General features: G+C 43.2%; 5 protein-coding genes across 9 annotated transcripts; 2 read left to right on the top strand and 3 right to left on the bottom strand.

Moving 5' to 3' along the window:
• Positions 1-2,411: 2,411 nt before the first annotated feature.
• Positions 2,412-23,717, bottom strand: LOC120029205 (inositol-trisphosphate 3-kinase A-like). The gene is made up of 8 exons (XM_038974498.1): positions 23,586-23,717; positions 14,683-16,054; positions 6,505-6,601; positions 6,123-6,336; positions 5,653-5,857; positions 5,350-5,451; positions 5,151-5,222; positions 2,412-4,494 (listed from the first exon to the last, which is right to left on the bottom strand). Exons 2-8 carry the CDS (start codon positions 15,880-15,882, stop codon positions 4,285-4,287), a joined length of 2,100 nt encoding a protein of 699 aa, XP_038830426.1. The 5' UTR covers positions 15,883-16,054; positions 23,586-23,717; the 3' UTR covers positions 2,412-4,284.
• Positions 21,972-38,787, top strand: LOC120029204 (elongation factor G, mitochondrial). Of its 2 annotated transcripts, none has more exons than XM_038974497.1 (18): positions 21,972-23,031; positions 27,470-27,622; positions 27,802-27,934; positions 28,121-28,325; positions 28,420-28,536; positions 28,689-28,839; positions 28,984-29,138; positions 29,339-29,423; positions 29,570-29,707; positions 29,963-30,064; positions 30,212-30,268; positions 30,407-30,544; positions 30,734-30,816; positions 36,633-36,795; positions 37,190-37,334; positions 37,440-37,600; positions 37,724-37,777; positions 37,985-38,787. In XM_038974497.1, the coding sequence occupies exons 1-18, from the start codon at positions 22,990-22,992 to the stop codon at positions 38,120-38,122; spliced, it is 2,220 nt and encodes a 739-aa protein (XP_038830425.1). In that variant the 5' UTR covers positions 21,972-22,989; the 3' UTR covers positions 38,123-38,787. The 2 variants fall into 2 exon arrangements, with proteins under 2 accessions (XP_038830425.1, XP_038830424.1); XM_038974496.1 differs by lacking the exon at positions 21,972-23,031 and adding an exon at positions 26,936-27,304 and having other exon boundaries at positions 37,985-38,786.
• On the bottom strand, positions 33,511-41,590 carry LOC120029206 (latexin-like). Of its 2 annotated transcripts, none has more exons than XM_038974499.1 (7): positions 41,325-41,590; positions 35,901-36,065; positions 35,568-35,627; positions 35,153-35,327; positions 34,868-35,004; positions 34,496-34,558; positions 33,511-34,409 (listed from the first exon to the last, which is right to left on the bottom strand). In XM_038974499.1, the coding sequence occupies exons 1-7, from the start codon at positions 41,475-41,477 to the stop codon at positions 34,290-34,292; spliced, it is 873 nt and encodes a 290-aa protein (XP_038830427.1). In that variant the 5' UTR covers positions 41,478-41,590; the 3' UTR covers positions 33,511-34,289. The 2 variants fall into 2 exon arrangements, with proteins under 2 accessions (XP_038830427.1, XP_038830428.1); XM_038974500.1 differs by lacking the exon at positions 41,325-41,590 and adding an exon at positions 36,301-36,416.
• Positions 41,591-58,063: 16,473 nt separating this feature from the next.
• Positions 58,064-65,314, bottom strand: LOC120028570 (coatomer subunit delta-like). The gene is made up of 10 exons (XM_038973765.1): positions 65,125-65,314; positions 63,702-63,965; positions 63,250-63,429; positions 62,933-63,138; positions 61,722-61,883; positions 61,385-61,550; positions 60,976-61,123; positions 60,741-60,849; positions 59,911-60,115; positions 58,064-59,770 (listed from the first exon to the last, which is right to left on the bottom strand). The coding sequence occupies exons 1-10, from the start codon at positions 65,125-65,127 to the stop codon at positions 59,681-59,683; spliced, it is 1,533 nt and encodes a 510-aa protein (XP_038829693.1). The 5' UTR covers positions 65,128-65,314; the 3' UTR covers positions 58,064-59,680.
• Positions 65,315-73,143: 7,829 nt separating this feature from the next.
• Positions 73,144-91,716, top strand: LOC120028752 (porphobilinogen deaminase-like). 3 transcript variants are annotated; one of them, XM_038973985.1, is made up of 14 exons: positions 73,144-73,319; positions 81,817-81,870; positions 82,339-82,411; positions 83,362-83,411; positions 83,570-83,625; positions 84,236-84,313; positions 84,715-84,792; positions 84,895-84,970; positions 85,131-85,244; positions 87,032-87,070; positions 87,282-87,401; positions 89,233-89,286; positions 89,392-89,478; positions 89,603-91,716. In XM_038973985.1, the coding sequence occupies exons 1-14, from the start codon at positions 73,296-73,298 to the stop codon at positions 89,774-89,776; spliced, it is 1,077 nt and encodes a 358-aa protein (XP_038829913.1). In that variant the 5' UTR covers positions 73,144-73,295; the 3' UTR covers positions 89,777-91,716. The 3 variants fall into 3 exon arrangements, with proteins under 3 accessions (XP_038829913.1, XP_038829912.1, XP_038829914.1); XM_038973984.1 differs by lacking the exon at positions 73,144-73,319 and adding an exon at positions 81,496-81,625; XM_038973986.1 differs by lacking the exon at positions 73,144-73,319 and adding an exon at positions 81,533-81,615.
• Positions 91,717-123,312: the final 31,596 nt, after the last annotated feature.

Raw genomic sequence — 123,312 nt, 5'->3', positions numbered from 1 at the left:
GGGCGTTCAGTTAAGAACAGTTTCTGTCCATGAAAGCAGCACTGTGGTGATCATGTGGGAGTTGCCACTACAAATAGAACACACATGCAAGAAAAGAGATGACGCTGAGCTATCCCATCAAGACCAAGCTACAGACTACTGTGATATATCCATTGTTCAATAACTCATTTGTCACCAGGTGGCAGTAAGAAAGTCTGTTTTGTGGTGTGGCTGACTGTTTACTGGTTGACGTAGTTTCAGGAAAGACCTGCAGTGGATGCTGTTCAACAACTATGTGCCTTCCCTCATCCAAGGCGGCCCACATTAAGTCACGTAAAGCTTTTGAAAATGGAGCCTTCCTCCATTGAAGTAATCACTGATCTAATACGTGTGAATTCATATTTCTTCCCTAAGCTGATGTCTTTTGTTGGTAGTTTTGTCATTAAATGTGATGTTATACTTCCTGAGGTACATACCCCTGTCTGAGGTGTGTGTGTTTTTACGTGTAGATGGGGTCTGGTGGATCTATGGATGGCAGATCACCTGCCACAGCCCCCTCAGTGTTTCCATAGAGACCATAGTCCAGACAGTGATGGACAGGGGCTACACAGTACAAGGGGAGATGTTCTCAGGTAATGCTTTAGCCATCTATGCTGCATACACTGAACAACAGCAGAGCTGTACTGTATTAGTGAGACTAGTGTGTGTGCTTTATCCGGGGTTACAGCACCCTGGCTTCCCCCGTCTGCACTCACCTCTCCCAAGGTTCTGTTCACATGGTCCCCAGCTGCTGACTCGGCATTCTGGGACCTCAAGCACCGCTTCACCACTGCTCCCATATTAGTTAATCCTGACCTGTCTCGTCAGTTTGTGGTGGAGGCCGATGCTTCGGATGTCGGAGTGGGGGCTGTCCTGTCCCAGGATTTTGCCCTGGACCTCAAGTTACATCCCTGTGGCTTCTCCCGTCGCCTAAATGCCAGGAGAGGAACTACGGTGTGGGGAATTGTGAGCTTCTCGCGGTGAAGATGGTGTTAGAGGAGTGGAGACACTGGTTGGAGGGGGCGGAACATCCGTTCATTGTGTGGACGGACCACAAGAACATGCTGAGCGCTTGTTGGCTGCTTTTCCTTCACTCTGTGGTCCAACTCATCCCAAACCATCTCAATTAGGTTGAGGTTGGGTGATTGTGGAGGCCAGGTCATCTGATGCAGCACTCCATCACTCTGCTTCTTGGACAAATAGCCCTTACACAGGCTGGAGTTGTGTTTTGGGTCATTGTCCTGTTGAAAAATGAATGATCGTCCCACTAAGCGCAAACCAGATGGGATGGTGTATTGCTGCAGAATGCTGTGGTAGCCAGTCTGGTTAAGTGTGCCTTGAATTCTAAATAAATCACTTACAGTGTCATCAACAAAGCACCATCACACCTCCTCCTCCATGCTTCATGGTGGGAACCACACAGGCAGAGATCATCCGTTCACCTACTCTGCGTCTCACAAAGACACGGCGGTTGGAACCAAAAATCTCAAATTTGGACTCATCAGACCAAAGGGCAGATTTCCACCGGTCCAATGTCCATTGCTCGTGTTTCTTGGCCCAACAAGTTTCTTCTTCTTAGTGTTCTTTAGTAGTGGTTTCTTGACCATGAAGGCCTGATTCACGCAGTCTCCTCTGAACAGTTGATGTTGAGATGTCTGTTACTTGAACTCTGTGAAGCATTTATTTGGGCTGCAATTTGAGATGCAGTTAACTCTAATGAACTTATCCTCTGCAGCAGAGGTAACTCTGGGTCTACCTTTCCTGTGGCGTCCTCATGAGAGCCAGTTTCAACATAGTGCTTGATGGTTTTTGCGACTGCACTTGAAGAAATTTTCTGGATTGACTGAGCTTTGTCTTAAAGTAATGGACTGTTGTTTCTCTTTGCTTATTTGAGCTTATTTGCCATAATATGGACTTGGTCTTTTACCAAATAGGGCTATCTTCAGTATACCACCCCTACCTTGTCACAACACTGACAAGTGTTGACAAGGTTGATTGGCGCTGATTGGCTCAGCGCATTAAGTTAAGAAATTCCACAAATTAACTTTTAACAAGGCACACCTGTTAATTGAAATGCATTCCAGGTGACTACCTCATGAAGCTGGTTGAGAGAATGCCAAGTGTGCAAAGCTGTCAAGGCAAAGGGTGGCTATTTGAAGAATCGCAAATATAAAATATATTTTCATTTGTTTAACACTTTTTTGGTTACTACATGAATCCATGTGTTATTTCATAGTTTTGATGTCTTCACTATTAGTCTACAATGTAAATATAAACACTTGAATGAGTAGATGTGTCCAAACTTGACTGGTACTGTTGTAGGGCAGTGTAAAAACATTTATCAATATGATTCATACTTCTGATGTTTGGTGTTGAATGAGACGACACAGGGCTTCAGATTAGAAAGGACTTGAGCTCTTAGTTCCAGTTTATTGCAATCAATGGTATTCTAGAAAAAGAGAGCAGGGACCCGTCTCAATCCTTTGAACATTTGTATTTGCGTCCCCCAGCAACCGTACAGCACAGAGGAAAGGCTTATCCAAACTATATAAAATCTTAGGCTTTCCCAACCTTACAGTCCAGCTCACAGCCACACACAAACAGTCTGAAAGCCAGTAACTGTCCGGTTAAGAAGAGGATACATGGTACGTAAGATATAATACTTTGTAAACAATACATTATTCCAGAATGTGTTTTTATGGTGTGGAATATTTGAGATGTCAACAGTAGAAACATAATTCCAGTTCCATGATGTCAATGCTGACAGTCACACACAGAGCTCCTCCATTTTCTAGACGTAGAAATCTGCACACACACCATAAATACACAAACAGTATCTTAACTGTTTAAGGATATGTAGGAAGACTTGGATGGGAATATTGGCTGACAGATCTACAAATCCAGTGACACAAGTCTGACTTGTGGATGAACGTGTCATAACATACAGTAGCTCATTCATTCCAGTTTCAGGTGACTTGTTCAAATAGTCATTTCAGTTGTCAGGCCAATCGTTACCCAGTCCAGAAAAATGTATGAACCGAACTGAAGGAATAAATGGTCACAACTATGCAGATTGATCAACTTCCATTCACCAGAAAATGGTTTGCTTATAAAAACCTGGGACACCAGAGTGAATCCATATTCAGAGACAGAGGCAGGGCTAGCTTTGTTCAATGGCTTTTGGGAGGAACCCATTTGTGCAATACAGTCTAGTTCGCCATCACCACCAAGTCATGTGCCCCACTAGGAGAGAAAATAAAGAAAAAAAACATTAAAGATCCATTAGTCCAGTGGTTCCCAACCATTTGTGGTTACTTTAGCACCAGCTGAATTTTGCTCTCCAGAGTACCCCTGAAGTACCCCCTCATGTACTTTTTACCAGTAAGCCTATGGTCTCATTAAATATTCTCAAGTACCGCCCTGTGGATCGACCAAGTACCCCCAGAGGTCCTAGTAACCCTGGTTGGGAACCACTGTTAGTTTATCTGCTGGGTCAACTCTGCCAATCAACAGCCTCCAGTTTTCACCATCCTACTTACAAAAAAAATACAAAAGTTACAGACTTTGGGTCAACTCTCCAGCAAACTTTGGAATGATATATATAAAAAAAATAATCTGCCTCCAATCCCAAAATCTAGGCACAGAAAAAGTACAAAGTGTAAAGAGGCTACTCGTGAAGGCAAACAGATGAAATAAAACTGTATTTACATTAAAAGGCTAAGTACCAGATAAAGGTTACATATACCGTTTTTTCCCCCAGTGTTTCTAGTGTTGACAAATATATAAAATAGTTTAAAAAGCATAAAGTCAAGTGGTCCATAATGAAAATAAAATGTTCTCCATTGGCCACTTGAGGATATATCCCATTGGAAAAGTACAGTACATTATCATCATACTTGTGATCATATGAAGGAAGAGTAGTGTGTCTGTGTGTACGTGCTGCAGTGATAGTTGACGTCATAGCTCTTATAATGAGAGAAGTTGATGAGGGATGACACACCGCTAGTCGTGTGGACAGGTTTCCTCACTCTGACTAAAGAGTGTCCACCATGTTCTGTGTGCTCCTCCGTTTGCCTCTCTTTCACTGTCATCCTTCTTTCCTTTCCCCTCCATCTCACCAGTCTCACATTCTAGTTTGGGTAATGACCAGTTCCATTTGTTCTTCCCCACTTTCATTCTCCATCTGAGAGTGAGAGTGTTCTCTCCATCCTCCTCCTCTCTCTTCCAGGCCATCCCTTTGTACTCTCTCACACGGCCCGCTCTTTCTCAGTGGCTGGGGGGGAGCATGGTACTGAGAATGTCTATGAGGTTGTCCAGACCCCACAGGTAGCCATCCTCGCAGTTGCCCTCGATCCAGGGGGTCCGGTGGTCCAAGGTGAGGGGGGCAGGCAGGGGCACCGTTTTCCCAAAGTCTATCATCCACACACGGGCCTGGCCTGACGCATCGTGCACAAACAGCAGGGAGCTGCCCACCACCTGGGAGAAAACCGGACATTTGAGTTCAGTCTGTCAGTGAGAGTGTTTGTTTGTGATTTAAAGCTGCACTATGCAGAAATCGCTCCGCCATGTCCTGGTTACTAAAATTCTAATAGTTCGCCTAATTTGGAAGACATTTCAGTTGAATGAGTTCAGTTGTACAACTAACTAGGTATCCGCCTTTCCCTTAATTTCAGTTTGTGAGACAAAACAAGCATGTATAGTGTAGAGAATCATTGTAGCATCTAAACCACTGAAATATATTGTCTATAACCAAAAATATTGTATTTTAAGCTGGTGTACAAAACTGAAAGTAAAAACGAAATTTAAGAATGGGACGCATCGAAAGAGTGCACATAGAACAGATCTACCGCTTCTTAGACTTGCTTTCAATGAGGATGACAGATCTATAACTATTTCAATTTGGTCAGGCAGCCCAAAAAGTAACATATTGCAGGTTTAATAAGAAATTTGAATCATGTTCATATCAATCACATTTGATCATAATCCAGCAAACAGGTTTGTTGAGGGAAAGTACTCATGCCAAACTTTACTATAAATATTGTCTTAATTTACCACTAGTAAGTAAAGCAGACTACTATGGGTACAGAGAAGTGGGATGTAGTATAGGGTGTGAGTGAGTTTGTGTGGGTTACCTCATGTGTTCTGAAGAACTGTGACTTCTCCAGCACAGATCGCAGCTCCTCCAGACGCTGCAGGTAGACTTTCTACCAGAGAGAGAACGGGAGACAAACAGTCAAACAGACAGTCAATCTGAAGGGACTGAGTAGGTCCCCCTAGAACTCAAGTTCTCTTATGTGCCACCCGACTAAATGTCCCTCTAGAAACACGTACCAGGATCTGAATGTTCCCATCAACAAAGTCTCCCAGAGCCTGCATGACCTGCTCCCGGTGTTTGGTCTTCTTAAAGTTGGTGTTGCACGTCCCATCCGCTCTCTGCACATCACAAATAACACAAGAGTAATTGATGCAGTGAAATTATTATTTGTTTTTTAATGAAGTAAGCTTTATGTGACATTTGAGTGCTGACCCATCACACCCATTTCCTTGTCTCATTATTGTTAAGTTATTTTGCCCATAAATTTGAAACACTAAAAATAATTTAGACCCCGTGTTGAACCCAGTGTGCCCCCTGACCTTGATGCCCTCGATGCGGAAGCCCAGGGTGGCAGTGGAGCTGAGGGTCTCTCTCCACTGCATGTATCTGGGCTTCAGGATGCCTTGTTGGGCCCTCTCCTGATCCGTAGGGGCCCCAGGGTCCACGGCCACCATCTTCTCATACATGTCCCTGCGGAGCCGTGGACGCTCCCTGGCCTTCAGTAGCTCCTCCTCCAGGTAAGTCCTGATAGGACAGGGAAGACCGGGTTAGTGAGCCAGTTCATCATCTAACAGCTGAGTTATCTAACAATAGTAATCTCCTCTCCAGCATTGGTCCTGGAGAGCCTCAGGGCATGCAGGATTTAGTTTTGCTCTGATGAAGGTCGACTGAAAGGTGGCTCAGCTCAATTTTGCATCCAGCACCTTCACTAAAATCGGTTTTGGGTGTGTGGTAGATTTTGCCTATTATTTTCCAGCTCAGTACACCTATCTCTTCCCCGGTCTCTCACCTGCTGCCCATCTTGCAATCCATGATGGAGGGAGAGTCAAAGTCAGCCAGGAGGTCGTCCATTAGGTTGTAGTCCTGTTCGTCCCTCTGCACCACGCCGTAGTAGCCAGGGACATAGGGCCGCAGAATGTCCCCCATCAGCTTCAACAGGCACAGCTGCTCACACTCACAGTAGCGCTTCAACAAACGCCCATACTCCCCCGCCTGGAAGTTACCTACGAGACAGAGGGAGGGGACAAGTGAGTGACAGAGGAGAAGAAAGTGAGAAATACTGAGAGAGAGAACAAGTACAGAGAGAGAGAGAGAGAGAAACAGAGAAAGAGAGAGAAGGAGAGAGAGAGAGGGAGCTAGTGAGACAGAGTGTGAAAGGGAGTGGTGTATACCTGCGTGCCCGGCGAGCTGCACCCAGGGATAGCGCTTGTTAAAGGACACGAAGGGAGACCAGTGCACCATAGTTTTCAGCTTCTGCCATTGCTTGGTCTGGAAGGAGAGAAGCAACAAATGGGTTACACACCACCAGTCAGCTAAACTAGTGTTTACATATGGTCATCCCGACTCATTCTTACTTGGCCACAGCAGAAAACTGGATAGAAATGTTGTTTCGCTTATCAGTGGGTCATAAGACCATTTGAGGTTGATGAAAATAGTTTGAAAACCAATGATCTAAAAGACACACACACACGACGGGAGGCACAGAGTGAGAGTGAGGTCCCAGCTCGCTTGAGCCAAGGCCAGGTACACAACATTTCTCACAGCCCCCATTCACCAAACATTGACCAGAAACGTCACACTGGTTCCACAATAACAAAAATATAACATTCCTGGCCTACACAGGAACACCATGTGCGAGTTTGATTGAGTAAGTGTGTGAGTCTGCGGACATGTGTGTAGTTAGTTTATCTTTATTGGGAAAAACACAGCAAGGTCACTATGCAAGAGAGTTTGACGCAAGCAAGCAGAGAGGAGAACACACAGCAAGGTCACTATGCAAGAGAGTTTGACGCAAGCAAGCAGAGAGGAGAACACACAGCATCGATTGCACACACACCACTGATTAGGAAATGATACTGTATGTGTGTGGGAAGTCACAGGAAGGAGACCGAGAGAGAAAGGGACAGAGAGACAAGGAGAGTGCAAAGGTAGGGCAAAGACAAAACATTTGAGAAAAAGAGACAAGAGAAGAGGAAGGCAGAGGTCATCATAGAGGTAATTGAGTGGAAGGACAAGGTGCCATAAACCCATATTTTATGATCATTTACAACCCTCAGACTGCTAAAGAATGCATGCCCCACTACACTACAGACCAGTACAACCAACCAACCCCAGCCAATGTTTGTCTGTCTGCCTCCTCCGCACCCACACATTCTTTACACTGGACTGCTGAAATGTTGTGCTGAATACAGAGCGAGAAAAGAGTAGAAAAACAGGCCAGAGGCCGTATTCATTAAATATCTGAGTAGCAGTGCTGATCTAGGATCTGTCCATATAATCTTATTCATTATTATCGGAGACGCTTTGTGGATACGGCCCCTGAAGTTGTACTGAATACATGGTAAAGAACAGAGACAGCACAGGCTAGTAGTCTGAGTCCCGGGGCTGGTCAATGCCAACAGAGACTTCCGAGCTCTAAAGCTCTTTACCAGCTTAACCCAAACATAAGCCAAACATTACCTCAGAGCAGATGACACATTCACACTCACAAGAGCGGGATTCAAACACACAAAAGTGTACAGTCACCCACACACACACACCTGCCAGATTGAAAACATTGAAAATAAAGACAAAGCCCAGAAGGAAAAGTGCAAAGAGGCAGAGGTCAATGTGACAGGTGAACGATGAGCTAGCTCCAAGGTGGCACAACACTAATCTGCAGGGGGAATTCAGCTAAGTCAATCACTATCATTCTCTCTCTCTGTCCCTCTCGGAGCTGAGCATTGGGTGCTGGGTGTCACTACAGGGGGTCCGGAGAGGAACGGGTAATCAAAGCAGAGCTATACCCCTCCTAAATGGCTCTTTTCTCCTCTTTCACTCCTCTCTCATCCACTCGTTTATCTCCCACTCGCTCTCTCTCCAGCAGCTCAGGCCAGACAGCTTAATGAATGGCCCAGGGGGGTCAGATGTAACTCAGTCCCCTCTATTCGATTTCACCGCCTCCTCCCATCTCCATTATTACCTGACCTGAATGACCCTGGAGAGGAGAATCTGCTCTTCTCTCTTTACTTCTCCTTTTCCCTTCCTAAACGTATTACTCCCTCTCTCCTGCCTTCATTCACTGCTTCCCGCTGTTGTTGTTATCCTAATCCCGCTCCATTTCTCCCGCTCCTCCACTATAAAACAGCAGGGCTCTGTCCCTCTGCCCCCTCCCTCCAGCCTTACCCCTCTCTTTTCTTCCCTTCATCCTACACTACATTCTTGGAATGCGTCTTGACTCCTGTCATAATGACAGCAGCCATAAAACACACACATCAGTAGTGACATTCAGGACGTCAGTGTTGTCCGCAAGAGGAACACGAAAACCTCTGTTCTGACCACGAGGTCAAAAACTAAAAGGTCGTGAAGCTGTGACCCTACTGACCTACAGCCCTAGTGTCTATTCTGACAACAGCCGTCATCATAAATCTCCCTGGCTTACCACCGCCTTAGGCCAGATAGAGACAATGCAAACGTCAACTCGGAGAACCTTATTAAAACACCCACGACATAACAGCTTTTCATAATAAAGACAGATCCTAGGTGTTAAACCTGGTCAAATAAAGATACAATCAAATCTTGTTGGACTTTAATGGACCCAATACACACCTGACCCAGCCTACAGACACACAAAGACAACTCTCCTTCTACCTGTCCATACTAGCTAATGCCAAAGCAGATAGATAATCCTTCTACAGACGGACAGAATCCAACACCTGTCCAGACCTGCCTCAACTAGAGAGGACAGGGTTTGTAACAGCACTTCCACACATACCTGTGTGGATCAGCACAGAGAGAGGAGATACTGTGTACCTGCCCACCTCATACCTAATCCTAGAGAGAAACACGGCCTTACATACTGGATGTACACCAGGGGAGCATTCAGCAGGACGCAACGTTTTGGAACGTTCAGTTAGCAATGCGCTATGTAGAACAAACATGCCTCTCTGACAAGTAGAATAAGGAATCACGTTGGCTCTATTTGTGGCATTTCTATCTGCAACGTTACGTTCAATGTGGCCCTACATCTCAGCCCACAAGGACAGGGACAGTCTTCACCTGTCCACACCTAAGGTTATTATATCTATGACTATAGAAGACTATTGTTATCTGACTTCAACTCCTCGCTATACTAAAGCAATAAGGCCTGAGGGGGTGTGGTATACGGCCAATACGCATAACGTAAAGCAGATGGCATATACCACAAACCCCCGAGGTGCCTTATTGCTATTATAGACTGGTTACCAATGTAATTAGAAGAGTAAAAATAAAATGTTTTGTCATACCCGAGGTATACGAGCTGATATACCACGGCTTTCAGCCAATCATCATTCAGGGCTCGAACCACACAGTTTATATTGTATTGTATGCAAGCCTGTCCTCACCTGTTGACATCCGTCTCCAATCTCAGCTCTTCCCAACAGTATATCTAATCTAGTATGTCTAATCTGTTTGTCTCATCTCTTACCTGGCAGACCGGCACTGACACAGGCACACACAGACACAGAGGGGAGGTGAGAGTGTAGCCAGTCCCACACACTCCGCACCGTCAGTACAGGTTCTCCAAACGAGACCTCCACGAGCATCCGGCACTCCATCGGACTGTCCCTCAGTTAGCCTAGAGGGGTTAGCATTTAGCCTTGCCCCTCTCTGTATATCCCTGTTAGCCTAGCATGAGCATTTGGCCCTACATATGACTGTTAGAAGGGCTGTGGCTAAATGCTACAGAGGCTATCTGTCCCTCAGTTAGCCCTGCAGCATTAGCAGTCAGTCAATGCAATTGCCTGGCTTTGTTAACTTGTGTTTTCTGGTAAACATCCCCTCTCGTATAAGGTTACATTATAATCCCTCTCTGCCTTCTCTTTAACGCCAACTGATCTCTGTCCTCTCTGCAGCATTTTGTCCCTCCTCTCTTACAGTATCACTGTCTCCCTACCTGGTGTTACTTCTCCCTCCCAGGTCTCGTGCTCGCTCGTTAACTCGTCACTCTCCCTCACACTAGTCTGTCACTTAGCGCTACATTTTCCCTCTCCAAGTTTGATGACCTCTGCCTCCCTTTCATCAATTTTCCCTCTCCATGTTTCTTTCCCCACCACACCAACTGTCTTTCTGATATCAGGGTCTCTCTCTAATCCCCCCCTCCCCATCAGCCTGTCCTGAGCCGGTGTCCTCAGGAAGACAGAGTCACCAGTGACAGACTCGTCTGTAATACCCAGAGAGAAAGGGCCTCTTTACTCTGCACTACTTTGATGACACATACTAGTCCCAGGAAATCTACTACTGTAGTGTAAACAGACAGATCGATTCAAAATCTCTCTATGAGAGATGTCTCCCACACTAGCTCCGGAGGAAGTGTGGGAGACATCTACCCCACATACCCCCCTGAGTAGTATAGTGTAAAGACAATGGCTCTCCCACACCACATGTCCCTAAATTAAATACCTTAATACCAGCAGACAGCATTTTGTTCCCCTTCTGTTAACTAAACTGAAAATTGTGGGGCAAAGACAACTTTCAAGTGTGTGAGTATGATGCAAAAGACATCGACCTAATGTAGCCAATTCTGTTTTGTGGGAGTCATCATGCTGGAGTCAAAGTGAATTACTAGATTGGATATTCAGAGGAAAACATTTCTAAATACCCCTAAGCACTAACCCCACTTTTGCTCGCTTTCTTTAAAAAAAAATTGATTCTATGGAACCCAGGACTCAGTGGCATTTGTTAGAGTGGGCTATCCTGACTAAATAAAGAACATTTAAATCCACTAGAGTACTCCCCTATAGCTCCCTCTATACCCTTCCCCCGCTGGCCTGTTTCTCTTTGTCCCTCAGAGGAACTCCTCAGACATATGTAAGCCCAGAGAGAAAAACACAGGCATGTGGCTGTTGTAAATCGCTTTTGATTTATAAAGGGGGTGCGCCCCGTTTTCCTGCTCACAACACCAGCTGTAGTCTTTAAAAGACATCCTCCAGCGACTTTTTTAAAAAGATTTTACTTTAACTGTTAAAGCAATATCCCAAGTATAAATACAGTAAAGTACACACACTAAAGCGTCAAATAAAATATCTTGAGCAAAATAGTGTTTTGTAGACCGCTGCAAACTTCAAGGAGTTGGTCTGATGGGAATCTGTGATAGTCACGGCCTTCCCCCTTGCTTGAGGAACAACAGAGAAGCATTAGAGAACAAGAGGAAAGGCTCTCTCTCCATTTGTGGCCATGTCATGACTTACTTGGACCACCTATTGAGATGTGCCTTTTGTTAAGTAAATCTTGGGATATCGCGTATCAACAGTAAAAGTTGAGTAAAAGGACATCTTACTCTTAGGTGTGATGCTGCTCTTTTTCCAGGCCTTGTTTACATGTAAACCACATCCCCTCTGCTCTCGGTGGCATGCGCAGCACAGCTCAACCACAGCCCAGTTAACACACAAAAAGTGTCTGACACGAATGTGTTTTTTTTATTGCTGTTGTGGACACTTACAAATATGAGTCTTTGTGTGCGTACGCATGTTCGAGTGTGGCAACTTTGCCATCGCGAGTTGCATAATGCGAGTTTATCGACGAGTTGTTCTTGTGTATGTGGAGTATGTGCTGTACACGGGCGTGTGTTGTGGGATATATTGTAGAGTGTGTGTAGGGAGGGTACTTTATCACTCCTCCATTTATCTATATTTTCCTCTGCCTTCTGTTCCACTGCCTGTGTATCAGGGGAAAACCTTGTGCTGTGCTGCAAGGCTAAACATAGGGGGGGGGGGGGGAAGATATTGTCAGAGAAATGAAGGGATGATGCAGGCAGAAAGAGACTTTATGAAAATATGTCAAAAGTAATGTGTAATATATAAGACGTTACATTCAAAATACAGACCAGAGAGAGAGAGAGAGAGAGAGAGAGAGAGAGAGAGAGAGAGAGAGAGAGAGAGAGAGAGAGAGAGAGAGAGAGAGAGAGAGAGAGAGAGAGAGAGAGAGAGAGAGAGAGAGAGAGAGAGAGAGAGAGAGAGAGAGAGAGAGAGAGAGAGAGAGAGAGAGAGAGAGAGAGAGAGAGAGAGAGAGAGAGAGAGAGAGAGAGAGAGAGAGAGAGAGAGAGAGAGAGAGAGAGAGAGAGAGAGAGAGAGAGAGAGAGAGAGAGAGAGAGATGGCAATGATGTCGCCTAGCAACGCAACTGCCTGCAGCCCAATTTTCCATGACACTCTGAGATGGCATCTGAGTGTGTAGTGTCTGAGTGTGTGCCTTCAACTCTAGAATATGCAGTGTGAGCAGGCAAGTATCTACGATGTACGTCACTGAGCACATAGTGTAGCAACTGGTTTGGCCACACTTTGAAAGCGTACAGTTAGCCAATAACAACCAAGGCCCTAATACTATCACAACCAACACTCGCCCCAGTGCTGCCGTATCACACCAGCTAGATCCAAAATGGACATCCTGTACACTCACTATGTTCCAGATATTCAATCATAACAGTAGTGTGGGTGGGATCTATAACATGGGAACTGCTGACATACCCTCTCATCCAGACTAAATTCATACATTAACAAGGATGACACACGCGTGCAGATATGGAAATTTCTGGACTCGCAGAAGATAAAGCAAATTAGAGAAAGCAAATGAGGGAGGAAAAGAGAGCGACAAAGTAGGTAGAAAGAGAGCTGTGGCTAAGTATCGGAATTGAGTTACATTATTTTTAAGGCTCACTCTCTCCACACATTGACTCACACACACATCATAGAAACCCACTGGAGCACACACACAATGTGAGAGTGAGTCACTCACACCAATGTCATCTAAATAGGTCAGCCATTATGTGTTATTTGGAAGACCATCTCCCTTTCAGAGACATGAAGAAATTAGTTCTGAACATATGTTCTCCTGAAGTAGTTTCTCTCATAAGCACATTGATTACAACGACTACACACTCAGAGAGAGCAAGTATGTGCGTGTTGGTGATATGTAACATGTACACATTCCAGTATTTCCACACAGTGGTGACTTCCAGGATTCACACCATTCCTGTTCAGGAAGAGAGCTTTGCCTGCGTTTCAATTGGTCAATTTCTAGGAAAGACATCCTGTTTTTGAGCTCATGTCATTCCAAGCATTTCTTGGTCAGGGCGCATTCAAAGGCCTCTGACTGGGGAGGGAAACATGAATGTGCCACTGTACAAGGTTAGAGCTGGAACACGCACGGGTCAAAAAAAGAACGTCTTGGGGTTGAGCAAATGACGCCGTGTTTATCAAGACGAGCTCATTAGTGACAATCTCGGCTAAGGGTCATAGTGGTTGGAGTCATGGGTAAAGAGTCACTTAGGAGTGAAAGGGCCTTCATTGGTGAACCTATTTATTGGCTTTGGTGTAGTATGTAAGCGACGCCACAGGTTCACCTAGCTCAGCTGATTTCCACCATGTTGTTTACACCCAACTGATCCTTTCTGATCTATGTGTAAATACAATTGCGCTCCAAACTCCTTCAGGCTAAATATTCACCACACACCCTGTGGTAGGAGCACAGGGGATTGGTGTGTGTGTGTGTGTGTGTGTGTGTGTGTGTGTGTGTGTGAGAGAGAGACGTGTGAGATTCAGATATGTTATCTAGGAGTAGATCTAACACACACTGACAGAGAATTGTGAATTCCTCCGTCTCCAGCGTGTGTGTGTGTGTGTGTGTGTGTGTGTGTGTGTGTGTGTGTGTGTGTGTGTGTGTGTGTGTGTGTGTGTGTGTTTGACATGCAGTCTGTAAGTCAACAATGGAGTTGTGGTACTGGAACATGCATTATCAGTGAATGCCTGCTCTGCGCATTAGGGCATCATTTCAAATCATAGTGCATCTCTTCTGCATAAATGAAAAAAGACTATGCCTTATATCAATAGCATGGGCGCATACAGTAGGCTACAAATGTACCATGGAAGTGTGTGTGTAGAGAAAGTAGTCTAACATAAAGCATGAGCTGGTGTAGACCCAGAGAAATTATTTTGTTTAGAGGTGCTGACTAACACCATATAAAACTGCAAGCTATAAAAATAGAGTTTATATATATATACTCCCAGTAATTGATTGGGTAAACCAACAACATTTTACCCTGAAGGAGGAACAGTGATGCTGAAATGTTGGTGGTTTACCCAATCAATTACTGGGAGTTTATATATAGGTGCTATGCTCTTTATTTATTAGTGTGCAGAAAGTAAACAATAAGGCTGTGTGTTTAAGTATGTGCCCATCCATGACACTTCTAGCCAACATTTAGCACCGATTATAGCCAAAGAGTTTAACATAATACTAATGGGTGTTTTTGTATGCAACCTCATACAGAAGATAAACCTCTAGTCAGCAGACCACCAGATTTTATGCACAAACAAATTAAGGATGGCACACTCACCCCCATTCCTTCGTCTGGACTGCCCAGCATGTTGCAAATGACTGGGGACAGGCTGGACTCGATGTCGCTGCCGGTGAAGTCATCCTCGGACTCCTCAAACGACGAGGCGGAGGATACGCAGCCGGCGGAGGACGAGTTGGAGAGCTTTCGGTGAAAGCGCATTAGCGCCGGGGAGCCTCCCCAGCCACTGTCCGAGCAGGGGGACTCATCATCGGCGTTTGGATCCAGGGATGATCCACCGACTCCGAGTTCCATGGTCCTTGGGTCTAGTGTTTCCTGAGTCCGACTGGGGCTTGGATCTCTGGTTATAATAAGCTTTGGGATAGTACCAGGGAAACGTTGGCTACCTAGTGGACTTTGGACCTGTCCGTGTGGCTGTTTTGGAGAGTTAGTCGAGGGGTCCTCCTGGTTCCCCGACTCAACGGAACAACCGCATTGTTCATTTTTCCTGACAGCTTCGGGCTCACAAGAAGCAGTGAGAAAGTTAGATTTAGGAATTTCTAACTCTGTGTGTGGTATCTCATACCTTATCGGTTCTGACACGCCACTTGTCAGAGGCTCGTCCAAACGCAAGCTCAGTGATGCCAGGGTCAGTTTTAAATTCTCCTCTCCAGATATGCGCCAATGGACTGAACCATCCGGTGGTACAGCCCCCGGTATCGCCCTGACCTCGGAGGCAACCCCACCCTGTTTATCAAATCCGAATGGCTTGTTTTCCATGGCCCAAGCCGGGGCATTCCAGACATGATCCTCCCCAGTTGTTTCTGGGCTGCTGCGCTGCGTAACCACGCAGCGGGTTCTTTCGAATCCTCTGGCCAGCGTATCCAAGCCTGTCGCATCGAAGGAAGAGTCGGCCGCTCCCTTGCTCACAGCGTCACTGTCGAGAGCCTGAATCTTTTCATAATGAATTCGAGATGGGTATTCGGCGACCGGGGTGGTGTAGTCCACTACCGCCGACTCGGTCTGGCCTCTCAACAACTTTCCTCGCCCGTGACCACGAAGGGTTTCCGAATCTCCAGATCCGATTACAAGCCCCACCTCCGGTTGACCTGTCCCTGGCGAAGGCAACTGCTTCGTTTTCATCAGATTCCTGTAAAACCAGTCACCCCTTCGCTCCTCACGGGTAAATCTGCGGATAGGGAGCCGTTTGGCTGTCTCAGTTGGTTTCCAGTACGAGAGACCAGAACGCGTTTGACCCATTCTATACACGGTAGTAGCAGCGCACAAGTCGCACCTTCCGAGATGTTTCCAATTTGAAACAATTCTCACTGTGCTACAAAGTAACACATGAGTCACGTGCTCCACTCATTGTTGCCAATGATAAATGACAATTATAGGAAAATGTTGATCAAAATGTTTGAATATTCCATATCTGCAAGAAAAAACAAAACAGTTTTAGAATATTTTGCCAAAACACTTCACGTAAGTTACTGTACTGCTTTCCATTTGGTCTTATCTACGTCATATTGCAATAAACAACTTCAAACAATCTCATAAAAAAGGTACAAGGTACACACTTTTGCTTTCGTTAAAAGAGATGAGTGAAATTGATGTTCGGTGTGAAGGGTGAACACATCAATATGGTACGAAAACAGGAAAAATGTAGTTTTTTTGAGGCCAATGACTTGAGCTATATTGCTTTGCTCATGTTTTTGCATTTAGTATGGATGTGGCGGCAGGTAGCCTAGTGGTCAGAGCGGCGGGCCAGTAACCGTTAAGGTTGCTGGATCAAATCCCTGAGATGACATGGTAAAGAGAATCTGTCGTTCTGCTCCTGAACAAGGCAGTTAACTGTTCCCCGGTAGGCCCTCATTGTAAATAAGAATTTGTTCTTAACTGACTTGCCCCATTAGCTGCTGCTAAGGCAGTAGCTACTCTTCCTGGGGTCCAGCAAAATTAAGGCAGTTACACAATTTACAGTACATTCACAACACATTGTGTGTGCCCTCAGGTCCCTACTCTACAACCACATAACACAAAATATGTGTGTATAGTGCACATGTTATTGTGTGTTAGTATTTTTATTTTATTTAACTAGGCAAGTCAGTTAAGAACAAGTTTTTATTTACAATGACCCGGGCCAAACCCGGACGACACTGGGCCAATTGTGCGCCGCCCTATGGGACTCCCAATCACAGCCGGATGTGATACAGCCTGGAACCAGGGACTGTAGTGACGCCTCTTGCACTGAGATGCAGTGCCTTAGGCACAGAGTGGTGCAGCGGTCTATGTTTGTGTTGCTTCACAGTACCCGCTGTTCCATATGGTGTATTTGTATCTGTTTTTTAAAATATCATTTTACTGCTTGCATGAGTTACTTGATGTGGAATAGAGTTCCATGTAGTCATGGCTCTATGTAGTACTGTGCGCCTCCCATAGTCTGTTCTGGACTTGGGGACTGTGAGGAGACCTCTGGTGGCATGTCTTGTGGGGTATGCATGGCTGTCTGAGCTGTGTGCCAGTAGTTCAAACAGACAGCTCGGTGTTTTAAACATGTCAATACCTCTCACAAATACAAGTAGTGATGAAGTAAATCTCTCCTCCTCTTTGAGGCAGGAGATTTACATGCATATTATTAATGTTAGCTCTGTTTACATCTAAGGGCCAGCCGTGCTGTCCTGTTCTGAGCCAATTGCAATTTTCCCAAGTCCCTCTTTGTGGCACCTGACCACACGACTGAACAGTAGTCCAGGTGCGACAACTAGGGCCTGTAGGATCTGTCTTGTTGATAGTGCTGTTAAGAAGGCAGAACTGCACTTTATTATGGACAGACTTCTCCCCATCTTAGCTACTGTTGTATCAATGTGTTTTGACCATGACAGTTTACAACCGAGGGTTACTCCAAGCAGTTAAGTCACCTCAACCTGCTCAATTTCCACATTATTCATTACAAGATTTAGTTGAGGTTTAGTGAATGATTTGTCTAAAATACAATGCAGAGTTTTTGAAATGTTTAGGACTAACTTATTCCTTGCCACCCATTCTGAAACTAACTGCAGCTCTTTGTTAAGTGCTGCAGTAATCTTAGTCGCTGTAGTAGCTGACGTGTATAGTGTTGAGTTATCCACATACAGTCTTGGGGGGACTTTGCAATTAATTGCAATTCATCTGATCACTCTTCATAACATTCTGGAGTATATGCAAATTGCCATCATACAAACTGAGGCAGCAGACTTTGTGAAAATGAATATTTGTGTCTGTACATAGACACACTGGCTTTACTCAGTCAGTAGCATGTCATTAGTAAAGTTTGAAAAAACTAAGGGCCTAGACAGCTGCCCTGGAGAATTTCTGATTCTAACTGGATTATGTTGGATAGGCTTCCATTAAAGAACACCCTCTGTGTTCTGTTAGACAGGTCTGCCAGATAAAACTCAGGAGGGACGACCAGGGATGTTCTCTTGATAAGTGCGTGAACTGGACCATTTTCCTGTCATGCTAGCCATTCAAAATGTATCGAGTACTTTTGAGTTTCAGGGAAAATGTATTGAGTAAAAAGTACATTATTTTCTTTAGGAATGTAGTGAAGTAAAAGTTGACTTAAGTAATACTTTGTAAAGTACTTAAGTAAAAATACTTTTCACCACTGCCTATAAGCATGCTGAAAGTCTGTTGTCAATTTGTTTACTGTAAAATAGCATTGTATCTGGTCAAACTATTTTTTCCAAAGGTTTGCTAAGAGCTGGCAGCAAGCTTTTAGGTCTGCCGTACTAAGGGTTGGTAACAGGCTGATTGGTCGGCTATTTGAGCCAGTAAAGGGTGGCTTTATTATTTATAGGTAGGGGAATGAATGCTTGATCTGAAAATGTGGTCGGAGGATTCATATGGAGGGTGTGACACAATTGCGTAGCCTTCGGAGGCATGCAGAGGCCAACTCAAGCTCCGTACCGCATCGCCATGTGCCTCAAATTTTGTAACAATGTGGAGGGCTTTGTAAAGCTCCACATTGACATAATTGGTTGATGGTAGGTGGAGGTGTGAGGTCCTGTATAAACAAACTCACTTCCTTAACTATTTGAGCTGCTCTGCGAAGTGCTAAAAGTACGTTTGCTCTGATTTCTGCGGAGGCCGCATCGCAGTAAATGCTGTACTGCCAATGCAGGCATCGGATTAACCATGCCAAGCCTTTTATCGAGGTAACTTTGGTCAACTCGAGTTCAACTCAGGATAACCAGTACCGCAAAAGTGGGGCATGAGAGTGTCGAATTGTCGAAGACATCAAAACTATGAAATAACACATGGATTCATGTAGTAACCAAAAGTGTTAAACAAATCAAAATATATTTCAGATTCTTTAAAGTAGCCACTCTTTGCCTTGATGACACCTTTGCACACTCTTGGCATTCTCTCAACCAGCTTCACGCCGAATGCTTTTCCAACAGTCTTGAAGGAGCTCCCACATATGCTGAGCACTTGTTGGCTGCTTTTCCTTCACTCTGCAGTCCAACTCATCCCAAACTATCTCAATTGGGTTGAGGTCAGGTGATTGTGGAGACCAGGTCATCTGATGCAGCACTCTATCACTCTCCTTGGTCAAATAGCCCTTACACAGCTTGGAGGTGTGTTTTGGGTCATCGTTCTGTTGGGGAAAAAATTATATCCCATCTAGTTTACGCTTAGTGGAACTGGCATATCGCTGTAGAATGCTGTGGTAGCCATGCTGGTCAAGTGTGCCTTGAATTATAAAGAAATGACACTGACCGTGTCACCAACAAAGCACCACCACACCTCCTCCTCCATGCTTCACGGTGGGAACCACACATGCAGAGATCATCCTTTCACCTACTCTGCGTCTCACAAAGACACAACGGTTGGAATCAAAAATCTCAAATTTGAACTCATCAGACCAAAGGACAGATTTCCACCGGTCTAAGGTCCATTGTTTGTGTTTCTTGGCCCAAGCAAGTCCCTCCTTATTGGTGTCCTTTAGTAGTGGGTTCTTTGCAGTAATTCGACCATGAAGGCCTGATTCACGCAGTCTCCTCTGAACAGTTGACGTTGAGATGTCTGTTACTTGAATTCCATGAAGCATTTATTTGGGCTGCAATCTGAGGCTGGTAACTCCTTTGCAGCAGAGGTAACTCTGGGTCTTCCTTTCCTGTGGCGGTCCTCATGAGAGCCAGTTTCATCATAGTGCTTGATGGTTTTTGCGACTTCACTTGAAGAAACGTTAAAAGTTCTTGAAATTTTCTGGATTGATTGAGCTTCAGAGTGTTATTTTATTGTCCCCAGCACAAGGTGTACCTGTGTAATGATCATGCTGTTTAATCACCTTCTTGATATGCCACGCCTGTCAGGTGTAGGATGTAAACACATTTGTGCACAACATTGAGAAATAAGCTTTTTGTGAATATAGAACATTTGTGGGATCTTTTATTTCAGCTCATGAACCCAACACTTTGCATGTTGTGTTCAGTATAGTATCTCTGCCTAGAGGATCTCCTGGAATACAAGCTAAATTGGCTTTAGCAAAGCCACAGGAGCCAGGCCCAAGTTGATGTGACTTCACTTCATCTAGATTGATCTATCTAACGACTTTCGTAAGCAGCATCAGGAACCTAATTAGGCAACAACTGTAGCTAATATCACCTTCTACCAAAGATGGAAAAGGAAGCGAGACATCCCACTGTTTCAAATGGTAGTCAATGAACTAAGCCGAACTATCGCATTCGTTTTTAATGGGAGAGCCACCCTGTTAAGTAGACCAGAACTTACCATTTTTTACAATTGTAAACGGCCTGAGTGAACTATCTTAAGTTATCCACCATCTTTGCTTCTACAATGCTGCCCACATTTCTGCTGCCCTCCAGTAGCCTAATGTAGGAAGCGTAAAATAACGTAGTGTCTCTCTATCTGGTCCTGACTTGAACATTTTAGGCAGGTTCTCTTCTGCACTGTTCAACCAATCCAGTAAATTTGGAGCAGGAGTTAAGTTGGATTGTTGCCTTGTTGATGTCCAAAAGTGGAAGTCACATCACAGGCTCTCTTTCGATTTCACATGAAAACCGGATGCATCCGGTTTTGTGGCCCTTCAGTGTTGCAATGTTACAATACATAGCATAATAAAGCTGGAAACCATTAGTCTGTTAAGGAGGATCTGAGGGGGTTTCATGTATTTTCTTTAACATGAAAAGCTTCTAAGTGGAAGTTAATAAGATGAAACAGCGATGCTGACAGGCAAAGAAGACATGTCAATTTCCCCTAGCATCAACTCAGCAGAGAGAGTGAAGTAGTTGTGTTACAATTACTTGACCTAAGTTTGCTTCACACCGAATCCCCTACAGTAGGGATGGATAATTTTGATGAACTCATCCGTTGCCCATCCCTACAGAATAGAGAGAATCTAGGACACTGGAAGGAGGTCCGTTTCTAGTTTGTGATTCTGAATTTGACGTTGCAACACCGATGTGTCTTTTACCACACATTGCAATGGGGAAATGTTATATGACTAAAGCTCATATTTAGTGTGTAGTGATCAACACAATGTTCAGCATATTTAGAGTTTCTGTAAAACACCATTTCCAGTGTTCCGTTTGTGACACTCAAGATGCGGATTGATGGCCACTAGACTTGATGCTAAAGTTATGGATTATACTCATATCTGTTGATAGCGATAGACGCCAGACTGGAGGTTCAAGGACACACTGATTATTCACTGTTGTATTGATAACATTTTGTGAACATTGATTCTGTAAGCAGTTGACAAAGTCACTGCCTTTTTGTTGACTTCCCACAAGCCTCTCGGGCTGGTGTATGATTAATGGATCGACTGTGTGTTGCAATGTGACCTGCTGACCCAGGTTCCACAATAGAAAAGGGACCTGCGTTTTTCCACATGTAGATTTGAATAGTCCTATGCATCATGCCAATACTGTACACTGACTCATAATCATGCGGTCTGACTATATTGTCCAGACAGAATGAGAGCAGCATGACAGAAACCCTGTCAAGTCAGAAAGGAGTGCTTAGGCACAGGAAATGAGATGGGAAGGGAAATAATGGAAAGATTTGCTCATGCAACCTCCACACACACACACACTCACAAACCACACACACACACACACACACTGATCTGGGCATAATGAATAAGTGGCAGTGAATCACACAAGGATGACAACAACACTGTGCTGCGTTGACACACCCCTCACAGATAGGGATGTTGCAATGTCCTTTTAGGGAAACTGGTCATTCCATATTGCTGCGTGTGGAGAACACTCCAGAGATTAACACACATCACTGATGGTGAGATAAATTTAGCAACCAAACAGCCACCACAAAATAACCCAGTATGGTCATAAAGATGAATGATAAACACAACCAGTTAGCCTAATGTAACAGGTTGAAGGTTGTAGCCACTACGCCACCTTGTTTAACAAGGTGAGGTCCTCGGATAAATACATATACTACTAAACATTTACCAAACACAGGTTCTGCACACATCAGGGGTGGAGCATGGAAATGATAAGACATATTGCACATATCAAACATGATCTTCAGCGCTATCGCTCAAAACAACAATAGTTAGATTCTATAAAAATGTGAAAATTGCATAGTTGAGGAAGGAATGCTCAGGAAGACCGAGAGAGGATCTGGAGGGAGATGGGCACTACTACTCTCTTCACTGCCTCAGCATATGACACCTTCTGTACTACTCTGATCTTGGCAACCTCAACCTGCCTTTCTCTCACCGGACATTTCTGATGTCCACTACCATGGGTTAAAACACACTTATTCGATCGATACTACACCTTCCTTTGTCTCATGCCCTCTTACACACTTCTCACATCTAGAAATATCCCTCTTACACACTGCTGCAACATGACACCTAAAACACCGTAATGGGTTTGGGACCAAAGCTCTATATGGGATAACTGACACATCCTAACTTGACCTTGTCAGGTTGATTCTGCATCAAAACTCAGGACAGACAGTGTCTTCTCTGTTTTACCACGCTCTCCACCGGGTCTGCGTCACACCAAAAGGCGGGTGTCAGACACCGGGAATCTTCCATTTCAGTTGATCCTCCTTAACACCACCCCAGTTATCACTCCTTTCAACTGGGTCCTGCTCCGGAGAGCAAAGCAAGTCCGTTTTTTTGGCACGTGATGCTGAGCACCCGCTCCCTCTGGAGGGAAGAAACAAAGAATCATCACGAGTCCACTTCGAGTTACTTTCACCGAGTCAACAGTCCCCAACCTCTCCATCACCCAACCTGACACCACATATGGATCAGCCAGATGGAAAGGATCCATTCTCTCCAAAAATCTCCCTCCCACTGGGCCAAAAAGCATCTTTATCATCATCGGGATGAGGCTCGAACTCCGGTCTTCACCTCACCTGCCACCGCAGGTAATTCATCCCCACTCTCGTCAGGTTAAACTTCTGAGCTACCGAGTACATCATTTTTTGGGGGTACTTAATCCTCCACACCACACCGCTTCCCTCTACTCCTTTTCCTTCTTCCTCTCTTTCCAAAAATGTCCACATCTCCACGCTCTTTCTGCTCCTTCAGCCACTGTTGTAGCAAACTGTTCAAATAGTTATTGCGGCCATGTCGCGTCAACACAAAAAGCTCTATCACCGGGCATTTATACTCAAAACCCCACCCCACACTCACAGGCAGCACCTGGAACTAATTACAATTAAGTGACGCATGTCACTCTAAGATATACACACTATGATGATCACAGTAAATGTTCTAAGATACATATAGGTTACAGTAATTGAAACACATGAAATCCATGGTCAACTGGTATACTGATGAGCAGAGAGCCAAAGTTTAGAGCTGATGTTATCACCCCAGAGATCAATAGGGGATAGAATAGGCTACAAAGCACCATGAAAAAACAACTACTTCTCCAAAGAGTGTCAGACCTTCTCCATAAACTGAAACGAAAACTTACCATCAGTCAAGTGTTTGCCAATAACCTGTTTGTTGTATAAAAGTGTATAGCCTGGTTGTGTGATGCCAAACCAATGATGCTTCTCCTTGCTTGTTAGGCTGGGAACAAGAGTCTCAGTGTGATATCTACTGTATTTGTATCTGGGTGTGGAATGGATGTCAATGTGGCTTATCTGTTTGCTTTGTGTGTGCAATATGGTGAGGTAAGAGCATGTGGTTAAAGTGATAGAGGAAGCACATGTCAAAATACTTGTTCACTGAACATGGAGTGCTTAAGTTGCTCTTCTTCTATGGTATTATGGCGGTCCGCAAACATATGTTAGAGGTGCATGCTGTCACCCACTGTACAGGGTAGTATACGAGATTTAGAAAAATGTATACTAATATTGTTCTCAAATAATTAACAAAAGACAAAGAAACAAAAGCCAAAATCAATATACTTCTTCAGTCAAATTCAAACGTCAACTCCGAGCCCTATAGGCTCTGGGGCCTGAAAAGGAAGAGCGTCTTCGGACAGTATTCCTTGCAATGTTTCGGCTGTGAAGTCCTGGAGACCCAATAACTTTTCAGCCGTAAATACAATTATGGACAGTTTCGTGGACTTCTTGTTGGTTTAGGCAGTACAATTAATCACGTGTAATAAATGTCACAAAATCCATCTTCACGATCAGCATATCAGTTTACCTCAACTGTCAAACGACACTGAATCTCCACAGGCTGCGGGGCATCCACTGCCATATCTTCAGTTTCACTAGCTCCTATTTTGCGTACCTCCCTTTAGGAGACCTGCTGTACAGCCCTGACCCTTGCCAGTTCAAACTTCTTTACCCTAACCGGGCACTCCGGGGAATTGGGAATCCTCCGATTCTTCATTCCTTCGACACACACTTGATATGCGGCCATACCTTTTGCAATTCCGGCAAAACACGGCTTGGACATGAAAGCGCTCACGTCATTTCTCACAAATCCCAGCTTCACATGTGAAGGGAGATACTCTTCCTCAAACATCAATAATACCAACAGGCTTCCCCATCTTTTTCCATCCACTGCACGGTTCAGACAGCGTGCTCCAACTACTCCTGATATGTTCCTTCGTAAACCACAAGGCCTCAAAATCCAATGCGACATGAGAGATTACACCTTTTTAACGGTGCTCTGCTCCAAAAATCGAAACTCTCCACTTCATGTGACGATAGTTTGTAGAGCCTTAATGCCCTTTCCTTCTGCTCTTTTGGCACACAAGAAATTAAAACAAAACCACTTCCGGTCTCTCTGACCAACTCCAACTTTCCTAATGCATCCTTTACCATCCTTGCTACTTCAAAATGGATCTCCCAAAAAAAGCACGATTGTTAGTGAATCGTACTCCAACCAAAAACCTATGCTCATTTACAACTTTAGCCCCTCCTTGTTCCATTTTCCTTTATCACAGTCGTCCATCAGATTCAATATTCCTCCCCTCCAGAAACTGTCATCCTTCTCGTCCTCTAGTTGTATCTAGCTAGCATCTCCATTCTGTCTGGCCATGCTGGATCCATCTTCCTTCCGGTCCCCAAGGCTCGAGTCCTTCCGTTTAAGTTGCTCACTTCACGCCACACATTTTATGACATGGAAAGAAAAGACACACCCTCAACAGATAAAGCCAAGGCCACTCTCATAATAAACTTTTATAGACAAATAATAGCCAACGATAGGCCCTGTGTGTGATTCAGTTCAAGCAAATACATATTATAGTGAGTAATATTCATGTTATAAACTGAACACTGCAACAACTCACTGAATAAGCTTCTAAAAGCAGAGGCATTCATGTTTTCCTGTGTAGGCTAGAGTACTGTATTTCATTCAGGGCTCGAAAGAAACTTTTTAAATTGGTAGCACTGGTGCTCTCCACTTTAAAAAGTTCGGAGCACATAACATGATTTATACTGAACAAAAATATAAATGCAACATTCAACAATTTCAAAGATTTTACTGAGTTACAGTTCATATAAGGAATTTAGTCAATATAAATCAATTAATTAGGCCCAAATCTATGTATTTCACATGACTGGGCAGAGGTGCAGCCATGGGTGGGCCTGGGAGGGCATAGGCCCACCCAATTGGAATCTATGCCCACCCACTGGGGTACCAGGGCCCAGCTAATCAGAATTCGTTTTTCCCCACAAAAGGGCTTTATTACAGACAGAAATACTCCTCAGTACGCCCTCAGACGATGCCGCAGGAGAAGAAGCCGGATGTGGAGGTCCTGGGCTGGTTACACATGGCGGTTTTAAGGCCGGTTAGACGTACTGTCAAATTCTCTAAAATGATGTTGGAGGTGACTAATGGTAGAGAAATGAACATTAAATTATCTGGCAACAGCTCTGGTGGACATTCCTGGAGTCAGCATGCCAATTGCACGTTCTCTTGAGACATCTGTGGCATTGTGTTATGTGACAAAACTGTACATTTTAAAGTGGCATTTTATTATCCCCATTACAATGTACACCTGTGTAGTGAGCTCCAGGTCATCTACAAGACCCTGCTAGGTAAAGTCCCCCCTTATCTCAGCTCGCTGGTCACCATAGCAGCACCCACCTGTAGCACGCGCTCCAGCAGGTATATCTCTCTGGTCACCCCCAAAACCAATTCTTCCTTTGGCTGCCTCTCCTTCCAGTTCGCTGCTGCCAATGACTGGAACGAACTACAAAAATCTCTGAAACTGGAAACACTTATCTCCCTCACTAGCTTTAAGCACCAGCTGTCAGAGAAGCTCACAGATTACTGCACCTGTACATAGCCCATCTATAATTTAGCCCAAACAACTATCTCTCCCCCTACTGTATTTATTTATTTATTTTGCTCCTTTGCACCCCATTATTTATATTTCTACTTTGCACATTCTTCTACTGCAAATCTACCATTCCAGTGTTTTACTTGCTATATTGTATTTACTTCGCCACCATGGCCTTTTTTTTTTGCCTTTACCTCCCTTATCTCACCTCATTTGCTCACATTGTATATAGACTTATTTTTATTTTTCTACTGTATTATTGACTGTATGTTTGTTTTACTCCATGTGTAACTCTGTGTTGTTGTATGTGTCGAACAGCTTTGCTTTATCTTGGCCAGGTCGCAATTGTAAATGAGAACTTGTTCCCAACTTGCCTACCTGGTTAAATAAAGGCGAAAAAAAATTGGCTTCTTGACATGCCACACCTGTCAGGTGGACAGATTATCTTGGCAAAGGAGAAATGCTAACTGACAGGGATGTAAACAAATTTGTGCACAGAATTTGAGAGACATACGCTTTTTGTGTGTATGGAAAATGTCTGAGATCTTTTATTTCAGATTATGAAACATGGGACCAACACTTTACATGTTGCGTTTATATTTTTGTTCAGTGTAGATGGCTTTGTCTGGTGCTACATTTGGATTTTTGTGGATGAACTAGCACACGTTTGTCCGCCTTGCCAATGTGAGTCACTGTTAAATTTGGCAAAGTGGATTTGTCGATCCCCCAAAGTTTGACTCCTCAGACATGCCGTAGTCCAGGAAGTAATGTTTCACAACGAACCGGCGTGCCGTACGGTGACTTTCACGGGTTGACTGACATCCAGTGGGGGTTGTGTAAACGGAGCTAAACCCGTCCTGTCTACCACCAAAATGCGACTTCTAAAAGCAGGACTAACCTTAGGTCAGACACATTTAAGGAAACCAGGAACACTAACATTAAAAAAGGTAAGAAAATACCCCAAGATGTTGAGAATAGGACAGGTGAGAAGGGATGGAAATGGACACGCTAGGTTAGCTATCTAACCACTGGCTGTCCTGTCTTGCGTTGTATAACGTTAGCTAATAATATAGAAACGTATCTGAAAGATGTCTCTTTTTTTCCTTTTATAGGTGTTGATGAACAGTTGTCGGTCATGCTCCTCTGGTATCGTCCCCAATGAAAGAATCCGCAACATCGGAATCTCGGCGCACATCGACTCGGGGAAGACCACACTCACGGAGCGGGTCCTCTTCTACACAGGCAGGATAGCAGAGATCCATGAGGTGAGTTATTCACGATCATAATCTGGCTCTGATTTATTGCAGTAGCTAGTTGAAGTGTGTGTGTGTTTGCGCCTGCCTGCCTGCGTGTTTTAGAGAGAGACACAGGCAGACTAAAACAATTATGTGTTTTTATTTTTTTACATACTGTATACACACTGTGGTTCCCTCTAACTCTATAGGTAAAGGGAAAGGATGGTGTCGGGGCCACCATGGACTCGATGGAGCTGGAGAGGCAGAGAGGCATCACCATCCAGTCAGCTGCCACATACACCATCTATAAGGATTACAACATCAACATCATCGACACCCCAGGTATGGCGGTACCTGGCAGAAAGATTTGCGTTAGTGGCAACACAGATCTTATGACCAGGTTCTTTCTTTTTTGACGGATATACCATAGGTCACAGATCGATGCTAGTGTAGCCAACAGCTGTTAAATTTAGGATGTATTTGTGCTTTTAACTTTAACCCCAGTTTCCTCCTCTCTGTCCTGTCTAGGCCATGTGGACTTCACCATCGAGGTGGAGCGAGCCCTGCGTGTTTTGGACGGGGCGATCCTGGTCCTATGTGCAGTTGGAGGGGTCCAGTGCCAGACCCTGACCGTGAACAGACAGATGAAACGCTACAACGTTCCCTTCCTCACCTTCATCAACAAGCTGGACCGCATGGGAGCCAACCCCAACCGCGCCCTGCAGGCCATGAGGTCAGCAGATATACAGATACTGTGGAGTAGACGGATAGACTCATCTGGTTTTCCATGAGCTCTGTTCTGAGTCCGACGGTGTTCCCTCTTTCAGGACCAAGCTGAACCACAACGCAGCCTTTGTGAACATCCCCATCGGTCTGGAGGGGAACATGAAGGGCATCATAGATCTCGTAGAGGAGCGCAGCATGTACTTCGAGGGCCCATTCGGGTAAGAGAACGGAGAATGTGTGATAATGGCAGGCATTTAGAGATGACTTACATCTCAGACCTGAAACATTTCCATAGCTGGAAACCCTCTAACTGGAAGAAAAAAAAATATGAAAAAAAGACTAATCCTCCTGTCCTCTGTGGTTCCTGCAGACAGAATATTCGGTTAGATGAGATCCCGGCGGAGTTCCGTGTGGAGGCTGCAGACAGGAGACAGGAGCTGGTGGAGTGTGTGGCTAACGCTGACGAGACCCTGGGAGAGATGTTCCTGGAGGAGAGGATCCCCACCGTGCCAGAACTAAAGGTTTGTGTGTGTGTGTCTGTTCATTATGTCTTGGGACATTGCAACAAATGATGTAATTTGATCTTCCGCATCAGTCATATTTTCTGCTATGACCTGTGAACTCTGCCCCCTGGGCCCTGACCTCTCCCGTCTCTCCTACCACAGACAGCCATACGCAGGGCCACAGTGCAGCGGCTCTTCAGCCCGGTGCTGGTGGGAACTGCACTGAAGAACAAGGGGGTCCAGCCTCTATTGAACGCAGTGCTGGATTATCTGCCCAACCCCACAGAGATCAACAACTACGCCCTCTTCAACGATGAGTGAGTGTGACCTGGGTGCCTAGACAGTGACTCCATTCAATATGACACAGCCGTCTTTGAATGAATTGATATGCCAAAATCAGGTCAGAGCTCGGGGACAAACTTGAACAATGCATGCGTAGCTTGACGTTTTGTGCCATTGATCTATTGATGTCAATGGAAGATCTCACATTGTCCTTGTGTTGTTTCCTCTGTGTCAGGGAGTCCAGTGACAGTACTAAGATCCTGATGGATCCCACCAGAGATGCCTCGCAGCCGTTCGTTGGCCTGGCCTTCAAACTGGAGGTGAACACATCACAGCGCACAAACACTGTGTGGCAAACCATGTTCAACAAGTAATCTGGCACATTTACTGTATACACTTTATCTGTATGATAAACCATATAGGGATTGTGGACTTTCTCTCCTTTCTTCCCCTTACTCTGTTCTAGGCGGGTCGGTTTGGTCAGCTGACGTACGTGCGTGTGTACCAGGGCTGTCTGAAGAAGACCGAGTACATCATCAATACACGCACTGGCAAGAAGGTCCGTGTGCAGAGGCTAGTGCGTCTCCATGCCGACCAGATGGAGGTGAGACCCAGGAAGTGAATGTAAATCGAATAGACCAACGGTTTCAGTGCTGTGAAAAGCACAGCACTGTGATTGCTTAGAACGGTAATGTTCCGTATTTGTTTTTCCGTTTGTTTCTACCACACAGAACCTATGACCCAGATTCCCCTACCTGACTTATCCTAGTGATAACATCTCATGATTACAAACAACTTTATCTGTACATTTTTATAACCGAAACAATCTTAATTTGGTGTCGTCAAACTGTTTGGTCAGGATGTGGAGGAGGTGTATGCAGGGGACATCTGTGCCCTTTTTGGGATCGATTGTGCCAGCGGAGACACCTTCACCTCCCGGACCAGCGCCAACCTCTCCATGGTACATCCCTATGGCCATTCTCCAGACTAGATAAGCAACCATTCAGCACTCACTAATGTGTATTTAAAGATGCGATCTGTTGTGCACTGCATGTGTGTGCATAATGTTATGACCTTGGGCATCATTCAACATGTGTTTCCCCCACAGGAGTCCATCCACATTCCAGAGGCTGTCATCTCCATGTCTATGAAGCCGTCCAACAAGGTGGGCCCTCTCATATTCTATGTAGTATGAGGAGTCTAAATGACCATATAAGGCTTGATACTATTTCAGTAGAGTATATGAGCATGTATTATCAGTAATTAGCGTCGCTCTATAATAAACTCTCTTCCTGTGGATCAGAATGACATGGATAAGTTCTCTAAAGGCATCAACCGCTTCACCCGAGAAGACCCCACGTTCAGGGTCCACTTTGACACAGAAAGCAAGGAGACTATCATCTCTGGTATGGGAGAGCTGCACCTGGAGATCTACTCACAGGTACAAGTCTAGTGCTCGGGCTCTCCGGAGATCTGAAGATCCTTCTGTCCGCAGTGTTTTTGTTTCGTCCTGTTTTTACAGTGGCTTAAGTTGTCTTGGATGTATTAGACTTCCAAACATCTAGAATCTTTAATGGCATTTCAGTGCAGTAAATCAAGCTGACCTTACTTTCTCGCTGTCTTTCTGTAGAGGATGGAGAGGGAGTATAACTGCCCCTGTGCGATGGGAAAACCAAAGGTAGCCTTCAGGGAGAGCGTGACCAGTGCGGTACCGTAAGTACCACTCCTAACAGACACACAAGCGCCAACGATGTCCAAACGATCCACTCTCAGAAGCATTCAATTGTTTACAGTGATGGCTTTATTCAAGGCCGGTCCAGGACGTTCTGCTGCCAAGACAAAAATCTGCCCCACCCCCAATATGTTTGGTATTGGGTCAATTCTTTTCTCAGCTAAAAGTCGGAGGAACAGAACATAATAGCAGCCCAATTAATAGGCCTATGCTACAAATTAAACAATTTAACACATCTGGTTAGTAGGCGATATAATCAGTTCAATGTCAATAACATAGCCTAATATTTTCAATCTGATTACATTGACAAAATCGCCAATGCCCTGCACGTTCTGCCGCCCTAGGTGAGACACAAATAATTACATCTTAGACATCCTTATGAATCTAAGCATGGCACTTTCAAAGGTTACCCAGACAGAGGCTCTGCTGATGCAGAAAACTGTAAGCTTCAACTGCTTGCTACTCGTCCGTTGTATAACCCAACAATAGAAGTGCTTCCCTAAAAGCTGCCTGGGTTTAAACAAACATCTTCTCTTTTCAGAAAGAGACAGGCTCAATTAGTAGGGACAGAATAGCTAAGTCAATTCTTTTTTTATCTCCTCGACTATTATAGCCTGCAGTTTAGCTTCAGATTGTCATAGAGAAGAATCAATATATCCCCATAGGTAGCCTAGTGGTTAGAGCGTTGGGCCAGTAACTGAAAGGTTGCTGGATCGAATCCCCGAGCTGACAAGGTAAGAAAATCTGTCGTTCTGCCCCTGAACAAGGCAGTTAACTGTTCCCCGGTAGGCCGTCATTGTAAATAAGATTTTGTTATTAACTGACTTACCTAGTGAAATACAGGTTACATTTTTTTAAATTAAGTTAAATAAATATGCATCTTTCGCAGGCATTTTAAAGCTTGTTTGTAACAAAATGCATCACCGAGTTAAGCATTTTTATAGAACGCTTGATATAATCTGGATACGTTTTTTGTATTTATTTCAAAATATAAAGCAAACAATAGAGATCCTTTATGCCCTTTTCTTTAACAAAGGGTATGTGATAACCCCAGTCAATTGGAGCCTTGGTTTTAGTCAAACACACCAAGCCCTTCCCAGACACGGAGGTATTTAATCAGTGCATGCGACAGTATTGGAGTATTTGACCAACATCTATGGATAGGATAATTGTGTCTGTCAAACAGTTAGGCTTACCACTTATTTTTTGGAAGATGAAGAAATAAGCTCAAATTATCTCTGTAATTCTATGTTTATGCACATAAACATTTTTGGTGGCCGCAAATATAGGAGGTTCCTTACCAGGCAGAAGGGAATTTTACTTTAACCCCTGCATCAGAGAGTTACGTTGTCGCTATCACTATGCAACCTACTACCTATAGTAGGAAAACAAGTTTCTTATTAATAATATTCCACCTGTTATCACACATGGCATGACCCCATAATTGTTACAATTACAATTAAAATGACACTTATGAACCATATATTTTAATATTCCTGTAGAACTGTAAAACAGAGTAAGATCATTTGAGCTTTGGAAACAAGTGCTTTCATAAATGCATGGCAGGCCTCGTTTCGCTGGAGCAGTGTCAAATAAGCTTTATGTCAATGACCCAGCCTTCACGAATGTAGTTTATTTACATATCGAATTTGATTGTCCAACTTCAGCTTTTATTTATTTCGTCTCCACCTAGAGTGGCCTCTTTCCTTTGCTGTGGTGCTGCATTGCAGTCAGCGATGTGCTCTCTCGGTAGCTGTCCATGGTCCTGAAATCAAAGCATCTGAGTTTGCTTGAACACCAGCCTGATCTCCAGCTCCTTCCACCTCTGGACTGTCTAGGGGACTTCTCATGCGAGCTGAGGAGGTGGCACTGATTTTTCCAGTCCCCAGTTCCTTCCCTGACTAGAGCAGATTTGCACTCGTGTAAAAAAAAGTTGGCATCAAAAACAGAAGGCTGCATCGTTTTGCTTAGAATAGACAAGCCTTGGTCTCTCCCCGTTCGCCATCCTCCTATTGTAGTGGGCCACCGATACCTTTCGTTGCCCCTCATCTCTTGGGAAATTCCCCTCCTTATCCTGATGTGGCCCAGCCTGCACTAACATATCCCGTAAAGATCCATTCATATATTTTGGCCTCTCACCGGGATCTTTTATGTTTTTTGCCTAGGAGTCGGATTTAGCAGCAGCACCACCACTGTCGTCAGGGACAGGGAGCGACGAATCTGGGTCCAAGATAGTAGGGTCTTCGCCGGCATTGTTTGAAGGTGTGACCACCTGTTCTTGTCCAGCCAGAGAGCTGTCATCATCGGGGGAAGTGCATGGCTCGGACTCCTCCGGTTTGCCCTCTTCGCTGCTAGAATCAGCGAACGGGGGCTCATCGTTCTCGGCGAATGAATGGATTGTCCTCGTAGGCTTGTCATTCTCCACACTGATAAATTTCACCAGCGAATTTCTTTGGTTTAGAGTGCCACTTTTCTCATTTTTTTTTTCTTTATATTTGCTTCCTGATAGTTTGTCTCTTAGACATGGTAGCAAATTGTTTCAAATCTCTATAGATTACTTTTGGCTAAAATTATATCCACTAGTAGTAGCTAGCTAACATTAACAGGCTAGTTTAGGCTACTGCCTTAATCACTAATCGTCTTCGTCACACACAAACGTAAAAAAAATACAATCATTTATTTGGTAGATTAATTTTTATTAATGTTTCACAATTGGATAATCCCATATAAAACACACACATCACCATAGCTACGAAGGATAGTGGGAGTGAACTTCGGGAGAAGCGGGAATGGGGTAAGGGCGGGAACTGCAGCAATGCTATGAGCTGATGGCCGGGGTGCCGCGGGTGGTGAAGTAGCCAATCGGGTGCCGCGGGCGGTGTAGTAGCCAATCAGAGGCGACGGAGGGCGGGAACTGCAGCAACGCTATGAACTGATGGCTAGGGTGCCGCGGGCGGTGTAGTAGCCAATCAGAGGCGCCGGAGGGCGGGAACTGCAGCTACGTTATGAACTGATGGCCGGGGTGCCGCGGGCGGTGTAGTAGCCAATCAATTGTCAAAATGTCGCCTCAAATTCAAGTGCCGCCATAGGAGGCGGCCTAATCTTTCCTAATGGAAGGGCCGGCCCTGGCTTTATTGGACCCCTTCACTTCATCAATAGAGTATATTAACAGAAAAAGCTTATAACATGTTTGTAAATCTTACCAAGAGTCTTACAAGCTTACACCGTAAAAGCAGTGCATTCGCACTGTGCACGTGTGCCCTATCCTCTCCTCTGAAGCAGTAGTGGTGAAGGTAAACATTACTAAAGCTAAGACAAGTATGATGTGTAAAACAGCTTTTCAAAGCAGGTAGAAAGTGGCTTTTACCCTTCATTCAAGTCCTAAGAAAGATGTGCTATACTTTTCTTTGCAGCACTTGAATAAGGCTGAGGAGTATTTTGCCGTGTGTGTATCTCAGTTGGTGGTGTTTGGAGGAGCCTCACAGTCGTGGCACTTTGGCTGCAGCTCACTCTGCAGGACTTTAACACCCTGTTCTGGGGACCAGGTGACTAGCAGCTTCCAGTGGATGATCTCCTGCACACACGCAAGAATGTTCCTATATAATAATAAGCATGACGTCCGAGTTATGTTAAGACAGGTGGCAGAATGTTTTTAGTTACCTGGGAAATCATTTCATGCAGCAGGACATGGTAGTTGAACCTCAGCTGGTCCTTCTCAGTCTCCTGTTAAGGGACAAACAGAACCAGGAACCAAGTGTGAGAAGGATGGACAGAAAGGGTGGGGAGTTAGGGGTCAATTTGGAATTGGGCAGATGTCTCCATGGTTACACTGAGTTACTGTCCGACTACATTGCAGACGCATGCCAGATCATACCACGCCTGGATAGGTATTTAACATATCAGCTAACCACATGGTATAGCAATCTGATGCCCGACTGCACAGTCGATGGCGTGGCACGTAACCACTGGTTGACGCAATGCAACGCCTGCGTATCTAGTCGGGCGGGAACTCGACCTCTCTTGGCTGCTCACCAGCTGTGTGAAGTTGGCCACCTGGGCCATGTTGTAAAGCGTGCTCTCATTGGACTCCCTCAGCATGATGAAACTAGAGGCCACACCCCCAAGGTGCCAGAAGGGCTTCATGTTGGGCTCCATGTGACCGTAGCTGTCTGTCAAAGAGACCACAAACACATAATGGTCAGAAAGACCACAAATGGACCACAGTCTGAACAAAAATTGCCATTTCAGTGGTTGTCATGTTTGGACATTATGCCAAGGCTGACTGAGTTGTGTGTGTATTTGTGGCTTTATACCTACCTGGTATATCGGTTCCTGACACCATGTTATTGCTGGCTCTGTGTTGCTGGTAGAAGGCCTCTTCCTGAGCCGTGGTGTTGCTTTGAAGCAATCCCTCACACGAGGCCTGGACCTGGGGAGCACTCTGTCCCTCTCCCCCTGGAAAGAGGAGCTCTGCAGAGCACTGCCCCGAAACCTTTTTATAGGTGAGGGGTTGAGGTGGGGAGGACAAAATGAAGAATAGGAAAGGAATGGTGTTGCAGTATTTTAGGAGAAGAGAGGAAGATACAGGAGAGGGAAAATAGGTTGTCTATCTAACACAGGCATATTTATCACGGTGGCAGTGTAGCAATAGTTACAGAACACACCATGTATTTATTCAGTGCTGTTATCTGTGCAATAGTGAGTCACTCAGAGAATGTGAGTCAGATCTTACGTTACTGATAGTTTCCTGCATGGTAAGCTCCAGTTGATACTTCCTCATCTCTGCCACATCCTGACAGCCAAGGAGAGAGAGAGAGAGAGCAGAAGTGAACCACTTAATTAAAACAGTCATCAAAATAAGCCCTATAATCAATAGGAAACCTTAAGGCACATAAATATGATATACCCAAGTCTGTTAATGTGCCGGCTGTTGATAACTGACTTTTTATCCGCACTGACCTCCCATATCCATCCCTTTCTTCAAGGATCCTTCCTTGCTTTGTAATATTAACTGCCCCCCCCCCCAACTCCTCAAAGTATGCTGATCCTCCATTTCCACTCTTACCTCTGCGCTGCCGCTGTGTACTTTGCTGAGAAATATCCACCTGTAGGGTGAGCCGTAGCGGGTGTTCAGGTAGTGTTGGACCACCGTGGCTGCCCGGCGGGCAGGGTAGTGACTTGGGTTCAGCACGCCAGTCGTCATCACTTCCTCCACCACCACCTCCCTCACCTAAGCCACACCGGAGAGTAGAGAGGGGAATGAGAGCGAACAGGAGGAATGAGAGAGAGCAAGGAGGGTTGGGACAGTGTCTGCTCTGATGGGACTTTAACCTCTGTGGGTGCAGGAAGTCTTGTCCTGCCCTAGTTCTAGATAAGGAGACGACCGAGGGGGAGAATATAGAGAAACATAGTGAGTAAGGGGAGGGTAGAAAGTGTCAGAGGAAGAGGGAGGAAACTGTTCTTGCCTGTGCCTGGAAAGTCCGAGACTCCCTGCCTGTTTAGAGGCTGTTGCTGGCAGATACTCAGACCGCTGAAAGAGCAGCCACACGCAGGGGTAGAAACTTCCTGCTTCCTCCCAAGCCAGGAATTCAGTTAGGACCGCCCATTTTTAAAGAGACAGGCCACACATTTCCCCCCTCTCTCTACTATAACATAAAAGCATGGCAAATGACCATACAGCTACTTTGTTTGTAAGTATTGATTGTTTGGGCAACTATAGCAGTTATTTACCTAGCAATGCTTTAATGAAAATCCTCTGAATTAATTACTGATTTTGACTATGTGCTTGTCTCTGCAGGTTTGACTTCACCCATAAGAAGCAGTCTGGTGGTTCTGGGCAGTACGGTAAAGTGATAGGAGTTCTGGAACCTCTGGACCAAGAGAACTACACAAAAGTGGAGTTTGAAGACCAGACTGTCGGAACCAACATCCCCAAACAGTTTGTGCCGGCTGTTGAGAAGGTATGCATGTCTGAAAATCACCTAGGCCCTTGAGTAAGTGTAATTCTGAGGGGGGGAAAATATATATATATTTTTTAAATCCTGTTGCTTTATTCAGGTAGAAATTATAGTAGAACTCTTATCTCATACCCCAAGGGTGGGCAAACTTTTTGGCTCAAGGGCCACATCGGGATTTCGAAATTGAGGGCTGCACATATTAGATTAGTTTGTCAAAATCAATGTGTGCTACAAGAATTGCACACAGTTGAAAATATATAGATCCATTATCCTTTCTAAACTTTTTAATTTTTTTACTCAAACCTCCCGTGGGCTGGATTGAACGGGCCTGCATGCCATAGTTTGCCCACCGCTGTCAGTCATTCTCCATCTCCTCACTCATCACTCTGTCCTGCAGGGATTCAGAGAGGCCTGTGAGAAAGGCCCTCTGACTGGTCACAAGATCTCAGGTGTCAAGTTCCTATTGGAAGACGGAGCGAATCACATGGTGGACTCGAATGAGATCTCCTTCATCCGTGCAGGGGAAGGTGCTCTTAAACAAGGTGGGTGTCAACCAACCAGAATACACGCCTGTTGTTCTCCCTCTATACTTGTTCCATGCTTCTCAGCTTTTTGACAAACCTACTGAATGTCTCCTCTCTCGGTAGCCATGGAGAAGGCTAACGTTGCCGTGCTGGAGCCAATCATGTCAGTAGAAATTGTGGCGCCCGATGAGTTCCAAGGGACAGTCATCGCCGGGGTCAACCGTCGCCATGGCGTCATCAGTGGGCAGGATGGGGCGGAGGGCTACTTTACGCTGTATGCTGATGTGAGTTCAGCTCTGTCCTACTCATACTTCCTATGCCTTTTTTCTTTCTGCAAAGACAGGATAGGTTAAACGTCTGTCCAGTCACTGTGTATTTGATGGTTAATCTCCATTTCCTCTCCCCAGATTCCACTGAATGACATGTTTGGTTATGCCACAGAGCTCCGGTCCTGTACAGAGGTAAGGCACTGGCTGCTCTAGTCGGATGTCAAGACGTCAATTAGTCATAAAAAATAAAGGATATGCCATACATTTTCAATGATATTGAGTTTGTATTTCCATTCCCCCCCGCCCCGCCCCCCCCCAGTTAATTTCTTTGGACCAAAGTAATTAGTCTATAATCCTTTCTGGAGAACTGATGTGTGGGTATATGTGTGTTGTGTCCAGGGGAAAGGAGAGTACACCATGGATTACAGCAGATACCAGCCCTGTCTGCCTGGCACTCAGGAGGAGCTCATCAACAAATACCTGGAGTCAACAGGACAGCTGCCTGCCAAGAAGGAGAAGGGGAAGTGGAAGAACTGAGCGTGGACCACACACACACAATCACTGAATTGTAAACACATTGCAGTACTGCAATGGAATGCTTGACAAACACAAACCGCGCTCAACCAACTGTAAACATACTGGGCCCTGCCTTACCAAGGTGGGTGTTTTATATCGTATGTTCATTCAAAATGCTACAAATGGTCAGACAGATGACCAAGTGAATTCCCTTGATTCACCCTCGTTTTCCGTCATACTCTCATCCTAAAGTATCTATTTTATTGCGGAGTTTATTTCCATTCGGCCTCTGCTCTCCAGCAAACAGTCTTGTCCCACAGCCAAGCAGTTATTATGAAGACTTGAGGCGAGCTCAAAGTTTGGACTTCAACTTGAGCATGTATATTACCTGGTTTTGTACTATGTACAGCATGTTGTTATAATGATGATGATGATTAAATAAGATTGATCTAATACAGTGGTTCCCAAAGTTTTTATAGTCCCATACACCTTCAAACATTCAACCTCCAGCTGCATACCCCCTCTAGCACCAGCGTCAGCGCACTCTCAAATGTTGTTTTTTTTGCCATCATTGTAAGCCTGCCACACAAACACTATACGATACATGTATTATTAAACATAAGAATGAGTGTGAGTTGTCACAACCTGGCATGTGAGAAATAGCTCTTATAGGACCAGGGCACAAATAATCAATAATTTTGCTATCTTAAATAAAACTTTATTGTTCATCGAAAATTGTGAATAACTCATCACAGGTTAATGAGAAGGGTGTGCTTGAAAGGAAGCACATAACTCTGCAATGTTGGGTTGTATTGGAGAGTGTCTCAGTCTTAAATCATTTCCCACACACAGTCTGTGTCTGTATTTAGTTCTCATACTAGTGAGGGCCGAGAATCCACTCTCACATAGGTACGTGGTTGCAAAGGGCATCAGCGTCTTAACAGCGCGATTTGCCAAGGCAGGATACTCTGAGCGCAGCCCAATCCAGAAATCTGGCAGTGGCTTCTGATTTAAATGACATTTTCACAGAACCAGAACCGCTTGTTGCAATTTCAATGAGGCTCTCTTGTTCAGATATCGGTAACTGGACTGGAGGCAGGGCATGAAAGGCATAACGAATCCAGTTGTTTGTGTCATCCGTTACAGGAAAGTACCTGCGTAATTGCGCACCCAACACACTCAGGTGCTTCGCTATATCACAGTTGACATCATCTGTAAGCTTGAGTTCATTTGCACACAAAAAAATCATGCAATGATGGAAATACCTGTGTTGTCCTTGTTAATGCAGACTGAGAAGAGCTCCAACTTCTTAATCATAGCCTCAATTTTGTCCCCCACATTGATTATAGTTGCAGAAAGTCCCTGTAATCCTAGATTCAGATCATTCAGGTGAGAAAAAACATCACCCAGATAGGCCAGTCGTGTGAGAAACTCGCCATCATGCAAGTGGTCAGACAAGTGAAAATCATGGTCAGTAAAGAAAACTATAAGCTCCTCTCAATTCAAAAAACTTGCCCATATCATTGCATAGTGCAGAAAATACACGAGTTCAGGGACCTTGCTTTAAAAGTGAACCATTTTCACTGTAGTGTCCAGAACGTTTTTAAAGCTGTCAGGCATTCCTTTGGCAGCAAGAGCCTCTAGGTGGATGCTGCAGTGTACCCAAGTGGCTTCGGGAGCAACCGCTTGTACACGCGTTACCACTCCACTATGTCTCCCTGTTGTGGCTTTTGCGCCATCAGTAGATACCAACACATCTTGACCACCAAAGTCCATTTGATGTCACAAAGCTGTCCAGTACTTTAAAAAATATCCTCTCCTGGTTTCCAGAAGAGCTGTAATGCATAGAATTCACTGGCTTTTATGCGAAGCAGTAATTGTTTCAAAACATCTCCTGCCATGTCACTGATGCGTCGTGAAACGGTGTTGTTTGATGAAGGCATTGTCTTAATAGTTTTTTGGGCCTTTCCCCCAGCATTATCCCAGCCATATCCGCGGCAGCAGGAAGAATGAAGTTCTCCACAATAGTATGGGGCTTGCCTGTCCTAGCCACTCGGTAGCTCACCATATAAAACGCTTCTAGCCTCTTCTTATTAATGGTATTTGTTGCTTTTATACACCTCTTACTACCCGAAAGTCATCTTAATTCTCGCTCAAAAAACTCCTGTGGCTTATTTTTTCAAATGGGCATGTTTTGTTTCTAAATGTCTGCGCAAGAGAAGGTTTCATCGAGTTGTGAGATAGTACTTTTGCACATATAACACACTGTGGCTGAGCAAAGGCAATACTCCCAATATAAGTGAACCCCAAATCAATGTAGTTCTCATCATATTTGCGCCTCTTCGATGGTCCAACATCCCTGTCTGTTGTTCGGTGCTTTCACGGGTAAGGGGGCAGTAGCTCTTCGGCTGCATCAGATTCACAACTGTCAGTGTCCATGCTAGCTGGGCTAACAACAAATGTAGAATTACTGATGCTCGCATTGGTTGTGCTCGTGGAAGCAGAACAACTTGTGTAGTACTGCTGGTAGTAGCTGCTATGTGTGTCTATGGACGCGGGCCTTACTTTTTTTTTAACCATTTATCAATTTTCGCGCAAACGGAATGAGCAACAGCTACGTTTGGCTACATACGGAGCGTTAGTGGAATTCCTGCGAGAGAGTAACGGTAATGTGATTGGATGTTAATTATTTGACTAGGCTTCCTGTATTTGACATTGTGTTGTTATTTCGCTGAACACTAGATGGTTTAATTTTATTTTTGGCAGTGAAACGAGGCTACTCAGGTGAGGGGGGAGGGTTATTCACCCAAATGTGTAGCCCCGTTGGAAAAAAATAAACGGACTGTTTGAAAATGTGAGGATTTTTTTTTTTAACGAAAATAAAAAAATATGTATTTTATTTTTAATATGTGAATCACATTTTTTATCTAATACAACCGTTTCACCAGGGTGTCATTGTTCCTTAATTTACTTAGCAGATGGTTGTGTGGTTGATGTTAGAATTTTGTTGCCTGAATTTGATATAATCTGGATGACAGGAAAGCACAACTTGGTTGTGAAATACCTAATATGTATCACAACAAGAAGCTGGACAAGGTTAAGTCAAAGCAGTATTTTCATGCAAAACAAACTGGAAACTCATTCTGCATGTTATGTAGGCCTATACTGAATACTGATGTGCCTCCTCTGAGTAGTGGATTCTAGGGGTTTGTAGCTCACTCACCTCTGTAGTTGTCTGTGTGTCCTCGCTCAGAGGAACACTGTTTGGGTGTTGATCAGACCCCACTGGTGGTCCTGACCCAGTTCTGACAGTCACTGTCGAGTTCCCATGGACCAGGGTCGGAACAACCAGAAGGATAAGCAGCGTCCAGTCCATACTCCACACTGTAAGATCTGAAAACTAATGCCAGAGAGGATTGAGGAGTCCTCCTAAGGAATGCAAACTGATCCAGTTCAGGGTTATGCAAGAGGAAGGATATGGAGTGAAAGGAAACAGACTGTCCAGACTCAGCTGCCTGTTCTGTTTACTCGGTCTTAATCAAAACAAACTGCTCTTCTGCAATTCTGAGTCTCATATAGGCCTACACATTTAACACAGAGTAGAGCTGTCCTCCGGAAAAGTTATTTCTTTAAAGGTGCAGTTCAGTAAGAAATGTGATATTCCAGTTTAAAGATATTTCCACGCTGAAGTTGTGAAAATAATGCTATTTTAAAGTAAGAGCTTTTTGAAGAGAACTCCTCGGGCCTCATATCAATATTGAATAGAAACTATTCAAAAATACTACTTAAACGGAATTTAGAATGGTCATACCCATAGAAAATGTGTGATTTATCAAACAACCCAACAAGCGTCATAAGCACACCAGTAGGAGGTAACCATTGATAAATACCAATTGTTCTCAGCCTCAGTGCTAGTGCACGACCTTGGCTGTTTGCATTTAGGAACGCTCCTAATTAATATATGGTCAAAGCCATCCATTCAAAGCCTGTGGGGAATATACAACGCCATACCATGAAACACAAAGGTGCAACCTATAAAAGCTAATACATGTATTTTATTTCAGACTGAAATAGAATGGGCTAGTGTCAGAGATTGAGTACAACTAAAAGGTTTTATTTGGCTCGCTCAGTTGTGGCTTGACCAGTACAAAAAAAAAACATCTACAAAGAGAGGACCATTAGGACAACTCAAGTTGCTTTAGCAATGGCAAATATACTTGAGTAGGCAACACTCACCAATAAGCCATCCATCCTCAACCGCTCCCACCTGTAGGCGTATAGGCCAACAATGCTGTTGTGCGTTCCACCTAGCCACCTTATTCAGCAGCGTCTTTTGGGCATCACATGCACATAAAGAGTGGAAGCCTTTTCTGTTTACATATAAATCGTTTTAAGATGGTGATTGTATGGGTTTGTGGGTGCCTTCTGTTGCTCCGTTCGTATTTGGGAACCCATTGATGGCATGATGGCAAAGAAACCCCTCTTGACTTCAACCTGTTGTGCGATGGTGTATGGAAATTGTATGCGTTGCTGTTCATTGGACCGAGGTAAAAACAGATTTAAGTTGGATATTCGACGGATATTCGCCTGTAGATTTCCTTACGTCCACAACAGCAGTTAGGGACTGTCAACATAGTGACAAATCAAATGTTTCAAATTTCAATAGCTCTTTAACCATTACTCCTAAAACTTTCAGAACTGGTTCTAGTTAACCCAATGGCATAAACACACATTGCACACACTTTTCTTTTGGTTGGTTTACATCTCACGCTATTTTAAATAATTTATTAAACATTTTGAAATTCAATAGTGCCTTGGTCATGTGACCCACACACCTCAAACAAGGTTCCTAATGTACACTCAGTGGGCCTACACATTGGACACCCTTTTGTTTGACCATTTGCATCTCATCAGACTTTTCAAATTTCAATAGCTCCATAGTCTTATGACCTACAACCCTCAAACTACTTTCAGAATATCCACTGAGTAGCCTTATATGTAGCACAACCTTTGTTTGTCCATTTTCATCTCACACGATTTTACATTAATTTTCAATGTTTTTCAATGTTTCTAAATTCAATAGCTCCTTGGTCATGTGACCTACAACCCACAAACTACTTTCAGAACATCCGGTCACTAGACTTATATATTGCACACCCATTTGTTTGTCCATTTTCATCTCAAAGAATCTCACATACATTTTTCAAACTTTCACAATTCAATAGCACCTTGGTCAAGTGACCTACAACCCTCAAACTGCTGTCAGAATATCCACTGAGTAGCCTTATATGTAGCACAACCCTTTGTTTGTCCATTTTCATCTCACACAATTTTACATAAATGTTCAATGTTTTTCAATTTTTCTAATTTCAATAGGTCCTTGGTGAAGTGACCTACTGGACTCAAACAAGGTTCAGAATGTCCATTGACTACTCTTCTATATTGCACACCCTTTGGTTTGTCCATTTTCATCTCACACATTTTTACATTAATTGTTCAAACTTTCTAATGTCAATAGCTCCTTGGTCATGTGACCTACTGGACTCAAACCAGGTTCAGAATGTACACTCAGTGGGCCTACACATTGCACACCCTTTAGTTTGTCCGTTTTCATCTCACACGATTTTGCATGAATTTTGTAAACGTTAAAATGGCAATAGCTCCTTGGTCATGTGACCTACTGGACTCAAACAAGGTTCCAAATATACACTCAGTGGGCCTACATATTGCACACCCTTTAGTTTGTCCATTTTCATCTCACTCGATTTTACATGATTTTTTTTAAATGTTAAATTTCAATAGCTCCTTGGTCATGTGACCTACTGACCTCATCCAAGGTTCAGAATGTCCACTGACTACCTTCCTATATTGCACACCCTTTTGTTTGTCCTTTTCATTGCAGGTGATTTTACATTAATAATTGTTCAACATTTTAATAGCTCCTTGGTCATGTGATCTACTGACCTCAAACAAGGTTCAGAATGTCCACTGACTACCCTTCTATATTGCACACTCTTTAGTTTGTCCATTTTCATCTCACGCGGGTTTACATACATTTTTTAACTTTTTTCATCTCAATAGTTCCCTGGTCATGTGATCTACTGACCTCAAACAAGGTTCAGAATATCCACTGACTAGCCTTATACATGGCACACCTTTTTGTTTGTCCATTTTCATCTAACACGATTTTACATTAATTGCCTGCTCTGTTCCCCTGAAGGACAGTGTCAAACACACCTATTCACTTGGGCCTTCTGCCTGGGGCCTTCCTGACCTCCAAGCAGGACCCCATTGACCTGGTGACCTCTGACTCCAGGCCTCTAGGCCTACACTCCCTGCCCACCTGCCTGCCCTCTGGGCCTGTGAGTGTATAGCTTAGTCCCTGGAACTACAGACCTCCAGGCCTCCACACCTGCTCTCCCCACCCAGTCAACACCCCTCTCACTGGGAATCACCCATCACCGCGTCCCTGCCGTGAATCAGCCATTTCCATAACTTTGCCCACCGGGCAATCCAGGGCACCCACACTTAAGCACCCCTCCCCGGACACTAAGACGTCTATATTCCCGCTGTCGGGAACCACGTGCACCTGGTAACTCGAAACAGTCTCTGTACACCTGGTGACCCACCTGCTTTTTTTCACTCAGAGACTAAGTCGGGCTCCCGAGTGGCACAGCTGTCTATGATACTGCATCTCAATGCAAGAGGCGTCCCTGCAGTACCTGGTTCGAATCCAGGCTGCATCACTTCCGGCTGTGATTGGGAGTCCCATAGGGTGGCGCACAATTGGCCCAGCATCGTCCGGGTTTGGCCGGGGTAGGCCGTCATTGTAAATAAGAATTTGTTCTTAACTGACTTGGCTAGTTAAATAAAAAGTCCCCATTCCAACCTCCATGGCCCCCGTGTCCGGTCGCCTCGGCTCGGACTCTGAGTAACCCCCGCCTTGATGGAGGCCTCCTTGTGTACCTGGTGACCCTTCGACTTCCACAGCAAGTCCCAACCTGACTCACAGTCCCACCAGAGGACGGGCCGGGCGGATGGGCGACCACCTAGCCTCCTACCTATCCAGAGCCCCATGTCAATGTCTTACGCCTTCTACCTGCCTGCCTGGGCTCTCTCACACTCTGTGTCTGGCCTCTGGCCCCTGGCCCTTCTGCGTGCACCTGGTAACCCTTAAGTAAAGAAGGAGGATGTTGGAGGAAGATGCGTCCCCAACAAAAGCTTGGATCGAGGGCTGGCTGTCAATAAATCGTAGCAAGTGAGCTGCTCTGCTACGTATGAAAACCTGACCCAAAATCAGGTCGTCTATGAATGATTTAGCACCAGGTTCCCCAGAAGCATGCGGTGCGCATCAGGAGAGGGGCGGCAACTCATCCGGCCGCACCCCAACCTCGTCACGAACAGCTCTACTCACCTGCCAAAAGAGGCAGACTATCCCGGGCCAACCGAAGATCCGTGGTGCTACGGTATCGTTACGTTTAGGGGGGATTCTGACAGAGGTGTTCAGTCAAAATCCCACAGATAGTAGCTTCGCACATATACCAAATGTGCTTGGGTGGTTTGAGTGTGACTGTGACAGGTGGCTTTGAATTTCATCAAGTTGACATTCAGTGATCCGTGCCCAGTGGGAACCTAGGCTTCATCTGTCCGTTTTACGGGTCCGCAGCAAATCAATGGGCTTGGATGGTACTACCAACATCAGATGTAGGCCTCCCTCCCCAGACAAGCTGGAGATACCTCCAGATTCATGCAATGCCCTATCACTGCGGGGCCAATGGGTTTACTCTCCGCCTCGAGTCTCATGAGTGTTGGTGTCCTGTCAAGGTCAGGATTAGTTTACACTTCATTGAATTTCTTCACTTTGACATTCAGAGCACTGGACAGAAATCACATCGCGTCAACACTCACCTCAGGCCTTTGCGATGCTTTGTTTTAATTAAACAGTCGGATTCCCTTGGTCCGCACCAGTTCTAAGTCAGCTGCTATCGCCGTAGCTGGGGAGATCCGTGAGAAGGGCCCGGCGCACATCCAGAGTCGCCGTCACCAACCACCGGACCCAACCACCCCACCGGTCTGCCTTCGGCCCGCCAACGGACACCACCCCGACGTACCCCCGCACGCAGTCACTTGTGAGACCACGCACGAGAGACCGTGAGATGGGCCGCACAACAAACATCCTACGGTGGCGAGAGGAGGGCAACGGAGGGACTGCTCCCCCAACTGCGGCTCGAGCCCCTCTTTGCACCCCAGCCCGACCGACCCAGCCCTTAGAGCCATTATTTATCCTGAAGTTACGGATCTGACTTGCCCACTGAGTGTACATACCTTGTTTGAGGTCAGTAGGTTACATGACCAAGGAGCTATTGAAATTCTAAAGTTTACAAAATTCATGTAAAACCGTGTGAGATGAAAATGGACAAACTAAGGGATGTGCAATGTGTAGGCCTACTGAGTGTACATTCTGAACCTTGTTTAAGGTCAGTAGGTCACATGACCAAGGAGGTATTGAAATTTTAAATTTTGAAAAAATCATGTAACATGAGTGAGATGAAAACGGACAAACTAAAGGGTGTGCTCCCTAACTAATTCAACTAGGAATACAAAATGCTGCTCACATTTCCACATGTTTATTAGCTTTGGAAAGTGAATTAATGTCCAAATGGTGAAAATAAGACCTGTGCAATGTTCAGCGCAATTTTTCTAACATCATGACACTTATTTGGAGTCTGTGGCACAAGTGGTTTGAAAGCTATTGAGGTTTGAAAGCGCAAATATCCATTGAATATCCAACTTGAAACTGTCTTTACATCGGTAAACATTGGCTCATCAAGGACTGTGTGATGTCAATTGGAAAGCTCCGGGTTGCCAAACACCCGAGGGTGGATAGCACTTGGATGTGCACCGGAATGGCATGCGTTTGCCTTTTTAAAGTAGGTCTTAAATCCTCACAAAAATAAAATAAGATAGCCTCATCAGATATCGTTTCCCAAAACCTATCTGTACTTCCTGCTGAAAAAGTCCCACCTGTCTCTAAAAACACACTCTGCGAAATTCAGCGTGTGCCAGCCACCATATCTTCCAACAGCAATATCAGCCATCTCTCATTCGATTCCCCATTATCTCAGTCTTTTATATTATTTCAACAATGGTTTCACTTTCACACCTACCTCTAATTTAAAAAAGAAATCCTGTACTTTACATGGATTATCGTAACAAACGCAGTGATGTCGTCAAATTATAGAGCATGTCAAAATATGTTGCATGAATTTACAATGGAAATACAATCCCTACAGACAAATAATTGCAGTCAAAATGCAGTATAACTGCAGTATGCTGCAAATACTGCGTCCAAAATAACACTTTTTTTAATGCTGTAATTTTACAGTGTAACTGTTAGAGTGCAGTTCAACTGCAGTACACTGCAGTTATTCTGCAATTACTGCTGTCCAAAATACCACAGTGGCTGCAGTTACTGCACGTTTACTAGTTTCAAAACTGCAATATTTTTTGTAAGGATGAAATCGAAAAATTATTACTCTCACAATTTCACAAATGTTCAACATATATGTTCCCCATTCTACGCTTAACAAGCAATTCCCTTATTCCATATATTCCACCAGTTGTCACTGTGCATACGCATGGACGTGGCTGTGCGTAAATTTACATACACTCTCAAGCAAACGTACATGTTGATAATGCCACGTTCATGTTCTAGTCCGAACTAGGAAACTCTGACATTTCCGACGTGCTAACTGGTTGTAGTTATACACGTACCGCATTTAACCAGTTAGCAAGTCGGACATATTAGAGTTTCCTAGTTCCAACTATCATCTGAACACGTGGCATAAATCTCACACTTTGCGTGGGAATGATCCCATGCATGGTTTATGCAGATTTGTGCCTACATATGATTGATAAATGAGGCCCATGGAATTTCAGCCCGTTCAGGTGGGATGGTTTTTGGGCCACAGCATGACGATCTGATTGGATTATTCTGACAAATGACCGCTCATCTTTTATTTGCATATGTATCATCCTACTTTGAAGGGATGAGCTGGGTAGTCTCTATAGCGCGTGTCAAACTCATTCCACGATGGGCTGAGTATCTGCGGGTTTTCGCATCCTTTGTACTTGATTGATGAATCAAGGTCACTAATTAGTAAGGAACTCCCCACACCTGGTTGTCTAGGGCTTAATTGAAATGAGAAAAAAAACAGAAACCTACAGACACTAGAGCTGTGTTCGAATACTCATACTAACAGCACTAACTGTACTATTTGTGACGTGAATTGATTATATAGTATGCTTATTGGTCATAGTATGATATAGTTAGTATGCCAAAAGTTTACGGATGTTGTACTAAATTGGCCAAAATATTAAATATACACGCAGAGGACACTATTTCAGTACTTTAGGGGCGTGGCTTCACATCGTTTCCAGATTTGAAGAAAATGTCGGAAAATATGCAGTCGAAGTACAACGAGAGGGAGTACAAATTCATTGCCTTAATTAATTTTGACAAATGTTAAACTGTAGAGCAATGTAATAAAGTAATGACTTTTCAAATAAGTTACCTTACACGTTATTATGGCTGATAATTTGATAGCTACTCTGTCCTTACGAACCACATAGCGTGTCATTACAGCAGTAACTTTGTTAGGATTTGTGTTTATTGCACTATAACCCAATGCTATATCACATGTGATATAATATTAGCAACTGTTAGCCTGGGCGCCTGGGTGTCTGTGTGTGTGTGCTGGAAGTAACAGTTAGCCCCAGATAAGTGTGCTGGGAAGCTGTGGTTAGCCTTGAATGAGAACAGTGTGCTTTGTATGCAGGTGCAAATAGCTCAGACAATGTTGCAGAGCTGTCTGAGCTCAGTCTCTGGGGTGAGGGAGCGTAATCTACACAGCAACAGCGCCGGGACACCAAAAAGCGCCAAGAGGCTGGGACTAGCCTGAGCGCCGGCGATAGGCTGAGCAAAGTTTAAACCACGCTCAGCCTCCACTGTGATAGGCCAACAGACAGGTTGGAACTAGTCTGTCACAGTATAAGAACAGCTGTTTACTTACATCCTGCCAGTTCTCTGTTCTGCCCTGCGAGGTGATACAGAGAACCCGTATATACGAAAATTGCATTTACCATTTATCGCTTGAGTTTAATAAAAATACTTAAAGTATATTCGGTGACTCTGAACCACATTTTGTCCTGATACCAGATTTGAATTGACGCAAATCCCTTATATACCGGTATGTTGTTAGCTAGCTACTTAACGTTAGTTGACTACTTATACATCAAACTTGCCAGTATATTAACTATAGGCTATCTAACTAACTACCCAATGTTTATTGACATTATTATTCCCGTCAATCTTAGCTTAGCTAAATAGTATAGTCGTTGTGCGTTCTCAATGGACATTCGGGTGCTTTTGTAAATTCGCTCTGGCTATCTACTCCGATTTCAGAGGCCTCTCATCTGAGTGTAACGTAAACTCACCCCATTCCGTACAAATGTGCGTAACCACGACATTCAAACGAGGCTGCAATGAAAACGAATGGGACTGTAGTGACTGTGTTGGCATCAAAATCCGGTGTGTGAACTACGTTTCGATTCAGCGTTGATTGACATGGTAATGGTCTAACAGTATTGGAGAATATGTTACAGTATGTTAGTATGGGTATTCGAACACAGTTTTGGCCTTCCATGGAATGAGTTTGACACCCCTGCTCTAGAGTCTAAAGACAATCCTATCTGCCAATCAGGTGTGTATGTAAATATATTTACATTTGTGTCAGCAAGCCCATAAGATTAGACTGAGAATTTCAATGGCAAAAGGAGGTTCAGGGGAATCATGTCATTGGGTTTCTATAGTAACAACTCAATTACACCTAAGGTGTGTTCAAATACCCATACTGTATACTACATAATTAATGAGTATATACTACATACTATATACTATTAGTTTATTTTAGTATACTCTAAACGAACGGTATCCTTTCAGTTGAGTTTACTAGCGCTTCGCCTGTCTACCAGAAGTTGATGCTGTTGCTATGCAACCTCTTGCTAGCTTGTTAGCATAACAAATTACTAGCTAGACATTTTACGACTTTGAGCGTGTTCGTACATTCAATCTGGAGTGCCCTTTGGGCGTTAGTAAATTCAGAGTGTTGTCACTTTGTCCGTTTGTAAATTCAGAGCGCATGCTGGACGCTCTGGCCGAGGAGTAGGGTTAATCCGAGCGTTCTGACCTCACAACGGCAGTCAAGCACCCAAGCTAACTGGCTAATGTTGGCTAGCTTGCTAGCTACTTCCACCTCACTCTGACCATTTTACTCGCCCTAGCAGAGATGGTGGTTTTCATGTTATCTAGAGCATTGGTGACTAACTGTGCTGCTGGCAACAATTTATAATTTGTTTTCCGACGTTTACTGACACCGGCCATATTCAACTCTGGGTGTTGAGCGTTCGTAAATTAATCGGAGTAGATAGCCAGAGCGAATTAACAATGACCATTGAGAACGCACAACGACTATACCATTTAGCTAAGAATGACACATAGTTAATATACTGGCAAATGCGATGTATTAGTAGCCAACAAACGTTAGCTAGCTAGCTAACATACCAATACATACAGCTGTAATGATGTGCTGCGGTTCATAAGGATAGCGTAGCTAACAAATTGACAGCCAACATAAAGTGTAATTTATTTGAAATGCGGCTGCATTTTTTCTGCCATTTTCTTAAAATCTGAAAAAGTTGTGAATCCACACCCATTTTCTGATTAATTGCATTATGGGCCCTAAAAACACGAAAACAGTGTACACTGCTTGTATACTTCATATTTTGGTGCATTTAGTACGACATCCTGGAACTTTTGTCATACTAACTATATCCATACTATGACCAATAAGAATACTACATACTGAATTTACATCACAAATAGTACAGTTAGTGCGGTTAGTATGAGTATTCAAACACAGCTCTGGTGTAAGGGGTCAGGTGTGATGAATATCTGCAGTGAGCCGGTAACAGCCTTTTGGTTACTCATCTGCAACCTAATTTGGGTCCAGACTTCCTTGGCAGAATCTCAAATGTATATTGAGGATCTGCGAAGAGATTAATATTGAAACGAATGTGCTTGTATTTGCAGGTAATCGAGGAGAGGAGCAAACTCCTCAGTTTGCCTATTACCAAGTTGACACTCTCCTAAATATGGCAACCACTTATGGTTTCTGGGTTACGAGTCGAGGAAAGGACGGACTTTACACAATTTAAAATCTCCCCAAGACAGGCCTTTGTTTAATGTGTGTGATGGAATATTCAATGTGAGAGCGCACAATTTATTGATGGAAAAATGATTCATGAACATAAACTTCTCATATTTATTTTTATCCACTTCCACTTCTTTTCTGAGAACTGCCTGTTGAGATATAAGATATAAACAGGGGGTTTTGAAGTTAAAAGATTGAGGGCGATACAGTATGGTGATGGGTGTTGCATGTCCATGCATACATGCACACCATGAGGTGTCAGAAGGAGAAAGATCCCTGCTGAAACCCCCACCCCAGCATAGGCCAGCATACAGTGCCTTCAGAAAGTATTCATACCCGTTGACTTATTCCACTTTTTTTTTTGCAGCCTGAATTCAAAATGGAAACAATTAAAATGTTCTCACCCATCTACACACAACACCCCATAGTGACGAAGTGAAAACATGCTTTTAGAATTTGTTGCAAATGTAATAAAAATTAAATACAGAAATATATAATTTAGCCTACATAAGTATTCACACCCCTGAGTCAGTACATGTTAGAATTCCCTTTGGCAGCGATAACAGTTGTGATGTGAGCAGTGGCAATTTTAGCATGTAAATCTTGATGGGGCAAAAAAAATAAACAAGTGGGATGCATGCCAGCAAAGCCACAACACAACACTAAACAATACATTCATTGCACTGTAACGGTGACAAACGGTGCCCACAAATGGCCTACATAACGCTGTCCCAACATCTTACCACTGCTACATCTGGCTATCAGTGGAGCCTTGTCTGGCAGCGAAACAGTTCATTCAGCCTCATTTACTGCCTTTTAAAAAGAACATAGCTGATATGGCTGACTTGCTTGAACAAATGTGGTTTCTAATGACAATTGAGATGTACAAAGTCTGGTATAAGGGGACGACAAGCGGATTAGAGGCAATCCGTGATTTCGATTAAGAAATTAATGAACAAGCTTGGTCCGACGTAGTCAATTCAACTATTTGTTTGGCACTTTTGACATGTACAGTGACAGAATTCAGAACATGGGCCATTCTTACAGTGTTCTCCCTGTACACCAAGTCAAAACCATAGGATAAATAAAAAGGGCATATAAGCAGACAATGAAAGCTCTTACAATATTCAATGACTATATTTCTCTAAAACAGGTTATAGGCTATATGTGCACCACCAAGTCAGAAAAGTAGGCAAAATTAAGAGGGGTAAATAGACCACATTTTTAGGGTGAGGCACATGGGCTACTAACATCTTACTACACAACATACACTTAGTATTACTTTCTTAGCTACAGAATACATATCTCCCTGGTATATTACATTTTTGCAGCAGCATACAAGACATTTTTGGACTCACCTTGTTGTACTTTGCTCACTTGAACAGGAAGATGGCACGGCAGTCCTTCGTGGGCAAATTTTGTCATCCAAGTCTGGCATTCTCTGGATTTAGGGTGCTTTCAAAACAGCTGGGAACTCGGAAAAAAACAAGGTCGAATCATGATGACGTCATTGATCTTCAGGTTGTAGCTCTAGAAAGAGGGCTGATTTACAATTTCCGAGTTGGGTGACCGTTCAAAACGTATTTTCCCAGTCGGCGCTCGTTTATTCCTGATTTCCCAGTTGTCTTGAACTCACTGAAGTCAAGTTTTTGCAGTTCCGAGTTAACAGTTGTTTTGAGCACGGCACAAATCATGCTTCAGTGACAGCATGGCCAATGCTGAATGTTTATAATTTTAAATTTGGAAAAGAGCCCCTTAATCCCAGATTTGGGACCACACAGTCACTCCACTGAATAGTGATTGCTTTGCAATGCTTGCAGTTAACATTAGCCACTGTCACTGATTCCTTCCAAACCACTCATTGTTGAATTTGCGATTTTCAACTTGTTGTGTAATGTTGATGTCCAATAGCTGATGAGCATCGATGCGTTTTATCAAAAATGTCTCTTCAGTATTTCTCTTCATATGACAAGAATTAAAAAGGATTTGCCAGTAGATTGTCGACTTGATTCATGATGATGACTGCTAGCTAAGATTTTGAAAGTATGATGTTGACATGATCAGTCCAATCAAAGCTACTGTAGATATAACGTGATTTGACGTCATTTTATCTGTGGCCAATGACCTTGAGCCTTCTTGGATGGGCACTTCTAATGTAACTCTATGGTAGCACCCAGAGGGCTAGAATTTTCTAGCTCTCCCCTTAGACTTGACGGCGACGTAGTGCCCTCATGAGTGACAAAACACTGAGCCAATCATGGCGCAATGCTTCGTATTTTTTGCTGGTTTGCCCCACCACAGAAAGCACTGAACTAGGCTGAAACACCTGCATTTTGAAGCCACCTTACTCAAGAAAACAAAAAATAGACCATGTTTGTATTCGGCTTTATTAACTCAATGATGTATATATTTTTATATTGTTTGCAAACTGATAAGTGAAACATATTAATGCTAAAATAACATGCAAAACAGGCAAGGCCAAAAAAATGTGGGGGCCTGAATGCTGGGTCGCCACTGGATGTGAGTCTTTCTGGGTAAGTCTCTAAGAGCTTCGCACACCTGGATTGTACAATATTTGCACATTATTATTTTCTAAAATTCTTCAAGCTCTGTCAAGTAGGTTGTTTATCACTGTTATTAAATTATTGCATCTGAGCTCTTAGTGTGCAGCTCTCCTTTTCTTTTTTTAAACTGTAACTAGGCCACTCAGCAACATTCAATATCGTCTTGGTAAGAAACTTGTGTTTTAGGTTATTGTCCTGCTGAAAGGCGAATTTGTCCCCCAGTGTCTGTTTTCCTCTATGATTTTGCCTGTACTTAGCTATATTTTGTTTCCTTTTATCCTAAAAAAAACTCCCTAGTTCTTGCCAATAACAAGCATACCGATAACATGATGCAGCCACCATCATGCTTGAAAATATGAAGTGGTACTCAATGATGTGATGCGTTGGATTTGCCCCAAACATAACTCTTTGTATTCAGGACATAAAGTTAATTTCTTAGCCACATTTTTTTCTGTTTTACTTTAGTGCCTTATTGCAAACAGGATGCATGTTTTGAAATTAAGTTAGTATTGTGGAGTATTCTACAATGTTGTTGATCCATCCTCTCACAGCCATTAAACTCGTACTGTTTTGGCCTCATGGTGAAGTCCCTGAGCTGTTTCCTTCCTCTCCAGCAAGTTAGGAAGGACGCCTGTATCGTTGTAGAGACTGGGTGTATTAAGACCCTCTAAAGTGTAATTAATAACTTCACCATGCTCAAAGGGACATTTCATTTCTGCCCATCTACCAAATAGGTGCCCTTCTCCACTAAGTATTGGAAAAGCTCCCTGGTCTTTGTGGTTGAATTCATGTTTGAAATTCACTGTTCAGCTGAGGGACCTTACAGATAATTGTATGTGTGGGGTACAGAGATGAGGGACTCATTCAAAAATCATGTTAAACACTATTTTCATATACAGAGTCCATGCAACTTTTTGTGACTTGTTAAGCACATTTTTACTCCTGAACTTATTTAGGCTTACCATAACGAAGGGGTTGAATACTTATTGACTGAAGACATTTCAGCTTTTAATTTTTTATTCATTTATAAAAATGTCTGAAAACATAATTCCACTTTCACATTATGAGGTATTGTGTGTAGACCAGTGACACAAAATCTAAATGTAATCAATTTTAAATTCAGGCTGTAACACAAAAAACTGTGGTAAAAGTAAAGGGGTGTGAATGCTTTCTGAAGGCACTGTATGCTAGTGCTGGTTTTGCTGGTGACCAGCGTTTGTTGTTCTGGACGATTTGATGCTGGGGTTTACAGGTATGCTGGTGACCAGCAAAACCAGCATCAAAGTGCTTAATTATTACTGATGAGTCAAAGGTTTTGTATAATTGCAGTGAGTCGTTTTGAAAGTAGTGCTCACGAGTCAAAAATGGGTCGCCGAAAATGTTGCACAATTGTGTACAGATCTGGCCTGCTGGCTTGCAAAGTGATGTTTAATTCCTATTGGAATCCAGCCAGATTGGGGATATCCAACATTTGTAACTTTTATTCATACACAATCTGCATTCAGAATGACTGCCTGGGTTAAAAATATGAATAAATGAGACTACCTACACCGTCTGAACTGGAACAACCACTTCAGTAACAGGTGAAAAAAATCCCCAAAATTGGATTTGTTTAGAAACATTTATGTTATGTATCTTTGTGTAACATAAGACTCATTAATCAATCAATGTGCATGCAAAAACACAGATATTGAAACCAACAATTCCCCAAAAAATCAAACTGCAATAGAGCATGCTGGGAAATATAATAATGATGGTGTGGTTTTGCTGGTCAAACCAGCTCAAGGTTATTATAGTAAACTAAAAATGAAACTAAAACTAATCATGAAAAAAACAATTTATTCAAATAAAATTAAATAATTAACAAACTCATTTGAAAAACAAAAACTATACTGAAACTATTATCTTTGATTCCAAAATAAAATATAAAACCATTAATTATATTCAGATTTAGTAAAAAAAAACAAGTGGCTAAAATCTAATGGAGTTTTTAAGCTTCTGAATCTGGTGGGTCACATTGAGATTAATTTTATAATTTAAAGGTAGATTTTCTTTTAGCAGCACCGCAGATATTGAGATGAGCTTGATGCAAGACTTGGCTCTTATACAATCACACAGTATCTGTTCATGTGCACGGGTGCGCTTCACACCACTACAACGTGGTAGCTACGGGACCAAAACAGTGGAGAAGTTTAGCCTCGCCCTTCTACATTCATTTTTTTTTTTTTTATTATTATTATAATTTTTTTTTTCGTGGTATCCAATTGTTAGTAGTTACTATCTTGTCTCATCGCTACAACTCCCATACGGGCTCGGGAGAGACGAAGGTCGAAAGCCATGCGTCCTCCGAAACACAACCCAACCAAGCCGTACTGCTTCTTAACACAGCTCGCATCCAACCCGGAAGCCAGCCGCACCAATGTGTCGGAGGAAACACCGTGCACCTGGCGACCTTGGTTAGCGCGCACTGCGCCCGGCCCGCCACAGGAGTCTCTGGTGCGCGATGAGACAAGGATATCCCTACCGGCCAAACCCTCCCTAACCCGGACGACGCTAGGCCAATTGTGCGTCGCCCCACGGACCTCCCGGTCGCGGCCGGCTGCGACAGAGCCTGGACGCGAACCCAGAGTCTCTGGTGGCACAGCTAGCCCTTCTACATTCCTAGTTGTTGAGGAAATTGACCTACTACGTCATCTCGCTGAGTCTACCTTTTAACCTAACCTATGACCTGACCCATCACATTATGCATCATTGCCCCACATTGGCAAGAGGTGACATCCCAAAAAACGAACTATACAACACATGTCTCCTAGCCTCCCACAGACTACTTTCTGTCCCTAACACAAAACCGAAGTAATATAAAAAATATATAAATATTTTTATAAAACTTACTCAAAGAAGTGGGGATTCCTTAAAGTGTTGGTTGTCATTCAACGAGAGACGACTAGTTTACATGCACAATTTTTTTACTTGAGAAATACTGCACCAAACATCTTAGATGTAAAATTGCACAACTAACACCTCCCTGGCAAAACCATAAAAATTACAGATTTCTTGATTTATCTTAGATTCATTCATACTATTTTGGACTATACTGGCTGTTGTTGCTACAGCATCTCAAGTGGGACAGACAGCAATATCACAGTTCTATTTTTCCCCCCTTGTTTTTCTAGCAAAGGTCTTTTTAAGGGAGTATGCGATTCAGAGTTCTGCTAGGAGCAAACTGAACCTAGTACGCGGGCGCCTTTAGGGTCATGTAAAAAAAAGGGTTAGTTGACAAAGTCACAAACGATGCACAGTCTTCAATGGGGCAGAAGTTTGTGTGTTGTGATTAATTCTGAATGGCCAGATGGCTAGCAAGAAACTTCCATGTGGGGTATCGTAGATGGCTCATTTCAGCTAGTTTTATCTTGTTCTTGATACCATGTTGTTTTGACTGATGTCACATCTTTGCTAATATGGCAAAAAAAATGCTAGCTGGCTAACCAACAACTGTAATGATGTATTTGAGACAAGTGCTCATTGTTCAACTGTATATTTGGAGACTAAATATAGTTTACATGTCAACAATCTAAGGGCGCGTTCGTAAATTCACCCTGGCTATCTATGCCGATTTCAGATCGCTCTTGTCTGAGTGTGCCAGAGCGCAGAATAACTGATGAATTTACGAACGCTCAACACCCATCGAATGTGGCTGGTGTCAGTCAGTAAACAACTGCAAAAAAGCTTAAATTGTTGCCAGCAGCACAGTTAGTCACCAACCCTCTGGATAACATGAAAACAGCATAACCAGCTCTGCTAGGCCAAGTACAATGGTTCTCTCATTTATGTCTGGAAGTAACTAGCTAGCTAACTTTAGCCCATTAGCTTGGGTGCTTGACTGCCATTGGTAGGTCAGAACGCTCGGATCAACCAGTTTCCAGTGTACGCTCTCACAATGAGTGAAACGCTCTTAATTTACAAACGTCCAGAGCGAATTTACGAATGCACCCTAAGCCAACCCTGTCTATTTTGCCACATAGTTGCGCACGTCAACCAACCTGTCTATAACGTCATTGAAATGTATTAATGAACATTGAAACTACCCCCCAAAAAATTATAAAAAAATAAAAAAAATGACCACAAAATTGAATAATACACTTTAATCAAAGATCTTTTTAATCAAATTTTATACTGGAATGTTATGATTCCCTCTTTCTTTACAGTTAAATGTCCCATCTAGCCATCTTCAAAACCCATTATCCAACCAACCGCATTGAAATTCCAGGAATACAAACAAAACATAAAAACAAAAATGAAACCACTACATGTTGTTCTTATGATGAAATGGACTTTTAAAAGGAGAGCATTCACTCATCATGGGAGTAAATGACTGACTGGAGTCATGAGAGGGAGGTGGTGTCACTGGCAGCAGAATCACCCTTGCAATAGGACCAAAGCATTCCTTCTATTGATGTTGGTTTGATGACTGAAGGCAGAAGACAGAACTGATATGGACCACAGTATACTGATCGGATCTCCCTTTTTAACAACAGAAGTTTGTAAATAGTATTGAGCTTTCAATTGATTACTTTTAAAGAACTCCTATAGCCACAAATGCGGTGGTTAGCCTTGTGAATTGGCTGTTTTCATGGTTTGTCTTTGTCTGGTTTTCAATAACTATGCCTATGTTGGGAAGAGATGAACAGTTCGTACTTGAGATGAGTAGAATTTTGAAAAGGGGGAAAGAAAATGCCAAAAACCATTTACAGTGCTGATGTTTACTGCATTTCTAGGTATGTTTACAGAACCCAAAAGGACAAGTTAAAACGCAATGAGAGAACAGGTTAATGTCAACTGCTAGAGGACTAGCTGGACAGATCTACGCAACCATATTGGATGCTTACTCTTTTCAATCTTAAGTTTCTTAATACCACAGTCAACACCTGAAGCTATATATTGAGATCAACCAGTCTAATGAAAAAAACAAAACCTGCCTTTAGTGGGTAAACAGGCGGCATTAAAATTGGTTTCTGGTGAACCTGTAGTTATGATTAAAAAACAAACATGAAAGACCACTTGAGTAGTCCTGCTTTCTTAAATCTGGTCCAATGTTTAATGTTCAATGTATAAAAGACTAAATGGCTCTGCTAGAGGATGCATTATTCTTTGGGGTTGGGGATGACTAATTTCTCAACCTCAAAAGTAGGGCGATGAACCAGCTGAATACTGACCAGCTCCTCAGCCACCAGGGTCATGTTCATTAGGCACCAAACGGAAGAAAACTGACTGAATCAGGGAGGGACTACCTGGACTTGTAGAATTAGAAAGGCTCACTTTAGTTTTCCGCAAACGAGAAAGGATACGTTCTTGTTGCAAAACGGTGGGATTTTTTCTCTCCCTGTCGTGCGTCCTAACGAACACGTCCCTGATGCTTGTTTGTAGCTAGTACCGTCCCCCCCACCACCACCACCACCTAATCAAGAGCACCACCCATCTCCCTCCTCTGCTGCCAATTGTCATGGTTTGACTTCCCGCCTCTTCTCGGCAGACAACAGCATGTTTCGCTGCCTGTTAAATTTAATTATATATATACACACACACACAGTAGATTTTTCTCTCTCATACAAACATAAATACACCAATACTGCGCTCCACCGCCAGAGGGGCTTTAGAAGAGTTGAGTCCTGTTGATGTGTAGTCTCAAATGTTACACAGGCGGGCAAGTATTTATTTTGTCTTCTCCGGAGTTTGACGTAGATTTTTTACAGGATCTCGTATTTGTCGACGAGGAACGAAGTTTCTAAAGAGAATTTTACTGGTGCGTCTCCTTCTACGTGAGTCACTTTGGCAACCTGAGGGAATAGGAGAAAAAGGTAATGTGATGAGTGAAATGCAGGGATAGCAATGTCAGCAAGAGCATTGTGTTCCATCAATGACTGTAGGCCTAAATGTGCATAGTTAGTAAGCGTCAATGTAAAAAGGGGGAACTTGCCTGTATGTCGCAGTAATTGCGTATGGATACGAAGGACACGTTGACAGGGAAGAAGTCGTTGGGTTGCCCGGCGATACTGAACTCCAGGCTGCCGCTTTTGTTTTTGGCATCTATGACGGGTAGGCTCCACTCTAGAACATTCCGTCTGCTGTCGTGCTTATACTCTCCATCCACATCTCCTACCACAGGTGCCCCAACTCCAGACCTACAACCAGGAAATACACCCATGTACTATGAACAACGCAACCATCAACTTTGGGCTGTCTCTTTTGAGCTGTCTCTAACTCTCAATGATCGGCTATGAAAAGCCAACTGACATTTACTCCTGAGGTGCTGACCTGTTGCACCCTCTACAACCACTGTGATTATTATTATCTGACCCTGCTGGTCATCTATGAACATTTGAACATCATAGCCATGTTCTGTTATAATCTCCACCCGGGAACAGCCAGAAGAGGACTGGCCACCCCTCAAGAGCCTGGTTCCTCTCTAGGTTTCGGCCTTTCTAGGGAGTTTTTCCTAGCCACCGTGCTTCTACACCTGCATTGCTTGCCGTTTGGGGTTTTAGGCTGGGTTTCTGTACAGCACTTTGACATCGGCTGATGTAAAAAGGGCTTTATAAATACATGTGATTGATTGGTTTACCGGACACAAATGAAGCATAGTCTTAGACTAAAGAACACCTCAATGGAGGAACTATAATGCACATGCTTCTTAGTCCAGGGCTTAAATCTGTCTCTGGGAAACCAGACAATAGAAAACCCAGCAAGGTTGTTATACAGTCGCAACACAATAAAATACAATTAACATTTTATCACCCATGTACTCACGGTATAGGGATAGCAATAACTACATCGTTGAGTTCAAGGCTCTCCTCCTGCAGTTCATATTCAATGTTCACGTCGCAGCCAGTAGCACTCTCTGAAGGCCAGCAGTTTACTACAGACAAAACAAAGGTGCGATGACATTTAAAAATGTACTATAGTTAGCATAAAAATAAATCATACTACAATAACTGCAGATCACAGATGGTGCCGGCAGGATGACAGGTTGAATGAGACTCACTGGTTAGAGGTATGAGGGCCTCATCTGTGCTTTGGAGTCTCCACTTCAGCACCCCCACATCGTTGTTGAGGGGGAAAGACTTCTCAGGGTTCTTCAGACCAATCACAGAGTCTGAAGTGAAGAGCTTCTTATCCACATTGGGATGTGTCTAAATACCAGGGGAGATGCAATCAATTTCAACACAGTGGACATACATTATATATCTGATATGGGATGAATTGTTGCATCAATCTAATACATTGGGCCGTGTTCAGTAGGAGCACACAGGGAGAAACATTTTAAAATGGAATGGTGCTGGGGTTACTAGTCAAATAAGAACACTGGATTTTTCACAACCTTGTAACCTAATGAACACAACCCATGAGCCTTTACAAAAGGTCATGGGTCAGTCTGGATTGGAACAACTCACCTGCAGTTGTACTCCCTTCTTGTCATAGTTGTTGACCATAAGGCGGATGCGGCCGACCTTGTCGTCGGTCACTCTCAGGGTGATCATGCCCAGGAGCTCCATGTTCTGTAGACCTCCGTCACGTCCACAGGTCAGACTGATCTTCTCCTCAACTCTCATGTGGACACTGAGGAAAACATACATACACAGGTGTCATTAAGGTTAAGATTGAGGTTTTATCGTCACACACGGGAATTATGTCAATAGTAAAGCACAGACATTGATTGCAAGATAAAGACTGATGCACAGCCTTGGCTTACTATCAAAAATGAACATTTGAAGAACAGGAACAATGTACCTCTCCACATTAACTGGTGGCGGTAGGACATTGGATGCAAGCGAAGGCATTTTCCCTGTGTTGGACATGATGGTTTCCCCCTCCCCCCTGAGCTTGTCCACAAAGTTGTCCACCTCTTTCCCCCTGGCGCCCAGCTTGAGGGCTTTGCTGGATCCGGTTGGCCTGTGGGAGACACATGATTGTCAGTACCAGCCTCTATCTGTGGCCCAGAGTTTTTCCTGGTCAGGTCACTTTCAGGGTGGGAAATTAACACCCGCCAAATGCGGGTAGAATGGCATTGGTGGGCAAGAACGTATTTCACCGGCCACGTTGACGGATGGTTACACACAGCATTTGGTAACAGTTTTTTTCCAATCTAAAGCCAAAATGTAGAAGGTCGAATTCACGAAAGGCTACTAAAGTGTGACTTTATTCTCATGTTTCTTGTCTAGTTACATAGTTTTGTTCACATGCTAGGTTGTTTTCAATATTAGTTTGAGTTTGCTGCAACTGTCTGCTGCTAGTGCAGAGATTCTCAATCATCTCTGACAGAGTGCCGTTGCCATAGTAATGGCCCACCCCTTACAGGGGCAGCTGAACATGTCTCACCGAATGAATCAAATATTTCAGGTTACATTGTTTGAGCATGGAACACTCCAAAATCACTCATAATTTAAATTGTGCTCCTCAATTTATTTATGTTCTCATAAATATAAATTTACGTACTCCTTGTAAAAAAATGCCAGTGTTAAGAGGCCTGAACTAATAATAATAATAAGAAATAAGTCGTATCACTTAGCATTTTGTACAGGGCAGGCACTTTGTTGATTCTTAAAATGTTTAATTGTAGAACTGTTTATCTGTTTTACTATTCTAACTAAAGGATTGATTTTAACATATTGGATAAAAGACTTGGGTCACAAAAAATAAATTAAATGGAACAATATACCACATTACTTCTTTATAGTAATACATTTCTTGTTTTAGAAACATTACAAAGCATACTCATCCGTCATGTGATTTTTTGTGTAATTATGCCCAAAAAATATTTGGTCTGGTAAAAAAAAGAAACTGAGTGGCTAGTAGATTCTCATCTACCTGCCAGTGGCTGTTGGACCAAAAAGTTAATTTCCAACCCTGGTCATGTTATCAGGAAAAACTCTGGGGCCTATCTGCCAATCACAATTATACACACAATCAAATTCAACACCTAAATTCCATAATTTGCGTACCTGACTGAGACGGGAGCCATCTTGGGTTTCTCGGGTTCGATGATGGTGTCTGTGATGATCGACCCCGAGGACATGCTGCTCATCCCGGTGCTGCCAAACCCGCCGAAGGCCGGCACCTTCTTCCCAGAGCGCTCGGCATCTCGCCTGATCTGCTGCAGCTCTTTGGCCTTTCGCCGCATCTCTGCCTTGGCCTCTCGCTCCTGGGTCTGTGGGGCCGAGCAGATGAGGAGGAACGTTCAAATCATGGCTACTATAAGCTAAAGCCACACACAAACGCCCTCTGGATGTTATGGGCACTTTAGCTACAAGTGTCTCACCTCTCTGACTGCCCGGAACACCTTCTCCTCATGAGAGTCCATCTCGGTGAAGGTGCGGATCTGGGCTAGGTTGACATTCTCCCTGTAGCCCAGGGCCACGATCTCATCGAAGGCGAATATCAGGTCGAAACAGTGGTCTGAGATCTCCCCTTCCTCCAGCACACGGCAGTACTCCGGGATCTGAAAAGAGAAAAAACACAATTGAACTCTTCAATATCAAACCAACAGTAATACGTTTATAGTGGGATATGATCCCATTTGAAGTTATTGGTGGGATGGATGAATTCTGAACTCGTAAGCAGCAGTGGGCTGTTATAGCATTGGGTAATCCCCTGTGCTGCTCACAGCCTGTCGTGTGTGTGTGTGGGTCCTAAGTACTATGACCGCAAAATGAACAATTTCCATTGTCTCTGTGTAATGGATAAATAAAGATGTATTGGATCGGATCATACCACGCGCGAGAAGAGCCGTAGTGTCTCCAGGTCTTCCAGGATGTTGCTGTTCTTGGTGGTGACCAGCACCATGTAGAGCTTCTCCAACGGCTGGTAGACGTAGCGCACGCTCTCCGTCTCCACAAACGTGTGCTGCTTGCCCATGCCCATGAGCTTGGGGAAGGCGGCCAGAAGGCCCTCGACACGCGTTCGGGTCATCTCCACAAACTGCCGTGACACGATTGCTTTGCCTGCCTTGGTGCACACCGCCGCTGCCAAAAGCACCTGCAGGGAGGACAGAGAGAATCGCAAACATACGTTCATAAGTGGGATGTCTTCATTAATGATGGCAGAGTGATAGACAGGGTAACCATAAGTGGTACAAATCTGTTGGCCAAGCAAGGTAGTTATGTGCCAATTTACTCAGATTCCGACACTACCAATACTTTTGTTTACACTGAACTGACTGGGTTCAGAAACCAATCATGGTTACATTAAGACACCGTGGAGCCGGCACGAGATATGGGTCGGAAAACGTGGGGTTAGGATATGTCACTGCTCTGGCTCCTAGCTAGCATGAGGACAAAAGGACAGTTTTCAGGGAAAAATTGCAGTATTTAAATTTTCTCAATGTATCAGTGTGGAAAGGTACAATTTGGAGTACAGTGGCATATTCCATCCCTACATTGAGGTACGTTTTCCAACCAATATCTCACGCCAGCTCCATGGTGTCATAATGTAACCATGATTGTGTTCTGACCCCCAGTGCAGCTCAGTGTAAACATGTATAAAGATAGGGTCGGAATATGCTGGCTACAATTTACTACAGGTGACAAAATAAAGTATTTTTCAGTCACTTACCATCCCAGAATACCAGGACCAAGGCAACGCATTGATCCAAGCGACTTCATTTACTAGATTACCGAGTGCAAATCAATGACAATGTCATACAGCCACGATCCATTGGTTGACATTTATTGATAACTAGCTAGCTAACTAGCCTAGCAAGGCCAAGTATTTAACGTTACCAGCAAACCGTAGCAGACAACCTGTACAATGCAAAGATCTATCTAGATTGTTAAATTGTAGCTAGCTATCTAGTTAGCTGGGCAAACTTACTTATTAACGTTAGTTAGCCAGCTAGCGTTAGCTAACACTAAGAACTAGCTGATATTTGTAGTACGTTAGCTAGTTAACGTTAACTTAACTACATAATGTCGTTACATTAAATAGCTGCTAAATAATTGTAGCATTAACGTTATATAGTTAACTTAGCTAATAAAGTTGACTGGCTAACGTTACCTTTGTGGTTGTCTGGCAAGTGAAGTTTGATTTGCTTTTCATTTCATTGTGCCAAGGGGCTAACGTTAGCAAGCTAATGTTTGTTATGATCAAACTAAAGCGGAAAAGAAGATAAAGCCTTGACATGTGACACTGTGCTCACCATTTTTAGTTTCTCTTCAGGAAAACGATCTTCAATCCCCGATGGTGTTTGCTCAGTCGAGTTCCAGTATATGGAAAGCGCCTTTAGAAAGAAAATATAGTTGAATAGCTAGTTAAGCTGTGTGTTGCTATTGCTTCAATATGGCAGCCGGGCAGAGCCACGTCTCCAACCAGATGAGTTGCTTCCTTGATAAACCACTAGCCCGTCAAAAGTTGCGCGCTGTGTGCTTGAAACATAGAGATAGATAGAGGACTCTTCTTTGAGATTTGGTTGACGGATCGCATCCAACTTTTAGGCGCATACACTGCCACCTACTGTACTGATGTGTGAGGCCATTCACGGCCTACCTACATTAATTAAATTATTTGATGTGGCAATACAAAGTTGGGGGAAAGGAAAATTGCCCTACCAACTATTAGCACTATCTAAAAAACACCAACCCATTTCACTATTTAACCATATCTAGTCTTACTCCAGACCAATAGTCTGAGAGGACATAACACTACCACTCAACATCCCCTGCAGCTGTTCTGCAGCTGTAAATCCTTGTAATCCCAAGTACTTCTCTGCCACCACAACCTCTATTTTCTGTGACTTTCAATCGATGTCTGCAGTACAATTGACAACCATCGCTATAAAATGCCAAAAAGCCCACCTTAATGAAGCACATATTATTCCCATTGCTCTCTCTTTTGGTCTCTGCCTACTCACAGGAATGCTCTCAGGATCCCTCACCCTGTACCCATCTTCCTCTACGACTCTTTTCACTGTTTCGGCATACAACACTTTCTGTACTACTCTAACCATGGCAACTTCAATCTGCCTTTCTCTCACAGGACACCACTGATCTCCAGCCCCATGGGCACCCACAACTAACACACATAACTTTCTCCACCAATACCACACATTCCTTCGTCTCATGCTCGCCGGCACACTTCTCACACCTAGGCATCTCCCTCCTACACACTGCTGCAACATGCCCATAAACTGTATCAAACTGTATCAAAAACTCAGCATGACAGACAATGTCTTCTCCGCTTCCCCATGCTCTCCACTGGATCTATATCTCACCAAATGGCGGGCGTCACAGACATCAGGAATCTTCAATTGATCCTCCTCAACACTTAATGTAACCCTCATTATCACTCCTTTCAACAGCATCCTGCTCTGAAGAGCAAATCAAGTCAAATGTTTGTCCCTAACTGCGTTTTCCGAGGCGCCCACTCCCTCTGGGCGGACGAAACACAATAAATCATCACGAGTCCACTCCAAGTTACCTTCACCAACCATTTCTCCACCCAACCTGACACCACATATGGATCAGCCAAAATGCAAGGATCCATTCTCTCTATAAATCTCACTCCCACTGGACCAGAATCAACCTTATCATCCTCGGGACGAAGCCCGAACTCCGCGGTTCTCACCGCAGATACTTCATCCTCTCTCTCGCCAGGTTCCATCTCTGAACTACTGGAGCACATATCCCTTTTTTTTGCACTTGACGCCAACCTCCCACACCACACCACTTCCCTCTACACTTAACTCCTTAAAGCAGTCATCACTGCACCTGCCACCACAGTTAATTCAGCCATGCCTTTCTAAAGTCTTCGAAAGCCAAGTTAATAAGCAGATCACTGACCATTTCGAATCCCACCGTACCTTCTCCGCTGTGCAATCCGGTTTCCGAGCTGGTCACGGGTGTACCTCAGCCACGCTCAAGGTACTAAACGATATCATAACCGCCATCGATAAAAGATTGTACTGTGCAGCCGTCTTCATCGACCTGGCCAAGGCTTTCGACTCTGTCAATCACCGTATTCTTACCGGCAGACTCAACAGCCTTGGTTTCTCAAATGACTGCCTCGCCTGGTTCACCAACTACTTCTCAGATAGAGTGCAGTGTGTCAAATCAGAGGGGCTGTTGTCCGGACCTCTGGCAGTCTCTATGGGGCTACCACAGGGTTCAATTCTCGGGCCGACTCTTTTCTCTGTATATATATCAACGATGTTGCTCTTGCTGCGGGTGATTCCCTGATCCACCTCTACGCAGACGACACCATTCTGTATACATCTGGCCCTTCTTTGGACACTGTGTTAACAAACCTCCAAACGAGCTTCAATGCCATACAACACACCTTCTGTGGCCTCCAACTGCTCTTAAACGCTAGTAAAACTAAATGCATACTTTTCAACCGTTTGCTGCCCGCACCTGCCCGCCCGACTAGCATCACTACTCTGGACGGTTCTGACCTAGAATATGTGGACAACTACAAATACCTAGGTGTTTGGCTAGACTGTAAACTCTCCTTCCAGACTCACTCTTTTGCACACCAGTATCTCTACTTGCACATCATCATCTGCTCATTTATCACTCCAGTGTTAATCTGCTGAATTGTAATTCTTCGCTACTATGGCCTATTTATTGCCTACCTCCTCATGCCTTTTGCACACACTAGATATAGACTTTATTTTTTTCCCCTACTGTGTCATTGTAACGGTCCTGACCTGTTTTATGTTGTTTTTGTATGTGTTTATGGTCAGGGCGTGTGTTTTGGGTGGGCAGTCTATGTTATCTGTTTCTATGTTGGTTTTGGTTGCCTGGTATGGCTCTTAATTAGAGGCAGGTGTTTTGCGTTCTCCTCTAATTAAGAGTCATATTTAGGTAGGCGTTGTCACAGTGTTCGTTGTGGGTGATTGTCTCCTGTTTCGTCGATGTATGTACCTTACGGGACTGTTTGGCTGTTCGTTTCGTTTTGATGTAGTCTGTTCCTGTCCGTGAGTTTTACGTTAGTTAAGTAAGTTCAAGTTCAGGTTTTCGTCTACGTCGTTTTCTTGTTTTGTAAATTTGTAAGTGTTTGTTTTCGTGTTGCCATCGTTGTAAATAAAGAGATGGCTTATTTCCCAAATGCTGCGTATTGGTCCACTGATCCTTCTCTCCTCTCCTCGTCCGAGGATGAGGAGAACGACAGCCCTTACAGAATCACCCACCAAACTAGGACCAAGCGGCAAGGGAAAACTCAACGGAGTAAGGGACAGGAAAAGAAGGAGCAATGGACATGGGACGATATATTGGACGGAAAGGGTTGCTACACATGGGAGGAGATCCTGGCTGGTAGGGATCGCCTCCCATGGGAACAGCTGGAGGCACTGAGGAGAGCAGAGGCTACCGGAGATTATGAGGGAACGCGTCTGGCACGGAAGCCAAAAAAGCCCGTGAGTAACACCCAAAAATTTCTTGGGGGGGGGCTAAGAGGTAGTGGGCCAAGGGCAGGTAGGAGACCTGCGCCCACTTCCCAGGCTTACCGTGGAGAGCGGGAGTACGGGCAGGCGCCGTGTTACGCAGTAGAGCGCACGGTGTCTCCTGTACGAGTGCATAGCCCAGTGCGGGTTATTCCACCTCCCCGCACTGGCAGGGCTAGATTGGGTATTGAGCCAGGTGTCATGAGGCCGGCTCAACGCGTCTGGTCTCCAGTGCGTCTCCTCGGGCCGGCATACATGGCACCTGCCTTACGCATGGTTTCCCCGGTTCGCCTACATAGGCCGGTGCGGGTTATTCCACCTCCCCGCACTGGTCGGGCAACCGGGAGTATTCAACCAGGTAAGGTTGGGCAGGCTCAATGCTCAAGAGTGCCAGTACGCCTCCACGGTCCGGTATTTCCGGCGCCACCTCCCCGCCCCAGCCTAGTACCTACAGTGCCTACACTACGCACTAGGCTACCAGTGCGTCTCCTGAGCCCTGTTCCTCCTCCACGCACTCTCCCTGTAGTGCGTGTATCCAGTTCGGTGCCTCCAGTTCCGGCACCACGCACTAAGCCTCCTGTGCGTCTCCAGAGCCCTGTACACACTGTATCTTCTCCCCCTACTAAGCCTGATGTGCTTGTCCTCAGCCCGGTGTCACCAGTGCCGGTACCTCGCATCAGTTATAGAGTGGGCTTTGAGAGTACAGTGTGCCCTGTCCCTGCTCCCCGCACTAGTAGGAAGGTGCTTATCCTTAGCCCGGTGCCTCCAGTTCCGGCACCACGCACCAGGTCTACAGTGCGCCTTATCCGGCCAGAGCCATCCGTCTCCTCAGCGCCATCTGAGCCATCCGTCTCCCCAGCGCCATCTGAGCCATCCGTCTCCCCAGCGCCGTCTGAGCCATCCGTCTCCCCAGCGCCGTCTGAGCCATCCGTCTGCCATGAGCCTGCAAAGCCGCCCGTCTGCCATGAGCCTGCAAAGCCGCCCGTCTGCCATGAGCCTACAGAGCCGTCCGCCAGACAGGAGCCGCTAGAGCCGCCCGCCAGACAGGAGCCGCTAGAGCCGCCCGCCAGACAGGATCTGCCAGAGCCGCCAACCAGACAGGATCTGCCAGAGCCGCCAACCAGACAGGATCTGCCAGAGCCGCCAACCAGACAGGATCTGCCAGAGCCGCCAACCAGACAGGATCTGCCAGAGCCGCCAACCAGACAGGATCTGCCAGAGCCGCCAACCAGACAGGATCTGCCAGAGCCGCCAGCGAGCCATGAGCAGCCAGAGCCGTCAGCCTGCCATGAGCGTCGAGAGCCGTCAGCCTGCCATGAGCGTCGAGAGCCGTCAGCCTGCCATGAGCGTCGAGAGCCGTCAGCCTGCCATGAGCGTCGAGAGCCGTCAGCCTGCCATGAGCGTCGAGAGCCGTCAGCCTGCCATGAGCGTCGAGAGCCGTCAGCCTGCCATGAGCGTCGAGAGCCGTCAGCCTGCCATGAGCGTCGAGAGCCGTCAGCCTGCCATGAGCGTCGAGAGCCGTCAGCCTGCCATGAGCGTCGAGAGCCGTCAGCCTGCCATGAGCGTCGAGAGCCGTCAGCCTGCCATGAGCGTCGAGAGCCGTCAGCCTGCCATGAGCGTCGAGAGCCGTCAGCCAGCCATGAGCGTCGAGAGCCGTCAGCCAGCCATGAGCGTCGAGAGCCGTCAGCCAGCCATGAGCGTCAAGAGCCGTTCAGTCAGGATCTGCCTGAGTATATCAGCCGGGACCTGCCCCTTGTCCCGGTGCTGCCCCTTATCCCGGTGCTGCCCCTTGTCCCGGTGCTGCCCCTTGTCCCGGTGCTGCCCCTTATCCCGGTGCTGCCCCTTATCCCGGTGCTGGTCCTTATCCCGGTGCTGGTCTTTATCCTGGTGCTGCCCCTTATCCTGGTGCTGCCCCTTATCCCGGTGCTGCCTCTTGTCCCGGTGCTGCCTCTTGTCCCGGTGCTGCCCCTTGTCCCGGTGCTGCCCCTTGTCCCGGTGCTGCCCCTTGTCCCGGTGCTGCCCCTTCTCCCGGTGCTGGCCGTTCATTTAGGGGATGTTAGTTTGAGGGTGGTCATTGGGAAGGGAAGACAGAAGCGGGGAGTGACTATGGTGGTGTGGGGACAGCGTCCAGAGCCGGAGCCACCACCGTGGTCAACTGCCCACCCAGACCCTCCCCTGGACTTTGTGCTGGTGCGCCCGGCGTTCGCACCTTGAGGGGGGGGTTCTGTAACGGTCCTGACCTGTTTTATGTTGTTTTTGTATGTGTTTATGGTCAGGGCGTGTGTTTTGGGTGGGCAGTCTATGTTATCTGTTTCTATGTTGGTTTTGGTTGCCTGGTATGGCTCTTAATTAGAGGCAGGTGTTTTGCGTTCTCCTCTAATTAAGAGTCATATTTAGGTAGGCGTTGTCACAGTGTTCGTTGTGGGTGATTGTCTCCTGTTTCGTCGATGTATGTACCTTACGGGACTGTTTGGCTGTTCGTTTCGTTTTGATGTAGTCTGTTCCTGTCCGTGAGTTTTACGTTAGTTAAGTAAGTTCAAGTTCAGGTTTTCGTCTACGTCGTTTTCTTGTTTTGTAAATTTGTAAGTGTTTGTTTTCGTGTTGCCATCGTTGTAAATAAAGAGATGGCTTATTTCCCAAATGCTGCGTATTGGTCCACTGATCCTTCTCTCCTCTCCTCGTCCGAGGATGAGGAGAACGACAGCCCTTACAGTCATTGTCTTGTTTATTGTGTTATTGGCTCGTTTATTGTTTATTCATTGTGTAACTGTGTTGTTGTCTGTGTCACACTGCTTTGCTTTATCTTGGTCATGTCGCCGTTGTAAATGAGAACTTGTTCTCAACTAGCCTACCTGGTTAAATAAAGGTGAAATAAAAAATTATAAAAATAATAATAATTAAACATCTCCAATCCAATATTAAATCTAGAATCTTCCTATTCGCAACAAAGCCTCATTCACTCACGCCGCCAAACATACCCTAGAAAAACTGACTATCCCACGATCCTCGACTTCGGCTATGTCATTTACGAAATAGCCTCCAACACTCTACTCAGCAAACTGGATGCAGTCTATCACAGTGCCATCCGTTTTGTCACCAAAGCCCCATATACCACCCACCACTGCGACCTGTATGCTCTAATCGGCTGGCCCTCGCTACATATTCGTCGCCAGACCCACTGGCTCCAGGTCATTTATAAGTCTTTGCTAGGTAAAGCTCCGCCTTATCTCAGCTCACTGGTCACGATAACAACACCCACCCGTAGCACGCGCTCCAGCAGGTATATCTCACTGGTCATCCCCAAAGCCAACACCTCTTTGGCCGCCTGTCCTTCCAGTTCTCTGCTGCCAAAGACCGTAACGAATTGCCAAAAATCGCTGAAGCTGGAGACTTATATTTCCCTCACTAACTTTAACCATCAGCTATCCGAGCAGCTAACCGATCGCTACAGCTGTACATAGCCCATCTGTAAATAGCCCATCCAATCTACCTACCTCATCCCCATATTGTTTTTATTTACTTTTCTGCACACCAGTATTTCTACTTGCACATCTATCCCTCCAGTGTTAATTTGCTATATTGTAATTACTTGCTACTATGGCCTATTTATTGCCTTACCTCCTCACGCCATTTGCACACACTGTATATAGACTTTATTTTTTTCTATTGTTATTGACTGTACGCTTCTTTATTCCATGTGTAACTCTGTGTTGTTGTTTGTGTCGCACTGCTTTGCTTTATCTTGGCCAGGTCACAGTTGTAAATGAGAACTTGTTCTCAACTAGCCTACCTGGTTAAATAAAGGTGAAATACAATAAAATAAAAATCCTCACTCTCGCCACATTCAATTTCCTCCTCAAGCTCTTCCAAAAGTTCTATGAGATCCTCCATTCCATACTCACTCAAAACATATTCCACTTTCTCCTTTTCAACCATCTTCTCCTTCACCAGATCTTCTAGAAGTCTTGTGCAGTCCCCCATTCCATATTTGTTCATAACATGTTCACTTTCTTCCTCGTTTTCTTGTCTGCCATCTATCCCTCCCTGCCTCTTAGTTAAAGGACTCATCTTTGTATCTGTGCCCTTATAGCATCTGTGATAGCATGGAAAGGGAATACCTAGTCAGTTGCATTCAACCGAAATGGGTCTTCCACATTTAACCCGACCACTCTGAATTGGAGAGGTGCGAGGGGCTGCCTTAATCGACGTCCAGGGCAGTGCTATTGAGGCTATCTCCATTTTAAAGTAGTCAATGTTCTTCTTCTTTAGTGGCTGATTGCCCTCAATTTATAGGAATCACCATTCAGTTGACTACTTTTAAATGGTGAAAGCCCTCAATGGCAAAGTCCATGCTAAAACGGGTAATATCCATGATGAGTCCTCTATCTATCTCTATGGCTTGAACAAGTTCTGGTACAGAGAAAAAAAACTAGACATTGGCTAGGTAGATACTCTGACATTTAGGAGAAGAGGATCAGGCTTGGCCCTTCATTTATAGCTCAATGACAAGGGTCTAGTAGCTAGAAGACAGTGGTCAGCTGCGCACATGTTACTTAAAAATTGTCAATGTACAAAAAATGCCATTGTTACTAAGTTAGCTCATTTTGCTAGTGAAATATACTTTAAATCGATAAAACACAATAATAAAATCAACAAATTGGGCTGTTTTCAAAAGGTTACTGTGTGACCAAGAACACATTTGCAAGTAGCTTTTTTAGATGTTCGTGAACGCAGCCAAAGCACACGGAAGTGAAATTACATTCCGTGGAGTGACGTCAGAAGGGCACCGGCAGTCAGCAGAATTTACCCTAGTTACAAATGCCCTTTTCATCCCTGATTACAAGGAATTATCTATAGTCTCATGGGTTGAACGTCGGGAATAACTGTCACTGACAAAGACAATACTCGCTGATCATTACTGCAACACTGAGATGTCGGGAGAGACGAGTTCACAGGTGAGAGACTTGGCTAGTTAGCTAGCACTCTGCATATCATAACGTTCATACCTCATTGATAACATTTGGCGGAGTGAGGCATGCGCCATTTTTACAGCCAACCCGGACCGCGCTGATTGGTTTACTCACGCGCCCTCCTGCACATCGGAGCTCTACCATTGGAGGATACATCTCATATATCAAATAATTGACATTACAAATAACGTCTGCCTCGACAGTCACCATCAGCTGCTACACCCATTGAACATGTAGATTATAAACTAATGTTATGTTTTAGTTTTCCCTTTCTAATGGCAGATTGACCGTTCCCGTAGTAAAAATGATGTGTGTTAATTCCTTAAACTAGCCCTACGTAACAGCATAATATGATGTTGATGCCTGTCAGAGCTTCTATGGCTGCTGTACAATGCCTGCAACCAATGTTGCCTGTGTAGTAGCCCCGAGATTGCCGCGCAGAAATATCAACCCACAGCGAGAACGAGATTGAACTTCACTCAATTTTCTAAAGAGCAATGGTCGATCTCTAAGGCATTCATATTCGATCACAGTGGCGGATTTAGGTATAGGCGACATGGGCGGCCGCCCAGGGCGGCACGGGGAAAAAAATCGGAATGGTGACATTTGCGCGATCGGTTTTCTATCGCTCATTTACACGTCAATGATATCATGTCACCATGTGGGACTGTGGGTCAATTAACCTTGTCGGAGTGGGCGCCCTGATTCTAGTTTGTGAGCTAGGCAGGCGACTGCCTGGAATCTATCAAATAGCGCACCTCTAACTTTGTACAGTACTAATGCAATTAGTAAAATCAGTCACACTACGAAATGCTAACAAATAAACCACAATTCATTCATAATACTGTGAATATATAGTTTCACAGACATAAAGCCTTGTGTTCTTTTTTTTTCTTCTCCCGTCTGGGCTACTGGCGGTAGTTGTACACGATTCAGCTGCCCCTGCGCGACGGGTTGGCGAACTGTTGCCATTTTGAACCATTTCACATGACTGAAGGTACAAACGCTGCCTTCCGGGAGGACCCAGAGAGTAAATCATGTGCACTATAGGTTTACTGGTGGCCAATCGGATGGCTCAGATCACCTTGTCCTGCATTAATGTAGCAGGCACAATAAATCTACAGCCAAATTGATGCTGAGATTTCAAAACGTTTAAAACCATGACTAGAGAGACTGTCAACGAATACAGCAAAGAGCTGCTGTTTTTATGAGTGAGTTCATGTTTAAGTTCTTAGCACTGACAACACTTTGTATTCAATACTTTTATAAGCAATTTCCACTCAGCGCTGCAACAAGCACTGCATCGGTAATGAATGATTAGGAAAGTGGATCTATAGGCTTGCGTTGTTGTTATTATTAGCGACTTGGGTCTTTTTTAATATCGAGGAATAAATCACTTTCTCTGTTCATGGAAGTAGCAACATGAATTTGTGCATGAAGCAGAAATAATGTGGTGCAACTCGAGTTTCGCCATCAGCTGGTAGACGGTGTCCCTTTTTGGTCAGTGTCAGTGGAGGAAAGGGAGAGCATAGGGCTGTTGAGGCTGACCCTCAGTCTACTACTCTCGCCTTCCATTGAGACTGGAGGTCGACTGATTATGATTTTTCAACGCCGATACCTATTATTGGAGGACCAAAAAAAGCCAATACCGATTAATCGGCCGATTTTTATATGTATATATATATATGTAATGAAACAGCAGGGAGCAGGTCTCGAACCCTCGACCTCCTAGCCCGAGGTCCGGCGCGCTATCGACTGTGCCGCAAAAGCATGCTCGAGCGGCAGAGTCGATTTCCGCGCTTATAAACACAGGGTCGTTACACTACTCCCTCCTTTCAAAGAGCGCGTCCTCGCGCTAGCTTGCGACTTTACGTCTTACAGGAACGCGCTCACCGGCCAAGCACACGCACTGTCGTGGATGCGAGGTCCGATCACTTCTGACACCAATGTAATGAAACAGCAGGGAGCAGGTCTCGAACCCTCGACCTCCTAGCCCGAGGTCCGGCGCGCTATCGACTGTGCCGCAAAAGCATGCTCGAGCGGCAGAGTCGATTTCCGCGCTTATAAACACAGGGTCGTTACAATATATATATATTTGTAATAATGACAATTACAACAATACTGAATGAACAATGAACACTTTTATTTTAACTTAATTTAATACATAAATAAAATCTATTTAGTCTCAAATAAATAATGAAACATGTTCAATTTGGTTTAAATAATGAAAAAACACAGTGTTGGAGAAGAAAGTAAAAGTGCAATATGTGCCATGTAAAAAAAGCTAACATTTAAGTTCCTTGCTCATGTAACAGTATAGCTTCCGTCCCTCTCCTCGCCCCTACCTGGGCTCGAACCAGGGACCCTCTGCACACATCGACAACAGCCACCCTCAAAGCGTCGTTACCCATCGCTCCACAAATCCACGGCCCTTGCAGAGCAAGGGGAACAACTACTTCAAGGTCTCAGAACGAGTGAGGTCACCAATTGAAACGCTATTAGCACCCCGGTAACTAGCTAGCCATTTCACATCGGTTACACTCAGAACATGAGAACATATGAAAGCTGGTGGTTCCATTTAACAAGAGTATTCAATATTCCCAGTTAAGAAGTTTTAGGTTGTAGTTATTATAGGAATTATAACGCGTCGACTATTTCTTTCTATACCATTTGTATTTTATATACCTTTGACTATTGGATGTTCTTATAGGCACTTTAGTATTGCCAGCCTAATCTCGGGAGTTGATAGGCATAAACAGTGCAATGCTTGAAGCATTGCTAAGAGTTGCTGGCAAACGCAGTAAAGTGCTGTTTGAATGAATGCTTACGAGCCTGCTGCTGCCTACCACCGCTCAGTCAGACTGCTTTATCAAATATCAAATCATAGACTTAATTATAATAAACAGACAGAAATACGAGTCTTTGGTCATTAATATGGTCAAATCCGGAAACTATCATTTTGAAAACAACGTTTATTCTTTCAGTGAAATACGGAACCGTTCCGTATCTTATCAAACGGGTGGCAACCCTAAGTCTAAATGTTGCTGTTACATTGCACAACCTTCAATGTTATGTCATAAATATGTAAAATTCTGGCAAATTAATTACGGTCTTTGTTAGGAAGAAATGGTCTTCACACAGTTCGCAACGAGCCAGGCGGCCAAAACTGCTGCATCTTGCACTGAACGCAAGAGAAGTGACACAATTTCCCTAGTTAATATTGCCTGCTAACATGCATTTCTTTTAACTAAATATGCAGGTTTAAAAAAATATATACTTCTGTGTATTGATTTTAAGGAAATCATTGATGTTTATGGTTAGGTACATTTGTGCAACGATTGTTCTTTTTTGCAAATGTGCTTTTGTTAAATCATCACCCGTTTGGCAAAGTTGAAGTAGGCGGTGATTCGATGATAAATTAACAGGCACTGCTTTGATTATATGCAACGCAGGACAAGCTAGTAATAGTAATATTATCAACCATGTGTAGTTAACTAGTGATTATGTTTATTTTAATTTTACCAGGCAAGTCAGTTAAGAACAAATTCTTATTTTCAATGACGGCCTAGATGGGTTAACTGCAGATTTGTACCTTGTCAGCTCAGGGATTCGAACTTGCAACCTTTCGGTTACTAGTCCAACGCTCTAACCACTAGGCTACGCTGCCGCTCCCATGTTAAGATTGATTGTTTTTTTATAAGATAAGTTTAATGCTAGCTAGCAACTTACCTTGGCTCCTTGCAGCCACAAGGTCCTTTTGATGCTGCACTCGCGTAACGGGTGGTCAGCCTGCCACACAGTCTCTTCGTGGATTACAATGTAATCGGCCATAATCGGCATCCAAAAAGGCAGATTATCGATTGTTATGAAAACTTGAAATCGGTTGAGACTGACCATCAGATGCTCACTCAGTTGTGCCTCACAAGTAATACAACAACGGATCTATTACCGGTGTGATCATATAGCCTACCTCAAATTTTGAAGTATAATTTTAAGAAATGGCCTGAACAACAATGCATTGGCAGGGAAATTTAAGCACAGCCAATATGCAGTGAAAATGTATTGGGCCATATAGCTTACCGCACAAACCTCATTGCTACAGAACTGTTTTTAATTGGTTAATGTTGCACAGGCGTATGTTTTTTACACAGAAAGTGATCTTGATTCAGAAAAGGTTGTTGACCACTGTTCAAGAGTTTTCCCTGTTAACACTATCAACGTTTCCCTTCACTGTGGCAATTGGGATCAAATCAACGCAATGTTAGCCACTTTCAATGCAACATACCGAAACAAAATGAACTATGCAAGAGATTTTGTTGTAGGCAGAATGCATAGGATTCTGTTAAATTGACACACACTACTCAGCCCAAATTCTACACAGACCGGTATGGCATAAACAATTAGAGCTGCAGTAGGCCTATATGCAAATAGACCATTGCCATATATGGATCTGTGCCATTTACTTTGAACTGGACTGTGTTTACAGCATGAGCGGTTCTGAGTAGATGCCTTGTTTTGAGATCAAAGCGAGAGCTGCGTGTAGCCACATGTGCACATTTTGTTCATATCCTTTGCTAGTTAGTGAGTTATTAGCCCGGTTATAGATAATTTGTAGTCAGCAATAGGGGAGTGATTGCTTCCTTCAAAAGCACAAAACGTGTACATTTACAGACATCTTTGAAAAGCGAGTCAGGTAGAGAGCTTTTTTTTTGTCATAAAGGGGCAGTGTTGTATTTTGAGACAGGCTTGAATAAGCTAAGTAGCCAATAGGCAGAGGGTAGCTTAATTGGTCTGATCCCCTGTAATAATGGTATGGGAATAATACTGCATTTTATTTTGTAAGGTGGTTTCTTGCATCAAACAATACAACATTTTCAGTCACCTCCTTGTCTGAAGGGCAAGTGGATAAACAGGTTAATGTCAAGACCTGCATGTTTTTTTTTTAAGTCTCATGGAATGTAGGTCTACATTGAACATCACACATTGGTTGCTACTGTAGGCTGAATGATAGAACAGTTATTTCCATGTTAAAATGTTATGGGATGCATTTTCTCCATTGTTTTTGATAGTAGGCCACTCTGGCAGGCCTACATTATGATCAAATAGCCACAGTAGCCTACATGGCCACTGTTAAAACTGTAACTTAAGGCAGGTACAGCCTCAGTGTTCACAGTAAACGCGTGCTGGAAGTTGCACAGAATTTTCACAACAAGAAGACCTGAAATTTGCTCAGTGCCTAATTTGTTTTTGAGGGAACTTTGCCTACAACATCCAGTGCGTCAACTCTTGCCTTGTCCTATAAAACCTAAAGGTTGTCAGCTTTTAATGGGATCAGATTTAAACAGAAAAATCTATCCTTTTTATATCGGTGCTTTCCAGATACAGTTGAAGTCGGAAGTTTACGTACACTTAGGTTGGAGTCATTAAAACTCGTTTTTCAATCCACTCCACAGATTATTTCACCTATAATTCACTGTATCACAATTCCAGTGGGTCAGAAGTTTACATACACTAAGTTGACTGTGCCTTTAAACAGCTTGGAAAATTCCAGGAAATGATGTCATGGCTTTAGAAGAGTCTGATAGGCTAATTGACATCATTTGAGTCAATTGGAGGTGTACCTGTGGATGTATTTCAAGGCCTACCTTCAAACTCAGTGCTTCTTTGCTTGACATCATGGGGAAATCAAAAAAAGAAATCAGCCAAGCGACGCACAATTGGCCTAGCGTCGTCCGGGTTAGGGAGGGTTTGGCCGGTAGGGTTATCCTTGTCTCATCGCGCACCAGCGACTCCTGTGGCGGGCCGGGTGCAGTGCGCGCTAACCAAGGTAGCCAGGTGCACGGTGTTTCCGCCGACACATTGGTGCGGCTGGCTTCCGGGTTGGAGGCGCGCTGTGTTAAGAAGCAGTGCGGCTTGGTTGGGTTGTGTTTCGGAGGACGCATGGCTTTCGACCTTCGTCTCTCCCGAGCCCGTACGGGAGTTGTAGCGATGAGACAAGATAGTAATTACTAACAATTGGATACCACGAAATTGGGGAGAAAAGGGGGTAAAAAAAAGAAAGAAAATAGAAATCAGCCAAGACCTCAGAAAAAAAATTGTAGACCTCCACAAGTCTGGTTCATCCTTGGGAGCAATTTCCAAACACCTGAAGGTACCACGGTCATCTGTTCAAATAATAGTATGCAAGTATACACACCATGGGACCACGCAGCCGTCATACCGCTCAGGAAGGAGACGCGTTCTGTCTCCTAGAGATTAACGTACTTTGGTGCGAAAAGTGCAAATCAATCCCAGAACAACAGCAAAGGACCTTATGAAGATGCTGGAGGAAACAGGTGCAAAAGTATCTATATCCATAGTAAAACAAGTCCTATATTGACATAACCTTAAAGGCTGCTCAGCAAGGAAGAAGTCACTGCTCCAAAACCGCCATAAAAAAGCCAGACTACGGTTTGAAACTGCACATGGGGACAAAGATCGAACTTTTTGGAGAAATGCCCTCTGGTCTGATGAAACAAAAAATAACTGTTTAGCCATAATGACCAAATCAAAAATCAAAGTTTATTTGTCACGTGCGCCGAATACAGCAGGTGTACCTTACAGTGAAATGCTTACTTACAAGCTCTAACCAACAGTGCAATTTCTAAGTTAAAAAAGGTATTAGTTGAACAATAGATAAGTAAAGAAATAAAAACGACAGTAAAAAAGACAGTGAAAAATAACAATAGCGTGGCTATATACAATAGCGAGGCTACAACAGTAGCGAGGCTATATACAGGCACCGGTTAGTCGGGCTGACTGAGGTAGTATGTACATGTAGGTATGGTTAAAGTGACTATGCATATATGATAAACAGAGAGTAGCAGTAGCGTAAAAGAGGGGTTGGCGGGTGGTGGGTTGCGGGACACAATGCAGATAGTCCGGGTAGACAATGTGTGAGGGCACCGGTTGGTCAGGCTAAATTAGGTAGTATGTACATGAATGTATAATTAAAGTGACAATGCATATATGATAAACAGATAGTAGCAGCAGCGTAAAAGCTGGGTTGGGGGGGGGCACACAATGCAAATAGTTTGGGTAGCCATTTGATGACCTGTTCGGGAGTCTTATGGCTTGGGGGTAAAAACTGTTGAGAAGCTTTTTTGTCCTAGACTTGGCACTCCGGTACTGCTTGCCATGCGGTAGTAGAGAGAACAGTCTATGACTGACCATCGTTATGTTACGAGGAAAAAGAGGGAGGCTTGTAAGCCGAAGAACACCATCCCAACCGTGAAGCACGGGGGTGGCAGCATCATGTTGTGGGGGTGCTTTGCTGCAGGAGGGACTGGTGTACTTCACAAAATAGATGGCATCATGAGGAAGTAAAATTATGTGGATATATTGAAGCAACGTCTCAAGACATCAGTCAGGAAGTTAAAGCTTGGTCGCAAATGGGTCTTCCAAATGGATAATGATCCCAAGCATACTTCCAAAGTTGTGGTGAAATGGCTTAAGGGCAACAAAGTCAAGGTATTGGAGTGGCCATCACAAAGCCCTGACCTCAATCCCATAGAACATTTTTGTGGGCAGAACTGAAAAAGTGTGTGCGAGCAAGGAGGCCTACAATTCTGACTCAGTTACACCAGCTCTGTCAGGAGGAATGGGCCAAAATTCACCCAACTTATTGTTGGAAGCTTGTGGAAGGTTACCCGAAACGTTTGACCCAAGTTAAACAATTTAAAGGCAATGCTACCAAATACTAATTGAGTGTATGTAAACTTCTGACCCACTGGGAATGTGATGAAAGAACTAAAAGCCGAAATAATGAATTCTCTCTACTATTATTCTGACATTTCACATTCTTAAAATAAAGTGGTGATCCTAACTGACTTAAGACAGGGAATTTTTACTAGGATTAAATGTCAGGAATTGTGGAAAAACTGAGTTTAAATGTATTTGGCTAAGGTGTATGTAAACTTCCGACTTCAACTGTACATACATGTCTATTTCATGACCATTTGGAAAATGCCTATACAAATGATCTTACAAAAGCCCATCGCTAACCCTCACTGCTCATAATAACTGACACAAAGAATCGACACGCTTGACTTATCAGCTAGGACCAGGGAAATGGGGGTGTAGGAGGTTGAGGCATGGTTCAGTATCTCTAGTGCTAGGCTATATGACTTGCCACTGCTCCCCACATAGACACAGCAGGCTTTCACAGCTCTACAGACGACACAAAGTGCTGCTCTGCGTGTATAAGCTAAGGTTTACTGAGAACTATGGAGGGACCTTATAAGTACGTCAGGGTAAGAGGAAAGCAATTCAAGCAGAGTTTATGTTTATTTTATGATATGAAGCAGTTATATGTGGCGTACAGTGGAAGGAGTTGGGACAATACGAAGGGAATAACTGCCATGAACTGCAACTACATGTAGAAGTTTAAAAACTCTATTGGAAAAATGGCTGTTGCAATGTATTGCTTGTGTTTTTCCAACAGGAGGGTAATGGGAAAGTTAGCCGGGTCATAAGAATTGGAACCCGAAAGAGCCAGGTAAGATACCTTTGGTGGTTGAGCGGAACTAAATTGCATGTCATTTTAGATTTCGGGTAATGCCATTTTTCACTTTTAACAATTTTTCCCGGTGTCAGTGAAACTACTGTGGAGTTAAACTTTGGAATGACAAAACAGCTTTTGAATAGGGTAACGCAGAGCGTGGCAACTCTTTATCAGATAAGCTTCCCTTCTCTGTTCCCTCAGATACAGCAGTCAGGGATGTCTGCTCCTCCTGCAACAGAGATAGTCCGTTCACTGCTCCAATACCGTCTAGCCTTTTAGTACAGCTTGTTGTGTTCACGTCCCAGTGATTTGATAACGCACGGCTGAACATTTGCTTCTTGAATAGCCTATGATATTCAGTGTTATCCAAGTAGTCAACTAGCTAGAAACCAACCATCCAAAATGCACGCACACAAGTTGTCATCCGAATTGAATTGATTTCTGTTCATTTGTTGACCTCAGCTGGCTCGTATTCAGACGGACAGCGTTGCAGAGAAGCTGAAGGGACTGTACCCTAATGTCCACTTAGAAATAGGTGAGTCCAGATGAACGGCAATACACTCTTAGAAAAAAAGGTGCTATCTAGAACCTATAAGGGTTCTTCGGCTGTCCCCATAGGAGAACCCTTTGAAGAACCCTTTTTGCTTCCAGGTAGAACCCTTTTGGTTCCGGGTAGAACCCTTTTGGGTTCCATGTACAGAGGATTTTACTTGGTACCCTAAAGAGTTCTACTTGGAACCCAACATGGTTTTACCTGGAACCAAAAAGGGTTCTCCTATGTCGACAGCTGGGGATAAAACCTTTGGAACCCTTTTTTCCCGAAGAGTGTAGGAAAAAAAGTTTGTTTACAGTGTATATAGTTAACTGCCAAAATAATGGAAAGATTTGAGTAAATGAAGGACACAAAATACATTGAAAGCAGGTGCCTCCACACAGATGTATTTCCTGAGTTAATTAAGCAATTAACATCCCATCATGCTTAGGGCAGGCCATTATTTAGGCAATTATTTTGGCTACCATGGCTATTTCCCCATAGGATGACAAGGGCATGAGTGGTCACTGCATGGTTTGATGAGCATGAAAATGATGTAAACCATATGCCATGGCCGTCTCACTCACCAGATCTCATCCTAATCTAAGAGTTATGGGAGATTCTGGAGCGGCACTTGAGACAGCGTTTTCCACCACCGTCAACAAAACCCCAAATGGTGGAATAATAGGTGTTGCATCCCTCCAATAGAGTTCCAGACACTTGTAGAATCTATGCCAAGGTGCATTGAAGCTGTTCTGGCTCGTGCTGGCCCAACGCCCTATGAAGACATTTTATGTTGATGTTTCCTTTATTTTGGCAGTTACATGTATGTTCTGTTACTTGTCGTGCTGTAATCTTCCTTTGACTATGGAGATGCATCACAATAAGATGTGTACAATACAGTAATTAAACGACTATATCACTTTGTATATGTCCTTGTCTTTTTGTGTCAGTTGGCATGACAACTACAGGGGACAAAATCCTTGACATAGCGTTATCAAAGGTAAATCTGTTTATAAACTAAAGCGTGCCTCATCAGAACTAAATTATTGCCCAAATTGTTCATTTTACTTGACTCAGTAGTGTGTGAAAAACACTAAGTTCAGAGCTAAAAATGTAATGGGGTTAACACTTAGTAACCTATATGCTTTCTAAATGCAGATTGGAGAGAAGAGCCTTTTCACCAAAGAACTGGAGACTGCTCTGGAGAGGAACGAGTAAGTCTAATTTTGTATTCTGGATCCACACAACCAACTCCTCATTTTCAAAGTTAAAGAAAAACTATAGAAAATGTTTCAAATGAATAAAGAAAAGTTGTTGATGTATTGATTGCGTATGTCTTCACCTTTGATAGTCATCACAGCTGTAAATCATTTTTAATAACATTCTACCAACTTTGCACAACTCTTAGGGCAACATTTATTCATAGTTTTTTGTCAAAATGGCTCAAGCTCAGTAAGTTTGGGTGGGAGTCATTGATGGACAGCAATATTCAAACCTTGTCTCTGATTTGCAAGCAAATTCATGTCAGGACTGAGGCTCGACCACTCATGAACAATCGACACCTCTTGAAAAGCTGTTCACTAGGCACTGTACATTCAAACTGTAGGCTACATTACTATTAGCCTTAATGTGGAAATCCACTACTGTCGAGGTACTTTCTTTATTACAATGTAATGGCATACATTTTGAGTAGCTTCAAAATGTCATTCATGTCTTCAAGACTTTGATTTGTGCAGGTGTTTAATGTCCAGTTTTTTTTTAACCTCAGTCTTTGCTCTGAAGTGTTGCAAAACAAATGACTCTGTTGTGCTGTGTCTCCTATAGAGTAGACTTGGTGGTCCACTCTTTGAAAGACTTGCCCACGACTCTGCCTCCTGGCTTTACCATAGGAGCAGTGCTAAAGTAAGTCGACACAATAGTGCCTCTGTAAGGATCCACAGGGAAATCAAACGCACTGTCCTCATTCATCTGGGCCCCTTTTTTGTTGGTGTTCAAACCTACTGATTTGGTGTGAAACACTATCAGTTTTCCTCACATATTGTAATATATTTAAAGATCTTTCTTTCAATGTTGTTAGAGGTTCCTACACACAGATTTTATTACAAATATAGATTTGAAATGATGATCTAGCTAGCCTAGCTATGTGTATATACATTTAGTTTGAATACTCCAAGCGCGCCATTGTGTGTACCTTTTTGAACATCTACTATTGAAGTAGGATTCTCTTCACCACTACTGTGGAATGAAGTAGCCTCCGATATTTTCATGGTAAATCGTTTTTTTCCCCTTCCTGTTCTTTTAAGGCGCGAGAACCCCCATGACGCAGTGGTCTTGCATCCCAAAAACATGGGGAAATCACTTGACACCCTGCCCGACAAGAGGTACGAAACAGTTGAATTTTATGACATTGTTTGAAGATTCTTTTCCTATCGGTTTTAAAGAAGGAGTGGCTTGACATTGATATCGATGGTTTTTTTTCATAGTGTGATAGGCACAAGTTCCCTACGCCGGGCTGCTCAGCTAAAGAAAAGATTCCCCCACCTGGAGTTTAAAGATATTGTATCCTTTCTCTCAGTGCTACGTTCACTCACTGCCACTCTCACAGTATAGCGAAGGATTAAAACAGGATCTTCATTTCAAATCTGATGCACATCATATCAGTAATGAGCACCATCTATAGAGGGTTGTGAGTTTGTTTCCTTAGTGCGTTTTTTCCCAGCGAGGAAACCTCAACACGAGGTTGAAGAAGCTGGATGAAAAGGACGACTTCTCGGCCATTATACTGGCTGCAGCTGGACTCCGTCGCATGGGCTGGGATAGCCGAGTCAGCCAGGTACAGTTGAAGTCAAAAATGTACATACACCTTAGCCAAATACATTTCAACTCAGTTTTTCACAATTCCTGACATTCAATCCTAGTAAAAATTCCCTGTCTTAGGTCAGTTAGGATCACCACTTTTTTTTAAGAATGTGAAATGTCAGAATAATAGTAGAGAGAAGGATTTATTTGAGCTTTTATTTCTTTCATCACATTCCCAGTGGGTCAGAAGTTTACATACACTCAGTTAGTATTTTGTAGCATTGCCTTTAAATTGTTTAACTTGGGTCAAACGTTTCGGGTAGCCTTCCACAAGCTTCCAACAATAAGTTGGGTGAATTTTGGCCCATTCCTCCTGACAGAGCTGGTGTAACTGAGTCAGGTTTATAGGCCTCCTTGCTCGCACACGCTTTTTCAATTCTGCCCACAAATGTTCTTTACGATTGAGATCAGGGCTTTGTGATGGCCACCCCAATACCTTGACTTTGTTGTCCTTAAGCCATTTTGCCACAACTTTGGAAGTATGCTTGGGGTCATTGTTCATTTGGAAGACCCATTTACGACCAAGCTTTAACTTCCTGATTGATGTCTTGAGATGTTGCTTCAATATATCCACATAATTTTACCTCCTCATGATGCCATCTATTTTGTGAAGTGCACCAGTCCCTCCTGCAGCAAAGCACCCCCACAACATGATGCTGCCACCCCTGTGCTTCATGGTTGGGATGGTGTTCTTCGGCTTGCAAGCCTCCCCCTTTTTCCTCCAAACATAACGATGGTCATTATGGCCAAACAGTTCTATTTTTGTTTCATCAGATCAGAGGACATTTTTCCAAAAAGTACGATCTTTGTCCCCATATGCAGTTGCAAACCGTAGTCTGGCTTTTTTATGGCGGTTTTGGAGCATTGGCTTCTGCCTTGCTGAGCGGCCTTTCAGGTTATGCCGATTTAGGACTCGTTTTACTGTGGATATAAATACTTTTGTACCTGTTTCCTCCAGCATCTTCACAAGGTCCTTTGCTGTTGTTCTGGGATTGATTTGCACTTTTCGCACCAAAGTACCTTAATCTCTAGGAGACAGAACGCGTCTCCTTCCTGAGCGGTATGGCGGCTGCGTGGTCCCATGGTGTTTATACTTGCGTAATATTGTTTATACAGATGAACGTGGTACCTTCAGGCCTTTGGAAATTGCTCCCAAGGATGATCCAGACTTGTGGAGGTCTACACCTCCAATTGACTCAAATGATGTTAATTAGCCTATCAGAAGCTTCTAAAGCCATAACATTGTTTTCTGGAATTTTCCAAGCTGTTTAAAGGCACAGTCAACTTAGTGTATGTAAACTTCTGACCCACTGGAATTGTGATACAGTGAATTATAAGTCATATAATCTGTCTGTAAACAATTGTTGGAAAAATTACTTGTCATGCACAAAGTAGATGTCCTAACCGACTTGCCAAAACTATAGTTTGTTAACAAGAAATTTGTGGAGTGGTTGAAAAATGAGTTTTAATGACTCAAACCTAAGTGTATGTAAACTTCCGACTTCAACTGTAGCTACCTCCAACACTCCACATCACAACACCTTGTCCATACCATAGAGATAAATCATGATTCATCTTAATTAATCAAGATTCAATTGTATGTGGTTTTTAGACTATGTAAGCCTATATATAGCCTATAACTAGGGCACTGAGATTTTCCACGCGGTCACATGGTCATGGAAAACCTCCTGCCCTACATAATGTATCCGCCTACCTAAAATATTGGGCAGTTACCTTTAATTTGTGTCTTTGCATTTGCAGATCCTGGGCCCTGAGGACTGTATGTATGCTGTTGGACAAGTAGGTAGATGTATTTTATGAAGGAGAAATGGGCAACTTAACTCTTTAACTCTCATACCTGCGGTCCTTATTCCATTGTGTAATAACAAAAAAAACGCCTAACTGTAGTTAAAACTGAATATTTTACCCTGAAAGTCTCTGTATATGTGAGAATTAGAATTTTCAGCGTGGTCTTAACAGACTGAGGGTCCATTGCTTGGCTGTGTTCCAGGGGGCTCTTGCCATCGAGGTGCGGGCCAGAGACAAGGACATCCTGGAGATGGTGTCGGTTCTACACGACCCCAACACGGTCCTGCGCTGTATAGCAGAGCGAGCCTTCCTCAGACGACTGGCAAGTCTCACTCTGTCTCCTAGATGTTTTATTATAGTGTGTCCAGTGTATCTGTGAATTGTTGGCTGCTAGTGCATTGTCAATACTTCTTAATATAAATACTCATAAAGGACCAGTTTCCCAGACACAGATTAGCCTAGGCCTAGTCCTGGACTAAAAAGCATGCTCAATGGAGAATCACCATTCAAAGGGCTTTTTAGTCTAGGACGAGGCTTAATCTATGTCTGTGAAACCGGCCATTTAAGGTACAATTGCAAGTGAAAGAAGAAGAATTTACATAAAAAAATGAAAGTAATGTTAGGCTTTATAACTATGTCACATAAACAGTACTTAAAGGGGCAATCCGGAGTTGAAACAATCACAAAGCGTTTACCCCACCTCTATTTTGGTAAAAAGCTGAGGGATGGGCCTGGAGAAATGTAACCACTCACAAATTTGCAGACAGAGCTATTAATGCAAGGACTGACCATCCACAATATAAAAATTATAGTTTTCAGCTTGTTTGGAGGCAATAGTGTTTTTTTTTTTTACAGTACATCAGTACAACACTGGGGCCGAGCACCCTGCCATTCAGGACTTCTATACCAGGCGGTGTCATAGGAAGGCCCTAAAAATTCATGCATCCAGCCACCCAAGTCATAAACTGTTCATTCTGCTACCGCTCGGCAAACGGTACCAATGCACCGTCTGGAACCATCAGGACCCTGAACAGCTTCTACCCCCAAGCCAAAAGATTGCTAAATACACTGAACAGAAATATAAACACTATGTAAAGTGTTGGTCCCATGTGTCATGAGCTGAAATAAAAAATCGCAGACATTTTCCATACGCACAAAAAAGCTTATTTCTCTCCATTTTTTGGAACAAATTTGTTTACATCCCTGTTAGTGAGCATTTCTCATTTGCCAAGATAATTCATCCACCTGACAGGTGTGGCATATCAAGAAGCATTAAACAGCAGGATCATTACACAGGTGCACCTTGTGCTGCGGACAATAAAAGGCCACTTTAAAATGTGCAGTTTTGACCTCGACAACGTGACACTTCCGTCTTCTTCACCTGCGGGATCGTCTGAGGATGATGGGAGGGGGAGTATTTCTGTCTGTAATAAAGCCCTTTTGTGGGGAAAAACTCATTCTGATTGGCTGGGCTTGACTCCTCAGTGGGTGGGCATGGCTGCCAAGTGGGTGGGCCTATGCCCTGCAAGGTCCACCCATGGCTGCACCCCTGCCCAGTCATGTAAAATACATGTATTAGGGCCTAATGAATTTATTTCAATTGACTGATATCCTTATATAAACTGTAACTCAGTAAAATCTTTGAAATTGTTGCATGTTACGTTTATATTTTTGTTCAGTATAGTTAGTCCAGGTAGCTATTGGTTAACTATTTAATTATCTGCAGCTTTTGCTACTGTTTATTATCTATCCTGCTGACTAATCACTTTATTCCCACTTTATTTATTTATGTACATATCTACCTCAATTACTTCGTACCCCTGCACATCGACTCGGTACTTGTACCCCGTGTATATAGCCAAGTTATCATTACTCATTGTGTATTCATTATATCCTTTTATTATTACGTGTTTTTATTTCTCTATTTCCTTTTTTCTCTGCATTGCTGAGAAGGGCCCGTAATTAAGCATTTCACTGTTAGTCTTCACTTGTTGTTTACGAAGCATGTGAGAAATACCATTTGATTTGATTAGATTCATTTAGAAAATGGATGCAGCAACTGCAGATTACCCCCTTTTAACCAAATGTCTATATTTCCTTGCACGTCTTATTATATTTGACACTCCACTTGTAATCACTTTCGCTTCTTGTAGGAGGGGGGTTGCAGTGTACCTGTTGCTGTCCACACTGAAGTCAAGGACTCTCAGGTAAGGGCTTATGACATTTGCTAAAGTGTGAGTGTGTGCGTCGATGCATATCCATGGTTACGTGCATGCGTGCCGTTTGTAACTGCTGTGTTCTATTTACCAAAGCTCTACCTGACGGGAGCAGTGTACAGCCTGGATGGTTCAGACAGTCTCAAGGAGACCATGCAGACCAGCATTGCTTCAGACAATAAGGTCAGACTAATGATTTCTCACCCCCCCAGTCAACTCTTCCAATTAAACATATCAGCTCATCAAGGGGCTCCCTTCTCAGAGCATATTTCTTTGGTTTATTTAATCTGTCTTTCCTCTGTGGTAGGTGGAAGAGCAAGTGGATGAGCGGGTCCAGCGTGTTGGCGTAACAGCGAACAACATGCCAGGCCCGGCCCAGGATGCTTCTGAGAAGCTAGGTCTAGACTTGGCCAATCTACTGCTGAGTAAAGGGGCGAAGGAGATCCTTACCGTGGCCAGGCAACTTAACGATGCGCGATAAACTCACTTTGTGCCCCCAGCTGGGTCTGGAGGTGTAACCTGCACTCACCGGTACTCATGATATAGAATAGCACTGTCAGCACCACCAGACGCGGGTTTGAATAGTATTTGTTTTCGTTCAGTTTGATTGAGCCTGCTTGGAGCGCCAGAACATTAACGCACAGGTAACTGCCAAAATAATGGAAACGCTTGACTAAATGAAGAATGCAAAGTATATTAAGACGGGTGCTTCCACAGAGGTTTGGTTCCTGAGTTAATTAAGCAATTAGGATCCCATCATGCTTAGGGTCATGTATAAAAATGCTGGACAGGCCATAGGATCACAATTCCCTCATTCACAGGGCATGAATGTTCACTCAATGGTTTGATGAGCCTGAAAACAGTGTAAGCCAAATGACATGGCTGTCTCAGTCACCAGATCTCAACCCAATTGAACACTTATGGGAGATTCTGAAGCGGAGCCTGAGACAGAGTTTTCCATCAACAAAACACCAAATTATGGAATTACTCGTGGAATAATGGCGTTGCATCCTGCTAATAGAGGCACATTGAAGTTGTTCTGGCTCGTAGTGGCCCAACACCGTATTGAGACACTTTGTGTTTGTGTTCCCTTTATTTTGGCAGTTACCTGTACACACATTGAGGGGCTCCATTCCTCAGTGGGGATCATGCTACCTCTGTCATCAACAGAGCTCTGATAATCTTGTTTGATGAATGACGTGTGTGTGACACATTAGCGTTGTCTGTTAAACAGACCCAGAACATGCAAGCTACAGTGACAAACTCTAGCGTAGGAGTACTATCAGACCAAGTCCAAGGCCATCTGTCTATAACACCAGAGCGTCTATTATTATTACTACGTGGCGTGTGTATATTTTTCTATTTCTCACGATCGATGTCAAGACAATAAGGAAAAAAACTGCATTTAAAATGCAGATGATAAACAGAACACTGGATGCAGTACAAAAACTAAACTCAATGTTGGATACTTGTGGCATTTTCCTTTCACTGTGTTCACAAGTTTAATGTGTTGAGAGGATTTTTATTGCTTTCTCGTTTTGCTATACCAATTTTAAGAATATAAAGCAGCGTAAAATAACACCCAACAAATGTCATCTGCATACTTCAAAACGGCCTGTATTCATAAAGCGTCTCAGAGTAGGAGAGCTGACCAGGTACTCCCCGGCCATGTAATCTTATTCATTATGGCAAAACTGATCCTAGATCAGCACTCCTATTCTGAGAAGCTTTATGAATACTGGCACCGGTTTGGTATGATCCAGCCTACTCCTCAGCAACTTCAGAATTCAACAAGTATTCCATAACCATACCACTAGATATGGCTCCAATGGTAACTATATGAGTTGTGTATTATGAAAGAAATAGAGAAAATCATTGAATGTAATGTCGTAAGCTACCTTTTAGATAGTTTGTGGGTTTTGTTAACAAACCTTATGCTGTCAGATACTATCTTTTTTGTGCCTTACTCTAGTTCTGTCTATGTGGCTGCTGTGTGTACAGCTTTGCTTCCAACCTAATACAACCTTATTACCTTGAATTACACGTATGCCTTTTCCATTTTACCCCTAGAGCCTGCACAGGTTTTCCTGAGTGTCGCCCCATTGTGACCTCTCCAACTTATATTTAGCAGAATGCATTATGTAACATTATGTGGTGTTATGTTTGACTATCAATACTTCAAAGGTGATTGTGCCATATTTCTGTTTGGCAGCTTTCTGCTTTCCGCTGCAGTGCTCAGACGTTTTAAGAAGATGCTGGTCAAATGATACTTGCTATACCATCTATTTATTTATTATTGCAGCAATCATCATGACAGAATGTGGAAATGTAATGCAATCTGGAAGCGTCATGCTTTGCTTTGTCACTTTCATGAATTCTGTGTCATTAAAAAGGAGCCAGCCTCAAATAAAGCCACAAGTTACTCTAGTATTTTATTTGATTCGTAGTTTATTATTCAACCAATGTTTGGTAGAGCACCAGTGTTTTCATTTTCTTCGTTCTTCTCGGTCTTAAAGGGGCAATCTGCAGGTGCTTCATCCATTTTGGGATTTCTGAATTAATTAAATGTTCCCATTGATTCTTGAAGAATATATCTTATAAATGCCTCATGAGCTTAGTTCAACTGTCGTACCCCATCAGAACCCAAATAAGCTTTTTTCACTCCAATGTTTGTAAACAAAGTAAATATAAACAAACATGCTGTAGCGGGGTGCGTAATTGGCGGCAGAGAAGGCAGGCGTAGGAGAGCAGAACTGGGTAATAACCAGAGATTTATTAAGCAAAACCAACGGCAACCAGAACAACAGGATAAATGGGCACAAAATAACCCGTTGTGCGCTCACGGGGAACGTGCACAAGCACTACAATAAACAATCCCACACAAAGACATGGGGGGAACAGAGGGTTAAATACACAACAAGTAAATGAGGGAAATTGAAACCAGGACAAAACAAATGGAAAATGAAAAGTGGATCAATGATGGCTAGAAGACCGCCGAGCGCCGCCCGAACAAGGAGAGGACCCAACTTCGGCGGAAGTCGTGACACATGCCTCAATATGGTTAAAATTATAATTGTAATATCATGGTTGGTCAGTCCTTGCATCCATAGCTCTGTCTATGGATTTGAGTGCTTTTTACTGAAACAGGTGGGGAGAACACATAGTTATTGTTTCAACAGCTTTAAAGGGAAAGTTCAGTATTTTACAAATTAATGTTAGATGGTTGGTTCCTCACCCTGAACGCGACATGGCCTAGGAGAAACTAATCCATGTTTCAGTTTTCTTTAAATAGCCACTACAAATTTCAGCTAACTTAGGCCTCCGAAGTGGGAATTCCACAGAAGTGGTCAGGGCTACCACAGCAGGTTCATCCCATCTGTCCATCAGACAATGGAAATGCTTGTTCATATTGGCAGTTTGAAGTGACTCAAATCATATATAGCTCAGGACCTTAGACTGGTGCAAAGGTTAACCTTCCAACATTGCTTACATCTGCTATGACAGGCTCATTGTCCACCCTCCCTCCCAGAAGCCTGGAAGGGATGAGAGCCTAGCCTATGGGTTCATAGCCTCAACCCTGCAGCACACACACACACACACACACACACACACCAATTGATTAATGGACTGCTGAATGTAAAAATGTTTATCTTGCTTTGTTTGCTCTTCTCAGTATTATGTCTATCTCTGATAAGCTACCCAGGAAAGGGTTGAAAACAGCCCGTATTAATATATGTAGCTTTAGAAATAAGGTTCATGAAATCAATAATTTGCTAACATCAGATAACATGAATATATTAGCCAATTCTGAGACTCACTTAGATCATTCATTTGAAGATACAGCAGTAGCAATACAGGGATATAACATCTATAGGAGAGACAGAAATGCTTATGGGGGAGGTGTTGCTGTATATATTCAGAGCCGTGTCCCTGTAATGCTTAGAGAAGATCTTATGTCAAGTATTATTGAAGAGTTGTGGTCGCAGGTTCACTTGGCACATCTGAAGCCTTTTCTTTGGGATGTTGCTATAGGCCACCAAGTGCTAAAAGTCAGAATCTAAATAATATGATAATATGTGTGAAATGCTTGATAGCATATGTGATGTAAACAGAGAGGTCTACTTTCTTTGGGACCTGAACATTGACTGGTTTTCATCAAGCTGTCCGCTCAAGAGGAAGCTTTTACTGTAACCAGTGCCTGTAATCTGGTTCAGGTTATTAATCAACCTACCAGGGTGTTTACAAACACTACAGGAACAAGAACATCAATCACTTTTTTACTAATATTGTGGAACTTTGTTCTAAAGCTGTATCCGTACCCATTGGATGCAGTGATCACAGTATTGTGGCTATATCCAGGAAAGCCAAAGTTCCAGGTGCTGGGCCTAAAATAGTGTATAAGAGATCATACAAAAGATTTTGCTGAGGAGCATCCAGACGCTGCACTTGATGAATTTATGAAATTGCTTCTTCCAATTATTGATAAACATGCACCTGTTAAGAAACTGACTGTTAGAACTGTTAAGGCTCCATGGATTGATGAGGAATTGAAAAAGTGTATGGTTGAAAGAGATGGGGCAAAAGGAGTGGCTAATAAGTCTGGCTGCACATCTGACTGGCTGACTTCCTGCAAATTGAGAAATGATGTGACTAAACTCAACAAAAGAAGAAGAAACTGTATTATGAAGCCAAGATCTTTGATATAAAGAATGATGGAAAAAAACTTTGGAGTAATTTAAATTAAATTAGGGGCAGAAAGACAAATTAAACTCCATCTTTCATCGAATCAGATGGCTTATTCATCACAAAACCATTTGATGTTGCCAATTATTTGAATGATTATTTCATTGACAAAGTGGGCAAACTTAGGAAGGAAATGCCCACGGCAAACATTGAGCAATTATATTCATGCATAAAGAAAAGCATTGCAAGTTTGAATTTTGTAAAGTTAGTGTGGGAGAGGTGGATTTTTTGTTTGTTATCGATCAATAATGACAAACCTCCTGGCATTGACACCTTATGATGGAAAGCTACTGAGGATGGTAGCTAACTCTATAACCACTCCTATCTGTCATATCTTTAATCTGAGCCTAGAGGAAAGTCTTTGTCCTCAGGCCTGGAGGGAAGCCAAAGTAGTTCCGCTACCCAAGAGTGGTAAATCGGCCTTTACTGCTTCTAACAGCAGACCTATAAGCTTGCTGCCAGCTCTTAGGAATCTGTTGGAAAAATTGTGTTTGACCAAATACAATGCTATTTCTCTGTAAACAAATTAACAACAGACTTTCAGCATGCTTATAGAGAAGGGCACTCAACATGTACTGCACTGACACAAATGACTGATGATTGGTTGAAAGAAATTGACAATAAGAAGATTGTGGGAGCTGTGCTGTTAGATTTCAGTGCAGCCTTTGATATTATTGACCATAACCTGTTGTTGAAAAAACGTATATGTTATGGCTTTTCAACCTCTGCCATATTGTGGATTCAGAGCTATCTATCTAATAGAACTCAAAGGGTTTTCTTTAATGGAAGCTTCTCTAATGTCAAACATGTAAAGTGGGGTGTACCGCAGGGCAGCTCTCTAGGCCTTCTACTCTTTTCTATTTTTACCATTGACCTGCCACTGGCATTAAACAAAGCATGTGTTTCCATGTATGCTGATGATTCAACCATATATGCATCAGCAACCACAGCTAATGAAGTCTCTGAAACCCCTAACAAAGAGTTGCAGTCTGTTTTGGATTGGGTGGCCAGTAATAAACTGGTCCTGAACATCTCTAAAACTAAGAGCATTGTATTTGGTACAAATCATTCCTTAAGTTCTAGACCTCGGCTGAATCTGGTAATGAATGGTGTGGCTGTTGAACAAGTTGAGGAGACTAAATTACTTTGCGTTACCTTCGATTGTAAACTGTCATGGTCAAAGCATATAGATTCAATGGTTGTAAAGATGGGGAGAGGTCTCGCCATAATAAAGAGATGCTCTGCTTTTTTGACACCACACTCAAAAGCAAGTTCTGCAGGCTCTAGTTTTGTCTAATCTTGATTATTGTCCAGTTGTGTGGTCCAGTGTTGCAAGGAAAGACCTAGTTAAGCTGCAGCTGGCCCAGAACAGAGTGACACATTTTGCTCTTCATTGTAATCAGAGGGCTGATATAAATACTATGCATGCCAGACTCTCTTGGCTAAGAGTTGAGGAGAAACTGACTGCATCACTTCTTTTTATAAGAAACATGAATGTGTTGAAAATCCCAAATTGTTTGCATAGTCAACTTACACACAGCTCTGACACACACTTATCCCACCAGATATGCCACCAGGGGTCTTTTCACAGTCCCCAAATCCAGAACAAATTCAAGAAAGCGTACAGTATTATATAGAGCCCTTATTTCATGGAACTTCCTTCCATCTCATATTGCTCAAATAAACAGCAAACCTGGTTTCAAAAAACAGGTAAAGCAACACCTCACGGCACTATGCCTCTCCCCTATTTGGCCTAGATAGTTTGTGTGTATGCATTGATATGTATACAGTGAAGAGGCGACTCCGGGATGCTGGCCTTCTAGGCAGAGTTCCTCTGTCCAGTGTCTGTGTTCTTTTGCCCATCTTAATCTTTTCTTTTTGTTGGCCAGTCTGAGATATGGATTTTTCTTTGCAACTCTGCCTAGAAGGTCAGCATCCCGGCGTTGCCTCTTCACTGTTGACGTTGAGACTGGTGTTTTGCGGGTACTATTTAATGAAGCTGCCAGTTGAGGACTTGTCAGACGTCTGTTTCTCAAACTAGACACTAATGTATTTGTCCTCTGGGTTAGTTGTGCACTGGGTCCTCCCACTCCTCTCTCTATTCTGGTTAGAGACAGTTTGCGCTGTTCTGTGAAGGGAGTAGTACACAGCGCTGTACGAGATCTTCAGTTTCTTGGCAATTTCTCGCATGGAATAGCCTTCATTTCTCAGAACAAGAATAGACTGACGAGTTTCAGAAGAAAGTTCTTTGTTTCTGGTAATTTTGAGCCTGTAATCGAACCCACAAATGCTGATGCTCCAGATACTCACCTAGTCTGAAGAAGGCCAGTTTTATTGCTTCTTTAATCTGCACAACAGTTTTCAGCTGTGCTAACATAATTGCAAAGGGTTTTCTAATGATCAATTAGCCTTTCAAAATGATAAACTTGGATTAGCTAACACAACGTGCCATTGGAACACAGGAGTGATGGTTGCTGATAATGGGCCTCTGTACGCCTCTGTAGATATCCATTCAAAATCTGCCGTTTACAGCTACAATAGTCATTTACAACATTAACAATGTCTACACTGTATTTCTGATCAAGGACATTTCTAAGTGACCCCAAACTTTTGAACGGTAGTGTATATATGTTAAAACGGCCAGCTTCAGTCAGCTGATTCAAGCCATCCATTCTGGTTAGTTCTATTCGGGCAGCTTATTCTCCCATTCAGAGGACCCCCGCTTTTGTTAGTGTCTTATTGGTCAAGGTCATGCCAAATACTTATCACAACATCTCCTTCAGCCTATCAGTGGCCTTTATTCCCGGGACTTCAGTTTCAGTTAGTTACCCCAACACGCTGTGTGGTCAGAAACGTGCTTTTTGTCACACCCTGATCTGGTTCACTTGTCCTTGTGATTGTCTCCACCCCCTCCAGGTGTCGCTTATTATCCCCGGTGTATATATCCTTCTGTTTCCTGTCTCTCTGTGCCAGTTCGTCTTGTTTGCCAAGTCAACCAGCGGTTTTCCTTGCTCCTATTTTTCCTAGTCTCTGTTTGCTTCTAGTCCTCCTTGTTTCAACCCTTGCCTGTTCTGTCTCCGAACCCGCCTGCCTGACCACTCTGCCTGTTCTGACTACCAGCCTGCCTATCCCCTTGTATTGTTTTGGACTCGGATCTGGTTTCTGACCCCTGCCTGGCCTGACCTCAAGACTGCCTATTGTCTGGTACTGTTTGGACTCTGACCTGGTTTATGAACTCTCGCCTGTCCCCAACCTGCCTTTGCCTACTCCCTTTGTTATAATAAATATCGGAGCTCTACCATCTGCCTCCTGTGTCTGCATTTGGGTCTTGCTTTGTGCCCTTATAGCTTTCCCCATCCTGATGAGCACTTCCACAGTTTACCCTCCTGCTGAACTTTTCTTTGTGCGGACTGAATCCCTGTATGGCTGTTTAATTGTGCGTGCAACTAAACAACCATAGTCAATGTCAGTTCTCACTGGACATAATTCTCAGTAATCTGAACCAGGAGTGGTCAACCAAATGTGTGTGTGTGAATGTGGACATCTTCTTACAATAAACTCCCCTTAACCTGGACATCCACCTTATCTTTGTTCTGACCGGACATTCTGTAGCGGTTGCTACCGGCCTTAAGCCAGCACTTAAGGTTTATTTATTATATTCATGGTCCTTCGATTCTCTACAACCCTACCCCTATTTTTAAATATATATATACTATTTAGCAGATGCTTTATCCAAAGCAACTTACAGTCATGTGTATGTGAATTTTTCCTTGTGGGAGCCCCCAGCAGGAATTGAACCATACAAGCATACTGAAGCATCGCCATGACGTTCTAATGGGAATTAATGTGGTATTAGTAAATATATTACAGCCTTCATTACATTGTAGACAATATACCTACCAGGCAGCAGTACCAGAAGGAATATGGATATGAGAGCCACCAAATGTCTACAAAGCCCTCTCACATTTCCATTATCAGATTTTGCGCCAGTGTTTGCAACTGGCAAACACTAAGGCCTGCATCATCTTTTTCTTCAGGATCAGCTCGAAATGTAGGCTATGCCTATGCTTCTACTCTCTGGTATTTTTCAACTCTATTTGACCTGTAGACATTCAAACAGAGTGGGTGCACAGGAAATGACACGGGGAAATTACTATGATTGATAAGATTGTGCGGTATATTATAGCCCTTTTATGAACTCCCAAACGTAATATTTAGTTTGTGCAATATCTTTTTTTTTTATGTGTAGCCAAGGTCAGAGGAAAAATATGTTAGGTTGTATGTTCAGTGAAATATTGCTTTAAGTACCAAGTGCATTTTGTAATGCTATTAGTACATTTCTTTCGATCAGTTGATTATTCATCTAAATGGTTTATCAGAAATGCAACAGGAATGTTTATCCCCTAATGAATCTGTACCCTATCCCATGTTGTTCCTATTGCGTTTACTGTCAGGAACTGCTATACACAGTCAATTATTCATAGTTGATCATTTAACAATTGGGTAACAGCGCAGCTTGTTCTTTTTTCAAATAAAAATATTTGGTCTATCTTAATACCTGGCCATTTGGTAACACTCTATTTTGCATGGGTATATGTCCTGAATAATTATGGGCAGAAAATAACTAACCATAGAAATGAAATGACCATATACTGTATAAGTTAATTTATCAAGATATTTGACCAGAAGTCCCTACAAGAATAGTAAACAAACAAAAATTTGACCAACTGGGGACATTTTGTTAGCCCGCACAAGGTCAAATGCTATTTCTAGAGGGTTTAAGGGTTAGGGTTAGAGTTAGTGTTAGGGTTAGAATTACGTTAAGGGTTAGGGTTAGGAGCTAGGGTTAGTTTTAGGGTTAGGAGCTAGGTTTAGGGTTAAAGATTAGGTTTTTGGGATAAGGTTAGGGTTAAGGTTCGGGTTAGAGTAAGAGTATGGGTTAGGGTTAGGTTTAGGGGTTAGGGAAAATAGGAATTTGAATGGGACTGAATTGTGTGTCCCCACAAGGTTAACTGAACAAGACTGTGTATGTGTGTTTGTGTGTGTGTTTTCCTACCTTATCAGGAACCCAATGTCCTAACAGTTCACCCAAATGTTCTGACAGTCAGGACTTTTTTCATGTCCTGGATTTGTTTGAATGTTATTTTAAGCTTAAGGGTTAGGTTTTGGGGTGGGGTTAGGGTTTTGGTGGTTAAGGTTAGTGTTAGGGAAAATAGGATTTTTAATGGTCAAACATTTTTACCCAGAAAAAATAAAACAAAGCTGTGTGTGTGTGTACAAGTATACATGTACAAGTATTAGCACATGCTATTTAATTACCAGAAAATCTACTAAGTTTAAATACCGAGAAAAATTGCGAAACAGGCCGTTCATAAATTCTTTTCTTAATCATGTTGCTCAATTAATTATCGACACAGAGTGCGAACTCAAGACCCACAGAAGACACCCGGAGTAGGCTATAGCGTTGTCGAATCATACAAACTTTGTAACCGCAGTCAAACGAATGTCAAATTACCAAAGTTGCTCAACTTGCTAGATAACCTCCAACGAATAACAGAATATCTCCTATTCGAGTTGCTGATTACACAGATAGCAGATCAGCTCATGAATAGCGGGGAGATGAATAGAGGACATGTTTTTAAATATCAAGGTACAGTAGCTTAACCGGGACCAACTCTGTAAAAACAAAATCGATATCTATGCTCAAACCGTTTGTTGATCGATCATACATTCTCTACGGAAGCTCTCACATGTGCAGCAAAACGAGACAGCGCAGAGGACAGCGCAGAGAAGCCAGAGGAATGTTATAGCGGTATTTTGACATGAGTAGGCGAGAGACGTGCTTTGATAATGCAACCTATGGATTACCGAATACAGTTAGTAATTTGGGGTTTCAGTGGGATATGAACGATAGGAAAAATAGCCTAGGCTCTATACAAGGCTATATAAAGATACTACCTGAGTCAGTAGATAAATAATGCAATAATCTAGACTAAAACAAGTGTATGCTAAATGTTTCCTTTTCAGTGATACGTAGATGAGCAAACGAATAAATGAGCTACCACTTCCACTTGTCCAGCCAGAGATCAATTAACCAAATATACAGCCAGAGATTCAGTAAAGCAAAAGCACATTGATTATCAGACAAGTCACAGGGTTTTGGTCGGGAGTAGCCTAGGACAGGCTACTACACGAGTGAAGCGCAAAATCCACTTGTAGGCCTATAATATGCTAGCAAAATGTTTTGATCAGCTAATATATGACCAAACTAAATAAAGATGACCATTAGCACTTCCCCAGCCTAATTATTGCCAAATATCCAAACGGAGATTCAGTGAAAACCAAATATCTGACATTGATTGATTTATCTATAAGAGTCAATCACGCTTGTCGAAAAGCAGCGCGATGGCGCTGTCCCAATCAAAACCGTGCTGAAATGATAATAGGTGACCAAACACATAGGCCTATATAAACAATAATTAGGCAAAAGGCTCCCATGCGACAACATGTTTGGATAATGTGCCGTTTTATTTTTTGCCAATCTGCTGCTGCGTATGTTGTGTAATTGCATTAGTGCGACATTGGGGGAAAATGTTGTATTTTCCTGGGTTTTGTCATTACATTTTTTCGGGAAATGTATGGACCCGGAAGTAGTCCCGGGACAGTCCCGGGATCCTGGTGTTAATCCCTAGCACATACCACTATTGCTGTAATTCTGTTTCCCTTGTAAATATAAATCAGTGAACACACAAATTGTACTCCATAGCTACATGTACTTTACTAACCTATTACACAGTAATTACACACAGAATGTAATGTTACAATAGTTCTGGTATAGGCTGAGGGATGTAAACTGTAGCCGGGCATTCTTTGCTGTTCCAAATGTTCTTTTAAAACAACAATAACAGTATTATGTCAGGGTGAAACTCTTTCTATTTCAATTCTAAAAACGGGCTTAACATTACATTCTTAGAAAAAAAGGAGCTATCTAGAACCAAAAAGGGTTATTGGGCTGTTCATATAGGAGAACCCTTTGAAGAACCCCTTTTGTTCCAGGTAGAACCCATTTGGTTCCAGGTAGAACCCTTCTGGGTTCCATGTAAAAACCTTTCCACAGAGGGTTCTACCTGGAACCCAAAATAGTTCTACCTGGAACCAAAAATGGTTCCCCTATGGGAATAGCTGGATAACCCTTTTGGAACCCTTTTTTCTAATAGTGTACTGCAAATGATTGGAATCGTTATTCCTTTCATGACAAAAATAATCAATTGCTTTACAGCACTTTTTCAAATAAAACAGTATCAGTCAGGGGCTTCTGAATGTTCACCATTTTGTAAAATTCAGGATGATGCAGTCATTTGGTTCTGGGATGTAACAGCCAATACCTGTGAAAACAAGGTCCAAATAGGTCATTTTGTGTTTTACAGTAGATGCACAATTTGTGTGATAAATAGATTGTTGTAAATAACACTTGCTTTTGCCCTTAATTCTGTAGAAAGAGAGAGAGATATTCTAAATCATGACTCACCCACATCAGGTCTGATCACAGGTCCATTCGTCCCAGTCTGAACAAGGAGCTCCCAATAAGTGTGCTCAGCATTGTCCCCGGCTACACCATTCACACTCTCCAGGAAAGGACCATAGTTTGGGTCCTCTGTGTAGGTAAACCTGGAAGAACAATGCTCACTGACTACTGACACAATATAAAATAACTGACACCCTTTATCCATTGCAACAGCAAGAAAACCACCATTACTTTTTCACATTGGAAACAGGAAAATCCTGTATCACTCAATGCCATGCAAAAATTGACACATAGAACTACAGAACATTATCTGTAAATTAGAATAGAAAACGATTTCTCAAACTGTAACGTCTGTATTGCATATATGATCTATTCTAGAAATCAATCAGACAATGGAATCTACATTTCTACTCACTTGAAGTCTGCATTGGTCTGCTGCAGTCTCCTCATGGCACCGAGTAGGATCCCTCTGAACACAATGTCAGCACTGTAGGTTTCATTGGGTGCATTGGAGATGCTGTTGACTATCGTCAACTTGATAGGGTTTGGTCCATATGCCTCTGTAATAAAATTGTAATTTAAAATCTCAACTATACTTTATAAGTTATAAAGATAACGTTACAAAGAGGTAAAGTAAGTAAATATATTCCACATTACTTTCAGTCAGGATCCCAGGAACCAGCAACAGCAGAGCTGCGGAGAGAAAAGATGCCATGGTTAAACCCATCATGTATTCAGTTGGAAGATCAGTTGGAAGTGTAGGCCTACAGTACTGCATTCACTCACTGCTTCTTATACACTATTCCTAGACTTGTAGCCACTCATTTATAGTCTGGTTACAGTCTGTTTAGCTGTCATTCCACTCCTTGCCACTCATTGTCATGCTGAACATATGACGCAGAGTACAAGGAGTGGAATGTTAACAGACTGGTACCCAGGCTAACTCTTTTAGGGACCTTTTGGAATTTATGGAACGGTGTACACAGAGGAATTTGGGGGGATGTCGATCATCATGCTCTTTCAATTTAAGTCCGGTGGAGGTTTAGTATTTTTTAATTCAGTACAGTGGAAGGTCATGCAATTTATAATAGACAGTCTCCACTGATAAATAGGTGAGCTTTTCGAGCTGCGTGCCCAGTGGCTGGGAGCGCAGCCTGCAGGTTGACGTTTTCATCATGAATTATGTTCTAGAAGCAGCTTTGCAGAGTTTAGCTAATGAATGATTGGCTAATGTGCATACGCTTCTAAGTTAGGCTACACATATTTAGCCTGTCTGTCTTCACCGTTCTTAAGCCCAATTACGCACTTGGCCTCCCCGCTGCCTCTCTGCTATTCCTCTTAGGTCTTGTGCAGTCCCAGAAGTCCCAAAAGCTAAACTGCAATAGCTTGTTGGACACTTACACTATAATGACCAGAAGTATGTGGACACCTGCTTGTCGAACATCGCATTCCAAAATCATGGGCATTCATTTGGAGTTGGTCCTCCAACATTCTCCACTCTTCTGGGAAGGTTTTTCACTCGATGTTGGAACATTGCTGCGGGGACTTGCTTTCATTTAGCCACAAGATGTCAGTGAGGACAGGCACTGATGTTGGGCGATTAGGCCTGGCTCATAGTTGGCTTTCCAATTACTCCCAAAGGTGTTTAATGGTGTTGAGGTCAGGGTTCTATGTAGGCCAGTCAAGTTCTTCCACACTGATCTGGCCTTTGCTTTGTGCACGGGGGCATTGTCATGCTGAAACAGGAAAGGGGCCTTCCCCAAACTGTTGCCACAAAGTTGGAAGCACTGTAACGGCAGTCTACTTCGTCCTCCTCCTCAGACGAGGAGAGGCGAGAAGGATCAGAGGACCAATGTGCAGCGTGGTAATTTGACATAATGAATTTAATTAGACAAAACAAAAACACTATACAAACTGACAAAACACACTAACCGTCACAGTCCCGTGTAGCACCAACACTGACACAGGAACAATCACCCACAAACAAACAGTGAGAACAACCTACCTTAATATGGTTCTCAATCAGAGGAAACGTCAAACACCTGCCTCTAATTGAGAACCATATCAGGCCACACATTAACCCCAACATAGAAACACAACACATAGAATACCCACCCCAACTCACGCCCTGACCAACTAAACACATACAAAACAACAGAAAACAGGTCAGGAACGTGACAAGCACAGAATCGTCTAGAATTTCATTGAATGCTGTAGCATTAAGATTTCCCTTCACTGAGGGGCCTAGCCCGAACCATGAAAAACAGCCCCAGACCATTATTCCTCTTCCACCAAACTCTACAGTTGGCACTACAAATTAGGGCAGTTAGTGTTCTCTTGGCATCTGCCAAACCCAGATTTGTCCGTCGGACTGCCAGATGGTGAAGCGTGATTCCAATGGCGACGAGCTTTACATCACTCCAGCTGACTCTTGGCATTGCGCATGGTGATCTTAGGCTTGTGTGTGGCTACTCGGCCATTGAAACCCATTTCATGAAGCTCCCGACGAACAGATACTGTGCTGACGTTGCTTCCAGAGGCAATTTGGAACTCGGTAGTGAGTGTTGCAACTGCAGACCAGACGATTTTTACGAGCTACGCACTCCAGCACTTGGCGGTCCTGTTCTGTGAGCTTGTGTGGCCTACCACTTCGCGGCTGAGACGTGGCTGCTCCTATACATTTCCACTTCACAATAACAGCACTTACAGTTGACCGGGGCAGCTCTAGCGGGGCAGAAACTTGATGAACTGACTTGTTGGAAATATGGCATCCTATGACGGTGCCACGTTGAAAGTCCCTGAGCTCTTCAGTAAGGCCATTCTACTGACAATGTTTGTCTATGGAGATTGCATGGCTGTGTGCTCGATTTTATACACCTGTCAGCAACGGGTGTGACTGAAATAGACAAATCCACTCATTTGAAGGAGTATCCACATACTTTTCTATATATATTGTGTATTTTGAGCATTTTCTTTAGAAATTGCATATTCAAGGAGAGATGCAAGCATAATATGGCTTTCTGAATGTCAAATAGGTCTACAGCATCCAAAATAATTGGTGAGGAGTTTGAAAGGAGAGAGAGAGCATGCAATGGTTTGATCACATTGGCTGGTGATGATAAATTGATGATAAGATCAACCATTCGAAAAATGGAGATCGCAAACCACTTGAGCAAAGATGCATGCAGATGCAATGATTAACTTTTACATGCTGACACAAAGATGTGCAGGCCACATGGCATTTGTTCTTGAATTGCTATATTTATCACTTCAAATCAAATCAAAGTTTACTTGTCACGTGCGCCGAAGACAACAGGTGTAGACCTTACAGTGAAATGCTTACTTACAGGCTCTAACCAATAGTGCAAAAAAGGTATTAGGTGAACAATAGGTAAGTAAAGAAATAAAAACAACAGTAAAAAGACTGTTGACATCTGTTTGGGCGGTATGCAAATTGGAGTGGGTCTAGGGTTTCTGGGATAATGGTGTTGATGTGAGCCATTACCAGCCTTCCAAAGCACTTCATGGCTACGGACATGAGTGCTACGGGTCTGTAGTCATTTAGGAAAGTTGCATTTGTGTTCTAGGGCACAGGGACTATGGTGGTCTGCTTGAAACATGTTGGTATTACAGGCTCAATCAGGGACATGTTGTTTGGTCAGCACATGCCCGGAGCACACGTCCTGGTAATCCGTCTGGCCCCGCAGCCTTGTGTATGTTGACCTGTTTAAAGGTCAACATAAAGGTTTAAAGTGTCACTTTCATTACAGTTAATGTACATTTCAGTATTACTTGCCATTAATACAATGTCTACAGACCACCATGAAAGCACTGATTGGTCTGGAAACACTGTATAGGCTAGCGTGCAGTAGAATGCATTGATTAGTTGATTGATAGGCCTACATGTGTAGGCTACTGAAGATCGATTAACGATAACCTGTCCTGTCAACTAGTGTGGATGCTCACCACCAGTGTATTATATACTCTAATCCCACTGGGCACACACTGGGCACACACTGGTTGAATACATGTTGTTTCAACATCATTTCAATTAAATTATGTTGAACCAATGTGGAATAGAGCCCCACAGTGGAGGTGTCATAATACCCATTAAACCTAGCAGTCAAACAGGAAATGGTTCCAATCGTTTTTTCACCATTCATTTATCTCCTATGGGATTTTAGAAACACTTAAAATAAGGGCTGTGTTTCATGTAGGCTTACCCTGGCGTGACGTAAATCTCTCAGACAAGGTGGGTTTTATCAATATATTCGGCTCTATTTAATCTCAGATTCTGAAAATGCCAATTAGCATCAAAGTAGACATCATGCAAGACTACAAATCGATGCAAGCTCCTCCACGTCATCTCTAGCTGACACCTTTGCTAACAGGTATTGGGTAAATTTTAAACTTTCACAAGACAGTTCACAGAATTGTCCATTTAAAGAAATCAAAAAAATTTATGAATTACTTAATTTAGCTAATATTAGATAGTTAATCCTGAGATTCTTACCTTTCCTCAATTCGGCAGTCTTGTCAGATAATCATGGCATTCGTAGTTCTTTATGATAGCCACATTAGCAGCTAATTTGCATTTTATTTTTGGGGGGTAAATATTGATAAAGTCACCTTGTCCGAGAGATTTACGTGGTTATCAAAACTTCACGCCAGGGTAAGCCCTTATTTGAAGTGTTTCTAAAAACACCTATGGGAAAATGAATGGTGGAAAAACGATTGGAGTAATTTCCCTGTTTGACTGCTAGGTTTTATGGGTATTATGAGTCATACTGTGGTACTCTAGATGTTGAATTGACATCTGTGCCCAGTGGGATAGTTCTGTGAAGTTTATCATTAGTTATCGTCCTTGGTGTGGATGGCCCTAAAGGGCATGCAAAACTGTGCAAGTCAAGGGGCAATTTTCAGACAGGCTATATGTACAAATTTGGAATACAATTGCAAAAGAGGAATGTGACAGAGGGACCATTTTTTGCCCAATGAAGGTAGGACAAAGGCTAAATAGCACTACATCAACGAAGACATGCTCCCATTCTATAGTCTGTGTGTATAACAAGTTATCAGGGTTGCGAACAGAGATCAGATTGATGGCATATGAGCCGAACACATAATAATTCACACAGCTGCTTGGAAAGCTGATCGCTGTAACCATATAGTAATGTGTTAGGCTACAGCGATTGACCTTAAGCACTGCCCTTTTGCCTGGGGCAAGTGAACTGAGCAGTTGGACAAGTTGAGCCTGCTCTGAGTTTGCCAGAGAGGATTTAGTTTTTCCTCAAAACTGCAAATAATTCCAGTAGGCCTAGCCTAAAACTGATCTATCTGGTTCTGGAGTTGCTTACCAACTGCGGTTGCTTACCAAGATGACATTGAATGTTCTTGAGTGGCCTAGTTACAGTTTTGACTTATATCGGCTTGAAAATCCAAGGCAAGACTTAAAATGGGAGTCTAGCAATGATCAACAACCAATTTGACAGAGCTTGAAGAATTTAAAAAATAATAATGTAAAAAAGATTGTACAATCCAGGTGTGCAAAGCTCTTACAGACTTAACCGGAAAGGCTCACAGCTGTAATCACTGCCAAAGATGATTCTGACATGTATTGACTCAGGGTTGTGAATACTTATGTAAATTAGATATTTCCGTAAAAACACGTTTTCACTTTGTCAATATGGGGTAGATGGGTGTGTATATGGGTGAGAAAAAAAATCTATTTAATCCATTTTGAAATCAGGCTGTAACACAACAAAATGTGGAATAAGTGAAGGGGTATGAATACTTTCTGAATTCAATGTAGTGAAATGAATTGAATGTAGGCCTAATATCATTGTACCTTGTACATACTTTATAGCATTTGTTAAAAAAACGTAAGACGTCAGATAACGTCGTTTTGTGCCTTACCTTAGTTTCTGTCAGCTTCGCATACAACTTAGCCTCATCGTCAACCAGGCTTCCCTAAAAACGGGAAGCCTGGGGAAGTTCCATGGCAGAAATCAGATAAAGAGAGAACGGTGCAATTGCGGCCCGCTTTTCGGGACATTCCTGCATGTGGGTGTTCCTGCATGTTTGTTCCTGCATGTGGGCATACTTCTATTGGTCCATTTTAAGCTAGGACTCCGGAAGAACAGGTGGTAGGCAGTAAGTGGCGGTAATGCTCCATGACGTTGGATGCCAACCACTGATAAACTCCACAGAAGAAGAGGCAGGGTGACAACACTAGCTAGCTAGGACAACAGTAGACCGTGTCCTTCGCCCCCTCCTGTCGGGCACTGTTATCCTGCAGTTCTGTTAACGACAGTGATGGCAGATGTTCAGCAGGTGTTAGCGAAGGACACTAGCTAACTAGGACTCCAGTACACAGCAGGTGTGATGAATAGCTAGCTAGCACACAGGTAGACAGTGTACTTCGCCCCCGCCTGTCGGTCACTGTTTTCCCGCAGCTCTGTTAACGATTTCAAGGGCAGGTGTTCGGCAGGTGGTAGCGAAGGACGACTGAGTGCTAACTAACTAGCTAGCTTGGACTCCCGTAGGCTGGACACATACAGAAGACACATACAGTATACAGAAGATAGCCCAAGTCCATATTATGGCAAGAACAGCTCAAATAAGCAAAGAGAAATGACAGTCCATCATTACTTTAAGACATGAAGGTCAGTCAATACGGAACATTTCGAGAACTTTGAAAGTTTCTTCAAATGCAGTCGCAAAAACCATCAAGTGCTATGATGAAACTGGCTCTCATGAGGACCGCCACATGAATGGAAGACCCAGAGTTACCTCTGCTGCAGAGGATAAGTTCATTAGAGTTACCAGCCTCAGAAATTGAAGCCCAAATAAATGCTTCACAGAGTTCAAGTAACAGACACATCTCAACATCAACTGTTCAGAGGAGACCGTGTGAATCAGGCATTCTTGGTCGAATTGCTGCAACAAAACCACTACTAAAGGACACCAATAACAAGAAGAGACTTGCTTGGGCCAAGAAACACGAGCAATGGACATTAGATCAGTGGAAATTTGTCCTTTGGTCTGGAGTCCAAATTGGAGATTTTTGGTTCCAACCGCCGTGTCTTTGTGAGACGCGGTGTGGGTGAACGGATGATCTCTGCATGTGTATTTCCCACCGTAAAGCATGGAGGAGGATGTGTTATGGTGTGGGGGTGCTTTGCTGGTGACACTGTGATTTATTTAGAATTCAAGGCACACTTAACTAGCATGGCTACCACAGGCTACCACAGATGGGATGGCGATACGCCATCCCATCTGGTTTGGGCTTAGTGGGACTATCATAAGTTTTTCAACAGGACAATGACCCAATACACCTCCAGGCAGTGTAAAGGCTATTTTACCAAGAAGGAGAGTGATGGAGTGCTGCATCAGATGACCTGGCCTCCACAATCCCCCGGCCTCAAACAAATTGAGATGGTTTGGGATGAGTCGGACCAAAGAGTGAAGGAAAAGCAGCCAACAAGTGCTCAGCATGTGAGAACTCCTTCAAGACGTTGGAAAAGCATTCCAGATGAAGCTGGTTGAGAGAATGCCAAGAGTGTGCAAAGCTGTCATAGAGGCAAACGGTTGCTATTTGAAGAATCTCAAATATAAAATATATTTTGATTTGTTTAACACTTTTTAGTTACTACATGATTCCATATGTGTTATGTCATAGTTTTTATGTCTTTACTATTATTCTACAATGTAGAACATAGTAAAAATAAAGGAAAACCCTTGAATAAGTAGGTGTTTTAAAACTTTTGACCGGTACCATTTTAATTTTAATAATGAGAATCTCCACTTTCTAATTATGTAAGGTTAGGCAGTGTATTCCGTTGTCATCAAATGCTAGCCACAAAATACATTTTGCCCATGGAACGCTGAGCTCCCCCCATTGTTTTCCTATGGAGAGGCATGCTGGTATATTTAGAAAAATATCTCGCAATGTGTACATTTAGATTTTTTCAAGTCGGACACCATGAGAATCTCCTCTTTCTAATTATGTAAGGCTGGGCAGTGTATTCCGTTGTCATCAAACGGTAGACCAAAAATAGAAGTTCCTACTTCCTCGTTATGCAGACATAAGCAGACATAAGCACACTTGGCACCATTGAGGTGCGGATGTTTACTTTCTACACAAGTTGTTATTTTTCAGTCTTGTCCTAAGAACCAGTTGTTGTGGTAAAAAAAAAGGATACATTTGTTGGTGCCATTTAGGCGAAATGGAATTCTAAGTGTCACTCCAGTCAAAACAGGCTCTGCGAACGTTCGATTCCATTCATTTGCTATGGGCTAGTGTTCCAGCTTAAAACTTCTTCAGGGCAGGGGGCAGCATTTTCACTTTTGGATAAATAGCATGCCAAAATTCAACTGCCTGCTACTCATCCCCAGAATATAAAATATGCATATCATTAGTAGATTTGGATAGAAAACACTCTGAAGTTTCTAAAACTGTTTGAATCATGTCTGTGAGAATAACAGAACTTATGTAGCAGGCAAAACCCCGAGGACAAACCATTCAGAATTTTGATTTTTTTTGAGGTCACTGTCTTTTCAATGAGTTTTCTTAGAGACACCAGATTTCTAATGGACTTGTTTGCAGTTCCTACCGCTTTCACTGGATGTCACCAGTCCTTGGAAATCGGTTGAGGTTATTCCTTTGTGTAATGAAGAAGTAAGGCAATCGTAAATGAGGGGCACATGAAGTAAATTGTTTGAGAGAGGCACGTTACCAAAAATGTTGCGTCAGTTTGTTTTATTTTTGTATTGAACACAGATCATCCCGTATTCAAATTGATTGATTATTAACCTTTAAAAATACCTAACGTTGTATTACAAAAGTAGTTTGAAATGTTTTGGTAAAGTTTACATGTAACTTTTGATATATTTTGTAGTGACGTTTCGCAAGTTGGAAGCTGTGTTTTTCTGGATGAAACGCACCAAATAAATTGACATTTTGGATATATATCGACGGAATTAATTGAACAAAAGGACCATTTGTGATGTTTATGGGACATATTGGAGTGCCAACAAAAGAATTTCGTCAAAGGTAAGGCATGATTTATATTTTATTTCTGCGTTTTGTGTCGTGCCTGCAGTGTTGAAATATGCTACTCTCTTTGTTTACTGTTGTGCTATCATCAGATAATAGCATCTTATGCTTTTGCCGAAAAGCCTTTTTGAAATCTGACATGTTGGCTGGATTCACAATGAGTGTAGCTTTAATTTGGAATTTTACATGTGTGATTTAATGAAAGTTAGATTTTTATATCATTTTATTTGAATATGGCGCGCTGTATTTACCCTGGCTATTGGCCAGGTCCCACCTGCCCCAGAGAGGTTTAACCAACGTTATTTTGCCATTTTTCCACCATGGGTGAATTTTGACTCGTTCTATTGTCCAGCCTAACTCCGGTATACAGCAGGCGGTATAGGTAGCTAGCTAGCTAACGATAGCTAGGACACCGGTAGACGGTACCCTTCAGCCACGCCTGTCGGGCATTTCCTTCCTGCAGTTCTGTTAACGACGCAGAGGGCGGGAGCGATAGTGAGGCGCGGATTGACTCATAACCAGCCCTCCCCCGGAGCGGACGGGTTTAGGGTTATTAAATATTGTGTGGAAGAAGGGTGGGTTGAATAAAGAGAAAACAATACCTTAAAATATGCATTAAATGTATATTTCTTGTGCAATTTATATCTATAGGCTACATTGATTTAAAAATATATATTTTAGGCTATCTTGCATTAGTGCATAAGCCAAAATATTAGGGCCTAACTGTATGCATGCCAAATGGCCTACACGCCAAATGCTTTTGGGAACAGGCAGAAAAAGTTCACGTCAATCCGCAGAGGCAAACAGGACAATTGTCGGAGTTTATTTCAATAAGAGAATAGCTGCGAAAGGAGAGTTGAAAATAATGATAACGAAGGGCCAGAAAAGTAATGTTTGGGAAAAATGTGTTAAAGTGGAAAAAGAGGATGATAACAATGTGATGATTGTGAGGCTCTATATAAATTCGACAGTCACAAGACGGGGACTTCAAATAGGCCTATGGCACGTCAAGTGAACTGTAGCCTACTGTTCAGATGGGATACATGGAAACTGAAATCTGGGACATCGACTGTAGCCTACTGCCCTACAAAGGCAAAACGTAGTACCTATGAATTTGGTCAGAAATCTCTGATCAGTTGTAATGGCCAGGTATATTATCTGATTAATGTGGTATTTATTTTCCTTACACAATAACAAGCCAGTTGATCAGAATATATAATGGAGTATCAGAAATTGCTGTCTATCCAAAAAGAAAAAGACTGAAGTCAGATCTGGAACAAAAAAAACCAAACATAGGCTTAGATTTTCACTTTATCACATAATATAGTCGGGCGTTGTGGATGGGTTATTAGCAGTTGCAGGACAGGTGAACAAACAGCTGACCCACGGCACCACTCAGGAGCAGAGGACACTGTGTGCTAGCTCACTAGGAACAGATCAACATTTACTGGGGGGGTACTGGTTCAATTCAAGGTGTCACCCCCCCCCCCCCATGTAAAAACTATTTGCACATGACCCTCCCCTTGTACTGTAAAATAAATCGAACACCCTCCCCCTCATAGAATTATGTGGACATCTACTTTGCTTTTGTGGCACAGTTATGCCACACAGGGCTATGAGCCAGAAGGTTTAGGGTTCGCCAACCTCCACAGACGAGCACACTCTCCCTGCCTGCTTCATTACTCACTATCAGAGCCGGTTGCAGAATATGATCAGATAGGGGGAATCTGATTTTCAACAATTTCATGACATATTTATAATTATATCAAATATATGCAACGGAATTTTCCACCAACAGGTTTCTGTGCCAATGCACCACACAACCAATAAACAAAACCTTTTCAACACCACAATAAATATTATATGTCAATCCTGACAAACAGGAAACACATCCCTCTCTACCTTGTAGGCATTACCCAGTATCGGAGGCTTTGCTTGACAATCTCTGAATGTCATTAAACTTTGTGGTGTTTTGTAACAGATGTCTCTTTCATTTTGTCCATTTGTGCCTCTGCACAGTTTGGATTGATTGATTTATTGATTTTATTTGTCAGTAAAAAAATACATACACTGCCTTCGGAAGGTATTCAGACCCCTTGACTTTTTCCACATTTTGTTGCGTTACAGCCTTGTTCTAAATGGATTAAATTAAATTAAATCCTCAGCAATCTACACACAATACCCCATAATGACAAAGTGAAAACAGGTTTCTAGAAATTGTTGAAAATTTATGAAAAATTTAAAACAGAAATACCTTATTTACATAAGTATTCATACCCTTTGCTATGAGACTCAAAATTGAGCTCAGGTGCATCCTGTTTCCATTGATCATCCTGTGGTAAATTCAATTGATTGGGCATGATTTGGAAAGGCACACACCTGTCTATATAAGGTCCCACAGTTGACAGTGCATGTCAGAGCAAAAACCAAGCCATGAGGTTGAAGGAATTGTCTGTAGAGTGCTGAGACAGGATTGTGTCAAGGCTCATAAAAGGTATTTAATGTATGTCTCATCAGGCTCAGGTAGCGTCAGTTTCAAAGCTCTAATAAAATCCAGACATATTAATATGCTTTAGAATGACACTTCCAGGTTGGGCAGGAAATGCTGGGTTACCTGGGAGAAGTGATTCTCAGGATGGAACATTTGTAAAATACTGGTAAAATATTCAACCCTAGTCTGTAGCTTATTCTTTTAGATGTTTGTGGCTGCTGGTGAACCATGATGTGCAGGCATAATCAAAGAGACACTGGACTAGCGCACTTGTCTTTAGGGTGTCTATAGGTTTCCATCCAATTGGCGACAGATTTTCATGCGCATATTCAAAAATCTGTTGAGGTGGACAACATGACCGGGAATATTTTAATTTACCAGACATTAGAGAACTTTAACGGACATCCATATCAGTGGCCGTCGGTGCCGTTTAAGATGAGGGAGGAAGACTATTTTTCTTCATAAGCATGGCCTTATTTCTATTACAGTATATTGGATGACTGTCATTCATATTCCATTCAACCAGTTCAATGTAACATCAATAGGTTTAGGCTACTACATGATCCTCAAATTTTCCCTTTACCCATCATAAGGTTGTTACAACCTAGAATATGCATGAAAGTTTACAACGTTAGGTGCACACAGGTCGAGAGAAATTTGAGGTGACCGTTACACATGGGCAGACAGTGACACATTCAATACTGCATTGCACACTGTTGCCTGAATCTAGCTGATCTAGGGTGTAATCATTAGTCCAACAGTTGCAAACGAGTCTTCTATTGGACAAATTCAGGCATGTTTATCCTAGTTTAATTCCGTTTGCTTCCGTATAAGAATTTTTTTTCAACAGAATCGTCGGAATGAATACACCTCTGATCACAGGTAAACACAGTTCACTTTCATTGCAGCCATGAAGCCACAGGGCTCTTCTCGCAGGCTCTATTGCCCTATGTGAACTGTAGGTAGTGATTTTTGACCTGGTTACATGTACAGTACATTGAACAACACAGTGCACTTTTGTAATTTTTGGTTATTTCTGTGTAACAAAAAACCTATGAAGAAGTTGGCTCTTTTACAATGAGAAAGAATGTTGTTTTTCCTGATTTGTGAGTGTGGTTGAGGGGAATTCCTCCGTATGACATGAATAACAATGGGGCTTCTATTACAGTATTATGTTTTTGTGAATATTTTGAACAAAAGGACAACAAGGAAGGTTGATAGTCATTGACTCAACTTTTCAAAGATTTCTGAATTATTGTTATCCATTCTCACATTCCTTTATGTTGTCTGAAACTGAAGGTTTAATGTATCCATTGTTCACAGGCCTTAGCCTTTTCGGGGCCATAAGAGAGTTTTGGTTCGGGGCCCCAACCCCACTTCGGGACCTTAGCTGTTGGGTTAGTCACTGCAAAACATTTTTTACTTTGGTAGAGCTCTTTGAAAAAAAGGTGCTATCTAGAATATTAAAGCTCAGACACACTAGTAGGAGTGACAAATGTTTGCCTGCCTCTGAATAGTGTCGGCAGTTAATCTCTTTCGTGTTTACACAGCAAAGACCTTGAAGTTGTCCGCTACTCAGCCTTGTTAAAACACTTCAAACCAGAATGTGGCAGTAGGTCTAGCGTTGTTTGGCAATGCATGTCCATGTGTGTTGCACAGATTCCTATGTTAGCTAGGATGCTCTAGCTGCGCTAAGGTTGTTAATTTGTAGAAAGCGCTTGTTGATACTAGCCAGATGGCCACAGCTAGATAACTACCTAGCAAGATGATGAAGAAACCATTTAATTCACTCTCCATAATCCCATACGGCCAGTGCCAGTCCATAGCCAAATTATTAGCTAGCTAGCTAATGTCAGCATATTCGCTAGCTAGCACAACATACTTTTGTATATACTCTGTATGTGGACACCCCTTCAAATTAGTAGATTCGGCTATTTCAGCCACACCTATTGCTGACAGGTGTATAAAATCGATCACACAGCCATGCTGGCAGTAAAATGGCCTTACTGAAGAGCTCAGTGACTTTCAACATGGCACCGTCATATTATGCCACCTTTCCAACAAGGCAGTTTGTCAAATTTCTGCCCTGCTAGAGCTGCCCCGGTCACACATTGGTGCTGCTGGCTTCCGGGTTAAGCAAGAATTGTGTCAAGAAGCAGTGCGGCTTGGCAGGGTTGTATTTCGGGAGGACGCGTGCCTCTTCAACTTTGCCTCTCCCGAGTTTGTATGGGAGTTGCAGTGATGGGACAAGACTGAAACTACCAATTGGAGGTCACGAAATTGGGAGAAAAAGGGGTAAAAAAATACAAAAAATAATAATAAAAACACACATCCCTCCCCAAAGCAATAAAATATAATTCCCACATAAATGCATACACATAAAGAATAGCCAGACACAATACATAAAACCATCACGAGCTAACAATACAATAGGCCTAGCTAACCAACATGACATGAGTAGAGCAATATAATACTATGTACAGATAGACATATACTGTAGTTATCAGAACCCTCCTCGCCTGCCACTACTTTGGCAGCTTAGGGGTGCCCTGTCTCATGACTTTGATTTCAAACTTTCAAACTTTGTTGTCACTGATGGGTTCAGTTTTGACGACGAGTCCAACATGCCATTTGTTTCTGTGGACCTGAGTGTCCTTCAGTAAGAAGACATCTTGCAGGTTAGGTTTGTCGACTTTCCATTTTCTAGATGACTGGAGTGTCACAAGGTATTCTTCTCAGCGTTGATGAAGCTGGGTGTAGACGGACTCAATCACCTCTGTGTACTGCTGTTGTACTCATGCAGGAGAACATGCCGGCCCAGCTTTTACTCTCTGCGCTGCCTCCTCTGGTCTGGCGAGAGGTGATGTTCCAGGGTCTGATGACGTCCAGTCCAACATGAGTGAACAGTGAATCTGAGGTAAGTCTATCCGCAGGTAAGTCTGACATCTTTTGCTCTTCCAGTTTTCCTTGGAGTTTCCTGCAGGTTACACACTTATAGACCACACTGGATACCAACCTTTTACTTCCAACAATCCACAATCCAGCTGACCGGACTGCACCTTCAGTGAAGTGATGACCCTGGTGTGCAACTTGCTCGTGGTAGTATCTTACCAACAGAGTGGTGATGTGGTGGTTCTTGGGGATGATGAGGTGGTGTTTCTCTTCCCACATCATATCAGCTGCAGATGTGCGGCCTCCGATTCTCATCAACCTGTCTTCATCAATGATTGGGTTCAACTTCTTGAACGGACTGTGTTTGGCGAGGCACTTCATTTCTTCTTCGAAGACTTCTTGCTGTATGCATCTAATGATGGTGGTTTTGGCTTGTGCAAGATGGTTGCTCTTGCACTTGTCACTGCCCTGGAGAAGGATTTGGCCAGGTGTATGAGCTTTGCTGTTGCTCAGGTGAGCGACTTCCAGCTGGAAAATCGTTCAATCCTGTGAGCCAAGCTGGCCTCCAGTAGCTTTGGTAGTGAAGGTTGTGACTTGCTGCCGGATTTCTGTATCTGTGTCTGGTACAACAAGTTCAAAGATCTTTGACTGAGTAGACATTTCTGTCTCTGTTCTTGTCAGGAAGGCTGGACCCAAGAACCAGTAAGTGAGCTTGAGGGAAGCTGCTGGCACAGGCCTACTTCCATACTGACGTGGTGCCACTGTTCTGGGTGTGTGGACTTTCTTATACGTGTAACTCTGTTTGACACATAGATGTAGAATCTTCTAGATGCGTTGTGAATATATCACAGCACAATATTGCTATCTGTGTAGAACTTCACTGCATGAATCTCAATGTCCATTTCATTTTTGTTCAGGTCTGCCATCTCAACCGCTAAAGCCAGCGGCACAAAGCTCTAGGCATGGATCAGTGTGAGCAGGTTGTGGAGCAAGTTTGGGTTTTCTCATGATGAACCCAATGTGACTTTGTCCCTCGAAGTCGACCACTCTGAGGTATGATACAGCTGATATGGCCATAGTGGCTGCATCTGAGAAAGCGCAAAGTTCTCTCTGCTGCGTGAAGGACAAGGAGACAGGGACATAGGGTTGTTCGAGAGTTGTTCGAGTTCCATCAATGCACCTTTCCACAGCTTCCACTGAGTTACTCTTCTGGGAGTGGTGTGTCCCAATAACATTGTTCATGTTCAGTAGAGAATTTGCTCGTTAGAGCCTTGCCTTGCATAGTGATAGGTGCTACAAACCCTAGGTGTGTCGTACAGGACACCTCTTCTTGTGAACAGCTTCTCTACTCAGAAGGTGAAGCAATCTGTTTCCAGATTCCAACTGAGTCCTAGACTTCGCGGCAGGTAGCCTAGTGGTTAGAGCGTTGGGCCAGTAACCGAAAGGTTGCTAGATTGAATCCCCACGCTGACAAGGTAAAAATCTGTCATTCTGCCCCTGAACAAGGCAGTTAACCCACTGTTCCCCAGTAGGCCGTCATTGTAAATAAGAATTTGTTCTTAACTGACTTGTCTAGTTAAATGAAAAAAATACTCCTAGATCCAGGTCCTTGAGGTCTTTTGCGCGATCCTCTGGGGGAAATTCTTCTATGACTTTGCTGCTGTTGGAGACTATCTTGTGCAGCCTCATGCTAGACTCTGCTAACATTTATCTTGTTCCTTTCAGGATGTCGATAGCTTCTTCATCGCTGGAGAATGAGGTAAGTCAACGTCTACGTAGAAGTTTCTCATGAGAAACTGTTTGGCATCTGTGCCATGCTCTTCACCCTCCTGGGCTGCTCATCTCAGGCCGTAGATGGCTACAGCTGGTGAGGGGCTGTTGCCGAACACATGCACCTTCATTCTGTGATATCTTTGAGGTCGTCTTCATACCACAGGAACCTTAGGTAGTCACGGTGGTCTTCGTGGGAAAAAGACACAGTAGAACATCTGTGACTTCAATGTTTTTTTCGGAATCGGATGAGGACTCCGAGGAGTGTTATTCAGTCATGGTCCACTGAGGAGGACATCGTTGAGGGAGACAACCTCATGCTTGGCACTGGAGTCATATACTACTCGTATCTGACCTGGCTTCTGGAGATGATACACACTAAATATAGGTAAGTACCAGCGCTCTTGTTTTCCCTCCAATGGTGGTGCTTTTTCAGCTTGAACGTTGTCATAAATCTTCTGCCTGAAGTCGCGGAAGCGTTCTTAAATGTTTGGCTTTCTCTCCAGAGTAAGTCACAGCGAAGTGAGTCGCTTCACTGCTTGTCATCTGTTGTTGTGGAGGTGACACTGAGTTGAACGGGAAGGTATGTGAGCTACACAGCTGTTCGACTCGTCCATGAAGACTTCCCTGTCCATGATTTAGAGGAAGATGTCATCTTTGACAGATGGGGCTGGCTTGTCATCGCCTTGTGTTCTTTCGAATACTTTACACCTGAGGTCGTCCATATCTGTGGTTGGGATGGCGGCCTCCATGCAGCCCTGAGGTCCCTGGCGCAGTGTTGTGTTATCCCATCTCTCCTTGATCTGGATGCTGTTAGCGCAGGGGCTAAGGAATGATGTGCGTCCATAGTGCAGCACGTTTTTTTGTTGTTGTAGCGCTCCATCCAGATATAACTCACCGATGACCCAGCCTATGTCTAGACATTGCGTGTAGGGTGCATTGTCCGGTCCATTGTACTGTTCTCTGACTTTGCGCACTCCCAGTATATCTTCCAAAGCAGGAGGAGGATTGCTGCGTCTAAGTCGAGTGCTGGAATCTTGTCTGCACCTGGCTTCAGATGAGGGTGATGAAGTGCAACTTCAGGTGAGGGGAATCTCTGATCTGTCTTCTGGCATCATGTCACATTCTATGAGAGTGGGGAGAGTGAGCTGTCTTGCCGTCCAGTAACTCGACGATGTAGTTGCTTGCTCTCCTCCCAGATGTCTCCACAACTCCTGAACATGCATTCAGAGTGTATGGAGCGGAACCGCTTCTAAAATCAACGAGGTCGAAGAACTCAGTTCTTGCTAAAGACTTTTTACTTTGTTCGTCTAAGAGAGCGTACATTCTAACTGCCTTCTCTCTGTGGCCTGCGGGATACACTTTGACTAAGCATATCTTGACGCATGATCTAGAGCTGACTGCATCTCCACAGATCTCAGTGCACTTCGAGTTTACTGCACGTATTGCACTCTCCTTTTGCGGCAAGCCATGATTTTCTTTGGTAGCGAAGTTCTCCATCGGGCTGGCCCCGGATGTAGCGTGGGCGGATGTCTATCACTGTTGCAATCTTTGCACTGCAACGCTTTTCCACAATATTTTGCGAGATGACTGGTTGAAACTGTAACACGTGGCTGTCCTCGAGATACGACTTACGCTCATCTAGTGTCTTGCTCCTGAAGCTGCAGAATCTTCTCAGAGGATGAGGCTTGTTGTGCAGAGGACAACTTTCTTCCCTGAGAGACTAGCCTGGTTGGCTTCAGACTCAGACGAGACTTCTGTCTTCCTTATGGACACTGGTGTTCTGTGTTCTTTGTTATGCTTCGCGGGTGGAGTTGGAGCCGCCTGTGTTCAAGAAGGGGAAGCTTGGATCGCTGCGCGTCTTTGCTTGCTTAGGATGAACTGTAGGACTGACAGGTAGGTCTCTGCTTGACTTTTTCACATCGGTGGTCTGGTTCTGTATTGTGGAGTCTGACTGTATCAAAGTTGATCGCTGCTAACTGGACCTTTGACGGTCTCAATGGCTTTGTGTTATGAGGTGGTTGAGCAGTGTACGTGGTTGCACGTGACTTGTGCATACTCACGGGTGCGTTGCGTTACGCTGAGAGGTGTGCCATCTGGGTTTCTAACAAACAGCGTGTCTCTCTGTTTAAATAATCGGCAGCTACTTCGAAAACCTCAGCTTCAGCTATGGCTGCTGTGGCAGCTTTCTCCTACTTGAGAATATGTAAGTGTGCCTTTACCTCAGCTTTTCTTCTAGCTACTTCAGCTGTAACCCTATGATGCTCTTTTATGCAGCCCTGTTCTCTTATCATGTCAGCTTCCCTTGTTGCATAGGAAGCCAGTGCATGTGCAGCCTCTGCTTTTGCAGGAGCCCTGGTGGCTGCAGCACTAGCTGATGACAGGTTAGAGTGGCTTGAATGTCTAAAACTAATGCGCTTCGATCTGTCTTCAGGACTAACTGATGTCAGATCAGATTTATTAGTCTCTAGAGCTTGGCACCGTGACCTGGTCCCCAGAGTGTTGTATGTGCTGTCCTCTGAGTCTGAATGCTGAAGGATGTCTGTTACCTTGATCATCTTGTTGTTGCATAATGAGCTGGGTTAACTCTGTGGAGTCTGATGGCTAAAGAGGTTGGATTGAGACGTGTAGAAGGGATCCACTCTTCCTTTGGCTGGTCCCGTAAGTGTAGTCAGTCTTTTTATTGTTATGCCCTCACGATATGTGTATATTTGATACTTTGCAATACAGCTGACAAGTCCCAATAAAGATCCCGGAGGCAGGATTACGGTTTTTAATCTTTAGTTACATGTGACTTTTTGTAAAACTGTAAAGTACAGAATAAAGCAAATATTGTTTCAAAATGATCTGCACACATTCACACAAATGCATACACGTAAAGAATAGCCTGACCCCATACACTAACTATAACAAGCTAACAGTACAATAGGCCTAGCTTGCCAACATAACATTGCAGAAAGGAGGAACATGTACCTCACTAGAAAATTGCCACAAAATGACTAAAACAGCAATACGTGTACTATGTATACATACAACATAATTACAACGGTATCATATTGTAACATAAAGATACCTAGGCACGCACAGTAGCCAGATACAGTACATTATAAAGTAAAGGAAGCTAAGTTGCGTGTCAAAGATAGTTAACACCCAATGTATTTTCTATGGCAATTAGTTAGCGCACATTAGTTTAGCATCATCGTGACCCTAAAGGCTAGGTAAAAACGTACGTATTCTATAAAGTATAACTTGAATTAATGAAAGCATGTAATAATGACTCAAAAACAAAAGGTGCCTACTTAAAGACGGATCTTTATCCAAAGCCTAGTAAGTAAGAAAGATGAAGCTCATCTGTATGTTGCCATTCTTCAGATTGCTTGTACTGGGAATGCACTCTGAACAGGAAGTAAGCTGATTTAAAGCTAGAGTATCCAAGTTTGCCAGAGTAGCGCAACAGAGCACTAATACTATGTACAGATAAATGTATGTCTATCAAAACACGGACCAAAAAGGCAATTTTTGAATGTTGACTTCATTGTATATTCCTCCAGCAGCAATTTTTGGGGGGTTGTTGATAGAATTCAAGCTATATTAGATCAAATCCAGACAGGAACTTATTTTAAGAGATTACCTAAATCACACATTCAATAAATTTGACAGACATAGCAATAAAAAAGGCAAATTCAAGGAGCCTCCAATGAGGCTGAAAAATATGAAAAAATGAAAAAATAATTTACAGGACACCTGGAGATTATGCACAACTACAAAAGACTACTCCTTTTTTTCTCAAAGTAAAACAAACTATTCAAGAATTGAATACAACAATTTACTGGCTCAAAAGTTAAATATGAGTTAGTCATTTCTTTCTTTAGTTTAAATTTCTATCTTAAAATAAGCCCATAAAAAATCTTTACAAGTTTTAGAAGAAAATACATATTTCAAATTTAAGCAGGAATAAGATCTTTAACTTTTGAAGAAAGCCAACGACAGGTTAAACTCAAATTAGGCATACTACTTAAAACCTTTTCTCAATAGGGGGTGCTGTTTGGACTTTGTAATAATTTCGTTCCCAAATTAAACTGCCTCGTACTCAATTCTTGCTCGTACAATATGCATATTATTATTACTATTGGATAGAAAACACTCTCTAGTTTCTAAAACCGTTTGAATTATATCTCTGAGTGAAACAGAACTCATTCTGCAGCACACTTCCTGTCATGAAGTGAGATTTCTGAAATCGAGGTCTCTGTTCTAGGGTCAGTTTATAAATTCCCATGTAAGCTATGGGGCTACATGCACTGCATACGCCTTCCCCTAGGTGTCAGTAAGCGGTGAGAATTTGAATGGAGTGGATTGCACCATCTGGGGCACTATAAAAGCTCTTGGAACGGAAGGTCCGACCTTTTCAACGGGGGGCCTGACGCAGGAGGGTGCACTGTTAATTCGTATTTATGTTGAAAAATGTAAAAAAATAATTCCGCCATGAATTTCGGTGCGGTCTCGCTTTAGCGCACGCTGTATGTAGTAGTAACGTTAATTTAAAAAATCTAACACAGCGGTTGCATTAAGAACTAATGTATCTTTCATTTGCTGTCCAACCTGTATTTTTTAGTCAAGTTTATGATTAGTTATCGATTAGATTAAGTGCCTCTTCAAGATGGCGCCGGACAGATTGCTTGAACTTTGCCTACTAATCACATTGTATAACCACGATTTGTGCCGCTACATATGCACATTTTCGAACAAACCCTATATGCATTGTGTAATATGATGTTACAGGACTGTCATCTGAAGAAGTTTATGAAGGTTAGTCAAAAATTATATCTTTTGCTTGTTTGTTACGATTGCTAACCTTTGCTGCTGGTAAATGGCTTGTGTTTCTGGCTATTGTGGTAAGCTAATATAATGCTATATTGTGTTTTTGCTGTAAAACACTTAACAAATCTGAAATATTGGCTGGATTCACAAGATCTTTGTCTTTCATTTGCTGTACGCTGTGTATTTTTCAGAAATGTTTTATGATGAGTATTTAGGTAATTCACGTTGCTCTCTGTAGTTATTCTAGTCGCTTTGGTGAGAGTTGTGATGGTGGCTGCAATGGTAAACTATGATTTATACCTGAAATATGCACATTTTTCTAACAAAACATATGCTATACAATAAATATGTTATCAGACTGTCATCTGATGAAGTTGTTTCTTGGTTAGTGGCTATTTATATCTTTATTTGGTCGAATTTGTGATAGCTACCTATGCAGGAAAAAAATGGTGGAGTAAAAAAAGTGGTGTCTTTTGCTAACGTGGTTAGCTAATAGATTTACATATTGTGTCTTCCCTGTAAAACATTTTAAAAATCAGAAATGATGGCTGGATTCACAAGATGTGTATCTTTCATCTGGTGTCTTACACTTGTGATTTAATGATATTTAGATGCTAGTATTTACTTGTGACGCTATGCTAGGCTATGCTAGTCAGCTTTTTTACTGATGGGGGTGCTCCCGGATCCGGGATTGTGTGGAAGTAGAAGTTAATACCAAAG

This window comes from Salvelinus namaycush, chromosome 34 (genome assembly GCF_016432855.1).
Source record: "Salvelinus namaycush isolate Seneca chromosome 34, SaNama_1.0, whole genome shotgun sequence".
In the NCBI taxonomy this organism is placed as follows: domain Eukaryota; kingdom Metazoa; phylum Chordata; class Actinopteri; order Salmoniformes; family Salmonidae; genus Salvelinus; species Salvelinus namaycush.
Note: the sequence above shows the minus strand (reverse complement) of the source record. Positions and strands in the feature narration are given on the sequence as shown.

What these genes read in the sequence shown, in the direction of transcription:
- LOC120029205 (XM_038974498.1), bottom strand. Translation starts at nt 15,882, where the DNA reads ATGGGTCAAACGCGTTCTGGTCTCTCGTACTGGAAACCAACTGAGACA. An exon ending in GTCCAGACGAAGGAATGGGG is followed by an intron (nt 6,602 to 14,682) that starts GTGAGTGTGCCA and finishes CTCTCCTTCCAG; the next exon opens with ACCAAGCAATGGCAGAAGCT. An exon ending in AGTTCTTCAGAACACATGAG is followed by an intron (nt 4,495 to 5,150) that starts GTAACCCACACA and finishes GTTTTCTCCCAG; the next exon opens with GTGGTGGGCAGCTCCCTGCT.
- LOC120029204 (XM_038974496.1), top strand. Translation starts at nt 27,230, where the DNA reads ATGCGACTTCTAAAAGCAGGACTAACCTTAGGTCAGACACATTTAAGG. An exon ending in TACTTCGAGGGCCCATTCGG is followed by an intron (nt 28,537 to 28,688) that starts GTAAGAGAACGG and finishes TGGTTCCTGCAG; the next exon opens with ACAGAATATTCGGTTAGATG. An exon ending in TCCATGCCGACCAGATGGAG is followed by an intron (nt 29,708 to 29,962) that starts GTGAGACCCAGG and finishes CTGTTTGGTCAG; the next exon opens with GATGTGGAGGAGGTGTATGC.
- LOC120029206 (XM_038974499.1), bottom strand. Translation starts at nt 41,477, where the DNA reads ATGGACTGGACGCTGCTTATCCTTCTGGTTGTTCCGACCCTGGTCCAT. An exon ending in ACACACAGACAACTACAGAG is followed by an intron (nt 36,066 to 41,324) that starts GTGAGTGAGCTA and finishes GGTGTGGCTTAG; the next exon opens with GTGAGGGAGGTGGTGGTGGA. An exon ending in TGCATGAAATGATTTCCCAG is followed by an intron (nt 34,410 to 34,495) that starts GTAACTAAAAAC and finishes GCGTGTGTGCAG; the next exon opens with GAGATCATCCACTGGAAGCT.
- LOC120028570 (XM_038973765.1), bottom strand. An exon ending in TACGGCTCTTCTCGCGCGTG is followed by an intron (nt 63,430 to 63,701) that starts GTATGATCCGAT and finishes TTCTCTTTTCAG; the next exon opens with ATCCCGGAGTACTGCCGTGT. An exon ending in ATGGCTCCCGTCTCAGTCAG is followed by an intron (nt 61,884 to 62,932) that starts GTACGCAAATTA and finishes TGTCTCCCACAG; the next exon opens with GCCAACCGGATCCAGCAAAG.
- LOC120028752 (XM_038973984.1), top strand. Translation starts at nt 81,599, where the DNA reads ATGGAGGGACCTTATAAGTACGTCAGG. An exon ending in TAATGTCCACTTAGAAATAG is followed by an intron (nt 82,412 to 83,361) that starts GTGAGTCCAGAT and finishes TTTTTGTGTCAG; the next exon opens with TTGGCATGACAACTACAGGG. An exon ending in CTGAAGTCAAGGACTCTCAG is followed by an intron (nt 89,287 to 89,391) that starts GTAAGGGCTTAT and finishes TATTTACCAAAG; the next exon opens with CTCTACCTGACGGGAGCAGT.